Here is a 144,179-nt window from a genome sequence, read left to right as displayed (position 1 = left end):
AGCTTAACAACACGACCGCTATAACAATTTAACTTTTGTACAACCAGATGTTCATATACTTACATTTGAAATTGTTTTCCTCTCCTGTTTCGACCACCATCGTTATCAGAAACAAATCTCCTCTATGACCCACAATGAATCCTGGGATATAGTAGGACACGAAGGATACATCGGACCCATCCTTAAAATTTGGGGAAAAGTAGGACGCATTTGTCGCCGCATTTTGAGTATTCTTTGAATTCGGACAGCCTTCGTCGCGTCGCCGTGATGTCATTGCCTCCAAATGTGACACTGTGACATGGAGACATGACTGAATGGGGAGACAGAGGGAACACGATGCACGAACATAGAGATGAAACGTGGACTACGGGGGGGGGGGGCACAGACAAAGACTGACTATACACAGGCTGAGATCAAGACTGACGGAGGGAGAACGAAGATCACTATGAACCTCAGAAAACCTCAGGGCCGCATCCTTCGGAGGACCCAGCCTTCCCGGTGTACGTGGGCCGGGTACTCTGAAGACCGAGAAGGCCAGAAGTGCAAGCCTGGGAAATTGGACGGTCTCGCCCTCAGATTTGTGTCACTGCTGTATCGGTAGAGTTTAACAAACTCAGCTGTGTGAAAACTATAACTTTAATCTCAGCCAAACCAATTTACTGAGGAACAAATAAAACACGGAAAAAAGCCAAACAATAACATTTTTAAGTTATCTAAGTGACTTATATATCATGTTTAGCAAAAGACCGCAGGGGTTTGAAAGCGATGTGTCGGAGTTCAGAACATTTTCTCCTCCTGGAAGGAATCCATGTTCATTCACAAAGACAAGCAATTCTAAAACCAAAACCAGTGGTTACATTTTCGCAGCTTTTCACCTTTGGAAAAAGCTGCTACAGAGTAAATGAATGAATGATAATGCGGAGTATGATGCTGAACTCATAGCATGTCTTCTACGATGGTACGAGAAAAGCTGTTAATGCAAATGCTTGTATTGCAGCAATAACCTAAGGATATAATAAAAGTTTGACTTTAGACTTTTGCTGATGGATATTTCAGTCAAAATATAATCACTATTTGTGATTAGATCATTTACGATTTCATAGCTAGCCACCACACAGCTGAGTGGGGGATGTGAGGGTCGGGAGAAACCCTAAACAGCGAGCATGTCTTTGGACTGTGGACGTACTGTAGCTGGAGGAGAACATGCAAACTCCACAATGGGAAAGCAGAACCTTTTGACTTTGAGGTGACAGCAGAACCTGGAAAGCAGAATCTTTTGGCTTTGAGGTGACAGTGATAACCTCTGAACCAGTCTCTGACTAAATATTGCTTCGATAATAAATAAATAAATAAATAAATAAATAAACGATCTGGTAAAATATTCTTCCTGATGCTGAAGGTTGTAGTGAAAGTTAACAGAGGGTAACGTAGCATTAATTGCAGAATTTTTATTGCTAATTGCAAATCATCATACTATTTGAGCTCGGTCTAGTAAACGATGTGTGTGAGTGATGCAATGAGCTTAAATCTGTAAATACATATAAGAACTAACAGGCACTTTGACAGTGACATGAAATGCAACACAGACACCAACTACACCAACAAGTGGCCTGATAAACAGGACCTCTGTGTGTTCATATATTACAACAAATCCTCTGCAGAACTCTGAGAGATTTTATCCTTGAAGGTCATTTGCATTGTTATTGTACTATAGCGCGAGACTCGCACTGGCATCGGGATTTATTAAATACCACAAAGCGAGAGGACTGCGGCACAAAGGGCAAGATTTAGTCGTTTTGTCACAGAGCCTTCCCATTTGGAAGGTTAGCTTTGATTTTCTTCAGACTTGAGTCAGCTCTGACTGCAAAAGACCTTTCGCAGTCCACTGTTTAGTCCTCTTTACCATCTGATTCACATAAGGAGACAGAGGGCAAGTAGTGGTGAAAATGAATCATGAGACGTTCAGTGTGAAACACAGAGTGTGACTGAGAGGTGGCTCTGCTGCTTATTATCTGCTCCAGCACTGTTCCGCTGATGTGACAAGAGGATAACAATGAGCTTTGTCTGCTTGCTGTACAGTTGATTCACTGCATTAAAAAAAAGAAAGAACAGGGCTTCATAACTGATTTCAAAAATGGAAAAGAAATGCAGTCTGCCTACATTTTACAGACACATTCTTTCTTCAAGTACCTTACAATGAAGACCCTCAAATCTGTCCCTGCTGACTGTCACCTGCAATCAACACTGAGCCTCATAAAGCATAAGAAAAATGTGCACTGACTCGTTCCCGCGCTGTTCTGTCATTTACACATTTCACACAGAATCTGGAGTGCAATGTGCTCAGTTCAAGTTGTTTTGCTATTTTAAAACATTGTCAACCCACATGGATGTCTTCCCAGTACACATCCACCCTTTATGAAGTTCATTAAGAGCTGTTTTTCAGAGCTATGTGGTCCCCACAGGACAGCCATACTGACTATGATTCATTGCTATAGATTAAACAGAATATAAAGTACTTAAAATGAGTTTAAGCTTAATCATCTGCAGCAGTGATATTGATCCATATAACACTGATGGGGAACTTTTTTCTGTATAATAATTACTTTTGATACTTTATGCATAATTTACCAGTTATATAGTTTTATGTGGTGGTTTGTTCTTTAGCTACAGGAATGGTTACATTTCTTTCATCTTCGTCAGCTAATTGCAAATATTTAGTATGATGATGAGATGAGATGGTCTTTATTTTTCAGTTGCAGTTGCCCACAACTGAGATGACAGACCTTGCCGACCGTACATACACAAACATCACATTGGGGAGACAGGTCAGGCTAGGAAGCAAGGGAAAAAAAACATTGAAATGTGTAACACAAAAGGATAATCCAGGAATACACAGATATCAACACATCATAACACAATAAAACACAGACAAGCAACATGGGAGAATATTCCAGTGCGTACAGCTGGATCTGGGAGCGCTGCAATCTTCGATTGCGCCTCCAGCTGACCCGCTGTACACATCGGATATGGGGGAAGCATGGGAGGAGGCGTTGGATTCGGGGGAGTGAGGGTGATAGTGAGGGTGTATCAGTATCAGTGTACATGTTTCGTTTGTGTGTGTGTATCCCGTGTTCAGCTGAGAGAAAGTGTCACCACGCCCAGTTAAGCGAAGGTCAACAGTAGTATCGTAAATATATATTTAACAATCCATCCATCCATCTATCCCATCCATCCATTCGCTTCCGCTTATCCTTTTCAGGGTCGCGGGGGGCGCTGGAGCCTATCCCAGCTGTAATAGGGCAAGAGGCAGGGTAACACCCTGGACAGGTCGCCAGTCTGTCGCAGGGCCAACACACAGGGACAGACAACCATTCGCACTCACATTCATTCGCACATCTACACCTAGTGACATTTTGGATTATCCAATTAACCTATCCCCACAAGCTGCATGTCTTTGGACAGTGGGAGGAAGCCGGAGTACCCGGAGGGAACCCACGCAAACACGGGGAGAACATGCAAACTCCACACAGAAAGACCCCGGCCTGATGTTGGAATTGAACTCAGGACCTTCTTGCTGTGCGGCAACAGTGCTAACCACCGTGCTGCTGCCTATTTTACAATAGAAGTAATAATATTTTACAAGTCTTCAGCCAGAAATAAGTGCAGAAAGTTGAAGACATTCTTGAGGAGCGTAAGAAGCTGCGAGAGGCTGTCAGAATATTCAAAAGAATAAGAGAGATAAGATAAAACTTTATTAATCCCTCGGGTGGGTTCCTCCCTCTGGTTTCCAATAGCACAGCACTGACAGAAGTTACAGAATGTGAGCAGAATACTATATGTACACATATATAAATACAGAGACATATATAAATAAAATATACAAAAGGGATAAATAGAATAAATAGGAATAAGAATACAAGGGAATTTCAAGTATTGAAGTCTATTGCACCATTGGCTATTGACAAAAAGTATTGCACAGTGAAGTGAAGAGGCACTACAGTTTAGTTGTTCCCCCCTCCTCAGTCCTCCCGTTTCCCCTCCCTCTCCCCTCCAGAGAGGAGTTAAACAGTTTGATGGCGTGTGGGACAAAGGAGTTTTTAAGTCTGGTTGGTTCTTGTCTTTGGGAGAAGCACCCTGTCACTGAACAGACTCCTCTGGTTATTTCTGGCCGTGTGCAGAGGATGCCCAGCATTGTCCATAATGTCCAGCAATTTTTTTAGTGTCCTTTTCTCTGCCACTGTCACCAGAGTGTCCAGCTTCATGCCGACCACAGAGCCAGCCTTCCTCATCAGTTTTTCCAGCCTGGATGAGACCTTTGGAAGGTCGGGGGTTCAACTCCACTGAACGGCTACCCTGAGGTACCCCTGAGCAAGGTACCGTCCCTGCACACTGCTCCCCGGGCGCTGCATTGGTGGCTGCCCACTGCTTCACTGGGTGAATGGGTTAAATGCAGAGGGACTATTTCCCTATGGGGACTAACATATACACATTACATTATTAGTACTCCAGCAACCACCGACTGGTAAAACATCCTCAGGAGCTTCCTGCAGATGTTAAAAGACCTCAGCCTCCTGAGGAAGTACAGTCGGCTTTGGGCTTTTTTATACAGGTGCTCTGTGTTGCATGATCAGTCCAGTTTGTTGTCCACCCACATCCAGAGGTACTTGTACTTGTTGACCACCTCCACCTCCTCTCCCTCTATCTGAACTGGCAGTGGACCTGCTCTGGACCTCCCGAAGTCCACAACCAGTTCCTTGGTCTTTGAGGTGTTGAGTTGCAGGTGGTTTGTGTGACTCCATGTGACGAAGTTCCTCACCAGACTTCTGTACTCCTCTTCCTGATTATCCCAGATACACCCAATGATGGCTGTGCCGTCTGCAAACTTCTGAATATGGCATAATTCAGAGCTGTAGCAGAAGTCAAAGGTGTACAGGGTGAAGAGAAGAGGGGACAGCACAGTTCCCTGTGGTGCTCCTGTGCTGCTGACCACAGTGTCAGACATGATGTCCTTCAGCCTGACGTACTGTGGTCTGTCAGTGAGGTAGTTGGAGATTCAAGTGACCAGGCAGGGGTCCACCTGCATCCTGTTCAGTTTTTCCTGGAGCAGACAGGGTATTGTATTAAAGGCACTGGAAAAGTCAAGAAACAGTATCCTGACCGTGCCTTTTCCCTTGTCCAGGTGTGAGTGGGCTCTATGTAGGAGGTACAGGATGGCATCCTCCACTCCGACATCCGTCTTGTATGCAAACTGTAGTGGGTCCTGGGCATGTTGTACCTGTGGTCGGAGGAGGTTGAGGAAGAGCCGCTCTAGAGTCTTCATAAGATGTCGGAAGTCATTCAGCTCATTGGGCCGGTTCCTTTTGGGGACCGGGACGATGCAGGATGTCTTCCATAGGGCAGGCAGTCTCCCCAGTCGCAGACTGAGATTGACGACTCGTTGTAGCAGCTCCCCAAGTTCAGCAGCGCATGCCTTTAGCATCCTCGGACACACCTTGTCTGGACCTGCTGCCTTTCTGGGGCGAAGCCTCCTCAGTTGTCTCCTGACCTGATCCACTGTGACACTGGGAGATGATTGGAAGGAGGGGGGGGGGGGGTCCTGCTGTTGAGAGAGGGATTGGAGGAGGGGGGTGTCATAGTGTCAGGAAGGGGGGCAAGCGAGGGACATAGGAGAGTGGGGAGGGGGCTCTGTAGTAAAGGTGAGGGAGGGGGGTTGTGGGCTGGTCAAACCTGTTGAAGAAGTTGTTGAGTTTGTTTGCCTTCTCCACAGTCCCCCCCACTGAGCTGAATAAACGACAGGCAGTGTAGAAAATGGTTTAATTAAATTTAGTTCAGTTTGTCTTGTTAAATATGGAGGAAGTAGAATTGAGGGGTGTTTCTCTGCTAACCTGCCTCTTCTCCTTTGGAGCAATTAAAAGCTTTAGTTGTAGAGCTCTCCACCTTTTTATTACTGCACATAACTAAAATCAAGAGAAAGTTATGAAACATAATTGTAACTGTAAAATAATTACTTCATTTATTAAAGTAATGCATTACTGAAAAATGTAATATGATTATAGTGTTATGTTTGTGATTGATATGTGGCTCCTCCCATATTGGTGAGTGTGGGCGTATCTGTGATTGGTTGGTTCAAACTGCACAACTGGAGGGTTCATGAAGTGTTAAGTAAACACTTGTTGTACTGCACCAGTACAACATCTGCAGTTTCAGTGTATTGATATTACAGGCACATTTGATTTTGGCATTTAGCAGTACCGAGTATCAATCTGATGTCAGTGTTAAATAATCAGTATTCTCACTGTGAGGAGCAGACTGGGAATAATCTGTCTGTGTAAGGCAGCGTCGCCCTCAACTCCAACACTGACATTTTAATTTACAAAGTTAGCAAAGCAAACAAATGGATGTGTCGGGTTCTCGGAGCTGATAAAAGACAGATGGAGTGACTTAATTAAACTATATACTACATATTACGCCTATAGTGCATTAGGCATCACATCTGAAACTGGTCCCTTCTCAGCAGCTATACTCTTCTGGAAAAGTATTCTCTGGGATCAGCACTCTGGGAAGAACCTGACTGCCCCCCACAAACTAAAATAATCCAAAATGCCAGGTCTTGTTTTTTGCACTGAAGCTGGAACAAAAAAAGGCCTAACCTAAAATATTCCCACATTGATGGAAACAGAGAATTGTTCACAGTGCCTTGGTAAGATAAACCAGTAAGATTCCCTTCACTGTAGCGTTGAGCTCAGTCATGAAGAGGTGTGGCTAATACATTTATCCATACAGTGTGTTCATTAAAACATGTAACATTACCATTTCCCCAGTGTTAGAGTAATTAGGGAGAGAGAAACCTGGCCCCACCTTATCATGCGAATTCCTGAGATCAGATGGCCCAGGATGTGGGTTGGGATTGATTAATTGGGACCCACACCCAATTTCACACCTTGGCTCAGGCGATTAGAGGATCATCAGGGGGTCCTTTTGTCCCCTGTGGGGGGACACTCCCACTAAGTTTATATCTGGGACTCTCCACCATTTGACCTTAGAACTGAAGAAGCTTCTCGGATGATGTAGAATGACCACTCGGTTGCTTTCTTGTAACGCTGCTTTATTGAACGTGTATCCAGCATGGGTTATAACAGCTCAACAACGTGTGTGTCAGCTAAGACATAGAACAGGATATAGACAGCCCCCTGCCGCAGAGCAGGTCCTAGTGGCGTAAAGCCGTAAAGCCCAGTACATGACATCTCCCCCCTTTTCATGTTATGTCCAATAACAAACCCCAAATAGAACAGCAATGACACAATGATAACATGCGACACTATAATAGCCTCTGGGCGGTTCTCTTAGGGTCGAGCACAAATGGCGTACTGTCAGCCTGAAGGGCAGTGTCCACAAAACAGGACCCATGAAACATGGCAAACCTTTAAGGTAATTAACTCAACCAGGTAACAGCAGTATTGGTTGCAGCTGAAAACATAAGTGCAAAACAGCAACAATACAACATTCCCACTCCCCAGTCCTTCCTTCTGTCCCATCACCCCAATGTCTATAGATCCAGCCTGCTGACTGGCTTACGTACCCGGCCGCACCTCGTGCGTAGCAGAGTCAGTACGTCAGCGTGAGTGGGTGTGAGCGTTGGGGCAAGACTAGGGGCCAAATGTGGGGTCTCTGGAGTGGACGCACCAGTGCACTGAGGTGGTGGCTCCTCAGCGTCCACAGTGGGTGTTGGAAGGGGTTGTGGCATAGCCCGTGGAGAAGGTTCGAGGCGGAGATGGCGGCGGTTCCGTCGCAGCATCGCACCTTGGGGTGTGGCAACGAGATAGGACCTCGGAGTGACGCTCTCCTTGGAGATGATGGCCGGTGTTGTCCAAGCCTTCTCCTGGTCCAGCTTAGTTAGGACAGCATCCCCTGGATGAAGTGGAGGTAGGGGCCTAGCACCATGGCGGCGGTCGAAGTAGAACGCCTGCTTGGCCTTCTGACCAGCATCCCTTCGTTTAACTTCTCTTTTGTTTGGCCATTTAGGTCGAAGATTCTTCTCCAAGGTAGGCAGGGTTGTCCTGATCCTCCTCCCCATAAGAAGTTCCGCTGGGCTGAAGCCTGTAGTGGCACAGGGAGTAGACCCAAAGCACATTAGCGCCATCAGTGGGTCGTCGTGCCGGAGGATTTTCTTTGCAGTCTGTACTGCCCTCTCCGCGTGACCATTTCCCTGTGGGTGGTGGGGACTAGACGTTATGTGGGCGAAATCCATCTCTTTCGCGAGGGCCTGGAACTCAGAGCTGGAAAACTGAGGGCCATTGTCACTCACCACCACGTCAGGGATCCCAAACCTAGCAAAGGTCGACTTCAGTTTCTGAACAACTTGGCCGCTGGTCGTGGATGGTAGGTGAAGTATTTCCAGAAAACGTGAGTAGTAGTCCGACACAACGAGGTAATTATTCCGGTTGTGTTCACAGAGATCCAGGGCTATCCTTTGCCATGGACGATCTGGCAAAGGTGTGGGGATGAGCGGCTCCTTTGTCTGTGTTGGCCTCTGGGCCAGACATGTGTGGCACTGCAGCACTACATTCTTTAACTCAGTGGAGAGCCCCAGCCACCACACAGATGAATTAGCCCTATCCCTGCACTTGGTGAGGCCTTGGTGCCCTTCATGTAGTTTGTGTAGAATGGCTGTTCTCTGCGACTTTGGAATGACGATTCTGCAGCCTCGTATAACCAGGCCGTCAGCCTCTGATAGCTCGTTTTTCACTTTCATGTACGCTTTAATGTTCAATGGCACACTAGCTCCGTGTGCAGGCCAACCCCTGCGAATGTACGTAATGACGGTCTGTAGTTCAACGTCCGTTGCAGTGGCTGCTTTAATGCTTTCCATTCGGCTTGGGGATGCTGGAATGCCCTGTAACACGGTGGCTATGTAGCAGTCCACTTCACTGTGAGTGCTAGTGTCATCCTCAGCCCAAGTCTGTGGACTCCGTGACAACGTGTCGGCGATGACAAGCGTTTTGCCAGGGACATAGACAGCCTCCGGCTTGTACCTCATGAGCCTCATCAGGAGGCGTTGACACCTCAATGGAACATTGTCAAGGTCCCGGCTATTGACCAGGGGTACCAAAGGTCTATGGTCGGTCTCAAGCCTGAAGCGATCTAAGCCACATAGATACTTATCAAACTTCTCGCAGGCCCAAACACTTGCCAAACACTCCTTTTCGATTTGTGCGTAGCGTGTTTCAGCCTCCGTGAGGCGTCTAGAGCAGTAGGCAACAGGTTTCCACTCTGCGCCATGAAGCTGAAGCAGCACAGCCCCAAGCCCGTAGCTACTGGCGTCGGCAGATACGGCTGTGAGTCTGTTGACATCATAGAAGGCGAGAACGGGTGCTGATGTAAGCGCTCTCTTTATGTTCTCGAAGGCTGCCTGCTGTGGGTGATCCCAGGTCCAACTGTTTTTGCTTTTAAGCAACTCGTACAGTGGCTGGCATATTGTGGCAAGAGCAGGAATATATCTGCCCAGGTAATTAACCATACCTAGGATCCGTTTAAGCTCTTGCACATTTTCTGGTGACGGCAGCTGAAGAATGGCGCTCACTTTCTCAGGGTCTGGCCTGACCCCAGAATGGTCGATCAGGTGCCCTAGGAAGCGAAGCTGGCTCTGTCTGAAGGAGCACTTCTCTCGGTTGAGCTTCAATCCTGCTAGCTCAATGCGCTGCAGCACCTTCTCAAGTCGGGTGTCGTGTTGTTCCATGGTGGCCCCATAGACCAGGATAATAATAATGGATTGGATTTATATAGCGCTTTTCAAGGCACCCAAAGCGCTTTACAATGCCACTATTCATTCACTCTCACATTCACACACTGGTGCAGGCAAGCTACGGTTGTAGCCACAGCTGCCCTGGGGCAGACTGACAGAAGCGAGGCTGCCATATCGCGCCATCGGCCCCTCTGGCCGACACCAGTAGGCAAGTAGGGTAAAGTGCCTTGCCCAACAACACAACGACCAGGACAGAGAGCCCGGGGATCGAACCGGCGACCTTCCGGTTACAGATACGCTTCCCAACCCCCTGAGCCACGGTCGCCCCTAGGATGTCATCCATAAAGACCTCCACACCTTCGAGCCCCTCTAAGGTCTCCAACATCTTTCGCTGAAAGATCTCTGGTGCACTCGTTATCCCAAAGGGCAGCCTCTTAAAGCAATACCTGCCAAATGGCGTGATGAATGTCGTTAGTTTGCAACTCTCGTGATGCAATGGGATCTGCCAAAATCCACTGGCTGCATCCAGCGAGGAGAAGACCGTTGCCCCACTCAACCTGGACATCGTTTCCTCAGGGGTAGGCAAGATATAGCGCTCTCTTTTGACAGACTTATTCAGTTTTGTCAGATCAACGCAGATCCTGGCCTTTGCTGTGGTCTTCTTCAAGACAGGCACCATTGGGGCACACCATTCGGTAGGTTGGGTCACCCTCTCAATGACACCATGGTTCTCCATTCTTTGTAGTTCCTCCTTCACTTTCTGCAGCATGGGGAAAGGCACACGGTGTGCCGTATGCACCGCGTATGGCACAGCATCGTCCCTTAACTGAATTTTGACTGGCTCAGTTTTTAGTGTTCCGTGTTCACCGTAAAGTGGTTGGTTCCTGGTGGGTGTGATCGTTGCTTCATCAATTCTTCTCACCAGGTTCATCTGCACTGACAAGGAGCGGCTGAGAAGGTTGCTGACTCTGTGTCCACGAACCACATACACCTTGGACAGGTAGTCTTTGCCTTTATAACTTATTGTGGCCTTTAAGTAACCGAGACATAGCAGCTCTCCTCCTGGGCTATCTAGAGGGCGATCTGAAGGCTCTAGCGTTCTCTTATGAGCAAGAGTGTGCAACGTGTCCTCATTTATGATAGTGACATCTGCTCCTGTGTCAATCTTAAATTCTATTGGGGTAGAGTCTAGCAGTAGCTGCACAGTCCATGCTTCACTATTTCCGTTTGCATTACACACTGAGCCTAGAAAATATGAGGCATGCTCTCTTTTCTCTGTCTCTGTAACCTCATTCACTGATCTGGTGTTATGACACACCCTGGCCCAGTGTCCAATTTTTTGGCATCCATGGCACACAGATTTTGCTGCCGGGCACCTTTCATCCCTGGCATGCTGTGTCTTCCCACATTTACCGCATTTTTTGTCACGCCCCGCCCATTTTGTTTTCGCGGGTAGCCTACCTCGCTGTTGTTGTGATTTCCAGTCCATGCTTTTCCGTTTATCCCGTACCTCCTGTACTGAGCCTCCCGCATCTCCCTGCAAGCTGACCTGCGCTGCGACCTCCTCTGACTGTCTGACGATCTGGGTCGTTTGTGCCAACGTGAGGTCCTTCATCAGCTGTAGCCTGCGGGAGAGGTCCTTGTCTCGTATCCCGACCACAATACGATCGCGGATATTTTCCTCTTTACATGCACCAAACTCACAGTGCTCTGAGAGGTCATACAGGGCTCGGATAAAACTCTCTGCCGTTTCGCCTGGCCGCTGGACTCGCTGGTGAAAACATGCTCTTTCATGTATCGTGTTCCGCTGCGGGAAAAAATACTCGTTGAAATTCCTCATTACGACGGCGAAGTCGTCACGACTTTCATCGGCGGCGAAGGTGAGTGACTTGTAAATGTTCTCTGCTTCATTTCCCATCGCGTAGATTAGGCAGCTCACCTGTACCTGTCCTTCGTCTTTGTGGAGTTTCGTTGCGATCCGGTAGCGCTCGAAACGCTGTTTCCAGTCGGGCCATTCCGTCGGCTTATCGAAGGGGAAGCCCGTCGGGGGATTAAACTTAGCCATTCTGCTGTTTTCTCCCCTATGGCGTTATTCGGCGATGGTCCGGGCCACTTCTGACACCATGTAGAATGACCACTCGGTTGCTTTCTTGTAACGCTGCTTTATTGAACGTGTATCCAGCATGGGTTATAACAGCTCAACAACGTGTGTGTCAGCTAAGACATAGAACAGGATATAGACAGCCCCCTGCCGCAGAGCAGGTCCTAGTGGCGTAAAGCCATAAAGCCCAGTACATGACAGATGAGAGGTGAAACGTCTTCAAGTAACTTAAAGAAGTCCAGACGCTTTTCTTTGTAAGCTCCTTTGACTACGATGACCTGGATGACTGAGAACCTTCACAGACTTATGGAGAGGAAATGGAGAATTTTTCACTTTTAAAGTAAAAGTTGTGTTATGGTCTGGGTGAGTGCTGTGTTTTTTCCATAGTGCCGGTGCTTCCAGGTGCGGAGTCGTCATATCGCCTCTGTTTACGCCCCTTACTCACCTGTCTGCCTCCCTGCCCAGTTCACAGGCAGCTACGGACTGATTCAATGGACTTTCTCCCCACGCCTCACCCGGACCACCCTCCTCTCTATGCTTCACCTCCACCTGCAATAAGTAAGACTGTTGTAAGTTGCTGCTCTCTCTGCGGATCTGCTTCTGGAATCCCTGTTAACTCCGGTTTCCCTTGTTACAGTGACTCTGAGGTCCCCGCCTAATAACTACCCCCTGCCTCGTGCTTCAAGGTTCCTACACTGGATGTTACCCACTGTTTGGTTCCCCAGCCCTTGTCCTCCTCATAGGACTCCCTCACTGTCCTCTTAGTGACTCTCTAGCTCAAAGCTCTAGATTTATGTTGGGATTTTGTGTAACTCAAAGTACTGCTAGAAGTGTCTCATAGTACTGCTAGTTATGCTCTTAGTACTGTGCAAGTGTCGTTGTTCATAGCAGATCATAGAATTATTAAGAGTTGTATTTATTTAGAATTATTTCAGAGCCTGTTTTTGGTCTCTCACCTTTAGTATATGATTATATTATTATTATTATATTATTTATTGTTTTTGCTTTCACTTGTGACGCCCGTCACTTTCCCACATTTCCCGTGACTCCGAGTGCTGTCTGCAGTCGAGTCCAATCTCTTGTGTTGGCCACCTGGCAGTGACAAGTTGAACTTTTTAAAACATGTTCATTCCCTGGGGATTTCTTCTGCTTTGCCTTGCACAGTTGTCTGTTCCCAATTTTGGACTAAGCAGCTCGTTTTGTGTTTGACTCCGGCCTCATGTACTTTGCATTTGGATCTACAATAACCAGCTCACACAGAACTAGACAAACTTGTTTAGTATTTGTGAAACTGCAGAAACTCCCCAAGTGGCATTTCTGTAACTGAAAGCGTCTGATGATGAGAGTTCAGAGGAGAATGGTTAGACAGGTTGGAATTGAAAGTAAGATTATGAGTCTTTACAAATGTCCTGGGGAAAAAGTGCCTGAGAATGAAGAGTTTAAAGGTAGAAGAGCTACAAGAGCAGAAAACTGAATTTGCTTCCTCTGTAAGCCAACAACATAAATCTAAGGCTGCAGTGGGCATAGGATCACACGGGGGAGTTGAAGACTGCCAGCCTGATTAATCTCCAAATCTGCAGATTGTAGAACTGCAAATGACATCAGTATCATCAATCTGTTGATCTAACCTTCCTTGCGTCAGCAATTCAAGCTGCTGCTTGTGGTGTAATGGCATTTTTTTGGTATATTGTTAGCCCAGTAAAACCAGTTAACTCATTCACTGCCAGCCATTGGCAGTGAATGAGTTAAACCCATTGACTCATTCACTGCCATTGACGGCTATAGACGTCAATGGCAGTGAATGAGTTAAATATGGTTTAAATATCACAGTGTGCATCCATCTATCTTTTACCCTCTACTGGCTGATCAGTCACTGTCTGTACAGCAGTGAATCCAGAAGAACATTTAAAACAGATTTGCATCTGACAGATCTGAGGACATTATGTGATGAATCATCTAAACAAGGATGCAGAATCTCAAAAACAATATAGTGTGATTCAGAGGAAAGTGTCTGTAGCCTTGTACGCAGGTTTGAGTTTAGCAGAGTCCAAACGTGTTTCAGAAAAGATGATACAGTTTCTGTGGACTTTATAGTAAACAGCAGCAATTATATCAGACCTGCTGTCAGACATGCATCGTGGGCAATTTAGTTTTTTTTATTATCATTCTGAAACCATATCAGTGATTTAAAATGTCCTAAACAGTATTCTTAGATTTTGTTTCTTGGAGGAAAATAAAGATAAAAACAATTATACTGCAGAGATGTCAGAAGTGAGAGAACTTACTGATAAGAAAGCTTTGGACCCAAACCTGTTACGCAGTCATTTTTCTTATACAGCATCATCACCTGCTGACACCTGTGTGAGAAACTTAAACACGGCTTGACCCTGTGAGCCATCACTGATGGTGATAAACAACCTCTATGATGGAAGAAAACTCTCTCAAGCCAATCAATCTTGTGGGAGATGCTCTAGGAAGCGTGGGATAAAATCTCATCAGATAACCTTGAAAAACTGACAGCTAGATTGCTCAAGGTTTACCAGTCTGTAATTACTACAAAAGCTGTTTTTTTTTTTCATCTATCTATCTCTCTATCTGAAAATTCACATTTCTAATGTATAACTGGTTTGCCTCCTTGGACAAACTGGCTATTGATTGCTGAGAAACTATAACTAGGCCTTTTTCACTTCGATGAGGTAACATTGTGATGGTAAATGTCAGAGAAATGTCAAAGCCTTCTGGACTCAGATTAAAACTGATGCCCACAGGTCAGATGGAAGTCAACCATTACTGTGGCACGTCGTACACTGCATACACATTACTCTGCTAAGTCAGCAAAAGAGACTGTTTGGGAATTAAGCGTGACTCTGCAGAAGTGTTGGGGAGTAATGGAATACATGTTACGTATTTAAAATACAGAAAAATGAGTAACTGTATTCCGTTACAGTTACCGTTTAAAAAGGTGGTATTCAGAATACAGTTACTTTGTTGAAATACATGGATTACACGGCGGTCATTTTCCTGTTTCATATGTTAGGCTATGCTCTTTCCATTTTTGGTAATTCCACGGCGGTGGAAACCCAAACAAAACATGCATTAAGAGGCTCTGATGTCTGTGTCTCAATCTTGCAGCCCATGTCACCTCTACTTGCAGCCCGCATAATGAACGTAAACAAAAAAAGTTATTGTTCAAAAAATTATTTAATATGAAAGCAATAGGCAGAGTGTTACAGGCATAGCATGTTGAAGCATGTAAATATAATAATAACCACTGCAGCCAAAAAGAGAGCCTGACGGTGTACAGCTATTAAGACTCGACTGTACACTGTGTTCGTGTTTTCCTCTGAAACAATAAGTTCTGTTGGAGCAGCCTTTCAACGCCTATCTCTGTCTCTCGCGAAACCTGCGGTCAGCTGAGACTGAAGAAGTCACTTGGATGAGTGACTGAAAGCACTACGTCCAGATGAACCGAATCAACTTTTGAGATTTACTTACCTGGGTGATTGAGGATCCATCAAGACATTTTCAGATGATGTAGAGCAGAGATGGGCAGTAACGCGTTACTCTTAACGCGTTACTGTAATCTGATTACTTTTTTCAAGTAACGAGTAAAGTAAGGGATTACTATTACAAAAACGGTAATTAGATTACCGTTACTTTCCCGTAGGAACGCTGCGTTACTGCGTTACTAAAACCGTGATTTTTTTGCGAGAATGTCTCATGACAGTGACGTAAGCGAGTGCGACGTTCGTGACAACAGCTGTGTGCAGATCAACAATGGATCAGTATGAGCGTGCAGTGTTTAAAGCGTGGAAGTACTGACCTTACTTTGAGTTTGATTCCATAAAAAGTGACAAAAACATTAGCGTCCGTTGTGTGTGGGAAGAAAACTTCTTTTTACACCGAAAAAAGTCCCCTAAACAAACTCCGAGTGCGCAACGACGTAATGGGAAATTCACAGAGAAACTCGCGGATTATTCCACTGACCGCTGCGGCACACCTGCACCAGGGTAAACCTCCGCCTACGCCACTCCTGCTTTACAGGTGAAAATAGAGCAACAGGACCGCTAGTCTTTGATTTTATTTATTTTCTGCTGTGTTTTACTTGCATCTATTTGAAAGACTGAGTGTAAACACAAAAAATATTTTATTTTATGTGCTGGAATGTGCAGAAAATAGGTTTAAATGTTAAACTAATTTCTTCAAGTCAGAGAATGTTGCATATAATTTCATTTTTGCTTGATGCATAAAGTTAAAAGATTAAAACTGATAAAACAAGTTTTAGAAAAAGAGACTTTTCCATTTGATTACATTTTGTATGATGGATTATGCAGAAAAAGTAGAATTGGGCTGAAAGATCTATCGCTTTATCACCTATTCAGGTTGTAAATCGTGTTTTTAAAAAGTAACTAAGTAATTAATTACTTTTGAAAATAAGTAATCAGTAAAGTAACTGGATTACTTTTGGGGGGAAGTAATCAGTAATTAGTTACTGATTACTTTTTTCAAGTAACTTGACCAACAATGATGTAGAGCAGACATTTTAAAGCAGTTCACTCACATGTGGTAAAAATGGTCCATTAAGTTCCTTCCTTTTCCTTATGGTGTTGGGCAGATTTTAAAAAGGCTCTTCACTTCACCAAACCAAAAAGGAGGAGTCGGAGGAGTTTGGTGGAAAATTGAGGACATAAATGAACTCAGTGGTGTGACCTGAGCCCAGCTGTGACTGAAGACAGAGCTGTATTTTTGAACTGAAGCTCTTCTGACCCAGAGGACTGTCCTCTGTCATCTAGTTAGCTTCATGCTAACTAAATGACAGTGTAGAGGACTTACATGTCAGCAGTGGGTGATTAATGATGCTGAAGGCAGTTGAAACAAACTGAAAGTGAAACCAAAGGAAGGTGGAAAGCCCTTGTAGTGTCTTTTGGAGTTTTACTTTGAGCCCCAAGGGCAGAAAAGAAGTTCACGATCCATGAAAGAGCATAATGACTCAGAGATTTCTGCCCAGGAAGTTCAGGGTCCCTAAAAGCGCTGCATGTGTTCTGGCCCTTTTGTGACCCATGCACTGGAACCTCATCTGCACTCTCCATCTTTAATTAGAAAAACTGTTAACTTTCAGCTGAATCCGTGATGATGAAAAATAAGGTGATAATGAATATTTGAACCAAATAGCACAGATGTGTTCTACTAAGATACACCTCGAGGTCAGTTTACAAGTTTATACCTGCTGTTATTCTAAGTCATATACTTAGTCTTAGTTTAACTTTGTAACACTCACAAGATTTACAGTGGTTTGCAAAAGTATTCGGCCCCCTTGAACTTTTCCACATTTTGTCACGTTACAGCCACAAACATGAATCAATTTTATTGGAATTCCACGTGAAAGACCAACACAAAGTGGTGTACACGTGAGAAGTGGAACGAAAATCATACATGATTCCAAACATTTTTTACAAATAAATAACTGCAAAGTGGGGTGTGCGTAATTATTCAGCCCCCTTTGGACTGAGTGCAGTCAGTTGCAAATAGACATTGCCTGATGAGTGCTAATGACTAAATAGAGTGCACCTGTGTGTAATCTAATGTCAGTACAAATGCAGCTGCTCTGTGATGGCCTCAGAGGTTGTCTAAGAGAATATTGGGAGCAACAACACCATGAAGTCCAAAGAACACACCAGACAGGTCAGGGATAAAGTTACTGAGAAATTTAAAGCAGGCTTAGGGTACAAAAAGATTTCCCAAGCCTTGAACATCCCACGGAGCACTGTTCAAGCCATCATTCAGAAATGGAAGGAGTATGGCACAACTGTAAACCTACCAAGACAAGACCGCCCACCTAAACTCACAGGCCGAACGCTGATCAGAAATGCAGCCAAGAGGCCCATGGTGACTCTGGACTGCAGAGATCTACAGCTCAGGTGGGGGAATCTGTCCATAGGACAACTATTAGTCGTGCACTGCACAAAGTTGGCCTTTATGGAAGAGTGGCAAGAAGAGAGCCATTGTTAACAGAAAACCATAAGAAGTCCCGTTTGCAGTTTGTCACAAGCCATGTGGGGGACACAGCAAACACGTGGAAGAAGGTGCTCTGGTCAGATGAGACCAAAATGGAACTTTTTGGCCAAAATGCAAAACGCTATGTGTGGTGGAAAACTAACACTGCACATCACTCTGAACATACCATCCCCACTGTCAAATATAATGGTGGCAGCATCATGCTCTGGGGGTGCTTCTCTTCAGCAGGGACAGGGAAGCTGGTCAGAGTTGATGGGAAGATGGATGGAGCCAAATACAGGGCAATCTTGGAAGAAAACCTCTTGGAGTCTGCAGAAGACTTGAGACTGGGGCGGAGGTTCACCTTCCAGCAGGACAACGACCCTAAACATAAAGCCAGGGCAACAATGGGATGGTTTAAAACAAAACATATCCATGTGTTAGAATGGCCCAGTCAAAGTCCAGATCTAAATCCAATTGAGAATCTGTGGCAAGATCTGAAAACTGCTGTTCACAAACACTGTCCATCTAATCTGACTGAGCTGGAGCTGTTTTGCAAAGAAGAATGGGCAAAGATTTCAGTCTGTAGATGTGCAAAGCTGGTAGAGACAGACCCTAAAAGACTGGCAGCTGGAATTGCAGCAAAAGGTGGTTCTACAAAGTATTGACTCAGGGGGCTGAATAATTACGCACACCCCACCCGCAGTTATTTATTTGTAAAAAATGTTTGGAATCATGTATGATTTTCGTTCCACTTCTCACGTGTACACCACTTTGTGTTGGTCTTTCACGTGGAATTCCAATAACATTGATTCATGTTTGTGGCTGTAATGTGACAAAATGTGGAAAAGTTCAAGGGGGCCGAATACTTTTGCAAGCCACTGTATAGTGACCAGTTTAGGGTTAGTACTTGGTCTCTGATTAGGTTCACACCTTTTTCTTCTTTCCACTGCTCCCTTTGGGGCCCCACAGAGGTTCATCTTCCTCTATCACACCAACCTTCTGCATGTTCTTCACACTACATCCAAGCACTTTCTCTGTGGTCTTCCTCTTTTCCTTCTGCCTGGCAGCTCAGTATTCAAAATCCTTTGACTGGTGCGTAAAGGATTCCTCTTCTGTATAAACAATGTCAGCCTTGCCTCTCTATCTTTGTCTCCAAAGCCTTCAATCTGAGCTGTCCCTCTGATAGTCTAAATTTAATTGAATTGAAGTTTCCTCAATATGCTTTATATTGTAAGACAAAGATGCTACAGTAAAGAACGGTTTAAATTGGATTTTGAATTCCACAGGGATGTAATATTGTAGGGTCTGCATTACAATATAAAGCTCCTCGAGGCAACTGTTGTTGTGATTTGCCTCTGTATAAATAAAACTGAACTGAATTTAATTTAATTGAAGAGGGTGTCAATGAAGAGAAGCCAATATTGTCCTTAGTCTCTGTCAGGACTCTTGCACCTGTATTTTGGATCAAATGAAAGCTTTTCTAATTTTGTCCATCCTAGTAACTCTTAGAAGACCTGCCAACCTCCATCCTGGCTCTTTGGCATTTCTTTTTAACCTGGCTTTAACCACTCTGTTCTTGAAAACTGGCACTGGTACACTTCTTCTTTATTCCTTAGGTATCCTCTAGCACTCCAAGCTTTTGCTCAACAGTCTGGTTAAAAAGTCCACTGCCCTCACTCCAAGACATCACCATAACCATCACCATCACCATGCTGGTGCTGATGGTGATGTCTTCATGGCAACTGCTGTTGTGATTTGGCGCTACGTAGATAAAATTGAATTGAAAAACACCATTAATCCTCTTCTTTCTTACTAATCCTACGCAGTTCCTCATGTACACGCTTTCCTCCATCCATCCTCCTCCTCCTAATTTTCTTCATTCATGAGCTCCTCAAAGTACTTCTTCCTTCTTCTTAACTTGCTCTCTTCATTCAATACATTTCAAAATATCTTTATTGTTAATCACCCTAACTTCCTTTCCACCATGACCTCCTTCCCTCGTATCAACACAGTTCCTTTGCTTCTTCCTTAGGGTTCAACCTCAAATACAACAAACTATAAGCCATGTCTTTTGCCTACTTTCTCTTTGCTGTATGCCTTCATTCTAAGTACTCCTGTCTACTTTCTTCACCTCTGTGCCTATCCTAGATTTTCTTTGGTCTTTTCCTGTGCTTCTTTATTTCACAACCAGGTGTCCATGTCCTCTTTCCTCTGTCCAGAGGATACACCTTCTTGGCAGTTCCCCTGTAATCTGCCAGCTTTTCCCTACCACCCATAGCCTGTCTCAACTCCTCCCAGAACCCTGGACAATGTTCTTCCTTCTTCAACTTCAACCATTTAATTCTTGGCCCTGCTGTCACCTGCTTCCTGTTTTTGATGTCCAACATCATTCTAACATCCTACCAATTCTCCTTTGATACTACCTTGTGTCGTATTGCTTTCAAATTGCACCTTATGCATGAGCCCAATACGTGGACTTTTCTCCACTTCATATCTCATCCTGTGTTCCTCCGTCTTCTTAAAGTACATGTTCACCACAGCTGTTTCCACCCTTTTCAGAAAGTCCACCACCAACTAGCCTTCTGCCTTTCTGCCCTTAACACAATACCTGCATACCTGTATACACATCCACTGACGTCTGCTCCAATCACCCCACTGGGAACATTCTACTGCTTCATTTAACTTCAGAATTCATCCATGTTTTCAAACTGACATCCAATTTGTGGGTCAATGACAACAACCAGCTTCAAACCTCCACACCACTTTTCACATACTCTTACTTTAAGATTACCACTACTCGATTTCTCTGCCCATCTTGTTCTACCATGGCAGTGGTTCCCAAACACATATTACGTTACTTTCTCTTCGAGTGAATCAACAAACGGCGAAATGAAAAGCCGAACAACAACAATGCTGTTTTTTTTAAGAGAGTCTTGGCTTACATGTGTGTTTGTTTCATATTTTCAGTTGTTTCCCTCCACGGCTAAACAAAGCACTCTAAATTGGTTTCAGTAATGTACTGATATACAAGAATAGACATAAGGAGCTTCTTTCAAAGAAAAAACTCAGGTAGATGTTATTTTATATATTATGTTTTGTATGTTGTTCAATATATTTCTATGCAAAACAAGAGGAGTTTCAATACACAGCAGTATATTCACAGTTTAAATCAGATATTTACACACACTTTAGGGAAAAAACATAAAAACTTTTTTTTTTACTGTTAAACATCAATTTAGAGTAAACTTGGTTGTTTTAGATGAATAAATATTGAAATATCTTTTGAATTAGTTAAATGTCAGAATAAAGAGAGACAGAGCTGTCTATTTTTTATCATTTTCATCAAATGTAGGAGTACATGTACACTAAGTTTATTGTTAATTAATAAGAAAACTGCAGACGATTCCATTCTGAGCTGAAGAAGCTTCTGATTGGTTAGTAGAGTCCATGTGAGTAAATTGGTGGCACAGCTGTGGATGCATATAAGGCAAAACACAGAGCCTATTTCTGTGACATGGGAAAATCAAGAGATGTCAACCAAAACACCAGGAAAAGAATTGTGGAGCTCCATAAGTGTGGCTCAGTTTGAATACAATTTGGTGCCATTTACAATTAAGAAATACAGATAGTTTCTCTCTTTACTCTGAAAGTTAACAAATATGTTTTTTATATTTATCAATCTAAAAAAATAAAAATTTAGTCTGATTTGATGTTACAATTAAAAAAAAGTGTTTTTATCTGAAGAGTTTGTAAACATCTGGTTTCAACTGTATATTTGATGATGTTGGTGTTTGGCTTGATTGTCAGCACAGAGAGGGAGAGAGAGAGAGAGAGAGGGAGAGAGAGGAGAGGAGACTGAGGACAGAACAGAGATGGAACAAGAGCAGGTGAGACACACATGTTAGTCAAATGGCTGTTTGCCCAAACTCACCAGAACATGTATCTAGTACCTAGTGTAACTTTTTAGATACCATTTGTGTCACAGTCCTGGGTCATTTCGACCCAGTATTTTGAGTTTTTCATGTTTTGGTTGGCTTTTGTATTTTTGGTTATTTTCTTGATTTCTTGTCAGGCTATGATGATGATGATTATTAATAAGTATGTTCCAGCTTATTCTGGTTTAGGTTTAGTTCTGCCTGTGCAAAGTCCGTGTTTTCTTAGTCGGCGTCTTTGTGTATTGTTTCCTGTTTTATTTTGAAGGGTTACATCTTATGTCAGTGTGTCTAACTTCGCTCCCCCTGCCTCCTTAGCCCTAATCTCTCCCAGCTGTGTCTCCCTCCTGTTCTCCATTCCCTGATTACTCCCCTGTGTATATAAGCCCTGTGTTTGCCTTTGCTCAGTGTCGTGTCGTACCCTCAGATCCTGCCTGTGTGTGGTTCTGTTTTCAGCTTTCATTGTTAGGGCACTTATGCAAATATGTGATGTCTTGATGAATCAAGCAGATATTTGAAGTTTACACAGCACCATGAGCTCGCATGAAAATATCTTAAAAGTTTATTTTGTGACCCAGAAAGAGTAATATGTCAAACTCTGCCACTCTGTGTTCCTCCGCCACTGCCTCGTTTGAGTTTTGGACGAAATGCATTCTGGGATTTTGCATTTTGTCATTTCGAGCTGATTGGAGACCAGAACAGCCAATCAGATATTTTTGCATCCAAGTCTGTGATTGGCTGGTTTTGTGGCACAAATATAACGGTGTGCAGAAAGAGTTGAGCACGCACGGGCAGAAATGTTGAGAGCGCGAGCAACACATTGGGAGTGAGCGCAAATGCAAAAACTGAGCGAGATGGGCTGCTATTGTGTGTGTGTGTGTGTGTGTGTGTGGATAATAGCAAACACTGAAATACGTTTTTTGCACGCAGCAATCAATTTTGTTCACTCAAATTTAGCTTTTCTTGGCTCAAAATAAATTTCTCCTCAAAATGCAACACTTGCACCTGCAAACTTTTTTTACATGCGCTCAAATTTTTTTTTACGTGAGCCAATCCAGCACTCCGTGGCTCCCATGCCACTGTCTGTTTCCGCTGGCAGTTCAGGAGAACTGTTTCAGCCATCCGCCTCTCCTGGAGGGTCCGAGGGGCCGGTTCAGCCACCTGTTTCCGCTGGAGGGGCCGGGAGGCCCGTTCAGTCGTCTTCTGTTTCAGCTGGGGTTTCAGGAGAACCCAGCCACCATCAAGTCTCGTCATCTGGGGGTTCTGGAGAGCCGGCCAGCACATCCTCGCGTCCGCTGACGGCTCTGGGGAGCACATTCAGCCACCTCCTGAAACATCACCACCTACAACTTCCACACCGTCGCCTGCAACGTCTGGTCCTGGTCCTTCCTCGTCTGGTCCTGCGGTTGCCACACCGCCGTCTGATCCCGCTCGGCCTGTACCACCTCGCCTTTGCCGGCCGCTTTCCAGGCCTCTAGTTGGATGTCATGGCCGTCGCTGGCTTCCGCGTGGCTGGCCTCCGGACTTGTTCTGTCGCCACTGCTGGCTTTGCAGTCGGCCTCCGGACCTGCTCTGTTGCCGCCACCGCCTTCCGCGTGGCCGGCCTCCTGATTTGATTCACCTGCGTTGCCGCCGCTGCTGTCCACACGGCTGGTGTTCTGGGAATCAATCCTACCTGACAAACCATCCTACCCGTTGTTTCTACGCATGTGCACAACACAAAATTCAGTGGCAAACCATCCTACCTTTGTGAATATGAGCTAGAAATATACTCTGACGGGTAAAATTACGTGCCAAACCATGCTAGCTTTGCGAATGTGACCTACAAGCATACTTTACCGGGTAAAATGAAGTGGCAAACCGTCCTGGTTTTATGAATATGAGCTACAAGCACACTCTCATGGGCAAAGTTAAGTGGCAAACCGTAATACCTACTTACATTTGTGCTGGAATTACTGTGACAGCAGAAATGTGCATAAACTACTCACGGTAGGACGTTTTGCCAAAGTAGGACGTCTTGTCAGAACACCGGCTCCCTGAACTGTTTTGGATTTGGCTCATGTGCTGTCAACCTCCAGGTTGACTCCCTGAACTTTTTGATTTGTGGATTCATGTTTGATCTAGTTTTGTGTTGAACTGTTTTTGTGTGTTTATGGACTCGTCTGGACCTGTTCTCCTTGTTTTTTTTGTTTTTTTTGTTTTGTTTCTGTTTGTGTGGGAGCCCCGTCAAAAAAACCTGTCCATTATGTTAGCAGTGTACAAGCATTCATTTTTTTTTTTTTTTAAATTCATACCGCGCTGCCCCTGCAATGGCTTTGCACCCTAGGAGGGTTACAACAGTGGTTCCCACTGTACTATGGTACCACGGTTAAAAGTTTGAATCCATATCCAATGCTCCGGGCCTTGCTTTCTTTTCACTTGGTCTCCTTTGCACACACAAAATCTCTACCTTTTCTCAATTACATCATCCCACTCTCTCCCTTTACCAGTCATAGTCCCTATATTTAAAGTCACCTATGCACTGCTGTTTTTTCCCTATCTCCTCTTCCTTTGTCTAACAGTAAGAGTAGCACAGTTTCCACATGCATCTTGTTCTCCAGCCACTTTGATATTTAAATCCCAATCTTCTCTTCTCCGCTGTTTTTCTTTCCCTCTTTCTTTCTCCCCTTTCTTTTCCCCAGTCAAGTCTGTCCCGTATTTAGCAAGTGAAAATAAAATGAAATAAACAATAAAAGGTGAATAAAATAGACCATTACGGCAAGGCTGGGATGGTCCATTTGGTAAAGTAAATCCGTTGGGCATCTTTCTTCGCCTTTAGACAATAATTCTGATGGCAAAAGAGCCAAACGGGACAGGCAACAAAAAAAATAAAATAAAACAAAATAAAAAAATCCCAATCTTGATGATCCACATGTTTTGTTTGGCAAAGATTTAGCTTTGAGCACACTGGCTTGTGCCATTCTTAGCACTTAAACTACTGACAAAAAATAACTAAAATAGAAGTTAACAAATGTATACACTTGGCCTCATCACTCACTAGTTGTTGCTGATAGTCTGCATATTTTGGATAGTATGGTAATGAATCAGGTATTAAACTGCGACAATAAAAAGGTCTTTATAGTAGAAACTAATGGGCCCCACAGACACCCTCAAACTGGTCAGTCAACCCAACCTCACCAAGTCACATACTGAAATGTAATAATTACAACAGAAATAAAAATCCAAAATGCAAAGACTAATGAACCTGATAACGAATGCAGACACCATGTTAACACCAGGTGTGAGCAGATGTTTAGTTGGCTGAAGCATGGGAAAGCAGCTACCTTCTGGACTGCAGGGAGTCTGTTTTTAGTCAGGTCACACAGAAGATCTTGTGGCTGCTGCTGGGAATCCCACATCCCAGATTCAGGATGATTTATCACTAAACCCCTTGCAGCATGAGGTGACATCTGACTTCTTAATATTTTATTTTTTCACTCGGTGGTCATAGAAAAATCGGAGATTTAATTCTTTTTTAAATGTGAATACTCTGCCTTTTCAGTTTCATAAATCCTTTAACACAAAAAATATATATGTATAATGTATCTTTTAAAGTTAATATTTTACACCACTGCCACCACTCCTGAATCTTTAATGTCTAATCAGCTATTAATTTTTTATTGGCCTTTGCCCGAGTGATATATGGCCCATTCTGCTTCTGCTAAATCATGTGGTCAGAGACTTTAATGACCTGTGAGTGCCAAAGATGCTGCTGCTGTAAAAACAAGAACATCTCAAACACTTTATCACCTTGTCTTACACACACACACACACACACACACACACACACACACACACACACACACACACACACACACACACACATGTGTTTCAATAAATTTTTTTCAGTTGATGGGAAATCCTTGACATCATGCAAGATTTTAAACTACTGGAAAATCACTGGGGTTATAAGGGACAGAAACGCATGCACACACTTTGTGTATGCACAAAGTGTGTGCATGCGTTTCTATCAGCAGACTGAGAGACAGCTTCTTCCATCAGGCCATCAGACTGCTGAACACGTCATAGACACCTCACCTTCACTACTGGAACTCCAACATTATGCACTCCATACTGTACAGTAATGCCACTGTTTTGCACATGTCTCAACTCTGTAAATTTTTATATATTTTATTTATTGTTTACTCTATTTAATTTGTAAAATATGTGTACACACACACACACACACACGTACAAAAATATTTAGTATACACATCCAGAAATGCATATACTATTATATATTGTACATATATATTAGTTTCAGATGTAGCCATTCTTGCATTTTGCTTGTTACATTATTGTATTTTGCTCAACTCTGTTGCTTGTGAAGCTCGCACACAAGAATTTCACTCACATGTGCTGTACCAATGTACCTGCACATGTGATGTGACAATAAAAGTGATTTGATTTGATTTGATTTGCTATGGTGTTTAGTGTGGTTTAACCTGTTAAGGGCAAAAATGTAAAGAAAAATTCTATCAAACCCTGTAATCATAGTTTTCCTACTCTTTTTAAAGCATGGGGCGGTGGCGTGGTGGTTAGCCCTGTTGCCTCACAGCAAGAGAGGTTCATTGCTGATTCTAATTGATTCTAAATTGGCCATGGTGTGAATGTGAATGGTTGTCTGGACAACCCTGTTGACTTATACTCCCCAAGTTCCACTGTAGGTTTCTGTTTCATTTTTAGGGGTTTTATGATGCAGGAAATGTTTGCATTTTCTGCATTTGAATATACACATTGTTGGGAAGCACTAATGCAGAAAAATGTTTGTAAGTTAAGCTGGGCATACACTGTGCAATCCAGTCGCGCGATTCAGCTCCTGCTCAAACTGTATGATTGACTTGACGCAGGGGTTAGAAGTTCGTAGGTCACGATGCAGGGTCTCACACTATACGGCCCGATGCTCTGATGCGACCTGAGTGCTCAAACTGTGCCTCCATAACATGAAGGTTATAACAGAAAATCTGTCGCTCGCTCTCCCTCTCTTTCTTTCACTCACACAGACACGCACACCACCACCATCAACTTTGCTAAATTGCTAATGGAAAAACATTGATCAAGCAGCTGTGATTGAGCAGTAATGTAAATCCAACTATTTTCACGGTTGTTGTGGTCGTGATAATTTTGTGAAGCCACATTGAAAAGGCTCGGATGAGCTTTCCAAAGTTCTACAAGTTGTGCCTCCATCGCTTGTGTCCAAATCACAGGCTGCACTGCTGTGCTACTCCGTCTTTTTGACCGACGTTCATGTGTTTGCGCGTGCGCAGTGTGAGCGGCTGCGGCGACACCCTCACGACGGGCAGGAAATCCTCCTGACCAAGCATTGATGATCGGGAGCTGGTCGTATACTATACGATGCACGACGCACGATGAAGGCCAAACTCGGGCCGATCACCAAAACGGTCGCACGACTCAAAAATCGGCTCAAAATGAACAGTCCGGGCACCTTCCCTACCATGTTCAATCATAACATCAAAAATATTCAATTTGGTTTGGGCAGGCACACACCTGAGATGGAACTTTGATCATCCAAACACACGTAAAAAAAAGTAAAATTATTTCATACCATACAAATTTGAGTGCTAGACAGTAGTTAACCCTTTAAGACCTAGCATAGAACCAAGTCCGCCAGAGCTTATATTATATTTTTACATGCTGTAGTGCCATTTTTGGGAGCATTTCAAGTTGATATACATCAATATAACCATTATAGCCCAAATTCTAATAATATGTCTGCATTAAGTGCATAGTAATTACATAAAATGCAAAAAATGCAATAAACTACAAAACAAATTGAAAATCGTGGTTTTTTTAACATATATTTCTAGTTAGAGAAATTTAAGAGGCTTATCCCTCAAAACTGTAAATACAAAAAAGTTGCACAAAATAGTTTCCCACCACAGGAAATTTATTTTAAGTGTTTTCATAGTTATATTTTTGAAATACACCAATTTTCATATACTGAAGGAAAAACGAAAATAAATATTATAATGAAAATTTGCAAAAAAACAGCATGTGTATCAAAATAAACTATTTCCAGCAGTGCAATATAAGTCCTAAGCATCCCAGAAACGATACAGAAAGTCATAAAGTCAAACATAACTTTTAAAAACACAAGTATAGGCTCATAAGGCCCTGATGGTAAAAAAGACTACATTTCCGCAAAATGACGTCACTTCTGGTTTCGGGCAGGTCATGGTGGACATGCGATAGTTCGCGCTGATGGACGTAGGAAGTGTTACAAACAAACAAAATCGGATCGGCAAAGCGTGTTTCTGGAATATTATGTTTGTTGTTGCTGCAAGTGCTTTTTATGCAGTTTTTGCAAAGCTTTATGTGGAAGGGGACTGTGACCTAGGACAAGCTGATGGCATAAGATGTAAGTACAACTCCTCCGGAATCATATGCAAAAAAAATTATTGCGCTAGCTTATGTGCCCGCTCCGACCGGCTTTAAAGGGTTAATAGCAATATTGATCACTTTATTACCCAGTTGTCTTCGCCCGATGTATAGTGTTCTTTTCCACAGATGTGTAATATCAGAAACAGTTCTGTATTCTTTGTGGAACTCCTCCTTACTCCACCTGGTCCCGTCAGAATGGCAAAGAGTGAACTCACTCCCCTCAGTACGCTCTGGCCAGAAGTGTTCTTTGCCTATGGTAATTAAATTATCATATGTTTCATGGCCTTGCAGAATGATTCGAGGTGGAGCTTCGTCCATTATTAACTTCTGGTACTGTCCACACTTTCTCAGAGTTCTTGGCTTCCACTCCATGGGAGCCAGTCTGACCTAGCATCAAGGAAAAAAAAAAGAAAGTTATTTTTTAATATATTGCTGACAGTCATACACGTAGCTTCAATTTTTAACTAACCTTCAATAATGATTTGCCATGGTCCAAACGTTTATCATTCAATGGAAACTGCCTTTTCTTTACTTGAGGCTGTAGTAGTTTCTTGGCTTTACCAAAGGCCTCTGCTGCACCTGTAATGGATGAAGCAAGCAAGTTCTATATTACAATTGATCTTAAAGCAAAATAATTGGGTTTTCTTACTGAGAAATTCATTGCCACGTGTTGAAGTAGTGTCATCTGCAATATAAATAGGGCAGTGATGTGAAACGTGGTTTATAGAATTCTACTACAATAACAGACTACTGCACAGTCATCTGCTTTCAAAATGTATTGCATCTATAAATAAAGTTGTTAAAGTGAATTGTTAAATGTTGTCATTTTTATGCTTACCATCTAATCAAATCAAATCACTTTTATTGTCACATCACATGTGCAGGTACACTGGTACAGCACATGCGAGTGAAATTCTTGTGTGCGAGCTTCACAAGCAACAGAGTTGTGCAAAATACAATAACATAAACAGGCAAAATATACGAATGGCTAAATCTGAAACTAATAAATATATGTACAATATATAATAGTATATGCAAAAAAAAATAAAAAAAAATTTCTGGATGTGTATACTAAATGTTTTTCTACGTGTGTGTGTGTGTGTATACACATATTTTACAAATTAAATAGAGTCAACAATAAATAAAATATATAAAAATATACAGAGTTGAGACATGTGCAAAACAGTGGCGTTACTGTACAGTATGGAGTGCATAATGTTGAAGTTCCAGTAGTGGAGGTGAGGTGTCTATGAAGTGTTCAGCAGTCTGATGGCCTGATGGAAAAAGCTGTCTCTCAGTCTGCTGGTACGGGACCGGATGCTGCAGAACCTCCTTCCTGATGGAAGTAGTCTGAACAGTTTATGGCTGGGGTGACTGGAGTCCTTGATAATCCTCCCCGCTTTCCTCAGGCAGCGCTTCCTGTAGATGTCTTGGAGGGAGGGAAGCTCACCTCCAATTATCCGTTCAGAGCACCGCACTACTCGCTGGAGAGCTTTGCGGTTGTAGGCGGTGCTGTTGCCATACCATCTCTACATTGTTTCAAACTCTGTGATCAAAGGAATTCCTTTGTCCCCCTCCCCAGCTTCTCGAGGTTCTGGGGGGAGGCTGTAGTGTTTTATCACAAGCACAACCCTTGTGAAGGTTTGTTTGATGTTTGGTAAGCTTCCTGCCCTTTTTATGGCTTCACTGTGTTGTTTATGGTGAACCAATACAGGAATTGAACCATATATTGGGTGTGGGGGAGATTACCCCCTTTATGACCAAGGATGTTGTTAGAAACAGATGTGATCAGGAAGTCACGCACACAGAGAGACACACACACACACACACACACACACACACACACACACACACACACACACACACATTCTTGCACATGTGCTTACACGTGCACACACACATACAGTGCCTTGTCTTTGTAACCAAGCGGGGTTTTACGAGGGGAGGTGTTTGTGTAAACTATTGTAAACTATTGTTTATTGTAACAGTTTTTTCAAGAAAAGGCAGCGAGCGGAAGCCGGAGTCGGGGTCATTTGTGATAGGATTCGAAGTGTGTTCCCGAGATACCGACGAAGCCTCCCTTGCGCAAGTAAATCGATCGATCGTTGTTGCCTTATTTTTTCCTTCACGGGAATAAGTCTCTGAGTCAGCGGGCTCTGAGTTTAGACTCTACAAAAGCGGTTAGTCAATCATAACCTGCTAAGCATATCATGTTAAATAAAGGAGATTATTTTACATGTTGTTCAAAAGTATCAAAACCTACCTGATTTTTCTGCTGTCAGGAGCTTTTTTACATTGTTATCAAAGCCTTTTTGGGTAATCTCACCTTCAAATTAAATTTTAAAAGGGTAAGGAGTTACAGATTGACTGTAGGAGCCAGATCATACATGACTATCTAACTTTTCAATTGCAATAAAGTCTTTTAATTTTGTGAGAAATCCATCTTTTGTCAATTTTTTTTTTAAATCAGGCACTCCGACAATATCAGAAAGTAATAAATATATACGTCTTTTAACATGCATATTAATTAAGAGAAGTAAACAGGAATACCAAACAATGTTAAATCATTAAAGCACGATATTGTCAGGGTTCTTTGCAGTTAAAAAATGAACTTGCAAGCATTACAAAAACATTTAATAAAGTGTTTGATTACCATTTTCAAGGTCTTTTTTCAGCTGCTCGTAAGCTTTCAGCTTGTCCATTTGCTGAAACGTATACAAAACAATTGCTAAACAGTTTAAATTTAAATGACATTTCACCACCACTGTCGCTAGCTAGAATGACTTAGCCAGACAAAAATAGTGCTGATTTGGTTTCGTACAAAACTAGCTTTCCTTCTCTGATATGTAAGTTTCACAACATAACCGCAATGTAATATAACACAACTGTGGTAAAAATATGGACAAAAGGGAGAAAAAGTTAAACTTACCTTAGGAATCTGAACCGTGGTAAAACTCCGGTGAGGTCAATGACGTTACACTCTCCCACTGTCACACGTTGATGACGTATTTGGAAATCAATTCGGGTGGGACATGACAACAGTGCCATCTTTTCATTCTTCCTATTCTTTTATCTCTACTGGTTGGCCCTGAAGTAATAAAGCAAAAACCTATGTCACAAACAACAACTTTCCTGATGTATGACCTTGACTAGAAGTCAGGGATGTCAAATTCTGGCCCTCATGGACCCCTATCATGCACGTTTTAGATGTTACCTATACCAACAGAGCCAATTCAAATCAAATAATCCCCAAACACCTAGTTGTGCAGAAGTCTGTAAATGATTCTTTAAATCAGCTGTGTTGACGTATGGAAACATCTGAAACCGGGAGGACAGGAGCCTTGAGATCCAGAACTGCACATCCCTGCACTGAACATGGCACAGGGGGGATTTACACTCTATTCATAACATGGAGCTGGCAGATAGGATAAGTAATGAGAGGAATTAGATAGACCGCACAGTGTAGTGTAAGTGCTGCGTTATGGTAAACTTTAGTAATATTGATGTATAAAGAACAACACTGGCTGATGATGAAGTACAGTCAGCTGGCATGGTGACACTGCCAGTATTAACCTGCAACCAAATCTGCAGCTCCACACAGCAATGTTACGACTTGGATTATATCTTATAACCAGAGATGGGCAATAACGCGTTACTGTAATCTGATTACTTTTTTCAAGTAATGAGTGAAGTAAGGGATTACTATTGCAAAAACAGTAATTAGATTACCGTTCCGTAGGAACGCTGCGTTACTGCGTTACTAAAACCGTGATTTTTTTTTGCGAGAATGTCTCACGACAGTGACGTAAGCGAGTGCGCCGTTAGTGACAACAGCTGTGTGCAGATCAACAATGGATCACATATCGATTGTGGGAGAGAGTATGAGCGTGCAGCGTTTAAAGCGTGGAAGTATTGACCTTACTTTGAGTTTGATTCCATAAAAAGTGACAAAAACATTAGTGTCCGTTGTGCGTGGGAAGAAAACTTGTTTTTACAGCGAAAAAAACCCCTCTAAACTTCCAAGCAAGCACCGAGTGTGCTACCACGTAATGGGAAACTCACAGAGAAACTCGCGGATTCTTCCACTGACCGCGGCACACCTGCACCAGGGCAAACCTCCGCCTACGCCACTCCTGCTTTACAGGTGAAAATAGAGCAACAGGACTGGTAGTCTTTGATTTTATTTATTTTCTGCTGTGTTTTACTTGCATCTATTTGAAAGACTTTTGTGTAAACACAAACAAAATATTTTATTTTATGAGCTGGAATGTGCAGAAAATAGGTTTAAATGTTAAACTAATTTCTTCAAGTCAGGGAATGTTGCATATAATTACATTTTTGCTTGATGCATAAAGTTAAAAGATTAAAACTAATAAAACAAGTTTAAAAAAAGGAGACTTTTCCATTTGATTACATTTTGTATGATGGATTATGCAGAAAAAGTAGAATTGGGCTGAAAGATTTATTGCTTTATCACCTATTCATGTTGTAAGTCGTGTTTTTTAAAAGTAACTAAGTAACTAAATGATTAATTACTTTTGAAAATAAGTAATCAGTAAAGTAATGGGATTACTTTTTGGGGGAAGTAATCAGTAATTAGTTACTGATTACTTTTTCAAGTAACTTGACCAACACTGCTTATAACCAGTGTTGGGTAAGTTACTTTAAATTAGTAACTTAGTTACATTACTAGTTACTTCTATCAAAAGTAACTCAGTTACTTCAGTTACTCGTTACTTTCAGAGTAACTAGTTACTAGGGAAAGTAACTTTGGTTTTACTCAGAATTCTCTTGTTAATGTGTTGCTTCCGTAACTGGATACCCAGCAAGATTGCCAGTCTTCTACTTGCCACAAGTGCATTGTGCCACCTACCAATAGAAAGGAAAAAATAATGTGCACATTTCCATGAGAGAAATCCCACACCTGATTCTATCCTAGCCTGCTTTTTACATCCAACACAAAAACTGCAGTCGTGGTGCTTTCGATTGTACTCACAACTCGAAAATTCTGCCTTCTGAATAGGAAGATGTAGGTAACACCAGACTGCAGATGAGCTGCATACAGGGCTGGACTGGGACAAAAAAATCGTCCCGGGCATTTTGACTAGAGACCGGCCCACCATTATAGGAAAAATCATAAAGCCTTTGAATGAAAATAAACACTGTTGTGACAGTGATGTACACTGTTCTGATGGTATATATGCATCAATCTATGAATTGTTTGTTGCAAGACTCAGATAATTATTTTTTTTTAAAGTGAGACATTTTAAATGAGAATAAGAAAGTATTTCTTTGTGCCCCCTCTCCCTTTTAATGCCCTACATGGACCCGGGCAACACTTTGCTAGACCCGCCCCTGCACAGTTACCAGCTGTCAGCTACTTAGAAAAGGATCCTGGTGTTATTTGTCTCTCAGAAACAGTTCATAACTTCCCTTCAACTCATTCATGTCACCTAAAAGGTAAACCTGTTTCTCCATCACCTGTTCAGCTCTGATGATTCAGTAAGGACATCTCCTGGTTTCATCTTCATGTTTCCCTCTCACCACACAACCAAACCGATATCATGACCAGCAGGTTTACAGCTGTGGCTCCAGCAAACATCAGCTGATACTAGAAATTAATATTAAATAAATTCTAACAACAGCTGATCAAGCTTAAACGTGCTGCTGTTGTTTAGCGCGACATCCGCTGGTTTCCTCTTTCTGGCGCAAAGTGGGAGATAAATAAACAAGAGAGAAAAGCCGATCAGCTGATCATTGATCAGTTTCATGATTGAAGTAGAAACAGGAGAGGGAGGGTGAGAGGATGAGAGGAGAAGAGGCAGCTGTGCAGCGTAAAGACGCAGAATAAATCCAGCTTTGTGTCTTTTTCATTGTAGCTGAAGTCCGGGACAAACTGTCTTCCTTTTCACCTCAATAAGAAACGCGTAATATTTTCTCTGAATACGAGACGATTCCGTTTTTTACGGGACGGTTGGCAACTCTAATAATTAAGCTTATGAACAAAATAAAGTTCAACATCAGTAACATAGCTGTATAGAAACTCCGTCATGCTAGCTAGCACGCACTACGAAAAAGTCAGCATAACGAAAATAAACTCCACCTAAACTTGGTTCATATCTGACCCAGATGGACTGCAGGTCATAACTTCTTACCTGAAGTTCAGTTCACCTGACACTCTCGGACCAGCTGCTGCTTCGGGTCTCTCCTCTTGCCTCCCTTTTCCTTCATCCACCTGCTGGCCTCCACCACTTGCTAATGTTATTGAATCTGTGGAAGCTTCGCGATAGCCACCACACGAAGTAACGAATAACGAGTCTATCTAAATCCCAGTAACGAGTAACGCGTTCCCGGTTTTGGCATAATAACTAGTTACCGTGCTCGTTACCACAATAATAACGTAGTTACTGTAACGCGTTACTTGATAACGCGTTAGTCCCAACACTGCTTATAACTCATAACTCTTATGTTAGCTCCCCCCAGCAGCCTACTGTCTGAAATATTCGACAATTGCAATAATTCTTTAAGTGTTATTTTTTTCTTGGTATTCTAATTTCACCGAAGTTTACTAAACTCAACAAACTTAATATTACTTACCGGAACATTTATCCTCTCCTCATTATCTTTCACCGAAATTTTTTTTTTTTTGCTGTGCCGTCTTTCGTGCTTGGCTCTCCTTCCTTTGCTAACGCAATGCTCATAGTGCAGAAGCTGATGCTGCATTCACTTACACTCGGATATCTGAGCTTCACTGTCAAGACATAATCGTACATTTGATATTTCATTAAATTTTATTGTTTTAGCTTTGGGGTGGCACCCGGGGTGGCCAGTCTGGTTGGAGGGGTGGCCCGCTGGACACGCCACTGCATATAGTCTAATAGAATAAAGCAATTCTTATTATTTTTGATCACTAAGGTCAAAACAGTGCCTCAAATTTGTATTTGATTGTAAGTAGAGCTTCAGGAAAAGCAGCCCTACTTATTTCATTCTCGATTAAACTGTTAAACAAAGTAAAAGGGTTAAAATATTAATGCAATGACACACAGTACAGTTCCCTCTTGCTATACATTATCAGTAAACTGTTTGTCTTATCTGAGTTACCAGACTCAAAGTTAAAGAGCTAAATAATTGAATAGGTATATTATGCCTGCTTTTTAGAATATAGCGGATTTTTTGTATTTTGATCCTGTTGTTATTGTGAGGATTGTTATAAACATGACTCTGTATACTCTGTAATCCCACCCCTACTCTACCTAGATAAATAAGGTAGAAACAGCACAATTACACAAACAACTCTAACCTTTTCACAGTTTCTTTGCTGCCTCTGTGAAGCAAAATTCCTAAATCATTCTATATAGACGAGTAATGAAAGTGGAGTTTAAGGATCAACTTAACCCACATCTGGACCTACGTTCTGCCTGTGTCACAGCCATTTCATGACACTTTGCAATATACGAGACTCACTGTCAGAGGGCGAGTGTAGAGGATGTTAAGAAGCAGCAGAGAGCAAGTGTAAATGTTTTAGAGAATGGGATGTTGATAAAAGAGAGAATGTGGGAGGTGTTTCTCAGTCAGATAAGGCACGGTATGAACCTGACCTTTTCCTGACCTTTCAGAGGTGGATAGCTGTTGCTCTGCCTCAGTCAGTTAATGACCTGTCAAGCTGAGTGATCTCTGAAAGCGCTGGAATGACACCCAAAACACATCCTCCATGAGATGAGGTCAGGTCAAATTCATCAGCTGGGCTGACACATTTTTATGAAATCATCATCAGACATATAACGCTAATTATTTTTATTAAGTGCCCCCTTCAAAATCTGCATTTTACAGATACTCCCTGAAATCCATTCCTATGGTCTTTAACAACCCAGAAACCTCACTGCTGGCTAGAATTAATTCAGCGTTGAGCCCTAATATGTAAGGGTTAGGTTTGCCAAGACTTTGGAAAACAATAAGAAAAGGTTCTGAAAAGACCTCATAGGGCTGTCTTATGTATAATTCATGTTTTTGCTGTTTTATTTTACCCATATACCACTCTAACACTGTAGTTTAAGAGCTTGTTAAATGTTTCGATGTCACAAACTGGAAACTGGGTGGTTCAATACTAGCTTCCGTTAAGGTGGCTTAACTGGACCTGCTGTTCCCTGCAGTAAACCTGACACCCAGCCAGTAGACCAGGGCTGGGCAACCCCAGGCCTCGAGGGCTGGTGTCCTGCAGGTTTTAGATGTGTCCCTAATCCAACACAGCTGATTTAAATGGCTAACTGACCTCCTCAACATGTCCTGAAGTTCTCCAGAGGCCTGGTGATGAACTCATCATTTGATTCACCCAGGGTGAGATTTAAAACCTGCAGGATGCTGGCACTCGAGGCCTGGAGTTGCCCACCCCTGCAGTAGACCATGGTTGCATTCCAGTGGAACATTTGTCTTTTGCTATTGTTTGTCTTTTCTCCCATTTGCTGAGATGTTTTCTTTTTCCACTAGCTTTAATATTCACATTCCCTTGCTGGCTTTATTAACCCAGTGAAAAGTTATTGATTAGATTTAGAGGTAGAGTGTGGTTGGGGTGGGAGTAGAACAACAGTAAGGACACATCAGTCTCACTAATGTCATATCCCATTGCTCAAGTACACCAAGGGCATTAGCTTATGTCTTGGGAACGGGCTGTGTTGTTATTTCTAAAACCAATTACTTTACATACCTAAGTCACCAGTAGGTCATGTCACAAAATTATGACGTTATTTTACTTTTTAGCATTTTAATACTAATAAACAGTGTTTTCTAATGATGAGTCACTAACATGGTGTCACAGGTTCAGCCTAGACGGGAAAGATAGAACAGAGCTCCCTGCTCTGGGACATAGCTCCAGTCAGCCTCATAGTAACACTGTGACAAAATATCATCAAAGGAAAGAACCATGGCAACTCCTTGGCTGAGTCAGCAACCTCCTGTCCCAGCAGCAGAGGAGAAGGAGGACAGATAGAAGGAAACAGAGGAAACTGCTGTGTCTTGGTTTTGATAACCAGCCAAAAATCGCTGAACCTTTCATCTGGGGCCTTGGCAGGGTGGAGTATGTGTGTGTTCTGCTGTGAGCGTTGGGGCTTCTCCATCCAGTTTCTGCTTCCCTAAGACAGTCAGACAGAGATGCTAATCCATCTTCATCTGTTATGGCTGCTATGCTGTGTGCAAACTGTGGCCTCTGAGGGAAATGCATGCACATACACAAACACTCTTTTGCCTAACATGCTGAGCTAGTGCAAATTTGTTAACAACGGCCCTTATATTGCAGGATGCCGAGTGACCCCCTGCTACTAATCACAAGTTTTATAATAACTCAGAACAGGGCAGTCATCACATTTCAGGATCAGTTATGATTGCTGATTAAGCTGCAAAAAAGGAAATGAATATAAATGGAAAAGAAAAAAGAAAAGAATTTGTGGGCTTGGAGATTTGAAGTATCACTGACGTTACAGATTTTGAAATTAAGCTCTTAGATTAAAAGCTAGGAATGTGATCATGGAGGGCCCTTGTCCTCTACAATTGTCACGGTTCTGGGTCATTTTGACCCAGCATTTTGAGTTTCTGGTGTTTGGGTATTATTCTGTATGTTGGCTTATGTTCTGATTCATCAGCTGTGCTGTTTTGATTAGTATTATCCTATGTTTCAGTTTAACTCTTGTTAAGAGTTTAGTTCTTAGGCTTTGGTTCCCGTGCTCCCTCTGTTCAGTGTCTAGTCTGTGTCTCTGTGCCTGCCCTGGTCCCACGTCTCCTGTCAAGTCATCCCTGTCCTTATGTTCCCTCTGTACCGTGTCAGTATTATTGTAGTGTTAAGCTCGTGTCTCTGAGTCCGTGTCTGCGGGAACGTGGCGTATTTCCTGTGTATCTAGTTTTGGCTTCCCTCATCTCATTATGTCTCATTTGTCCCAGCTGTGTTTCTTCCTGATTCCCCATCCTGTCGTGATCCCACCTGTGTATTTTAGTCCTCAGTCTTCCCTTGCTTGTTGTTGAGTCAAGCGACACACACCGTGCTGTGTGTTTCCTCCGTGCTCCTGGTTTAAATGTAACTTGTTAGTCTCACAGTCTCTAGCCTCTTGGTTCTCTGTTTCCAAGTTTAGTTTCCAGTTGTTATATTCAGTTCTCTGTATTTTGGCATTTGGTTATGGATGAAATCCAGTAGAATGAGGCTCCCATGTCATACATGTTCCAGCCATGTATTCCAACCCTAAACCTAACCAGCACTTTAATAACATTAGATAGTGTTTTCCAAAGCGATTTAAGTAAAATGAACGTACATGTGTAGATTCATTCCAAACAGTTCTCATGTTTCCTCGTTTTTCTGATCTTGTAATATAGGGACGTGTTGAGTGCGCGGAAGTTTAATATACCAACGATTTGTCACCTAGCGTAAAATATTACGCTTTGGGAGTGAGAACGTGTTGATATGCAGCATTCACTGCATATCAACTCCAGCTGTTCGTGGTTTCATAACAAAGATGCAATTCAGCCATGAAGTGGTAGGCCATGTAAACTCACAGGGTGGCGTTAGCAGATGCTGCAGTGCAGAGTCAATCACTACAAACCCCCAAACTTGTGTGGTCTTCAGATTAGCTCAAGAACACTGCATGGAATAGGTTTCCACGTCCAGCCAGCTGCATCCAAGCCTTGCATCATCAAGTGCAGTCAGAGTGTCAGATGCTGTGGTGTAAATCATGCCGCAACTGGACTCTAGAGCAGTGGAGACATGGTTTCTGGAGTGACAGATCATGTTTCTCCATCTGATGGACGGGTCTGGGTTTGGAGGTTGCCAGGAGAATGCTACTTGTCTGTCTGCATTTTGCCAAGTGTAATGTTTGGTGGAGAGAGGAATTTGGTGTGGGGTTGATTTTCAAGGTCGCTCCTTAGTTCCAGTAACAGGAAAACTTCATGCTTCAGAATACCAAGACATTTAGGACAATTTGATGCTCCTAACTTTGTGGGAATAGTTTGGTTTGCCTCTTCCTGTTCCAACATGGCTGTGCACCAGTGCACAAAGCAGAATGAGCAAAGTCTCTCGATGTAAGAGAACTGAATGCCATTGGTGGTAGTCGGCTTACTTTAGTAGTTACTGAAAGTGAAGAGAGCCGCAGTGAAGTGGAGATTGATTTTGATTGCAACTGTGCTGTTGCTGGCTTGTTTAAAATGTCATCATATGCACAATTTTTTACATTTTTTAAAAAATATCACTCTTCCTTCTTTTCACAGTTCCTTTGAGTTTGCTCTTTTCCAGCACTGTGGCATTCATGGAGGGTGAGGTTGGAGCACACTCTTTTTGTTCCCCTTCTTAAAATAAAGGTAGGTCACCATCTCATTTTGCCAGTCCAGAGGCGCTGTCACCAAAATTTGATTTTATTGTTTATTTTAATATTTTTTGATATTTGTGTACAGCGCTTTGTGATTGTCTGTCTGTGAAAAGCGCTTAATAGATGAAGTTTACTTACTTACCAACCTCAGTGTGACGTTGCAGACCTCACATGATTCTGGGCCTTCAGAAACATGGGTCAAATCTTGTCTACCCCAATGAAGTCCCTTAGACTTCTCTGCAACTCTGAAAGCATCTCAGAGTTTTGAAGATAATTGGGGAAGAGCAGAGTATTCTGTTTGCAAGATGGCTTGATGCAGCATCAACAGCAATTCGGATGCTGAGCATGAGTCTGAAGTCATTTACTATTTCATCCACATTCCTATTGTTATCCATGGCTATTGAACATGCCATGAACTCTCTAATGAGAAGAGACCCAGTGGCAGACCCGGATCATGCCGGGGATGTTGTGTCTCTCAGCTGGCTTGAAAAACCTCACTCTTCACCTGGAATTACAAGAGGTGGTGGTGTTGGAGGAGAGCTGGCCATTTCTGCTTAGACTGCTTTCCTAGTGATCTAAACCAGTAGATCATGCACTTGGCGTAGTCCAGTAGTCTACAGATTAAAAGTTCCACCTTGCCTTTACTACGTTTGCCATTATCAATTGGTTATCACCCTTAATCAACTTTTCATCTGATTTTCAGAAACTTGTCTAGGGTTAGGATCAGGTTTTCTTTGAGTTTCTTAACAGATTGTTTTTCTGTTAAATCATCTGCTTAACTATTTTTTTTTAGCTATTTGAAATATCTATCTGTGTGGTAGCAATAAATATCAGCTAAATGCCATAATAAGGTAAACTGATTCATGTGTGAGCTGAAATGAATGGATTAAATGTTGAATTAAGATAGGTGGTGGTGGTACATATGCTGAAAATAGTTAATGACACTGTTTTTTCACAGCTCAGGATGTAGTTTAAATAGTCCAGTAATTATGAGATCAGTGGTTTGATCCCCAGTTCCTCCAACCTGCATGTCCATGTGTAGGAGTGGATGTGAACTGCTGATGCTGCTGGTGTGCTGTCAGAAATGGTCCAAGAAAAGGAAAAAACTCAGGGCCCAAAATTAACACTGATTCATTTGAAATTTGTCTTTTGAACACATCCAAATTTATCCTCCTCTAATTCCCTTTTTTTCCTTTTGGTCATGTATCTGGATAAACGTCCTGTGTATTTTCTTCTTTTTTTCTTCTTTTTTTCTTTTTCTTTCTGTATATTGCTTAGAGTCTACTTCTCACTGTGAATTTTGAAATATTCACCTTTGTCATTTCATCTCCTGCCTCTTTCCAACTAGCAGGAGTACAGGAGAATGTGTTCTCAAGAAATATATCAATCAGTGTCCAGAAGTAGCTGGAGGGAGACACATATCTTTCTTTTCATCTCTTACATCTACTATTCAGCCTCCCACATCTGCCCAGGCTATTGAAAAGCACCGGTTGACCCAGGTATAATAGAGCATGTCATGGTCATGTCCCAGTCATTGGCCAGGGAGTCATCTAATTAGATATGCTTGATTTTTAAAAAGTGGCTTGCGCAGAAATCTGTTAACGAGAGAAGCTGAATATCCTTTGAATTTCCTGTCACCTTTCCCTCCCTGTGAGCTTTGGCAGGCACAGAAAAATCTTTCAATCTGTAGTTTACTCTGACAGCTTCTACACATTGAGTAATGCAAGCAAGTGAACTCTAAAGAGACACGAAGACTTATATACAATCTGCAGTTGAATTCAACCTGACAAAGTGCACCAATTGGTGAAGTGAGCAAAACTACTTTGTGTTAAAGTTTGACCTCTGAGAGTTTTCTATCAGGTCATTGAACATGTTTGCTCTTCAGCTTGAAATATATTCCTTACAAGAGAAACTGTTTTACTCCTGACTTCTTTACTGGACCAGGCAGGATAGAGTAAGTCGTCACGCATTCAGTGACTGGTTTTAAAAGTCTTCATGCTCCCCAACTGCCAGTGTCTTACTGGGAGAATACAGCACTGAAACCAAAATATAGCCAGGAAAAATGAGAACTGAAAGCTGGAAAGCTAAATTATGGGCCACAGCTGGGACACATGTGCTGCACTGATTTGAACGAATTGAACTGATGAGTGAAGAGGTGGGTCAGGTAACACCACCGCTGGGAATAGGCGGTCCTGTTCTTTCCTTTTGGGATGCATGACATTTAATTTGATTTGCCTTATGTTGTGTTGTTTTGTCATGTATCGCACACATTGTGGTTATTTTCATGTTCTATTGCTAAAATGTGCACTTTATATTAGGCCCATACTGAGTTATAACTTAAACAGACATATCTTTAAAAAAGGAAAGAAAAATGATGATGATGAGAGATGAACACTCTTAAAACAATTCATTACTCATTTTCCCTTTTAAAAAATGAATACTCCCCAAAAAGATTAACTGTGCTTCAAATCTGCTAAGTCCCGATTTGCTGTTTTGTCCTCAAGACATTTCTCTCCTCTGGTTGTAATCCGTCACTTTTTACAACTTTGTTCTTTCTGCCTGGATTCTCCACACACTGATGAACACTTAAACACCACCCCCACTGTTTGCAGCACTTTCCCTGCCAGTTTGACACCTTGCGATGTTTGTTAGCATCTCTCCTCCAGGCTTTGTCTGGAAATAGCAATTTATTGTCAATACAAAATGAGGTTAAATAAATGAGAGAATATGCAGATGGCAGAAATTACCATCATCTTTGCTTTTATGTGTTCATAGATGTTTTCAAGTTGTGTGTTGGTGCATGCATATGTTACTTCCAAGACTTATCTATGGTAAATCCATGAATACTTACACTAAAAAACGTTGTCAGGTTGATTCCACTAAACTAAACCTTTGTAAAGCACCTACAGAAAAACGACTGAACAATGTTAGCAACTGTAACTAGGAGCAAGAAGCCTGTCAAGCATTCAGAAGAGTGTGCATGAACCTGAAAATTCTCAGTCACTGATGACTTTATTTACAGCTGAATCCAACAAAGCGCATTTAATCTCCTAATAGGTTTGTCAGGGTTAGGCTACTCCTTATGGAGTTTTCATCTGTATCTGATAACCAGGCTGGAACAGAATACCTGGAGGTGAGTTGATTTTTAAAGCTAACTTTGACTTTCTGTGACTACTTTTGTTTAGCATGTGACTAAAATGCAACCAAGCCTCACCTTTTAGGGGTTCATTACTGACCTGGTGGATATGAAGAAATCAATTGTTCCAAAGGTAAGCAAACTTGAATACACAGACAGGCTGTATACCCATTTACCATGTGAGGTCCAAGGCCTGATGTTTCTGCAGTGATTCTTTGCAGAGCCCATGACGTAACCTACAAGTGGGTGATTACCAGGGACCAAGGAGCCAAGGACATACAGGCACTGATGTAATCTTAAAAAAAAACGGTTTTACTATACCCCAAAAAGGCCAAAATTATTACAAAAATTCAAAATGACAAAAACAAACTATTTTAAGAACCAAGTGGGTCCATAAAAGAGGTTAACAAAACTCTACTCAACAAACTCACCTGCCCAAATGAGAAACAGCTCCAGTTATATAGCAAATGAATAAACCATTGTATACAGTGGTCCCTCATTTATCGCAGGAGTTACGTTCCAAAAAAACCCAGCGATAGGTGAAAGAAGCCAACTTAATTTTTTACAATTATTATAGATGTTTTAAAGCTGTAAAACCCCTCACTACACACTTTATACACTTTTCTCAGACAGACATGAACATTTTCACACTTTTCTCTCTTGTTTAAACTCTCAAAGTTCAAACCTAAGTCCAGTGTTATAGAATGAAACCAACAGCAGCTGCCTATTATGGTGAAAAACGTTTCATTGACATTGTTTTGTTTGTTGGGGAGAAAACTTACAAACATACAGTACTGCACTTCAGAGTCACACTGCTAGCGATCGAAGATTTATGTAAATTTGACAAGCTGAATGCGTTCTGTAACGTACAGGAGAAATGGGACGAGAACGAGATTGATTAAAAATGGTCTACAGCCAATCAGGACGCAGAGCACAATGAGCTGTTTAAAAAAATACAGCATGTAAAATGGCACAAATCTGTGAAAAGTGAACCGCTTTATAGCGAGGGACCACTGTACACCAAAGGTGAAAATTACAGAGATAACAGCTGACCCCCCACATGATCACAGTAGATGGTTCAGTCCATTTTATTGGCTTCCGTATTTAATGCAGCTTCACCCTCAGCCTTCTCTTTCACCCAAACCAGGAAGGACAGCCAGGTAACTTGAAAGAACAGAAATATAATTAATATAGCATATCCCCATATAAAATGACAAACAATGCAAAACAGATTCTATGCCACCACTCGGACTATCCGGTTGTTCAGTCTGACGTCACTAGCCGTGTCTGGGTCTAAACTCCGCTGCAGGTCCATATATCAAACGATCACTATGGCATTACTGAGAGTTGAAAAACTGTCTAAAGTCTTTCATCTTTAATAAAATGATCAGCGTTCTGCTCTACCAGGTGTAACAACTGAGTTTGACATCCAGGCATCCATGAAAACGGAATTTATGGCATTTAACGGAGTTAGAAGTTAGCAGGAAGTTAGCTCGCTAGCTTCTATCTAAATACAATATAGCATGTCCTGACTGCGGGGTTTTGGAAACAAATTAAAACGTACAGCTCTGTTATCACTTCCAGCATAAATGAAGACAGAAAACTAAACAGCAGTGACGTTTGTAGGGTTACTGAAGTTTGGCTAGCTGGTATATAATGATGTGCTACGTGACCGCTAGCGACACAGCTATGTTAGCATAATATAAACAAGCTAACTTTTTTCCCACTCGATAAAAGTTAACGTGAGTGTTCTCGGTGGTCAGGAACAAATGTAATCGCATGGCAGGATGCTGTAAAAGGACCAAACTTCAGCCAGGAGAACAACTGAGATAATCCATCCACAATACGAGGTTAGTCATTCATATACTGCTGCATGGGCTGGGCTGTAGTTACATCCTAAGGTTTTAAAAACTGAGCTTAAATAAATGATTAGTGGTAATAAAAGCCGAGGGAGGTCAACAGGGATCACTGACTGTTTTAGGAGCTTTTTGAGATTAAATAGAAGAAAATACATAACATTAAACATGTTAACAACACAAAAGCCATATTAAACGCAGACTACTTTAGGCCCGGAAGTAGGATTCGTCACGTCATCACTGAACAACCGGATAGCAAAGTTTTGAGCTGGTTAAATTATGATCACAGAAGCTTTATATTACCCAAGTACTTCAATTGTGTGGTTGCATGCAGTCATGACACTGATGTTCAGTTCAGTTTTATTTCTATAGTGGCCAATCACAACAACAGTAACCTCAACACACTTTTTATTGTGTGACCCTACAATGATAAATAAATTGCCAGAATTTATCACAACAAGCTTTTCCACTTTTTCTGCATTCCCTTGTGTCTATTCAGCAATCCCCCTCCAGCAATTTGCTGACATCTGTGAGCCCTTATATTGATTATTATTCCTAATACTGACATGAATGTATGTTATTCTCTCTGATTATTTCATGATATGCAGCAAAAAAGTAGCCAGAAATTGACAGAAGGAGCAGCACTGAACAGACCAGAGGTGGCAAAAGTACAGATTTTCTTTACTTAAGTAGAAGTACAGATACCTGGTTTAAAAATACTCCAGTAAAAGTTAAAGTACTGAAACAACTTCTTTCAAGTAAATGTCTGAAATGTACTTAACTTACTTAAGTCTGAAATGTAAGATAGTAAAAAGTAGCCAATTGTAAACAATTCTACCAACCATTTTGGTACAACAGTAACTGAACATTGTGCTATATTAATATAATAATAAAATAATATCAGTACATGAGAATAATAATATTATTTGAATCTATATTCCAATTCTGTATGTACTCAGCTTGAATTTGTTACAGTGAAAGATAATAAAAAATAATTCTGTTGCCTACGTTGTAGAGGGTGACTTTGACTCCACAACTAAACAGTGAAATAAACAGTCGGGGTTACAGTGGGATTCAGCAGGTGAGAGAACACTAATATTGGTTGTAGTGGCTCAGTGAGGGGAAAAGAATCACAACTCAACCTTCATTTCTAATGTGAGCTTCAGTAGATTTTCTTAGTGTGCAGGATGTGATCAGCTGACCTGCAGCTCTTTACACAACTTAATTCATCGAGACGTCAGTAGATGTTTCACAGCTGTGTTGGCTAATGTCCATCCCCTACACAGTTTATATGGTCTTTATTTAGACCGTTTACAGTTGGTATAAAGTTGAAATTCACTGAATGAGTCTGTGCATTATCAGCTTAAATGCAAATGAAACTCTGCTACACTTGTTGTAACCTAACATGTGCATCACAGCCACTGTGTCCCAGCACAGCTTTACTGTGAACTCACCACAGTACTGCAGCTAACTGGTTTATCCTACACAAAACTATCCAGTGTTTTCATGTAAAATTTCAATAACACAATAAAGTTAGTAATCGCTAATAGCACCTGGACTTTTAGCATTCAACACATTGTGTGACAAACTGCACACAAACAGTTTGTGTGTTGAGTTGGGCTGCGTTTGAAATGACTTGACACTTAAAAAAATCTCATTCCCTTCATGTTTCATCCTCTTCTCTAGTGCTAGCTAGATGCTGAGGACCACAGGCACAACTTATGCACACACGGCCCTCCTTACTGCCGAGTATAAACTATTGATGAACCTTAAGTAATGACCCTGTTCGGAAAATGTAAGTAGAGTAAAGTACAGATACCTTAAAATTCTGTTTAAGTACAGTAATTAAGTAGTTGTACTTTGTTAATTACCACCTCTGGAACAGACCAATCACAGTAGTTGTGGGCTGCGTTGACGTGACATGCAGTTAAGCCTCTAGGGGGGTGCACGTCACATTTTATGTCCCAGGGCTCCAGATGGGTTAATGGTTACACTCATTTCTTTATCCTTTGCTTGCAAGGAGACAGATCTTCTTTTTATTTAAAAGTTATCTTAAGCAATAATTTTCCAGGCACATCTGCTTCACAGTACTCTTTTGTTCACTTTTGCATTAAGAAAGAATAAGGTGTCGGAGAAGAAGAAGTCGTTGCCTATTTATGTGCCGACACATAAGTCATTAAAAAGTGGTTGTACACATCAACGGATCATCATGAGAGATTAGAATTCAAGGGATCCTTCATGCTCATTGGCTAGCAACCTGTTAGTCACATGGTAGAGGATACCCTGCTTTATTGTCCTTTTGATGTTGGTGCCATAATTTTAAAATTTCTGGCCTTTTTACAGCTTTATTTGAAAGGGTACAGTGAAGAATGACAGGAAAAACATGCAGCAAATGGCCGCGTGTCAGACTCAAACCTAGGCGCTCTCAGACATGCAGTTTATGGTCACCTACTCATCCCAGTGGGTGCCATAATTTACAAAATAAACATCATACATTTAATATGACTTTCAACAAGCAGTTGAGACCGTCATTTCATCAGTTGCTAAACTCACAGAGTTATGGGGCCATTTTTCCTTCAACTTCCACTCTTGTCTATTACAAAGGATGAAGGTTTAAGGCATATTCACATTTAATCCCAGAAGCTACGTCCAGTTTTAAACACAGTTTCTCATATAAGCACACGTTGGTGATAGGAAGAGCTCCTAATCATCCTAGCTTGCCTAGTTCAATGCTTCATTATTGTTTTTGTTAAAAGGAACTTTATTATTATTTATAAAGAGTAATCGAAAGTCTCATTTCTATTTTATATATTTCTCATGCATAGTTTTATGGCTGTGTGAATACTTGTGTAAAACAGCAGAAATGAATGTGATTCCAAAAGAAATCTGGTGAGATGCAATATTGCATATTTTTCTTATGTGATTCATAACCAAAACCTTCAGTAACCCTGCCATGCAAAACATAAATAAATTAAAAAATCCTGTGTTTGTGCTGACTATGTACTGCTGCCAGGTTGTGGGGAGCCTCATTCTTATATTGGCAGTGGTATGTCTAATTATTTGACTAGTTCTTTATCCTGCTCAGCTCTGGGTACAATGAGTGGAATTTTTATATAGATAGATAGATTTTAAAATCTTTCTCTGTAAGGAGTGAAACGTGAAGATTTGCACAGCAAAGACACTTACCATTCTCTGAGGAGTCCACTCTGACATGTTGCAACTACCACCCTGACCTCCATTCACTGTGCTTTTAGTTGTGTCGTTTACCCGCTGCCTGCATCCACCTAAGTTTGAGTTTCAGACTCTGATGTCACTGTAGCCCCTGAAGGCTTTGTGTGTGTGTGTAATGTAAGTGTATGTGCAAGGGAAAATAGTATGTGTGCACTCAAGCTGTTCAGTGTCTCTATCTAGACTTCATTAGACAGTGATTTCTAATTTGCATCCAATGCTGGCCAGACTGATGCTTCTAGTTAATGTCATCTTGGTCAATTATATTTATATGCTTCCTATATTAAAATGGGATATTAAAATCTTTGGTAGCTCTGTGTATGTGTCTTTGTGCACATCTGTGTGTGCAGGTCAGCCATCACCACCGCAAGCTATAATGACTTCTTGCGACAAAACACATTCATCAGGGTGCTGAACTCAAGGCCAATCAGGCGGCTAATGACGCCTGTGGCGTAACGAGGAGCCGAGTAACAGTGACAAACTCGCAGGGCGACTGACCTTGACAACTTTATTCCAGTTGCTACTTTCACATACACACCTACACATATACACTCGCATCTTAGTAGACTCTCGCTCAAGGCAGAGAGCTGGTGTCACGGAGACCTCCTCTTGCTACCTGGTTTGTTTCATATCAAGGGTTGGCCCCCAAAGATCCACTGCTGCTCTGGGTTTGTGTGTCTGCTGGCCCTGCAAGTCTCACTTATGCTGATATTTACATCTAGGGCTGCTCAATTAATCGAATTTTAATCACGATTACGATCTGGGCTTTCAACGATCATTAAAAATGACTGAGCCGATTATTAGCCCCTCCCTCATTTGTCCGCGACACCTTAAAGGCCGGTCCGTGAAAATATTGTCGGGCATAAACCGGTCCGTGGCGCAAAAAAGGTTGGAGACCGCTGATTAAGAGGACCCGAGGGAAGCTCGGAAAGCTAAGCAGAAGTTATTTGGAGAGTGACTGCCGTTGGTTGAAAAGAGAGTTAAAAAAAAAACTTCAGTGGTGTTGCACACTATTTTATATTATTTTTTTAAAGTCATTGTTAACCCTTTAAAGCCGGTCAGAGCAGCACGCTCCGTTTTGCGTAACTATTTTTAAATCCCTGTAGAACCTGAACTGTGTAAGCTAGCGCAATAATTTGTTTTGCATATGAAACCGGAGGAGTTGTACTTACATCTTATGCCATCAGCTTGTCCTCGGTCACGGTTTCGTTCCACATATAGCTTTGCAAAAATTGCATAAAAAGCGCTTGCAGGAACAAAAACATAATATTCCAGAAACACGCTTTGCCGTTCCTATCAGCTGTTCGTAACACTTCCCACAGTGAAATGATGCACATGCTGTTTTCTTTGCAAATTTGCATCACAGGATTGTTTTTTGTTTTTCCTGCAGTATATAAAAATTGCTGTATCTCCAAAATAAAACTATGAAGACACTCAAAATAAATTTCCTGTGGTGGGAAACTATTTTTTGCAACTTTATTGTATTTAAAGTTTTGAGGGATAAACCTCTTAAATTTCTCCAAGTAGAAATATATGTAAACAAAACAAAAGCAATTTTCAATTTTTTTTGTAGTTTATTGCACTTTTTGCAATTTATGTAATTACTATGGACTTAATGTATACATATTATTAAAATATGGGCTATAACAGTTGTATTGATGTATAGCAACTTGAAATGCTCCCACAAATGGCACTACAGCATGTAAAAAAATAATATAAGCTCTGGTGGACTTGGTTCTATAGTAGGTCTTAAAGGGTTAAATAAATATCGTCAAATAATCGTGATCTCAATTTCAGTGAAAATAATCGTGATTATCATTTTTGCCATAATCGAGCAGCCCTATTTACATCATCTGTAAGGATCAACCAAAGACATTTATACGAAAATAGATTATATTATGTTGGAGTGTATAAACATTCCTGATCAAGATAACATTGTTACTTTGTCATTACAACAACATAAATAGAGCAAGAGATTGTTAGTTGACATGCCATTACATCATGACCCAAAGGTTTTGTGTTCTTATATAATCATTGGATAGAAGATTGATACTTTATTGATTCCACAAGGAAATTGTTTGTTACAGCAGCATGAGTAAAAAGAACAGTCTACAAAACAGCAACAACCATGATAAAAACATAGGAAAGTAAAAATGAAGTTTTTAGAAAGAAATTCAAATTGCATTAACCGGCATCTCTGGCACTGATACTGATCCCCCAGCAGACAACAGCAAAACAGATGGCACTACCGCAGACTGGTAGAAGATCTCTGACATTTTGCTGAATACATTAAAGGACCTGAGCTTCCTTAGAAAGTACATTCTGCTCATCCTGTGCTGGGAGGTTAGGGTTAGCATCTGTGTTGGTCCTCCAGTCCAGTCTGTCATTCAGGTAAACGCCCAGGTGCCCGTCCACTGTTTCTTCGCCCATGATGTTGATGGGCCTAGTCACAGCTTTTTCCACACCATCTATTTTGTCTTGCTGGCATTCAGAAGAAGGTGATTTCTTCTGGACCACTCCATGAAGTTCTCATTGGCTCCAACTCCTGCTCACCCTCAATACACCCAACCACTGCAGAGAGCTTCAGGTGGCATGTTTCACTGTTGTACTGGAAATCTGAGGAATGGAGACAGGACTGTGTAGTTTTTGATTTCTGATTAACTTTGTTGGTTTTATGATGACTTTCAGTTTAGTGATATTATTGTTTTAGGGTTCTGTCTTGATTGTCATCTCCCCAGTCTTTCCATGTTTTGCTATCTATGTCTTTATACTGTAGTAATTCTGTGTTCCTCCAAATCTGGTTTCTTTATGCTTAGCATTTGAGTTTCATGTTTCAAGGTGTACTTCTGTTTTAATTTAGTTTTGTGCCATTAAATTTAGCATTGTAATGGGTAAGTCCAGCAATTGTTGAAAATCCATGCCATTTAGGAAAACAGCACCAACTTTACAGACACCATGCTATTACAGTTTTTTCTGATGGCTTTAACCCTAACTGTGATTCTTATAGCACAATTCCTAAAATTATTAATACTTAAAGCAAAACCACTCACTGAGTTTGCAAAAACTAAAAGCACAAACACTGCTTTGCACTCAGTTTGCAATTTTGTAGCACACACTTTGCAAAACTGTAGGCACAATTCACTGCACAACACTCTTTTTGCAGAACTTTAAACACAACTCACTGCTTACACTCAATTACCAAATTTCCAACACACTCCTAGCAAAATTATACACATGTATGTGTAACCCAGTTCCTAAAATCATCTCAAACAAAAAGAGAAGAAAAATTAAAACATTTAATGTTCATTGTCCTGTTCTTACTGTCCCTGTTAATGAAAGTGAAATGAGATCAAAATATTTATTTAAACATAGAAGGAACGCAGATTATATATGATATGCTCTGGTCAAACAAGGGTTAAGTTTTCTCAGAGGGTTGATGAGCTCTGATGAGAGCCTATTGTTTTATTCCACTCCTCGCATGTCAGCCAATCGGTGAAGCTCTAGGCAGCTCTTGTCCCTCCTTAGTACCAGCTCCCAAGTTTTCAGTCTCTTGCTTCTACAGCCGAACAGAGCAGACGGACTAAAACTTTTGTTATCGGTAAGCTGGAGAAAGTAACCTCTAACGAGTTAAAAAAAAATACGATCTAAACTGATATTTTTCACAAATTATGTATTTGCACTTGTTGTTGTCAAGGGCAGAGCGAAACCGGAAGGTTTACTGAGCTGTGGCTCCACGTAAATGCTGAGCATCCACTCGACGGCGGTAAGCTAAATGTGGCTAATCAGACACGTGATGTGTGGAGTGTGGGTACAGTTGTTCGATGTCTCTGAAACGCACTGTTGTTATGCTAGTTAGATCATTAACTAAGTCATTAACATGTGAAAAGCTGTAAATTGTTAAAGCAGCTAAAAATAACTTTGAGAGATAATTGTAAGCAGACTTTAACCTGCTTCCTGTTTAAATTTTGATGTCAATTAGTTGTTTTACAATACTCAGTATTGAACACTTGGAGGTAACTTTTAGTGTATTTCCACTTGTACTAGTAGGCCTATGGTACAAGCGGGATTAAGCACGTCTATTTTAATACTCCTATTTGTGGACTGAGTCCTTGTGTTTACGTGTTATTGAAATTGATTATTTGCACTTTGTTCAATTTCTGATAAGCATTTGCATATTATTCCATTTCTTAAAAGGGGTAATATGCTTATTTATTTGTGATTAGATATATATGTACAGTGAGTTATTTTGATGGATGTAATTAATGTTTACAATGAAGGTGAATCATATGGTGACTATAATTCCTGAATGTTTGCAACCTTGTAGATAATCTTTAATGTTACTGCAGGTTACAAATAAGTATTGAACCTTGATACTGTGAAATTTTGGATATTGATACTTTGGCCTTTGAAACTTGATATTTTAATGTTGTACAACATGACTGAGTTGATGATGATTGAATTGATGATAGCTGATCTGAATAGTAGTTACTGCACTGTGACACTACCTTAGGTTAATTTGTGAGAGTCATCCTTAAAGGGTACGTGACATATATTTGGCCATTGTTTATAGGTCAGGTTTTTATAAGGGACGAATCCAAAGACCAGGTCAGCAATTCCAGAACCCAGAGTGTTCCAGTGTTCACTGGATGGCGAGCCAACCCAAGATCCTAGGAGACGATATACATATACACGCACACTCATTTGCACATTGATGGACTACAATCCTCTACTGTACAAGTAGTACGGTAGGACAGACAATCACCCACACACTCCTTGTCGGACGAATTCTATTGGAATACACCTGTTTGTCACGGGCCCCACCGGTACCATTTGGACTTAAAGACTAATTCTTTTACTTGTGTGCACAAATTTTATTTAACTCTATTTTTTTTGCTACTTTGGGGGAAATTTATATACTTGACATTCTGTTAAAACCTGTTGTGATACTGTGTTGTTTACAAATTTATTTTACAAGGCTTAACATCACTAAAGTATTTTTAAAAGCCACACAACTGTGTTTGTCTGGTTTCTCTGCCATTCGTGTGCCAGAGCTCTAAGAGTCGTTCTCAGTCTTCTGATACTAGCCCAAATTACTTAGTACCTTAGTAATTATCCATTGGTACTTTATGTAACTCCACGTAAGTGCTACGTATGGCTATCATTAACACTATTTTGCCAACTGTCTGGCACACTGTCACATGTGAAAACTGTTTTAGATAATTAGTCCACTTTGCAATCAGTCTAAGCACTATAAACAGGCCACAGGTAAGCTGTCTATGTGGAGTACAATGGAAGGAGCAGTAAGAGTGAGAAGAGTGAGAATCAGAGGAGGCCGAGGGAGAGGATGTGGAGGTGAAGAAGTTGGAGGAAGAGGACGTGGAGGTGAAGAAGCAAGAGGGTTAGAGGAAGTTAGAGGAAGAGGACAAGGAGGAGCAAGAAGAGGACAAGGAGGAGAAAGAGGAAGGGTAAGAAAAGTAAGAAACAGAATAACTGATGACATCAGAGCTACAATAGTGGACCATGTCATCAACCATGGGATGACCCTGAGGGAAGCTGGCCAACGGGTTCAGCCTAAACTGAGCCGCTACACTGTGGCAAGTATCATTAGGACATTTCGAAATGAGAATCGGTAAGGACTTCGTAGCACTGCCATACTCTAATGAGAAACACAACAGTACCATACATGCAAAAATACCGAAATTGTTACTTTACAGAATTGCTAGACGTCCAGATGTTGGGGGCAGAGGCAGAATGTTCACTTCAGAGCAAGAGACCCATACAGTGAACATGGTGATTGCCAATAATGCAATAAGACTGCGCGAAATACAGCAGCGCATAATTGATAATGACACCATCTTTCAAAATATGCGCAGTGCAAGCATTTCTGCACTAAGTCGTGTACTTGCGCGCCACAGAATAAGAATGAAGCAAATTTACAGAGTTCCTTTCGAGAGAAACACAGAACGTGTAAAGCAACTGCGATATGACTATGTGCAGGTAAACTAGTGTCATTGGTTCTGAATTTGGAAGTGCATACTGTAGTACTGTGCATGGGCCCGATGTGTTGCATTTTTTTTTGTCTTGTCCAGAGAGTGATGGAACTAGAAGCAGATGCAATGGGACATGAGCTACTTTTTGTAGATGAGGCCGGTTGTAACCTCAGTAAAACCAGGAGACGTGGCAGGAACATTATTGGACACCGTGCCATCATCAATGTCCCAGGACAACGTGGTGGTAACATAACCATGTGTGCAGCTATAAGCCAAAATGGTGTTGTTCACCATCATGCAACCATAGGCCCATACAACACTGCACACATTATTGCATTCTTGGACACCTTGCATGACATGCTCACTGTTCAGAGACCAGAGCAGACCCGATATGTCATCATATGGGACAATGTTAGTTTCCATGGGGCTGCTTTGGTCCGCAACTGGTTTACAGACCAGCCATCCTTCATGGCACTAAACCTCCCTCCATACTCTCCATTCTTAAATCCCATCGAGGAGTTCTCTGCCTGGCGCTGGAAAGTGTACGACCGTCATCCTCATCAACAGGTAGCCCTTTTACAGGCAATGGAGGAGGCATGTGGAGATATTGACCAGGCATCATGTCAGGCCTGGATACGGCATTCAAGGAGATATTTTCCCCTTGGACTGAAGGATATCGCATGCGATGTGGACGAAATTTTGTGGCTGGACCCAGAAAGACGACATGATGTAGGCTGATTGTCTTTTTTTTCCTTTTTTTTGTGAAATTCCTATTTTGTGTTCTGACTTTGTCTTAGTTTTGATGAGTGTGAATAAACACCAATACTTGAAGTTTGGATCCTTGTATGTTTACATGATACTATGACAAAAGTGTGACCTCAAATTGACATCTATAGACAGAGAAAGCAAAAGCCAGATGTGTTTGGTATTCATACCATCAGTGTGCAGTTGGCGCATTGTGTGCTTAGTAGATGATGGCTTGTGTATACTGTTTGATACGAAAACACCATTTTTACGAAGGTGTGAAGAGTTAACCCTTTAAGACCTACCATAGAACCAAGTCCACCAGAGCTTATATTATATTTTTACATGGTGTGGTGCCATTTTTGGGAGCATTTCAAGTTGCTATACATCAATACAACCATTATAGTCCAAATTTTAATAATATGTATGCATTAAGTGCATAGAAATTACATAAATTGCAAGAAAGTGCAATAAACTACAAAAAAATTGAAAATCGTTTTTGTTTTTTTAACATATATGTCTAGTTAGAGAAATTTAAGAGGCTTATCCCTCAAAACTGTAAATGCAAAAAAGTTGCACAAAATAGTTTCCCACCACAGGAAATTTATTTTGAGTGTCTTTATAGTTTTATTTTTAAAATACACCAATTTTCATATACTGCAGGAAAAACGAAAAAAAATATTATAGTGCAAATTTGCAAAAAAAGCAGTATATGCATCAAAATAAACTATTTCCAGCAGTGCAATTTTAGTTCTAAGCATCCCAGAAACAACACAGAAAGTCATAAAGTCAAACATAACTTTTAAAAACACCAGTATAGGCTCGTGAGACCCTGATGGTAAAAAACTACATTTCCGCGAAAATGACGTCACTTCCGGTTTCGGGCAGGTAATGGCGGACATGCGAAAGTTCGCGCTGACATCTATTCCAACATAGGAAGTGTTACGAACAGCTGATCAGATCGGCAAAGCCTGTTGCTGGAATATTATGTTTTTGTTCCTGCAAGCGTTTTTTATGCAGTTTTTGCAAAGCTATATGTGGAAGGAAACTGTGACCTAGGACAAGCTGAGTGGATAAGATGTAAGTACAACTTCTCCAGTTTCATATGCAAACAAAATTATTGCGCTAGCTTATGTGGTTGCAGTTCTTCCGGGATTTAAAAATTGTTACGCAAAACAGAGCGTGCCCGCTCCGACCGGTTTTAAAGGGTTAATCTAGCTGTGTTCGCTTTTGCAAGAGAACTACAATGTTTTGATAATTGGGTGACAGGTTTTCTTATTTGTGTGTAGAGTTTTGCAAAAATAGCCAATAGTTACAAAAAACGTGCTTAAGCAATCAGAAAAAACTGTAATAAAAAAGAACAAACAAAAACATTCCAATGATCACATTGCTACGCAAAATTTGATGAGATTTGGTTACCTTAATGCCAAAAGGATAATTCAGGAGACTCATATGTAAGTTGTAGGACTATTTATATGGTTTTACTTGGTACCAGGAAGAAACTGCACAACCACACAGAGCCACAATAATTCTGAGGCTGTCCTTCTAGTATTTGCTTACTTTAAGTCCAATCCAACTTAATTTATAGATCACTTTGAAAACAACATGGTTGACCAAAGTACTTCCCAAAGAATGATGATAAAAGTTAAAAATAAATACTAAAACATGAATAAAACAGACAATAAAATTAACAAAATAAAGAAGATTAAAAGTGACAAAAAACTGACTAATACGGATTAGAAGCTGACTGGTGCTACACCTAAACTGCCTTGAAGAAAAGGTGTGTTTTTAAAAGTGATTTAAAAATCTCAAGTGTAGGGGTCAGCCTAATATGGACAACTTATACCATAATTCGGGGGCCACAACAGCAAAAGCTCGGTCCCCCCAGTGTTTCAGTCTCCACGTGGGGACAGCTAAGAGCGACTGGTCAGTTAATCTGAGAGAAGTCTGTGCTCATGCATGTCCCTGTCTGCAGGCGAGCAGCATTCTCGACCATTTGTAAGCGGGATAGTGAGGCCTGATCAATACCAACAATAATCAAGGCGAGTGGTCACAAATGCATGTAAAACTCTCTCAAAAAGTCAGAAAAAGAGATGAAAGGTTTGACTGACTCAGCTGAAAAAAAGCTGTTTCTCACCACTAGGTGCTTGGTTGTAGGTAGAGAGAAGAAAAAAAAGCAACATACACAGTGCAATGGTGTTCTTTATGCTGGGTGCATGCAAGAAACCCTTCACAGACTTGTATTCAGAATGTGATTACTGACTCAGCATACCTGCCAATCAAAGCAGCCATCGCTATCATTATACTGCTAACTTAAAAGTAGCCATCTAAATGAACCAAAGTACAAAAAAAGAAAAAAAAAAGAACTGTTTACCATAAATTCATTTCATTTGCATGCCCAGTAAATATTATATATATTTTGCAATCAAATCCTGAATATATAGAATGATTGTCTGAATACATGAATATATGGAATGAAACTTGAATACATAGAATGAACTTCTGAATATATAAAATGAAACTAGAAAATATGGAATGAAACTTGAATGCATAAAATGAAACTTGAATGCATAGAATGAAACTTGAATGCATAGAATGAAACTAGAATATATGCAATGAAACTTGAATACATATAATGAAACTAGAATATATGCAATGAAACTTGAATATATGGAATGAAACATGAATACAAAGAATGAAACTTGAATATATGGAATGAAACATGAATAAAATGAAACTTGAATATATGGGATGATCTTCTGAATATATGGAATGATCTTCTGAATATATGGAATGACACTTGACGTCACGGGGGTACTTGTGCCATCTAGTGCTTTCCTTGTTTGTAGCTGCGAGGAGTGCCAGTATGAGCCAGTCCACACGGAATCTTGCGGTTCAAATTCTAAGTAATGAGGAGCTAATTAACACCCTGGCAAATGCATGTTCTGGCCAACCTAATATTAGTACTAGTATACCGCATCGTACTACTGATGAAGAAATTTATTCACTGTTTTATCGTGGAAGACCAAATGCAGTGAACCTCACTGGTCAGATAGCACCTGGTTATCCAGCTAACCTTATGGAGAACACGCCTTCCACATTACAGGAGTCCCCCACAACGGGTCCCATCTACAATCTTAGACCTTTTACTCGAAAGGGCCCAAGGCAGAAGAGGTAAGAACAGAACTAAATGCATTGAAATTACTAGTGGAAGGTTAGTAATTGCCCATAGGTTTCATTTGCTCAACGAAGCTAAGTAAACAAAAATATTACAAAAAACAAAACAAAAAAACTGTTCAATAGACTGACAGCATGTCGATGTGGAGACTAAACTGTGCACAACAGTTAATTTGTTTAATTGTGGAAACATGCGATTTCACACCCCGTAAGCTTAATCTGCAAACATTTTGTAAAAGCAAAGCACATCATTCAGTTGTTACAATACATTTTTTGGCAATATATAATTTAATGAAACTTTTTTTAAAGCAACAAAATGTATAATTTAAGAGATTTTTTTTATGTGGTTAAGTTGTTAAGTTTCTTCACCCACCCATCCCACTATCTTCCATCATGTATCCATCAATTAATCCATCCATTCTCTTCCACTTAGCCAATTCAGGATTCCAACAGCCTATACTAGGTACCATGAGGCTAGAGGGTGTTTATTAATGCAAATTGGACATGTGTACAGCATGGTGTTTTTTTGTTTTTTTTTTATTAAATGTACTTCATTGATCAGAGAAGTGTGAGTATATTACATGCAGAAATGTTTACTTTGCCTTTATCCTCTATTAGGTTTCCAGCACAGCTAAACAGGTCACATTCTGTGGCTCAGTCTTTCACCAAAGAAGCGATTCTCTTGCCAGACCATCTTACTGCACATGTGCCAAGGCGTAACAAAAACGCTTGGCTTTTTGAAAATGGACATATAAAATATGCACTGGAGTTTAGCTGTGACTGGGACTCAAAGTAATGCAGCCAATAAGGACTGCCTTCCAGCCAGTTGTGGAAGGATGCAGGTAAGCTTTAGATCCTTTTTCATAAAAAGATTTGTTTTTGTTACTTAGATTATTAAAGGTCAACTTTGGGTATTTCCAAAAATGATCTGGAAGCACTGATCAGATGACTGGATTGATATCTTTTAGAGTTAACAAAAATGAAACCTTTTAATGTACTGTATTGTATTGTAGTCTGTTAGCCTTAACAAAACTTTCATATACACTGTTTTCTTCTTCCCTAGGCTACAGATTTTGCTGGCATGCCACACCAAACTAGTTGAGCCATCACTCACTTCCAAACAGACTTTGAATGGAGACCTTCAAAGGTTAAACTACTGTTCTTTGTGTTGTCACAGTTGAAATTTTTAAAGAAGTTACCTCAGCCATTCCCATTGTTAACACACAGTCCATGTCTGTTGATGATGAGGTCATCTGGTGTGTTGCTACCCAAGATGTTTGTACTGTTGAATCTTCCATCTCTGCTGACACCCTCAAAATGTCCACCAATCCTTCTGTCATTGCTACTGATGAGGATAAGCCTTACTCCAGTGGAACATCTGCCAGACAGCACACCTGGCTTATCAGTGGGTTCTTCTGCCAGTGTTACTGGTGACACACGTGTCTTCTCTAGTAACACCTCCAGTGTGTCCAAAGGACCTACCCAGCCTACAGGTATGTGTTTTGTACATGTTTGTATCTTTTAATCTTTTGAGCTATATTGTGCAAAAGTCATGAGCCACCCCTCCTTTCTTTGTATTTTGCTGGGAAAAAAAGGAAATAAGTGCATTGATTTACTGCAGTCTACAAAATGATGTCTACAAACAGACATGGAAGCACAGTACATTAGGGTAGAACAAAACTTGTAGAATTTTAATGAGCTTAAAATTCAAAATGTGATATGAGCTACTTTAGGCTTCAACACAGCTTGAACTCTCTTAAGCAAGCTTTCCTGATGGTGATGTCTTCTTTTTATTGAATTTCTTTAAGCATGGTTCAGGAAAAGTTTTCCAGGCTTTTTGTTCTGTTCTCTGTCAAGATGATCCCACAAAACTTTAATAATGCTGAGGCCAATAAATAATTTACAAAACATTCTGGCTTTGCAGTACATATCTTGGCCTGTTTGAGGAAGAATACCTGTCAGATGACCCCGACCTCCAAGAAGCCATTTCAACGTCTTTAGACTCAAGTGCAAGTGAAAGGTCAGTACAACAAAAACTTTTACTTGTCATGTTGAAAGGTCAACATATTAACCATTATTTGATATTTGTTGCAGAAAAGGAGTCACCGGCTGTCTAGTTTTGAATTAGTTTGAATAAGCAAACTACAACCTGCAATTTCTGTTGTCCTTTGAAGATTACCAAGGCTATCAAATTAATTATATTTTATTTGATATATGTTTTGGTTTATGTTCACTTTTTTTGAATGGAGGTTGGTTGTCAGTGTTGGATCTTGTTTTTTTCATGTTCTACTTGTATTTATACTATTTATAAATACTAGTGTATTTATGACAAGATAAAAATTTAAACTTATCTTTTTTCCATTATCACAAATATTCTTGATTTGTATCTCTTTTATGATAAATATCAATTACAGTCTTAAGGATGGTACATCATTATTCTGTTGGTGGGTTATTGCCATTGAGACTAGCATATTTCTTTACTGTGTGTGTGTGTGTGTGTGTGTGTGTGTGTGTGTGTGTGTGTGTGTGTGTGTGTGTGTGTGTGTGTGTGTGTGTGTGTTTCAGTGACGTCCAGAGCTTAGAGAGAATCTTGGAGCAGATTGTTACTTATTGAGTAAATAATGACAGCACTACACACTTCAACATCATAAGGCGAAATGTGTGGGATGGAGCATCCAGAGCCACGGGCACATGGGCAGATCCAATTTTTCACCAGAGAAAAAAATATTTGTGAAGTTTACTGCTGACTATGGAATATCTGAGGGTGCTGTTGACAATGGAGGACCTACTCGGGAGTTCTTCGACTTTGCCTCCGTGAAGTCAAGGACAAGCTTGGCATCTTTGAAGGTCCACCCAATGCTAAAGTTCTTACGTGCAACTCTAAAGGTGCTTATGATTTAATTAATTGTTGCCATTTGATTTATTTTACATCAATACATTATACATCAATTGGTTTGTGATTACATGTACGAGTTTAGTATCTCATACAGTTAACTAAACACATTTTTTTGGCAATGATAGAATTTTTGTACTACCATCTCTGCTTTGATTGAAAGGTTTGAAACAGTACTGCATATTTAGAAATTCTGGCCATTTTTATACATGCTCTCTCATTTTCAAATGTGATTTCAGTTTGACTTCAGTGTATTAACTAGAGATGGACCGATCCGATATTACGTATCGGTATCGGTCTGATACTGACCTAAATTACTGGATCGGAAAAATAAAAAATGTAATCCGATCCATTAAATATCACGAAAGCACCTCACAAAACTTGCAACACGCCGTAACTCACCTCAGAACGTTAGCACGTCGGAGCAGTATGCATCATGTGATAGAGCGGCTGTGGCATGCGGGACCTGTGGTCTGGATAGCATGTGGAGCTTCGCTAGCAACCCGGCATTTCATCTCCGACAAAGTTATCCCGAGAGAAGTAAAGCAAGTGTGTAAGTCCATCTCTGAATGTTTGTAAAGCATTCCTGCATTAAGCTTAACAAGCGACTGCCTCTTCTTGCTGCTACTTCAATCATGAAACTGCTTAATGATCAGCTGATCGGCTTTTCTGTCGCGAGTCTGTCTCTCTTCTTTGTTTTTGGCCCACTTTGCACCAGAAAGAGGAAACCGGCGGCTGAACAACAGCAACACGTTTAAGCTTGATAAGCTGTTGTTAGAATTTATTTAATCTTACTTTCTACACCAGGATCCTTTTCTACGCAACTGACGGCTGGTAACTGTGCAGGGGCGGATCTAGCAAAGTTTAGCCAGGGGGGCCGATAGGGCATTAACAGGGAAAAGGGGCACAAAGACATACTTTTCTTTCTTATTCTCATTTAAAATCAGAATCAGAATACTTTATTCATCCCGAGGGAAATTAGGGTTACAGCAGGCAGCACGCTAATGGTGCATGCGCACTTACAAAGGAACCTTCTGACCAACTTTACACAAACATCACATTGGGCAGACATGTCAGAAGGTAGGCTGATAGGAAAAAAACAACGAAAATACACTACATGAGGTAAGAGGAGGAGAAAAAAAACTCCACTCAGACTTAGCTCCTAGTGGGAGAACAGTTTGATAACAGAAAAAAAAAAAAAAAAAAAAAAAAAAAAAACACCTCAGCACAAAAGCACATGACTATCAATACACCATAGAAACACAAGACAAGCAACAATTGAATGTCTAGCTTTTAATAAATAATTATCTGAATCTTACACCCAAGTTTTAATCTGATGTAAAATGTATAGAAGTCCATTACTGTATATAGTAACTGTTAAGTCTGATATACCCTAGTAAGCTATAGTACATTTTCCTTTGGGAAGGTACCATCTGTGCAGTCTGCAATTTTGTTGAAGAAAGATGTTGAATCTATTTAATATTTCTTGAAAAATAATTGATTTATGTCCTTTTTTTTTTTTTTCACACTGCATCAAATTAAGGTTGATTACGTCGATTAAGCATCATGAGGTGGAGCGTGAGGGGTGGTTCCCTATTTTTTATTTATTTATTTTTGTTGTTGCTGGGAGTTGGAACCCTATTAGTTAGGTTGCTTAATATTTAAGCTAAGTACTCTTTAAAATACCAGAATAGGGAGGATGGTGTAGGTTTAAGTTTATTAGATTGATCAGTATTGCTGAACTATGAAATATTTGTTTTTTGCATACAGGTATAACAGAATAGCTTTAGTGTAGTTGTTGTTTTAAACTTGAGTATGAACTTATACAAAATGCAGCAAGATATTTAAAAAAAACAGTTTTGTTGATTAAAAAAAAAAAACACTATATCGGATTCATATCGGTATCGGCAGATATCCAAATTTATGATATCGGTATCGGACATAAAAAAGTGATATCGTGCTATCTCTAGTATTAACAAGATAAATAAATAACAGGATAAATAGGAGGATAATTAAATAAATAAATTATTACCAATCCTGTGTACTGAGTACAAATAATAGGCTATTTCTGCATCCATGTACGCTTAATATGTTGTGGTCTCCACTAAATTCTTTTTTGACATTATGGTTTCACTGCAGCTTATGGGGATAGGTTAATTGGATAATCCAAATTGCCACTAGGTGTGAATTTGCGAGTGAATGTGAGTGCGAATGGTTGTCTGTCCCTGTGTGTTGGCCCTGCGACAGACTGGCGACCTGTCCAGGGTGTACCCCGCCTCTCGCCCTATGACAGCTGGGATAGGCTCAAGCACCCCCCCGCGACCCTGAAAAAAGGATAAGCGGAAGTGAATGGATGAATGGATGGATGGTTTCACTGTATAGACTATATTAGCTTCAGGTGTGCCTTTCAAATTAAAGCTTAATTTTAAAAATATACATGTTTCACTTTTGCTTTAATCTTTTGGTAATTTAATGTATTTGTACACCAGTAGTCTTAGTCAGAATCTCATTTTCATCTTGTATTTTTCTATCTTATAGTTGAAAATGATGTCTCTTTGGAAGCGTTGAGGGAGATTAAAAATGCTCCAAAAGCTCCAACAGCACAAACATAGCACAGAGGTCCAGTTTAGCTGAAGCTACAACCACTTGTGTCACCTGTCAGTCAGAGAGGCCACAAAGAGGCTTCTGGAGGAGGTAAAACAGCTACGCCTCCAAAATGCCGAGAAGGACAGACGGATCATGGATCTCGAGCGGCGGGTGGATGAGCTGGAGCAGTACACCCGTACGAACGACGTGGTCATCAGCCGTATTAAAATCGAGCGCGCGGTGGCCAGGAACATCGGGGAGCACAGCGACGAGGAGACCCGCTCGGTGGAGCAACAGGTGGCGTCCTTCCTCCAAAGCAAGGGAATAGAGATGGACCTGGAGCACATAGAAGCATGTCACTCACTGCCCAGGAGGAGTGACAGACCGCCGGCCGTCGTAATGAGATTTGTCAATCGGAAGAACAAGGTCGCACTGCTGAAACGAGGACGCAAACGAAAGGCACGGACGTTTTCATTAATGAGCATCTGACACGAAAAAACGCAGACATCGCGAGGAAGGCAAGGCAACTGAAGAAGAACGGTAAAATACAACATACATGGGTAACAAACTGTAAGATTTTCATTAAGCTAAACGGGACACCAGAAGAGGCAAAAGTACTGATAGTGAGGAACATGGAGGATCTGGACAAGTATAACTGACACCAATGTATCAATTACACCAGGAAATGACATGGACACGTTGAAATTAATTCTTCAACAGAAAGTAATTGATCTAGATTGTGAATATAAGGAGCATAATATAATAGATCCAGAAATAGATTCTGAAAGTAACTTTCTCTCTATTTTTGTTAAAAATTGTAATTATTTCACTCAGGAACAATATGAAAAAGAAATTAACCTAGACGGGAAGCTCTCATTAATTCACTTTAACAGCAGAAGTATGTACTCTAATTTTGATTTCATTAAGGACTATTTGCAACAATTTTTTCGCCCCTTTAGTGTTATAGCCATCACTGAAACTTGGTTCAATGTCGATAAAGAAATAGATTTATGTTTGAATGGATATGATTTAAAATACATGAATAGATTAAATAAGGCGGGCGGTGGGGTTGCTATATATGTTCATAACTCTATAAAATATAATGTTGTAACAACTATGTCTATGGCTATTGATGGAATTTTGGAATGTTTGACTATTGAGATTATGAATGAAAAAAAAAAGAGAAATGTTATAATAAGTTGCATATATCGGACACCCAGTTCAAGTATTGACACTTTTAATGAATGGATAGAAAAAACGTTCGCTTCGGTGAACCAAAAAATTACTATTTATCTGTGATTATTTTAATATTGATTTGCTAAATCCAACAAGGTAAAAGCCATTGATGACTTTACTGACACAATGTACAGCTTATCACTATATCCAACAATAACAAAGCCAAGCAGAATAACATCCCATAGCGCCACTATTATTGACAATATTTTTACTAATGTCATGGATTTCCAAATTAATAGTGGCCTGCTTGTCTGTGATATAACTGACCACTTTTTACTTTGTGTGACTGTGATTTTAAAAAAAAAAAAAAAAAAAAAAAAAAAAATAGATACCAAGATCATGATAGCAAAGCGAACAATAAATGAAGAAGCAATTCATGCCTTCAATTTCGATTTAGCACAACAAGATTGGAGTTCGGTGTGTGAAGAGTCAGATGAGGACAAGGCTTATGATAATTTTCTAGATATTTTTACTATGTGGTACAATAAACATTGTCCTGTAAACGAACACATGACAAAGAAAAGATAAAAAGTCCTTGGCTCACAAAAGGAATTATTAATGCTTGCAAAAAGAAAAACAATCTGTATAAACAGTTTATCAAAGTAAAAACAAAAGTGGAACAAAGATATAAAGCATATAGAAATAAATTGACTGCTATTATAAGAACGAGCAAACAACTTTATTATAGAAGATTATATGGAAATAAAAATATAAAAGGAACTTGGCATGTGTTAAACAACTTAATTAAACAAGGATCTTCTGGAACATCATATCCTGAATATTTTACTGATGCAAATGGTGAAAATCACAACATGAGTAATATTGTCGATGGGTTCAATAAATTCTTCATAAATGTTGGCCCTGAACTAGCAGCGGACATCCCGTGTCATAAAAATGAAAATATCAGTAATATAAAATCAAATCCCTTTTCACTGTTCCTCTCAGCTACAAATGAGCAAGAACTAATAAATATCACATTAAAATGTAAACGTAAGTCTTCAATGGATTATCATGACATAAATATGTATGTAGTTAAACAGGTTATTCTGAATATTGCCAGTCCCTTAACATATATCTGTAATTTATCATTTCAGTCCGGTTGTTTTCAAAAAGTATCATGGTCCCCGTGCCCCGCTGGTCAATCCTCTATTGGGCAATATGTTTGTGGTTTGTTTGCTCTCTCTCTCACTCTCTCTCTCGCCACGGCGATGCTCACTGCGGGCTCCCGCTGCTGGCCCACACACCTGCTCATCACCACACCGGCCGCTGATCCCAGCTGATTACTGCACTTAGATGGCGAGTCTGCACTAGTCTTCGCTGGATCGTTGAGCTATCAGTGTCAGTTAGACTTGTGTTTCTGCTAACCTGTACTTTGAGAATTTCTTATAATTATCCTGCTAACCCGACGTTTTGTGTGTAGATCGTTTTTGGAACCCGATGCGGAGAGGAGTGATTGAGGGGGAACGTTTTTGTACAGAAAGTGTGGAACACCCTTCTCCCAACCCTGTTTCCCACGGACCCTGGCGACCCGGACCCGTTTCCCCTGCACGTTGTATATAGCCACTTGGTGTATGTGTTCACTGTAAATAAACGCACTGTCCTTCGCTTAAAGGAAAACCCTGGCCTGCGCCTCTTTCGGAAACCTTATCAAAAAAAAAAAAAAAAAAAAATTGCGAAAGTAATACCACTATATAAAAGTAATGACAAACACAGTTTTACCAATTATAGGCCTATTTCTCTACTGCCTCAATTCTCAAAAATTCTAGAAAAACTTTTTAATTCCATCCATTCGCTTCCGCTTATCCTTTTCAGGGTCGCGGGGGGCGCTGGAGCCTATCCCAGCTGTCATAGGGCGAGAGGCGGGGTACACCCTGGACAGGTCGCCAGTCTGTCGCAGGGCCAACACACAGGGACAGACAACCAGTCGCACTCACATTCATTCGCACATTCACACCTAGTGACAATTTGGATTATCCAATTAACCTATCCCCACAAGCTGCATGTCTTTGGACGGTGGGAGGAAGCCGGAGTACCCGGAGGGAACCCACGCAAACACGGGGAGAACATGCAAACTCCACACAGAAAGACCCCGGCCTGATGTTGGAATTGAACTCAGGACCTTCTTGCTGTGCGGCAACAGTGCTAACCACCGTGCCACTTTTTAATTCAAGATTAGAAAAATTCCTTGAAAAACATCAGATAATAAATGTTGGTCATTATGGTTTCAGAACGCAAAGAACCACTTCAATAGCGATAATTGTAGAAGAAATTACTGATACACTGGATAAAAATAAATCTCTCTCGCTATCCATCTATCTATCTATCTATATATGGCCCTCCATATGTGTATATGTGTGTTTGTTACTTGTAGTTATTACTGCCTGTTACCTGTGGTAATGCAATTTATAATTTATATATTCTGTATTCAGTAGGGGTGCAACGATACACAAAATTCTCGGTTCGGTTCGGTTCGATACTTTGGTATCACGGTTCGATATTTTTTCGATACAAAAAATGTTCATGCATTTTTAATTTGTCATTTATTAAAATTATAAATATATATATTTTAACTCAAAAGTACAGTTTTTAAATTTAACCCTAACCCTTGTGCGTGTTTTTTTATTTTGACAGCGAATGCGCACCTGCGGACCACTTATGTGCAGCCCTGGTTATTTAGCTCATCATATTGCAGCCACAGAAATTATTTTGTCCATGAAACCATAAAGCTGCACTTTCTTTTTGCCTTATAGTCTGATTTGTCATAACTTCTCCGTTTTGTGGTAAGCTTTTCTTTGGCTGTCACTTCTTCACCCCGACCTCTCTTATTTGGCTCAGCAGAACTGAAATGCTTTTACACACGCACTCACATAAGCTCAGCGATTCTCTGCGCGATCAACCTCTCACATGTTTGAGCTTGCTGCGGGAGATTTCACTTGTCATGTTTGCATAGTAAGCTAACGATTAATAAGACGATGTCAGAGGAATTGGTGCACAAATTATCACTCACAGATCAGTGCTGTCGCTCTCTATACACAGTTCGCACGATTGCAAAGTGAAAGCAAAAAAACAAGCGCAAATTCAAACGCGACTTCAATATGTCACATATTGACAGTGGCTCACCGATGCCAATGACATAATTACCCAGCTACATTTCTGAAAGAATGCAAAAGCATTGACATATATTTTTCCTACAATAGCCCGACGGGCAGGGAAGAGAGATTTTGGTAGCCCGACTGAAAAAAAATCGCTAGCTCCGGGACGTCGGGCTAGCGATATTGCAAGCCCTGTATCTGATTGAGGAATCACTCATCTTTGGAAAAGAGAGTTTATTACAGAGAAATGGCTCTTTCCAAAATAAAAGCTATACTATCCGCTTCTTCTGGGCTATATTCTCAGCAGCATAAGGAGAATCATGTGCTAACAGCTGTCTAAATGACTCGGCTAAAGTTAGTAGCATGCTTGCTTTTTTTTTGTCTGCTTCCACTTGTCTTTGCACTAGGATGATGTCGGCGTAAATGTGCAGTCATATTCGTTGTGTTCCCACTAGTGCTTTCAGGTTAATCTCGTTGAAATGACCTTAACGCCACAACACGGCAAATCTCCGTTAACGAGCTACCGCCGATCGCTCCGTGCATGGGGCTAGACGGCCAACACGTTAACGAGCTAACTGCGCTAACACACTAGTTCACACCAATGTAATTGAGCATTGCATGGCACATCCAACATACTGTTTTACTTTAGTCCATGACTCGCTTACCTTCAGGGTCATACGTCACATGAAAACCAAAATAATTCCAAACGCCAGATCTGAATGAGGTTCAATTTGCCTGTTGCAAGGAGAGCTTAACTTCTGTCTCGCTAGCTTGCCCTGCGCTCTTCCTTCTGACTATGCTGTCTGTGTTGAGCGCTCAGTGGATCTGCGCTCGACTGTGCAGCCTAGGCGGATTAGTCGAACACAGATTCACTGAGCGCTCAACACAGACAGCATCGTCAGAAGGAAAATTGATCAAATAAATTACAAATGTTGTATTGTTCGATACATATGCGTACCGAACCGAAAGCACTGTATCGAACGGTTCAATATCGATACGAATATCGTTGCACCCCTAGTATTCAGTTATGAAGGCTCTAATTGTTGTTTGTGAGCTGCCGTTTTGATGTGTCATGTTTCGGCTGTGTGGCAGGCAGGAGAGGACCCAAACGCAAACTCACGGGGACAGAACTTGAACTCAAAAGCACAGCTTTAATTGCTGGAAAAAGGCCACAAAAACAAAATGACCATCAAAAGCACAGGAGCACAGGGAACAGTTCACAACTCCTCAGGGGGCCGCCAGGTCCAGAAATCCATAGTTCACTTGATCAGGGGGCCGGCCCGGAGGCTGACGGCACAGGAGTTCATGGTCAAACAGTTCCGGGGGCCAACCGTGTGGACGGCAACGGTGTAGAAACAGTTCAGGGGGCCGACCTCAACGGCGGTGACGTCCAGCCGGTGGCCCGGAAAGTGGCCAGCGATCCCGAGGTGCCGAGGCCAGACCAGGCGTGGCAGAAGCAGTGGCCGAGGTCGGACCAGACGAGGATGAAGACTCGGATGAAGCTGGACCAGGCGACGCTGATGAAGCCGAAGCTGGACCAGGCGACTGCGTGGGCGGAGACACGGAGGCCGCAGCTGGCATGGATGAGGCTGCTGGTGGAGCAGCTGGTGGCTGAACGGGCCCCTCGGACCCTCCAGCGGAGACATGAGGCCGGACGGGCCCCTCGGGCCCTCCAACTGACGTGGCATGAGGCTGGTGCGGTTCTCCTGAACCCCCAGCTGACGTGGCATGAGGCTGGACGGGCTCCTCGGGCCCTCCAGCTGGAACAGGCGGTGGCGTGAGAGCCGCAGAGTGCTGAGCAGACTGTTGAGCGGTTGGTTGTGCAGATGATTGGGCTAAAGAAAGGGGTATGGGTGACAAAACTGAAGCCTGACCTGGAGACAAAACTGAAGCCTAACCACATGGCTGAGTTAATAACTGAGCAACAGACTGAGCTATGGAAAAAATGAGAGGTTGTAGTGATTGTGGTAGTTGTTGTTGACCTAACTCCGAGCCTATAGAACACAAGGACAGGGGGTGGATAGGCTCGCCTGAGCCTTCAGCAGACACAGGAATGGGTGCAGGCACCCGCCGGACACGAGCCGCTCCCACCCGAGGAGTAGGTACGGGTGCGGAGGTAGGCTGTGTCCTGGCTGGCCTCACCCTGGGAGCCGCGACAGGTGATGGAGAGCGGAGTTCAGGAGTGGTCACACGAGTAGGTGGGTTTGCAAAGGCAGTTTCAGAATAAGCTGACTGGTGAGCAGCACAGTCCAGGGATGAAGCCACACCCAAAACAGTCACTTGAGGTGCAGGTTGAACTTGGTCTGACTCTAAAACATGGTGAGTGTGTTTGAACATGGCTGGCTGTGGAACACAAAATTCAACTTGATCCATTAGCTCAGTGGCATCAAGTCCAAGTCTTTTAGCCAGTTTAACTAAGGTAGGAGGCACTCTGTTACTATTTACACCTCCCAGCTGAGGCACAGAAAAAAATAACTGCCTGAGATACTGGAAGAGCGTCACGTAGAGTCTCGGACACAGGATTGGAATCATGAAGGTTCGGAGGAGCTGGTTGAAAAACTAAAGTGTTCATAGGAGCAGCATGACTAACCGTGGATGAAATGGCAGAAGGTTTGGAGTCAGAATGTGGCAAACAGTCACTTTTACTCACAAAAATGGTCTGCTCAGCTGCTGTGGAGCGATGGCGGCGTGAATGCCGCTTTCTCCTGGAAGAGGGAGGAGACGAGTCGGCCCGCAAATCCTCAAGCGAACTCAAAAGCACAGCTTTAATTGCTGGAAAAATAGAACACAGGCAATACAAAACTAAACTGGGAAAGCTAATCATAAAGCATACCAGGAGACACGGGGAGAATCACACACAGCATGAGGGAGACTACGACACTGACAAAGAGAAACATAGGGCTTAAATACACAGAGGGATAATGAGGGAATGAGACACAGAAGGAGAGCACAGCTGGGAGATATCAGGCTGGACGAGACAAGGGAAGCAAAACTAGAAACACTCACATGAGACATGGACCTTCAAAGTAAAACAGGAAACACACTGACTGACTTCTAAACATGCAAACTTAACAGCAACTGGGGAGACAGAACATAGGAACCTGAAATATGGTACAAAAACGTCACAGTGGACATAACATGGAACACAGGGAAGCCATATGACAAAGCCAAAGAACTAAACCTATGATAACCATAACAGACCTAGGGAAACAAGAAACAGTACAACAAAGGACTCAAAACATAAACCATAATATAAAAACACAAGATCTCTTCAAAATAAAATAGGAAACATAATGAGACGCAGACATGACAACCAGAACTTGACAACGTAAGACACAGACATGAAACACATGAAGAGCAGGGGGAACTAATACCGTATTTTCACGACCATAAGACGCACTGTACTAAAAGGCGCAGTCTCAGTTATGTGTGCCATTACTGTATTTAACACACACATAAGGCGCACTGGATCATAGGGCGCATACAAGTACCGTATGCGTATTTAAAAATAAAGCGGGAGCAAACCTGAGTTCGGTACCTTACTCACATTTCTATTACTGGTAATCGTCATCATCAACAACACACAAGCATACAAGTGTGCATATTTAAAAATAAAGCAGGAGCAAAACAAAGTTTGGTACTCACATTTTTATCATCAATCAAACCCATCGAAGTCCTCATCCTCTGTGTCTGAATTGAACAGCTGCGCTAAATCTCCATCAAACATTCCAGGTTCACTTTCTTCACTGTCAGAGTCACTTTCCGTGCCGTGCGGCTCCTCGGAAATGATGCCGGCTTTTGCGAAAGCTCGAACAACAGTGCCAGCAGACATGTTAGCCCAAGCATCTACAATCCATTGGCAAATTGTGGCGTAACTCGCCCGGCGCTGCCTTCCACTCTTGGTGAAACTGGTCTCCATCGGTCATCCATCGCTCCCAGGCCGCTCGCAGCCTTACTTTGAACGGGCGGTTCACACCGATGCCCAGCGGTTGGAGTTCCTTTGTCAGGCCTCCCGGAATGACAGCAAGCTCACAGTTCATTTGTTTCACTAGTTTTTTCACATCGGCTGTGAGATGGGCACGCATAGAGTCACAGATTAAGAGCGATGGTGATGCGTGGAAAAAACCACCTGGTCTCCTTACATACACCTCCCTCAGCCAGTCTTTCATCATTTCCTCATCCATCCAGCCCTTTTCATTTGCCTTAATGATGATTCCTGCTGGAAACTTCTCTTTAGGCAAAGTCTTTCGCTTAAAAATCACCATAGGCGGCAGTTTCTGTCCATTAGCATGGCAGCCAAGCACAACAGTAAAAGAAGACTTTTCATACCCCGTTGTGCGTATCGCTACCGTGCTGGTCCCCAGCTTCTCCACAGTGTGACTCACCGGGATGTCAAAAGTGAGCGGGACCTCGTCCATGTTTGTGATGTGGCTGGGCTGGATGTTTTTGTCGCCGATGTGTTTGCTGCAGTAGGAGCGGAAGATGGCCAGCTTTTCCTTATAATCCGCTGGAAGTTGCTGCGCTACCGTAGTCCCGGTCCTGATGGAAAAATGGCACCGTTTCATAAAAAGTGAAAGTGAAACTGCTTTTAGCCGAATGGTGACCGTCGAAACGCTTCTCCCGCTCGTTCTTTGCTTGATGATCCACCGCTTGAGTCTTTCCTCCAACTCGGCCACACTTCACCCTTTAGCGTTCTCATGGTGTTCTCTACTACGTCCTCATTACAACACACAGGGCGCACTGCGCTATAGGGCGCGCCGTACTTTTTGAAGAAAATCTAAGACTTTTAAGTGCGCCTTATGGTCGTGAAAATACGGTAAGCAAATGAACATAGGAGACCTAATGAGCTTAAACATACTATAAACATCAAAATGAACTAAAACTCAAAACACTGGGTCATAAGACCCAGGATCGTGACAAGATGCTTGTATGTGTCCGGAGCTGTTGATGGGTCTGTATGCAATGATGGGCGTAGCTGCGGGAAGTTTATTGTTTTTTTTGTTGATGAGTGAGTATAGGGGTGGGATTTAATAAGTTTTCTTCGTCCCACTCCTTTTTCAGGCAATTTTTGTTTTTTGTTTTGTGCATTTTATGTTCAATATAGGTATTTGTTGTGCCTGAAAATGAACAAAAAAATGAATGAATGAAATGAATGAATATTCTTGTTTTCTGCACTGGATGTGACAGCATACCAGCCAGTGGCCAATACTTGTGAAAATATCCTTCCTATACCAGTTCATGCAGTGTACACTACTTTCAAATCAGACACGGATTTTGCAATAAGGAATTCACCAGGATTTGGAAGAGCATGATGTGTTTTCTCAAGGATTGTTGACATGATGAGGATTTGGGTGTTTCTTTTTTCTATTTTGCATATGCATTTTTTATTTTCTTGTTTTTTTGTTAATGTTGTTAACCCCGCATCAGAGTACACCCTGGACAGCAGTCTGTACAGGGTGTACTCTGCCTCTCGTCCCGCGGTAGCTGAATAGGCGCCAGCCCCCCAGCAACCCAGATAAAGATAAGCAGAAGAGAATGGATGGAATAATTTTGTTTCAGTTTATACATGTGAGGCATTTTTTGTTTTTTGATTGTAGTTAATTTTTTTTCCTGCTTATATACAATACAATACAATTTTATTTATATAGCACATTTAAAAACAAGGTCTATGCCAAAGTGCTTCACAGAAACCAAATAAGAGCAATAATAAATACAAGTAAATAAAATAATAAAATAATATAAGTACAAATAGAATATACTAACAGGTGGGAGACATAACTAACCAATAATACCAGGCATAGTACGAGTCGAAAGGCTAAAGGTTAAAACATAAAAACATTAATAAAAGCAAAAAAGATAAGTTATAGTACAGTTAAAAATGCATGGTCTAGGAGGCAGGGAAGGCAAGGCTAAATAAATAAGTTTTTAATCGACATTTAAAAGATTGAATTGAATCAGACGCGCAGATAGCTTGAGGAAGATTATTCCAGAGGTAGGGTGCAACAGAGGCGAATGCGCGGTCACCTCTGGTCTTAAGGCAGGATCTAGGTCGCACCAGGAGCATTTGGCCTGCTGATGTAAGTGCTCTCCTAGGGGTATAAAAGCTGAGGGGATCCTTAAGATAGCTGGGTGCTGTGTTATTTACGATTTTAAAAGTGAGCAATAAAATTTTAAAAACAATCCAATGTTTAATGGGGAGCCAGTGCAGGTTGGAGAGAACTGGAGTAATAGACTCAAACCTACCAGTTCTAGTTAAGACAGCGGTCCCCAACCTTTTTTGCACCACGGACCGGTTTATGCCCGACAATATTTTCACGGACCAGCTTTTAAGGTGTCGCAGATAAATACAACAAAATAAAACTAGTACCGGTAACGAAAAAAAGAAAATTTATTCATAACACACGTGAAAAGACCCAGGAAAACCGAGTAAACGATAACAAAATAACGCTGAAAACCGATAAAAACCCTGAAAACTATACATTTCACACCTGAGCCTCAACTCTCGCGGCCCGGTACCAAACGACTCACGGACCGGTACTGGTCCGAGGCCCGGGGGTTGGGGACCACTGAGTTAAGAGATGCGCAGCAGCGTTTTGAACGAGCTGCAGTTTGTGAACAAGGGCAGAATGGAGACCAGTATGAAGGGAATTACAGTAATCTAATCTTGATATAACAAAGACATGGATATGTTTTTCCAGGTCCTTACGTGGTATGTAGGGCTATGTAGGAAACCAGATTTAACTACAGAGGACACATGTTTGTCCAGCTTGAAGGAACTGTCCAAGACAACACCCAAGTTCCTTGCAGTATCAGAAAGGGAGTCAGCAAAGGGCCCAAATATATCAATTAGTTCAGCCCGCAGGATGGGAGTATCAAAGATTACAATTTCTGTCTTCTTATCATTTAAAATGAGGGAATTGCTCAGTAGCCAGTTTTTAACTTCACTCATATAATCAAAGAAGTGTTGCAACGACGATGTGACATCCTCAGCCAGTTCAAAATAGATTTGAATGTCATCCGCGTAAAAATGAAAGGAAATATTGTATTTATGAAAGATTCGGCCCAAGGGTAACAAGGATAAAGAGAACAGCAAAGGACCCAGCACAGACCCCTGGGGGACACCAGAGGTGACAGGGGCAATGGAGGACAGAAAGGGACCTTTCTGATAGATAGGATTTAAACCAGCTAAGGGCACTGACAGACGCTCAAACCTCATTAAAGAACATTATGGTCCACCAAATCAAAAGCAGAGGACAAATCAAGCAAAACTAAGACCACCTGAGTCAGCAATTGAGAGAAGGTCATTAAAGACTCTCAGTAATGCAGTTTCCGTGCTATGGCGTGGCTTAAACCCAGACTGAAATTTTTCCCCTATATTATTTGCATCCAAATAAGTTTGGAGTTGGGAGTGAACAATCTTCTCTAGAACTTTAGACAGAAATATATGTCATGTTTTGTCTCTGATATGACCCATAGTAACATTAGATTATTTAGCACCCTTGCAGTGAGCAAAATGATATGCCACAATCTCATTATTATATAGAATTCAGTTTTCTCAAATGCTTCCTGTGTTCAACTATTCCACACAATGTGAATTTTCAAATGAGAGGAGCAAAGCTTCATTTCAGTGTCCCATTTGAACATTTATGCTTTACACAGAAATTCGTATTAATATCATTTAATTTTTAGCTTAACTCACAGGTTTAAAAAAATGTTTCTGTTAGGTTTTGGTAAAGTTTTGAAAAGTATTACAGTAACCCTACATACTGAAAGGTGGAAAGACAGTATCTCCAACACTGCCAGCAAAGTTGTCTATAAACGTGACAGACATTGGTTTGGTCAAACCTGGTTATGTTACAGGTTGAAATATGAACATTATATCACACTATATGACATTACAATCTTATCAAATTATTATATGTTATCAACGTATAACATATAACAACAACAACAATAATAATAATAATAATAATAATAATAATAATAAACATAACCTGGTTTGCAGGGAGTGTTTTAAGGATTTTGTTTGCATATTTTACTATACTACTTGATAACACAGGCTCATTGTAGATTATTTGGGGGGTTTTTTCCCTTTCCTTTGTTTTTTTAAGCCTAGCCCCATTACTACAGAATATTATTTCCTTCGTCTGGGTGCTGGAAATACACAAGTAAAGTGTTCTGTGTTCCTACTTTTTATGCACTTTGTGTTTTTAAAAAAAGAGTCTAAAGAGTTTAAAATGTATAACATATTTTATTTAATGAACGAATCATAATTCCTGTTTATTAACAGATAAATTAGTACATCATACAATCATATGTAACATATACTGTAACATTTTGTACTATGCCAATTATGGTTTGTCATGAAAGAAAAGTGTAGTCTAAACACTTTATTTGTCTACTTTTATGATTTCAATGGCACAAGTGAATATGAAGATAAAACCAGTCTTTTTACCTTACCTTACCTTTACCTAAATAATAGCCTTTCAGTATCATGATATTTCACAATTTTTAGTGTCTGGCACTCAAATACATTTTTTAATTAACACAAACAAATTTACTAATAACTTAACTGAAGCATGTGGCATGCTGTCAAAAAAACTTCTAATCTGTGATTTCCATCGTCACTCAAGGGGTCGATCTGCCTCACAGCCGTCAACTGCTGGTGATGGTAAGAACGATGTCTGAAGTGCACTTGACTGAGCGGTCTGTGATGCTGAGGAAGCTGCAACATTCCAACAGTCCACAGCTGCAGCAGGGAGTTATTTTCCATTGTCCTTAAGCTGTGATGGTTCCACTGATTTACAAATTCATCCACAGATCTGTTCATTCTTGGAAGATATACATGATGAAGAGCCGTAATATGACATGGGTCAGTGCTATCTAAAATCCCAACATTTTCCATAAAGAGGAAAAGGTCTTTGAAGTATGCTGACACAACTCTGTTTAGTTCAACCCAAAATCTTTCAATTCTTTGATTTTGCACACTTCATCCAACCATAAAGCTTCCTCTGTTTGGAACTTGATGTTCAATCATAAACCATGCAATATCAATATTCTCACTGCCAGCATCACTCCTGACATGTTGTGGGAGGCCAAAAAGATCAATGGAACTCTGGAAAAGTTGCATAGCAGTTGATGCTCTGCTATATGTGCAGCATCTCATGTAGGTAATGCAGTGACTATCCGGTTGTTCAGTGATGACGCGACGAATCCTACTTCCGGGTCTAAAGTAGTCTGCGTTTAATATGGCTTTTGTGTTGTTAACATGTTTAATGTTATGTATTTTCTTCTATTTGATCTCAAAAACTCCTAAAACAGTCAGTGATCACTGTTGACCTCCCTCGGCTTTTATTATCGCTACTCATTTATTTAAGCACAGTTTTTAAAACCTTAGGATGTAACTACAGCCCAGCCCATGCAGCAGTATATGAATGACTAACCTCGTATTGTGGATGGATTATCTCAGTTGTTCTCCTGGCTGAAGTTTGGTCCTATTACAGCATCCTGCCATGCAATTACATTTGTTCCTGACCACCGAGAACACTCACGTTAACTTTTATCGAGTGGAAAAAAAGTTAGCTTGTTTATATTATGCTAACATAGCTGTGTCGCTAGCGGTCACATAGCACATCATTATATACCAGCTAGCCAAACTTCAGCAACCCTACAAACGTCACTGCTGTTTCGTTTTCTGTCTTCATTTATGTTGGAAGTGATAACAGAGCTGTACGTTCTAATTTGTTTCCAAAACTCCGCAGTCAGGACATGCTATATTGTATTTAGATAGAAGCTAGCGAGCTAACTTCCTGCTAACTTCTAACTCCGTTAAATGTCATAAATTCCGTTTTCATGGATGCCTGGATGTTAAACTCAATTGTTACACCTGGTAGAGCAGAACGCTGATCATTTTATTAAAGATGAAAGACTTAAGACAGTGTTTTAACTCTCAGTAATGCCATAGTGATCATTTGATATATTAGGCCCAGACACGGCTAGTGACGTCAGACTTAACGACTGGATATGCCTGGAATAAGAAGAAATATATTATTATGATGACACTAGATGTACATTAAAATAAAGGTCTATGACTTTGACATTGTACTTCTGTCATGTAACCTATTTCTGGAGATAAACAATATTTCAACCCAGACATACAACATTGTTTATTAAAACACAAACAAAATATTATATTACTGCCATGCAGGAAGTAATAATTAACATTAATCAAATTTAAAAAGTGAAAAAAGGCATACCACACTTGATTTGAGACAGTGACATTGTAGACCCTCCGCTGAATTGCTCTCCGTCCTCTCAGCTCTTCCCACTGGATCAACTATTCTTAAACGTTCTCGCACTCGCCACCGTTGAAATCTGAAATCGAGCTTCTGCTCGAAGTGTTAGCTCAGTTGACATCTCCATCAGTGATTGATAAATTCCCTCAAGAAGCGTGCGTAATCTTCTCCCAGACACGTTTTGTTGAACATTATTCATGAGCACTAGAAATGTTGCAGTAATGAAAAGGTGACGTAGTATAAATTCCAAATTATTTCTACTATTTGCAGTTTGAACAGCTGTCGCAAAACAGTTGTCAAGCTCTATAAAACTATAGTACTGAAATAGTTCAGCTGATGCCATTTTGTAAAGGCAGAGAATTAAAAAAAACTCATCTCTAAAAAAACTCATCTCTAAACATGAGGTTCATACATTCTATATATTCAGACTTTGATTGTGCATTTCATTATATATATATATATATATATATATATATATATATATATATATACATATATGTAAAGATGCCCCAGAGACAATCCAGCACATAACAGCAGGGTGCAAGATGCTAGCAGGCAAGGCATACATGGAACGCCATAACCAAGTGGCCGGCATAGTGTACAGGAACATCTGTGCCGAGTATAACCTGGAAGTCCCGAGGTCAAAATGGGAGATGCTCCCAAGGGTGGTGGAGAATGACCGAGCTAAGATCCTGTGGGACTTCCAGATACAGACGGACAAAATGGTGGTGGCTAACCAACCGGACATAGTGGTGGTAGATAAACAGAAGAAGACGGCCGTAGTGATCGATGTAGCGGTTCCGAATGACAGCAATATCAGGAAGAAGGAACACGAGAAGCTGGAGAAATACCAAGGGCTCAGAGAAGAGCTCGAGAGGATGTGGAGGTTGAAGGTAACGGTGGTCCCCGTGGTAATCGGAGCACTAGGTGCGGTGACTCCCAAGCTAGGCGAGTGGCTCCAGCAGATCCCGGGAACAACATCGGAGATCTCTGTCCAGAAGAGCGCAGTCCTGGGAACAGCTAAGATACTGCGCAGGACCCTCAAGCTCCCAGGCCTCTGGTAGAGGACCCGAGCTTGAAGGATAAACCGCCCGCAGGGGCGTGCTGGGTGTTTTTTTTTTTTTATATATATATATATATATATGATTTCTCTCAGATTTCATAAGCAGCTTTCAGTCAGATGGTAATGATTATCTGCTTACCTAAGCTGATAGCCAGTGTTTACAACCTTCGCAAAATCCTCAGGGAAATATCTTCAGAGCAGACAGCTGTTGCACCAATTCATAGTTGGCTGTGTCTGTTTTGTTCTTATCAGAACATTATATCTACAATGGTTTCATGACATGTGCAGCTACCCAGTAGGTCAAAATGATACAATTATTGGAAAGTGCATCTGCATTACAGGCTCTCTGCTCTCTCTTTTTGATCTCGGCTTTTCAGTCCCTCTGCCTTTCTCTTTGGCTTTTTTTTGTCGTCGTTTGTTCAGTCTAGTCTCTGAACCTGCTCAATTTATCTAAAACCTTTCATCTTGTAAAGGAGTTACTGGCTTATGTCCTTCCACTTCAAAAGATTCCACTACAACGACTTTGGCCTGGACTCTAAGAAGTTGCTATCTGTAAATATGACAATTCACATTTATAAAGTGCTAGTCATTTAGGACTGCATCAAGTGTTAGCTCAAGGTCACTCATTCCGATATTTGCAGAAATGTGACTTAGGTGGCACAACAGACAAAATAAGAAAAAAACAAGGGATAAAACACTCAAACCTATCTGTAAAGTTTAAAGCATGAAGTGGGCCTGTATGGATGAATCTGTCTAGTTAAACATGCAGATTAAAATGGTAAAAGGAACAAAATGATCTTTTTTATAGCTCTTTGCTAATCTTGTCAGGGTCCCTGGGTCATTGGCCCAGAGTGTTTTGTCTTTACTTTTATAGTCTCCTGTCTGGTGTGCATCATGTTCAGTTTTGCTTGTCCTGTCTCTCCTTCTAGATCGTTTCCAGCTGCGCTTCCCAGGTGTATCCTCTTAGCCACAGTTCCCTCATGTGGTTTGTTCCCTCATTTGCCCTTGTGTGTATTTATGTCTGCGTCTTCCTCTGTCCTACGTCGTGACAGAGAGTTTATTTTGCGTACAAGTCTGCATTTCGGTTCCTCAATCATTCTCCTTTCACATTGTCACATGACAAATCTTACTGATCACTCAAAGCTTTTTCTATCCTCCACCTGTGTTGAAATCTGTGTGGGAGGATACTCTTGTACAGTTACTAAGAAGGCAACAGAAGATTACAATTTTTTTAAAAAAGGTAAATATGAGCATTTTACTGGCTGAGAACATGATGTCATTACACTTAAGATGAAGTATTTCAAGCATCCCCCTGTTTTGATGATTATGGCTTACAGCTCACTCAATGAGAGTTCAGGTACCTTTCATCATTAGAATCTTGCCTAAGATTAATCAAATAAGGAGTCACAATATAGAACTGCCTAACTTTTTAAAAGTATGTTAATTTAAATATTTAAGAAACCTTGGGATCCTTTTTCATGAATAACTGTATCAATGCGACATAACATGGAGGAGATTAGCTCTGCTGGGGTGTTATTGAAGCCCAGGTTTGCTTTGATAGTGGCCTGCACATAAATTATGGGATTTCTTTCAGGGACGCCTCCTGGCCAGACCTTCACAGTACAACACCGTCACCAAACAATTTGATCGAAGTCTTGGCACTGTGGCTAAGTGCTGAGTCCTGCTGGAAAAGGAAATGAGCTTCTCAATAAAGCTTGGCAGCAGATGGATGCGAGAGATGCTCTAAAATCCCTTGGTTGACAGATGTGTTGACTTTGAACTTGATAAAACACAGTGGACTAAGAGCCACCACTGCAAGCATATTACATGGCACCCAAGTCGTCACAGAGTCTATTCTACAATTCTTGATAATCCTTCATGCCTGTTGTCCGTGCACCATCTGCTACCACATTTCCTCTTCCTGTCAATTTCCCATTAATATGCTTCCATATCGCGTGTGGCTCTCTGAGCAGTGACCTTCTGTGGTGTAGCTTCCTTGTCGAGCATGGATGGTCATCATATGGAAATCTGACAAGTCAGTAGTCTTCCCAATGATTCAGGCCTGAATTAGAGATACAGTATATATGTAGTCTAAATTTTCATGTTTGTGGTTTTTCTAATAGACTCAAACTCTGATTCAGTACATTTATTTACAATATAACATCTGTGTCAATGATTAACAGAAGCTCCAAGCAGCGTGATCCAAAACCTCTCAGTCATGAAGAGGCCCCACTTAAACAGATCATTAATCCTCCTCATCAGATTACTCACTCTCAGGTTTACTCAAACCACAAGTCCAGATATCCTGCACAGAAGTGAGCAGAAGGTAAGCTGCTCTCGCTCACAGAAAAGGGAGAAAAATTCCACTAACTCTTCATTGCTAACAATCCAGCATCAAACAGACGGCTTCATCCAGCTTAAGTAGGGGGACAGCTGATCATCGGCTTAGCAACAGGTGAGGTAATCAGCTCAGATGCACAGCAGCTGGAGGAAGACCCTCCTCTAAAATACAGGCTGTGGTTTGTGCACAAACAACACAGATGGATAGAGAGAGAGGGGGGAGCGAGTTGGACTGGAGGGCCATCACATAAATAGTAATTTATTCAAACTCAAAATGAAATATTTGAGATTCTGGGTTTCTGATTCTGATGAGCCATTGTCAAAATTAAAGCATAAAAGGCTTAAAATGTTCCACTTTACACATAATGAATATTGAATACATGTCAGTTTACCTTTCTTTTAATTAAATTATGAAAAAATGAACTTTTTCACAGTTTTCAAATATTTTGAAATGCACTGGTACGTGAACCTTGGAAAGTCTTGGAAAAGGTACACATAGGTACACATAGGTACCTTAAGGTGCAGTAGACGTGGGGGGGATTCCCATAGAGCTGGGAATGCACATAAAGAAGGGAAATAATACCAGTGTCTTAGATGACACCCAACTTTGATGCAAAAGCCACGATTCCCAATGTGCCCAAGTTGACTCGCACACTTATACAGTTTAGCCCAAACCAAATGTTGCGAATGACCATTCAGCTATAATGTGACACAGAGCTTCTCTCATGATCAAAAAGCAGAATGCATGTGTGCTTTAATGGTCCCGTTTCAATCTCAGGCTTAACTGCGGACTGGCAATTATGGCAATTATAAGACATTTAGATGCTGATGTGTAATGGATCTGTGCAGACATCCTATTATATCCATGCCTTTGTCTCATCTATCAGCAGACAGCTGGGAAAGAACTGACTTGTAAATTATGCTTTTTTTTAAAATACCTTTTTTTCTTTTTATTTCTTTTTCCACCTTTTTTGAGAACATAATTATTGTCTTTGTATTTGCTTTGCACATCATGTTTTTCTTTCACTTTAATCAAGATAAAATCTTTTTTGTACAAAGTTCTGAGTTTTTAATCTGCAAACCTTTTCTTCACTGATGTAAAAGTGTGTTGGCTGAGCCATTGTGTTGTCTGCATTGATACCAAAGCAAATGATCCCAATTGATTGACCTTGCACTTTCGTCAATTTGCTATTCGTTTAGAGACCAAAGGTTGGTCTGGGCCTTTGATAATTTGGTTCCTCTTGAAGTAATTATGATTTTTTTTCTCCTTTATTAGCTCCGTGCACTGCTGGTGTCTGATGTGTCCCAGTGATTGATGATGAAATACAGATACCTTAAACAAAGAAAAGTACACCAACTCCCCTGATATCTCTGCATCTTTAGTATGCTGACCATTGTTGATCATACTTGCATTACACAGCCAGAGCATTAATTACAACCAGTGTTGGGACTAACGCGTTATTAAGTATATATATGGCGATGCCCTCGAAAACGTTTGTTTTGCTAGCCCTCTACAAAAACAAATTACTACTAAACACATATGCAGCTCATCTGCAGTCCCGAATTTCTGAGTCCCGAGTACAAAGGAAAGCACCACGACTGCAGTTTCCGTGTTGGGCGTAAAAAGGGCACGTGTCACTGTGACGTAAGCTACAATCATGGCGGCAGTCGAAGATGGTCCGGGCATGGGTTTTCTCTCCTGGAAATATTCACATTATTTCTCCTTTCTGGTGGTAAAAGACAGGAATATTGTCGTGAACTGTACTCTCTGTGGAGGTTCTAAAACTCTTTCGACATCAAAGACTAGCAATTCTAATCTGATGAAACATCTTCAGAAACAGCATGCATCTACCAACTTAGTTGAAAAAGAACCCGAAGGCAACGTCGGTGACTCTAGCTCCGTTGACGCTATTCCAGCAAAACAACGAAAGCTTGATTTCGGACAGCCTGCTGCACAGTCCATTACCCAGCCCCAGCTACACAGGCTGATTGCCAGGTATGTTGTGGAAGACATGAAACCCATCTCAACGGTTGAGTCCCATGCTTTCAGACAACTGATTAGTCATATACCTGTGCGAGGGAGAGCTGGGAAGGCACCATCCAGAAAGACATTTTCCAGTTTCCTAGACCAAGAATATGCCAACATGGAGTCAGAGCTCAAAAATACACTTGACATGGTAGAATACATCTCCACAACAGCAGACATTTGGACTGTGCATAATAAAAGTTTTCTTGGTGTGACCGCGCATTGGATAAATGCACAAAACATGAAATGTGAGAAAGCAGCGCTGGCATGCAGGCGATTTATGGGTCGACATACGTATGACAGTATTGCATCTGAGCTGGACAACATTAACTCATCTCATGGCCTATCGTTTAAAATCACATCAACTGTAACGGATAATGGCTCCAATTTTGTCAAGGCTTTTAAAGTGTACCAGCCACCACCTGAGTCAGATGACTGAATCTGAGGAGGATGAGGTGACTTTTGTTTCGATTGGGAATGTGCTGCAGAATGGTGCTGGTGATGCTGATGATGCAATTTCTTTATCGCCACATCAGAGCTGTGCATCGCACACAATGAATCTTATCTCTTGCACTGATGTGGAGAAGTGGCTATTGTCTGAAGCTGCAACAAAAACCATCTACAGAAGTGCCACCACAAAATGTGCAGGGCTGTGGAACAAGGCCAGTCGTTCCACAGTGGCTGCTGAGATTGTGGAAGACATTATTGCAAAGAAGCTACTAGTACCTTCCACAACAAGGTGGAACTCGTTCTATTATGCTCTGGGGAGAATTTCAAAGATACCTGTGGTGGAGCTGAACACAATCTCATCCACATTACAGTTGAAATGTTTCAATGAGAGGGAGCACCAGTGTATCAGAAAGTACTGTGCAGTCATGAAACCACTTACTGTGGCACTGGACATTCTTCAAGGAGAAGACCATTGTTTTTATGGCACACTCCTACCCACACTGGAATCGCTGATGACCAAGACTCTGGCTATAAAAAATGGTCTGCAAATTCTTGTTGGGCTACCAGATACAGTTGTCCAGGTAAGAGATGATATTTTCATTTGTGTTTATCTTTAATGAAATGTTTTACTCAATTGCTTTTTATATTGTGCTGTGCTGTTCACATGCAAGTGAATGCTGTTACAGTTACAGATACTTAACCCCAATAAATAAATAAAATAAATACAACGTAGTAAAATACACACTATTTACAAATTAAAATACATTCTATATAAAACTACAGCATGCTGTTAATATTTAATTAATTTAATGTTGAAACAATGCATACTTTCTCATGCAAAAATGTTTTTTGCACTTTTACTGTGTCGTTATTACAGGCAGTCAAAACAAGGTTTGCACATGTCCTTGGAAGTGAAGATGCTTTGCTGGCTGCTGTGACACTACCAAAATTTAAGCTTCGTTGGCTACATGACCAGGCGCGGAAGGACCTCGCAAAGGCACGTCTGCTGGTAGAGTGTCGAAAACTTCTCCCTGAGCAAGATCAGCTACAACCAGGTACCAGCGCCACCAACACAACACAGCACGCGGGTTCTAGCAAAGAGGATGAGTTCTTCTCCTTTGAAGAGAATGAGGACATATATGCCACTGCTGAAGGTGAGGTAGCCGAGTACCTCAAATCAGGAGCAACAGGGTTAGACTCTCTGAATCATTTCCCAATGATAAAGAAACTCTCTCTTAAACTTAATGCAGCTACTCCTTCAAGTGCCCCAGTTGAAAGGCTTTTCAGCCTGGGAAACCTAATTCTCACTCCAAAGAGGAACAAGTTGTCTGATCATAAGTTTGAGAAGCTTCTCCTCTTGAGGTACAATCGTTGGTTTGATGGAACCAGAGTTGAGTAGTGCTCATATGATGATGATGTGTTGCCTTCAGTGGTGCTCTACAAGGTAAAGTAGGGTTATTTCCAAGTGAAACTTGGGCTTCTGAAGCACTTAAAATACCTTTATATTTTATTTATCTACATGGCCTGTATGGAGGCAATATTATTTTGGTTTGACTGTTTATGAAGCTGAAAATAGTTATTATTTATTTTATTTCTGTTTGTGGGGCTGAACATACTTGTAATTAATTTTATTTCTCTTCTCTTTCTCTGAAAATACTTTTATTACTGAACATGAGGTCTCCAGTTGGTGCAATTCAGCAGTTAAGTTTACAAAGTTAAGTTCAGTTAACTTTACAAAGAATGGACAAACCTCACCGTATTTATGTTAAATCATTTTTTGCACTACATGTTTTTGCACTTTGATACCTACTTTGATACCTACAGGTCCTAAATTGTCTGAGGTACGGTTTAATGTTGGCACTACTAAAAGCATACTTTCTGTCCATTTAAATGGCAAAAATAAATATCTTTCAAAAGTTTCAACACACTGTATGTTGTGTTTTGTGATCCACTGCTTCTTCCTAGTGATACTACGTACAATGATTATACACTGCTGTAACAACCCCAGAAGGATGAGTTTGCATTTGTAGAGGGTTGAAACAATAGAAATAGATTAAAACACACAGATAAAAAAGTGACACATAAAACAAACTTTGTTAATTTCTAATTTAGTTTAATTCATTTCATCATTAACTTGCACTCGCACTACTACACTGCCATTTTAACCATTTTAGGTTCAGGCCATTAGGTGGCACAGTGTACTTGTGGCAGGCTAGTGCTAACATGTAAGCAAGCTAGAAGACTGGCATCCTTGCTGGGTATCCAGTTAGGGAAGCAACACATTAATAAGAGAATTCTGGGTAAAACCAAAGTTACTTTCCCTAGTAACTAGTTACTTTGAAAGTAACGAGTAACTTGAAGTAACTGAGTTACTTTTGATAGGACTAACTAGTAATGTAACTAAGTTACTAATTTAAAGTAACTTACCCAACACTGATTACAACAGACCCTGTGGAGCAAGCAATTAAGTTGAAAGTCTTTAAATGAAATTCTGTTAGTGTCTGTTCAGTTCAGCCAATAACTGGAGAAAATGTTTAATTTCGGAGGCTGATGATGGAGCAAAAAGCGAAAAAAAAAAAAGGTTAGATGTTCATTTAATAATGTCCTACTGGCCTAATGGACTGCTCTGCTTCCATTCCTAGCTACATATTTTATTCATGGACTTTACTCAAGTAAATTAGCATGATGCACAATTCAAAATAATCTTTATTTAGCTTATACTGCACCTGGATGCAACCTCTCCGTCCAGTTCATCCTCTGTGTGAAACAAGCTGTTTTAGCTTCCTTTAATGCTTCCCTTTAATATAAGAGTCTGCTCATTTTTCCTTTTAAATGAAAGGTACGAACAGCAGGTGAATTGGTCTTCTGTGCTCACAGTATAAGGTGTGAGCCTGAGAGGACCATGTAGAACTTTGGCATCATACAGAGCCAAAGGAAAAACCTTAAGCCTGAGCTTTTCTCTCGCAGTGAATAACATGATAGAAAATAAGCAAAATGGGAATTTTATGCTTCTTCTGACCTCTGAACTAAAAAAAGAGCCATGCACTTAAATCTAAGACTTTTATCTAAGAAATTTTATATTTGGGTTGTGAGTGGGTGGAGAGGGATTACTCTTTATATAAACTGACCTTTTCTTTCACCAGATCAACCTCTCTGACTTTTAGCGCTGCATCTCGAGAAGCTACAGTGAAAACAACAACAGTGTTGTTGCAAACCTATGCCAACAGAGATGACACTGAGTGGTGAGGGGGTGAAAACTACTGTTAAATAAATAAACATTAATTTAAGTAAATAAAAGCTGAATAAACTGGATCCAGAGTACTATATATATATATATATATATATGTATATACAAATATACCTATGTGTGAGAACTACTTACCTGATAGCTGACATCAGAATAAAGGTGTGAAGCTGCAGCCATGCACTGGCTGCTGTTTGCAATTAGAAACTCTTGCTGTGAAGTGCATCTGTCAAGAAATTACAGGCACGGTTTGCTGCTTTTCAAGTAATGGTGCAGCTGCTGTGAGGGGTTGATAAAGAGGAGCAGCTACACCACTGTGTGAAAACATCATGCTTAACCCGACTGTCATTCACTGCATCGTTCACAAGTTAGAACATGTGGATGCTGCAGAACAGTGCTGAATTTTTGCACATTTATTTATCCTCTTAGAGTCCAGGAGATCTAAAGGGTGTAGGACTCCCAGTACAGAGACTGGCAAATGTGGGAGGGATGAAGAAGGCATCTCATTGGCCCAAACATTATTCTGGAGCAGGAAAACAGGCCACATCATCCAACATCCTTTTTTTTTCTCCTTTGGTTTATTGGGATGAAGGAAGATTAGTTTATTTATTTATTTTAATTGAAGTGGCAATAGGACATTGCAGGACTTGTGTGATTGTGCTTAACTGTAAACTCTCCATCGTCTGATTGCTGCAGCTCTAATGGCTTTCCACGAAGGCCTAACTCAACGCTACGAATCACAAAAGGAACTCAATGGTGTTTGTCGGAGTTGTGAAATGGGAGTCAACACAGTCGGAGGAGAAATCACGCGCCTGGTAAAAAGAGGATGATTGCTTCTGTTTGGGTCCTCAAGACTTCTCATCAGTGTCGTCTGATCCACATGAAAACAATTGACTCACTGGGGAAGAGTGAGGAAACAAAACAGCTAATGAGGGATTAAATGGAAGAAACACGGCTTTCTCACGAGAGACGACATGCGTCAGTGGGGCTGTGTTTTCTTCTTTTAAGATTAACAGGAAATAAATTTGCAGTTTTTTAAATGTGACTTATTAGATACAAAGACATGTTAAAAACAAAAAAAAGAGTTGGATTACTTGAAAGCTTGAATTGTTGTGTACTTAAGTCCCTGAGGACAGTGACAGAGGAAAACGAGGAGGAGGATTCGGGGGGCGCTGACTGACACGGCTCCCCGCTGATGCCGGGGTCAAGTCAAGCTCATCGTTGTGTTTGTGTCTCCCCCTCTTCATTAAAAATCCATTACACTTGTGCTAATGGAGGCTTAATGAGGACAAGCTTGGTGGATCGTCCTTCATATGTGGCTCAAGGGAAACTAATCACTGCCTGATTCCCCCAATTGGGCTTTTTGGCAGGATGGGAAGAAAAAAGGCAGACGGAGCAGATTCACAGATGCTTGTTCTGGTGATTGGCAGCGCCCTCGCTCGTGGCGGTCTGTCTGAAGACGAGAGGTTCAAAAGGTTGGATCAGCACTGCCTGTTCAAGGTGAAATGCACCCACCTTGGAACCTTGATTTTTTTTAAAGAAGGTTCTTCTCTCTCACAGGCTTCGTATTTTCTTTTATGTGGATAAATGAGCTCATTTGGTGTATTAACATGCACACATGCAGCTGAGATGCTTCGACCTTTCAAGCAATAACATGCTGACTACAAGCATAATAAAATCAGCTCGCAAAAAGTTCAGCAGCTCCTCGACTCACTCCCCACTTTGAGAATCCTTAAAGAAATGAGCTTTGTGATGATTTCTGCCTCCCACTGCTGATTCCCAGACCCTGTCCCATGAAATTTTGTGAAATGAGCACTATGGCTGGAAATGCAAATAACCTGCTGCTTCCACCAAAAGTGAGAGAAATCCATTTCCACACAGTGGGAACGTTCAGGTGGAGGAGACGCAGCTGGAAAAGAGGAGGCAGATGCAGGAAAAGGGAAAGAATCATGTAAAGGAATCAGCAGAGACGCCTGTGTTCTGTCCTCAAAGCCAAAAAAGGAACAAAACTTCCCACGGCGAATGTGACTGGAAACGTAATTATTAAGCGGTGATAATGTTTACGATGATGGGCAAATCCAGCCATCGGATTAGCACGGTGAAATAAAAATTACAATATGTTTATAGTCTGAGAATACGTAACTTCATCTGAAATGAATAATTAGGGGAGAAAGAAAGGACACTGCTTTTCACCCAAACATGTCAGGTAAGAGCCGATCAGCAGTGTCTTCTTCAACATGATATCTTAAATCTTATTGGCAGCACTGAGGAAAAGCTGCAAGCTGTGACTCAAGGTTACCTCCACCTTTACCGGGACACTCCATCGCTGTGACAGCCGGGCTTGGCAAATGGACTTTGAGTTAAGACTGGAATAATTTTCTGCTGTGACGCGTGCTGGTGATGCCAAAGATGAGAGCATGGTTACAGGAAAATTGATGAATACAATTTATCAATAATGTTATTTATTAATACGGTACCCCAAACATAAAGGGCAGCTTTTAAATTTGAACATTTTAAATCATTTAATGATGTCATATACATTATGTACTGTCACAGTTTTTAGTATAATGTCAGTGAGAGTAGATATCCTGAGCAAGGAGGAGGGAAGAGAAGGAAACCACTTACATGTCCTGTTTCCTTCTCTAGCAGAATCCTGTTATGTCTACATTGTCTAAGCTTTGCTAAAATTCTGCAAACAAAAGAATCACCAAGATTTGCTTTATTATCATCACCCATCTTCTTCGCTTATCCCGTTCATGGTTGCATGGAGGCTGGAGGCCTTCCCAGCTGTCTGTCGCAGGGCCAACATAGAGGCACAGACAGCCATTTATGCCTATGGCCAAATTAGAATGATCAATGAATCTAACTCCACTAATTGCATGTCTTTGGACTGTAGTAGGAAGCCAGAGATGATCCACATAAACATGAGTAGAACATGGAAACTCTACGTAGAGAGACCAGATGGTGGATTCAGACACACGATCTTTATGCTGTCAGGCAGCAGTGCTAACCAGCCCAGAGTCATCACATAATCATTCATTTTCTTATACAGTTTTCAAAAGTATTTGGATTTATTGTTGTCTGTATTTGAGGCTTTACTGTTAAAATAAACTGCTGACTAATGATAATGATAATTTAAAATATTTACAGGCTTCCTCATTTATTCATAAATGAATAGAGAGTGTAAATACAGACAGGACATCCGAATAGCTTCACATCATAAAAAACCTTTTCACACCGTAAAAAATGACAAGAACACACACAGATGGTGCAAGTGAAGATCAAGCTGGTGCCACAGATGGCTCCAGTCCCATTTGCACGATTTGTAACAGACACTTTACAGTTTGACCTTTGTGTGGTTTACATGCATGTTAGACTTGTCTTTTTTCTTTTAGTCTTTTCTCTTATTTATCTGTTTCTTACAATTCTTACAATCATATCTGTTATTAACCTCTGTCTCTCTTCCACAGCATGTCTTTTATCCTGTCTTCCTTCTCTCACCCCAACCGGTTGCAGCAGATAGCCCCGCCCCTCCCTGAGCCTGGTTCTGTCGGAGGTTTCTTCCTGTTAAAAGGGAGTTTTTCCTTCCCACTGTCGCCAAAGTGCTTGCTCATAGGCGGTCATATGATTGTTGGGTTTTTCTCTGTATCTATGAAGTGCCTTGAGACGACTTTTGTTGTGATTTGGCACTATATAATTAAAATTGAATTGAATTCTATTTTATTTTTTTATATTTATGAACATGTGTTCAAGTTGTGTATCATTTATTTAACTCTGTCAGTGGGTTCTAAGCTGCGAGTATAACTGGAGCAAGGACTGCTCAAACCGCTTTCAGTAGAGGTTTTGAGATGCGTGTTTTTTCTGCCTTAAATGTGAAAGCGCTGCTGCACATACAGGGAGTGCAGAATTATTAGGCAAGTTGTATTTTTGAGGAATAAGTTTATTATTGAACAACAACCATGTTCTCAATGAACCCAAAAAACTCATTAATATCAAAGCTGAATGTTTTTGGAAGTAGTTTTTAGTTTGTTTTTAGTTTTAGCTATTTTAGGGGGATATCTGTGTGTGTAGGTGACTATTACTGTGCATAATTATTAGGCAACTTAACAAAAAACAAATATATACCCATTTCAATTATATATTTTTACCAGTGAAATCAATATAACATCTCCACATTCACAAATATACATTTCTGACATTCAAAAACAAAACAAAAACAAATCAGCGACCAATATAGCCACCTTTCTTTGCAAGGACACTCAAAAGCCTGCCATCCATGGATTCTGTCAGTGTTTTGATCTGTTCACCATCAACATTGCGTGCAGCAGCAACCACAGCCTCCCAGACACTGTTCAGAGAGGTGTACTGTTTTCCCTCCTTGTAAATCTCACATTTGATGATGGACCACAGGTTCTCAATGGGGTTCAGATCAGGTGAACAAGGTGGCCATGTCATTAGTTTTTCTTCTTTTATACCCTTTCTTGCTAGCCATGCTGTGGAGTACTTGGACGCGTGTGATGGAGCATTGTCCTGCATGAAAATCATGTTTTTCTTGAAGGATGCAGACTTCTTCCTGTACCACTGCTTGAAGAAGGTGTCTTCCAGAAACTGGCAGTAGGACTGGGAGTTGAGCTTGACTCCATCCTCAACCCGAAAAGGCCCCACAAGCTCATCTTTGATGATACCAGCCCAAACCAGTACTCCACCTCCACCTTGCTGGCGTCTGAGTCGGACTGGAGCTCTCTGCCCTTTACCAATCCAGCCACGGGCCCATCCATCTGGCCCATCAAGACTCACTCTCATTTCATCAGTCCATAAAACCTTAGAAAAACCAGTCTTGAGATATTTCTTGGCCCAGTCTTGACGTTTCAGCTTGTGTGTCTTGTTCAGTGGTGGTCGTCTTTCAGCCTTTCTTACCTTGGCATGTCTCTGAGTATTGCACACCTTGTGCTTTTGGGCACTCCAGTGATGTTGCAGCTCTGAAATATGGCCAAACTGGTGGCAAGTGGCATCTTGGCAGCTGCACGCTTGACTTTTCTCAGTTCATGGGTAGTTATTTTGCGCCTTGGTTTTTCCACACGCTTCTTGCGACCTTGTTGACTATTTTTAATGAAACGCTTGATTGTTCGATGATCACGCTTTAGAAGCTTTGCAATTTTGAGACTGCTGCATCCCTCTGCAAGATATCTCACTATTTTTGACTTTTCTGAGCCTGTCAAGTCCTTCTTTTGACCCATTTTGCCAAAGGAAAGGATGTTGCCTAATAATTATGCACACCTGATATAGGGTGTTGATGTCATTAGACATCACCCCTTCTCATTACACAGATGCACATCACCTAATATGCTTAATTGGTAGTAGGCTTTCGAGCCTATACAGCTTGGAGTAAGACAACATGCATGAAGAGGATGATGTGGACAAAATACTCATTTGCCTAATAATTCTGCACTCCTTGTAAACTATTACTATTACAACTATTAGGATCAAATCCTTTAAGAAGTAACATCAATTTTCAATGCATAATTCTGTCCAGCTTACAACTAAGAGCAGAATGTGTGCAAACCTAAGCTTAACCTACATTAACACTGAGAAATGCACTAAAATTGTCAATAATAATAATCACATTTTCATGTCTGCTGTGTATATTTATCTCCCAGACTGAAATTATAGCAAAAGGTGTCAGTTATGTAGTGCTGCTGGTATCATTACCCGATCATTGTTAGTGAAAGCAATGTCCCTGAAAACAATGTGCACACTATGATGCGTTATTGCAGCTACACTTGAGTTCTGTTCAGAACTGTGTGGCTAGTCTGAGCTCTTACATTTGGCACCTAAATGAAATGCAAGATGTTTACCACAACATCATATCTATGCACTGCACAGGCCGAAGCTGTAGAGCCAAAATACCAGAGAACAGGAGCAGGCTAAGATGTTCTTTGTGTGGACACAATGTATATATATCCAATATGCCTCATTCACCCATATACTTTTTTTTTACTACGCTTTCTAACATTCGTTAGTATCTTGCCCAAGGATGTTTGGCATGCCGACTGGCACAGCCAGGGATCAAACTGCCAACCTGCTGTAACTCAGCAGGTAGAGCAGCTGGGGTTAACCTTTCTTTGTGCCACTCCAAAGAAAGGTTAACCCCCCAAACATTCATTCAATTTGTTACGATACGACCACCAACAAGGAATAGCAGTAGGGGGAAATGACACATAAATAAGACATAAAACCTCTGCTAATTTTAGGAGATTCTGTTCTTAGCACTGTTTTCAAGCAGGGGGCACTACTAAATATTTAAACAGAGTTTCACCCACATAGCACAATATATCCTTTTTTTGTGGTGTAATTTTTCCTCAGTCTCTGCCACAGGATTAATGCACAATAAAGAATTTCTGCTTACCTCTTCTCTTTCATTTCATTCCTACACTGTGCATCATTCCTTCTTTCTAGCAGGATTTCTGAAAGCAGATCATGTTCAACTTAAATTCATTCATGGTTTCAGTCTTGTACACATTTCAAACAAGTTTGAATACACACACAAGCAGCCAACACATAACAGCCCCTTCTCCTCTTTAGCTCTTCTTTCTTCTACTGTACCTTCTTTCACTGTCTCTCCACAGTTTAAATCACATTAAGGTCTAATAGGCAGCTTAGACGAGCACCCAAAGCACCACGGGCCATTACCTGCTCCATTTTAAGAAGAAGATCTCTGCAGCAATAACTGCCCATTACTGGAAATTAAGTCACCTGCCTTCTGGCCAGAAAGAGTAATGTCCAGAGATTGTCAGATTATCGAGCTTTCCACTGCCATCTCAGTGAGGATCCGGGGTAAGGGCAGGGTGGGGTCGGAAGACATCACAGATAATGACAATTTGGCTCCAATTCAGATTGGCTACTGTAACCACAGCTGCAAGTTCAAATCTAGCCTCAAGAGAAAGGTGAAGAGAATGACTTGCAACCGGTCTTTATGGCTGTTACAGGAGCAGGGCAGATAATTCAAAAAGTAAGTAATCAACTTTATTTGTACAGCAGTTTTCTTGCTTTGGAGAAATAAAAGACACAGAGATCACAAAACATCTGAGGATAAAGTAAAAATGTAAAATAGCTGGAGTGGAAGGATAAAACCCAGCTACATGTTAAATATTTATGAACCACTTCCTATAAAAGAAGAGCTTTAAAAGGTGCTCAGGATGGAGACGCTCAACAGTCTGGGGCTCTGTGAGCCTTGGTTTACTTTTGGTCACTAGTCAAGATGGTCAGAGCCGTGTCGACTGGGGAATCTAAGCCTTAATAGTCTAGATTGATATAACTTCAAAATCAGTATGGAACATAACGGGCAGCTTTGCGCTTCAGCTTCCAATAAATAATGTGTGCCAAGTTCAGACAGCAGGGTATTGTTGTCTGATGGGATTTTTCTTCTTAGATTATAAACTCGTAAACTCTTAGCAGGAAGCACTCAACCAAACTCACTGGTTCCGTTCATAACTTGCTGTCTTCAACCATCTGGATGACAGACCAACTTAAAAAAACCAGTGGGTTCCTGCAGACACGTATTCATGAAGCAGTTCTTGTACTTTGAGGCATCCATCTCTTCCACTTAAACAACAGAGGTTTGCAGTGTTTTCCCCAATCTTATAAACAGTACATTTGCACAATGACTGAAACCAGCCCAGTGAAGGAACAATGGGCTGGGAGGTCAGTTCCTTGATCATTGCAAATTCTCATGACCATTGATCAACAGCCACTGATCAAACCTTATTGATCAGAGACCATTGATGGCCATGAGTACCAGCGAAACCAGCGTTCCTCCCTGTCCAGGATGTGTCATGGTCCGCGGCCCGGCGTCCGAGGTGCTGATGGGATGCCCACTCCCGTGGGCGCGGCTGCTAACTCCACACCTGCATCCCATCCCAGGCGATCACCAGGTGGACTATTTAATCCTGCCCAGCCTGCTGCTCCACGCCAGTCCGTAGTCGTCCTTCAGCGATCATAGCTCGGCGTGTTTGAGCCACCAGCCTGTCCACCTGCCTGTCCGGAATTTGGATCACGATCAGCCCCAGCCGCCTCGACCTTTCTGAAACTTCTCCCCACGGACCCTCACCCCTCCCTCCGGTTCCCTCGGCCCCGCTATCATCGTAAGACGCGTACTCTACTTCCCCTCGTATACTGCCGTTTTCCCCGCACCCCAATAATCCTTTTTTCCTTTTTCTGTTTCAGCCTCCCACAGTCCCGCTCTCGGCGTTCCTGCGTGATTCACCTCCCGGTCCCTCGGTTTTTCTGGTTCCGTGCGTTTTTTCCTTCTACCCTCCCGGGACACCCTCAGTTATAATAAAGTTTATTTTTGTTCTCTCGTACCGCTGTGTGTGTGTTCTGCTCCTGGGTCCAACTTGTGCGTGGAACTTCGGTTCATGACAGGATGTGTATATCCTCATCATTGAAAGAGTGTCCACTGGCCTGTAGGTAAATAGACTGCAGTGTCCTGGTCTGACGAGGTAGCTCTTCTGTGTTGTACCATCCTCTTCGCCAGAGGTTGTTTATACATCTTCGCCCCGATGTATAAATCCTGGCAATCCTCCTGGCACTTAACAGCGTACACTATGTTACTCTGTTTGTGTCAGGGCGGACTGATGTTTAGCGCAGCATGTTTTGGGGTTTAAAAGCCACAGAGATGTCGTGTTTAGAAAAAATGCGTCTCAGCTGCTCCGATACTCCTTTTTTTTTTTTTTTGCCTGTCCCATTTGGTTCTTTAGCCGTCAGAATTGTTGTCTGAAGACCAAATGGCTCATCACGGCCTTGCCGTATTGGTCCATTTGATCGACCTTTGTTGTTATTATTTATTTTATTTTATTTTATTTTCAGTTGTTACAGATGGGACAGACATGACTGAGGGAAAGGAAAGGGAGAAAGAAAGATGAAGGAAAAGAAAAACAGAAGGAAAGAGGGACAGTGAGGAAGACACTTAAAAAGAGAAAGAAGAGAAAAAAAATCTCCTGGATCACCTGTTGAGAGAAAAAGAAGAGAAAACAAGCAAAAAAACCCAAAAAAACAGAGCAACATACTAAACACAACACCATCACGTTAATCTAGCTAAGTGTAAACAGCAGTAAATACTAAATATTGAATGATGTTGTGCAGCAAGCAGGACCGACAGCGCACAATGTGCTTGGAAGTAGCAGCCAATAAAGGTGTAGTTTATGTCTATGAACAGTGAACACCCGTGTGCACACCTGTGTGGATCAGCGCGCTTGTATTCAAAAGGTTTCTCCATGTAACAGTCTGCTAGAGGATCTAGAGAGCCATAGCCCCGTCCCCCAGGGCATGAAGCAGGCATGGAGGAGCCAGCCCCGGACACCAAGAACCACCAACGCACCGACCCCTGAGGGCATCAGTTACCGGCATGGAGTGTGGTGAGGGGAGATAGGCCTTTGGAGGGCCTGGGAGTTCCCAGAGAGGTGAAGTGTAAGACCCGACATGACATATAGACACAGACAAAAAGGCACACACAGAGACAAACTTGCATTCCCACCCTCATGCACACATACACAAATACTCAGCACTCACCCAACGTAGGGATAGACATACAAGGACAATGTACACGCAATCACACTCCCCAAACAAACTCTATACCCCAGTTCCAGGTACCCTCGCCCCTGGAGGGGGAAACAGCACCTAGACCCAGGAGATGTTACCCTTTCCCCCGAGGCAAGCAGACCGCCCCAGGCTCCGCAGCAGCAGGGAGGCCCCGCATCCCAATCGGACGGCCAACACCTCCTCCCAGCCCCCCCGCCCCGATGGCCAGCAGAGAACAGGGGTGTGTGAAGACCCCAAACCTCCCTCCTCTCGCTCATGTGTAGTGTTGCTGTGTGTTGTTCTAAGGTGCATTTAAAACACTGGAGAGCATGGTGCTGCTGCCAGAGAGCAGCACGTGTTAGCACGGCCCCTCCCGAGAATCCTCAATGTCTACATGGATTTAAAATTGGCACCGGCGCCAGAGGTGGGGTTGAATACACAGACCGTCCACTGGACGCCGTTAACATGCCCAGTGTGGAACTGGTTTAGCTTTCGTCCATCAGATACACAACAACGCACTATTTTTTTAAGAGCATGCTAGCGGGCCGTCGTTATTACCGTGTTGTTTGGAAAATACGGCACACTTAAAATCAATCCTTTGATTTCACTGAAAATCGACAGTGCCCCTTATAATCCCGTGTGCCTTATGTATGAATTCTGGTTGTGTTTACTGACCTCGAAACGATTTTATGTCGTACACGGCGCTCAAAAATCTGTCAAGTGTTTTAGTATGACTTTGCTAAGCTACGAACCCGCACCGCTTGATGGATTGTCAGAGCTATCGTAGGCAGGAGCCTCGCGGAGTGATATGTACTGCGCTTCAACATAATATTACCATATTGTGTGTGTATAACCTCTTTTTAAGTTTTGTGGATATTATACATGGTTATGCTGAGGATATGTCGGCCAATTTCCACTGGAAATGCCTTTTGGTTCAACTGTCAGCAAGGAATTTGGACTGTTACATTTTTGTATAACTTTAATGCACATAAAAAACAGCTGCTTGTTTGAGTGAAAATACATTGATGGGGTTTTTTGCACTAATAAAGTTGTGGAGTTGTAAAGTATTTTGTCTAGTGTCAATTATATCGCCAGTTATATCGTTATCGCAAATTTTCAAATGTATATCGTGATAAATATTTTTGGTCATATCACCCTTCTCTATTGGCTAGAATTAAGATTATTTTTATTTTTCCAGTTCATGAGGACCGTTTTCTTGGCAATGCATAGGGCAGTAAAAACCATGTGGACTGTATTCGTTTCTGTAGTGACATCATCCAATTTGCTCAACAAGCACACTAAAGGGGAGGTTGGAATTTTACATTTCAGACACTTTGATAAGTCTTCACATATCCCACGCCAAAACTTCTGCACTGGTGGACAGAACAAAAGAGCGTGGATGTAATTGTCTGGTGTATTGCCTTGACAGTGTGCCCATATGGAAAAGATATATATAAATCTTATAAAGTTTGTATCTGTCTTGTGTGAAACTTGTATGAAAAGCATATAAGAGTGAAAACAGATATAAGATCCCTTGAAAAATTATATAATGAAACTTGTATGTTTTGGATACTTACTAAAACAATGTATGAAAGTAATGAGAAAGTGGCCACTTTCATGAGTAATCACATATAAGTTTTTACTATTTCTTTTCCATATGGGATCATCCGTATAGAGACTGATTTTATGTTCTACGTTCTTACATTTTATGCCCTTAATTGTTGTAGCCTGTCTAAATGCTGCAGCTAGTGGTTCGATAAAAAGTGAAAGGGGAGAGTGGGCATCCCTGTTTGGTGCCCCTCAGAAGACAGAAGCTGGAGGATGTCTGGTCATTTGTTCTGACACAAGCTGTTGGGGAATTATATAATATTCTTAGCCAGTTTATGAAAGAGTTTTCAAAACCAAATTTGTGTAAAGTTGCAAATAAAAATTTCCAGTTAAATGCTTTTTCTGCATCTAGAGATAATATTGTGGTTTCAATGTTTTTACTGTATGAGTAGTCTATTAAATTAAGTAATCTACTAGAATTCTGCAGGGTAGCCGTCTGGACCTGGAGCCTTATTATTGGGCATACTTATCAGGGCTTCCTGGAGTTCACCTGGCGTCAGTGGCGAATCCAGTGCCATTGCTTGACTGTCTAGTAATTTTGGAAGAGTTACATTGTCAAGAAACTGTTCAATTTCATTTTAGATGGGTTTATTTGTGGGGAATATAGAGTTTCATAGAAATCCCTAAAAATGTTGTTTATTCTTCCAGGGCCATATATTGTGTTTCCAGAGAAATCTTTAACAGCACATATAGTTTTTTTTCTTTCTTTATTTTTAACTGGTTAGCTAGAAATCGACCTGATTTGTTACTGTGTTCAAAATTCTGCAAGCGATGTCTTTATACTAGGAATAGTGGTTTTTTTTTATTAATAATTTCATTTAATTCTAGTTTTGTTTTGCATATTTTGTTCATTATTTCTTGATTTTGGTCGCACACGTAGGCTTCTTCTAAGGATTTGATGGTTTTTTCTAGTTCCTGAATATTTTTGTTTTCTTCTTTCTTTTTATGTGATGAGAAATCAATTATTTTACCTCTCATCACAGCTTTCCCTGCTTCCCATAGAAAAGAAGCTGATGTTCCGAGAGTAGGGATGGGTATCGAAAACCGGTTCTTGTTGAGAACCGGTTCCCACTGTTTCAGTTCCTTGGAATTGTTTGCCATTTTTGCAAACAATTCCCTTATCGATTCCAGTCGCCCCGAATGACGTCACCACGTTGCGGAGCGTCATTTACCTGGCAGGAAACATGGCGCCTAAGCGGCTCAAACGCTCAAAAGTGTGATTATACTTTACGAGAACAGATGACAATAGGGCAACTTGCAATACTTGCAAAGTAGAGATTTCATTTAAGGGAGGGAACATTACGAATATGCAAAAGCATTTGCTCACAAAACACATGATAACCTTAAATGAATGTCATGTTTTTAATTCCGCTCCAAACTCGTGAATCTCAACCTGTCAGGAGTGTCGTGTGTGGAGGCGAGGAAGTGACCCAAACGCAGGACTCGTGGATAGTGAAGAACTGAAGATGGTTTATTATGAATCGTGGATGAACAGGGCAGGAATGAAGGACTGACTGGCTGAAAGACTGGATGGATGGCTGGCTGACTGACTGAACTGAACATACATACGGAGAGACGACATCAACATCAATGACACGACAGTGAACGAGTAGAAACAGAGGGCTTAAATACACAGACTGATGAGGATGATAATGAGAGACCGGTGAGTACACAACTGAACATAATCTGGCTAATGACACGAGGCAAGCTGACACAGGAAAAGCAGGAAGTGAGAACATGGAAGTGGCAAAATAAACTGAACATGAACAAAACTGAAAACACTGGGTCAACGACCCAGGAACCCTGACAGTACCCCCCCCTTCAAAGGCCGGCACCTGACGGCTAAAAGAAAGGAAAACCAGACCAGGGTGGGCGGAGGGTGCCCAGGACGGAGGGACGGAGTTCAAACAGAGACAGTTCAGGTGGGCGGCCACGCAGCCAGTGGCTGAGCCCAAACAGTTCGGGTGGGTGGCCAAGTGGCCGGCAGTCGATCCGGTGGGCGGCCGCGAGGAAGACGGCGGCGGCCACTGAGCCGGTCCGGTGGGCGGCCGCGAGGAAGACGGCGGCGGCCACTGAGCCGGCCACTGAACCGGTCCGGTGGGCAGCCGCGAGGAAGACGGCGGCGGCCACTGAGCCGGTCCGGTGGTCAACCACGACGAGGAGAAGGTGGCTGAGCAGCTGCAGGAAGCGGCGTGGGAGCCAGCGGTGACTGAGGAGCAGCTGCAGGAGGCGGCGTGGGAGCCGGCGGAGACTGAGGAGCAGCTGCAGGAGGCGGCATGGGAGCCGGCGGAGACTGAGGAGCAGCCGCAGGAGGCGGCGTGGGAGCCGGTGGAGACAGAGCAACAGCTGTAGAGCCAGCAGGTGCGGAAGCCTCTGGCTGAGGTGCGGCCGGACCAGTGGGTGCGGAAACCCCTGGCTGAGGAGCGGCCGGGCCAGCGGGTGCGGAAACCCCTGGCTGAGGAGCGGCCGGGCCAGCGGGTGCGGAAACCCCTGGCTGAGGAGCGGCCGGGCCAGCGGGAGAGTTCACAGCTGGCTCTGGATGCTGTGGCTGCAGCTCCAGGAACTGAACAGGATGGTGGATGAGTGACCGAACTACAGAAGACTGGACTACAGACGGTGGGAGAACGGGTGACTGAGCTACAGATGGTGGGAGAACGGGTGACTGAGCTACAGGCGGCCGGATGGGAGGCGACTGGACTGACCGGACGGGAAGCGACCGGACGGGAGGCGACTGGATTGACTGGACAGGGGGCGACTGGACAAGGGGCGACTGGACTGACTGGACAGGGGGCAACTGGGGAACAGGACACTGGGCTACAGGGGACGACTGGACTGACTGGCGGACAGGAGACTGGAGGGCAGGAGGAGACTGAACTACAGGGGACTGGAGGGCAGGAGGAGACTGAACAGCAGGTGAGAGAACTGACTGGAGTGGAGGCTGAACAGCAGGTGAGGGAACTGACTGGAGTGGAAGCTGAACAGCAGGCGAGGGAACTGACTGGAGTGGAAGCTGAACAGCAGGCGAGGGAACTGACTGGAGTAGAGATGCTAAGGGATGAACTGAGGTAGGTGAGGCTGACGACGGAGCTGAGGTTGGTGTGGCTAATGGCTGAGCTACAGACTGAGCTAGTGAAGGACATAAAGCTACCGCCTGGGCTAGTAAGGCTGGTGCCTGAGCAGGGGACAGGTCAGCTAGCCTAACAAGGGATAGTGCGAGGGCGTGAAAAGCTGGATCAGGAGGTGGATAAAGTGGTGGACTGACAGGCCGAGAGGCTAGCTCTTCCGCGCCTCTAGGGAGGTCTGGCTGGGTTCTGGCTGCCCTCAGCCTGGGTGCTGGGACAGGCACGGGAGGTGGCTGGACACCAGTCACCCCCACCCGAGAAATGGGAGCGGGTGTGGAGGTAGACTGGGTCACAGCTTCCCTCGTCTTGGGAGCTGGAACAGGAGTGGTTGCTGGCTGGGCCCTAGCCATCTGAGGTGGTGTTCTAGGGACAGGCTGAGCCTTAGCTGTCTTCACCTGAGAAGGTAAAATGGTGGAAGAGGAAGGCCGAATCTGGGCCACCATGCTGGCAGGAAACGGCTGAGTGATGGGTGTGGAAATAGTGACTGGGTGTGTGATACTGGCGGGTTTATCAGGGCTTGTTCTGGTCTTTCTGCCACCACTATTTACAGTCTTTGGGGGAGCAGAGCAGAAAAATTCTTCCCAGTCTACATCGTCAACTCCCCATGAATGGGAGATGAGTCCGTTATTTGTTTTGAGCGAGGAATCAGTCGCTCAAAACAACTGCGAAAAACAGTCACTAGAACTCACCACCGGGAGTTGCTCAAAATGGTCCATATTATGGCGGCGTAAGCGCCGCTTTCCCCGGGAAGAGGAAGCGGGCGGGGTACACAGCCGAGCCTCTGGCGCGGGAGCCTCCATTGAGCCGAGGTGGGAGGCGGAGCCACTGTGCCGTGGCGAGGTTGAAGGTCCGGTGAGTAAAATGGCTGGCGGGCGTGCGAGGAGCAGAGCAGCGGGAGAGCAAGGGGCCGAAGCTTGGCCTGTGACGCCCACTCTCTTTTTTTTTTTTTTTTTTTGCCTGTCCCGTTTGGCTCTTTTGCCATCAGAATTGTTGTCTAAAGGCAAACAAAGATGCCCAACGGATTTACTTTACCAAATTGACCATCCCAGCCTTGCCGTAATGGTCCATTTGATTCACCTTTTATTGTTTATTTTATTTTCACTTACTGAATACGGGACAGACTTGACTGGGGGAAAGAAGGGGAGAAAGAAAGACGGAAAGAGAAACAGCTGAGAAGAGGGACGGGGGAGAAGGACAAAAAACAAAAACCAACAGAATGAGCAGAAAAAAAATGCATATATCAATCACCTGGATCACCTATTGAGAAAGAAAAAAGAAAACAAGCAGAAGAGAACAAGAGTAATAGAATAAACAACATCACAATGATATATGGGAATATGACAGTAAATACTAAATATTAAACATTATTGTGCAGCACATAAGATCAACAGAACACAGTGTGCTTTGAGGTAGGAGCCAAAAAGGGTGTAGTTTGTGGGTGTGATCACCCGTGTGTACACCTGTGAGCATGGACAGTTTTTTAAAAAGGTTCCTTCATGTAATGATCTGCTAGAGGGTGTGGGGGGCCACAGCCCCATCCTCCAGGGCATGAAGCAGGTATGGAGGAGATCAAAACTCCAGACATCCAGAGGCCCCCAGAACACAAGAGACCAAGGAAGACCAACAGAGGGGGAGCCGCGCCACTGTCCCAGAAAGAGCTGAGGAGAGTCCCAGATGAGGGCTCACTCAGCAGCCGCGGAGCAGAAGCCGGGGGGAGTTGCAGTGACGCGCCCGTGAGCTCCGCCAGCAGCCAGCCGTGCCTGAGTGACCGAGCCCCAGGCCAAGAGGCCGGGGGCACCCCACCTCCGAAGTGGCCCGAGCAAGCCCCAGGCTCCAGGCCCCGATAAGCGGCCGCCAAGGAGTGAGCCGGTGTGTACCTGGACGCCCATCCCCGGACACAAAGAACCACCAACGCACCGATGTCTGAGGGAGTCCGCCACTGGCAGGGGAAGTGGTGGTAGGGGGAGATAGGCCTCCAAACCTTGGAGGGCCTAAGATGTCCCCAGAGAGGTGGCGCCTGACACCCAACCTGACATATAGACACAGAAATACAGGCACACACATATACAAACATCCATTCCCACCCTCATGCTCTCATATGCACTTACTCCACACTCAACCAACGTGGAGACAGACATAAAGAGACGCTGTACACACGATCACACTCCCCAAGCGTACTCTACAAACCGGGTCTAGGTACCCTTGCCCCTGGAGGGGGAACTGCACCCAGACCCAGGTGGTGTTACCCTTTTCCCTGCGGTGGGGGGAGGCAGACCGCCCCGACTCCGCAGCAGCAGGGAGGCCCCACACTCCAGACCGCAGTCGGATGGCCAACTCCTCCTCCTAGCCCCCCCGCTCCAGCAGGTCGCAGAGAATGGGGGTGAGAGAAGACTCCAAACCTCCCTCCACCCGCTCATTGTAGTGTTGATGCATGTGTGTTCTAAGGTGCATTTAAAACCCAGGAGGGCATGGAGCTACCTGCCAGAGAGCAGCAGGTAAGCGCATGGTCCCTCCTGCTAGCCCTCAATGTCTACGTGTATTTAACCTTTAGAGGTGGGCAACGACGCCAGGGGTGGGGTGTACACCCTGATGGTACTTTGGATTCCGTGTATCGTGCCCACCCCCAAGATCCTATATGTATGTGTAATGAGAGTGGGAGTAATGTGAATGTCTAAGTTGTGGGATAAAATTGAGGCAGAGGCAGCCAGAAGGAGACAGAGGGGGGGGGGGGGGGGGGTAGCCTCCTCTGCACCCTGGTGACATACCCCTACTCCAAGGTCCTGCATGTGTGGGTGGTTGTGGTGGAGCGGGAAGAGGGAGGCAGCTGGAGATGGGGAGGGAAGGAAGGGAGCGGCAAGTGACCCCTCCCTGGGGCCAGCTCCCCCGCTGACCCCAGTAGGCACCCCCATACTCCGCGACCCGCCAGGGAAAGGGGGCCCAGGCCCATCCAGACCGGGGCCCAGTGCAGCAGCGCCTCCCGGCCCCACAGAGCCCGGGACAGTCCACCCAACCCCACCACAGAGAAAACTGCACCCACCCCACCATCCACTCATCTTCCAGACTACATAAGACAATAAACACCCAGGCTGAGATCGTCCTCCACCTCTCCTGTATCTCCCCCTCCTGCAGAGAGAGCTCCCGAGGAGAGGAAAGCTCCTGCAAGATGTGACAATCTCCCCCACCAGTTGAAGAGCCCCCCAGGTGGCTCGATGCACCGGTGGCACACTGCTCCAGGGCTGGGCCCCCATGCACCCACCCGCTCACAACCCCGGCAACACACCAACCAGGACCCAAGCCCCCGAGGCCCGGCCTGGGCCCCAGCCCAGAGACGGAGCGCCCCCAGAACCTCACGCCCATCCCGGACCCACCCAGGGGCAGCCAGGCTACCAGGTCAGTAACCCACGTCCGTCAGCACAGACCCTCCCCTAGCCCCGCTGCACGCAGCCGCGAGGAAACAGTCACCTGAGAGCCAACAGAGCCTCTAACCGGACATGACCGCTACCCCGGGTTGAGCCCCCCAAGGAAGATGCCTCCGGAGCCCAGAGCAATTGATCTGATGTGGTGGCAGAGGCTGTATCAAGACTAATGTAATCTAATAGATCATTTCTATATTGGTTAGAATTAAGATTATTTTTATTTTTCCAGTTCATGAGGACTGTTTTCTTGGCTATGCATAGGGCAGTGAAAACCATATGGGCGATATTCTTTTCTGAAGTGACATTATCTAAGCTGCCCAACAAACACACTAAGGGAGAAGTTGGAATGTTACATTTCAGACACTTCGATAAGTCTTCACATATCTCGCGCCAAAACTTCTGAACTGGTGGACAGAACCAAAGAGCGTGGATATAATTGTCCGGTGAATTGGTTTGGCAGTGTGAGCAGTTGTTGGTAGACGTAAAGCCCATCTTGAACATCCGATGACCTGTATAGTGCACTCTATGTAATATTTTGTATTGAATTAATTGAAGACTGGGATTTCTAATTAGATGAAAGGTTTTTAAGCAAATCTGAGACCAGAAGTTTAGGTCTAAGTTAACTGATAAATCCGCTTCCCATTTTGCAATAGGAAGTGATATTGATTCATCTGTTTTAGAAAGTATTCTGTATATTTTGGATAGTAATTTGGGGGTTTTAAGAGTAAGAAATTGAACCACACTTGGTGGTGTTTGTAGTTCAACTTGACCCGGTTTAAATTTCTTTTTTACTATGGATTTAATTTGTTGATATTCTAAAAATCTTTTCTTGTTGATCCCATATTGTGTAACTAGTCCGTCAAATGAGATAAATTCTGTTCCTTCTAGTATATGTTCTAAATATTTGATTCCTTTACCACTCCAATCTGAAAAGTTTATCATATTATTGTTTTGTAATATGTCAGGGTTGTTCCAGATAGGTGTACGTTTGCATGGGATTAATGAAGACGCCGTCAATTTTAGAAACTCCCACCATGCTGTCAGAGAAGAGCTGATGTTGATGCTTTTAAAGCATTCATGTTGTTGGATGCTTGAGCTGATAAATGGTAGGTCTGAGATCTCTAGATCTCTAGCTTATACGTGGGGGTTTATTTTTCCAAAGGAATTTGGACATACATGAATCTAGCGATCTGAACCAATCTTGTGGCGGTTTAGTTGGGATCATTGAGAATAAATAATTTATTTTTGGTAAGAGCATCATTTTTATAGCGGCAACCCTTCCCATGAGTGATATGGGTAGACATTTCCATCTAGCCAGATCATCTTCTACCTTCTTTAAAAGTGGGATATGGTTTAATTTAGTTAGATCTGCAAGCTTGGGAGAAACATTAATACCTAAATATTTTATATTTCCCAATTGCAGTGGTGTAGGAGAGGAATTATGGAGGGAGCAATTAATCGGTAGAACTGTAGATTTTGTCCAGTTAATTGAGTAATCTGATATTCTTGCAAAAGAGTTTATCAATTCAATCACCCCAGAGATATTGGTTTGTGAATTTTGGAGAAAGAGTAACACATCATCCGCATAAAGGCTGATTTTATGTTCCACGTTCTTGCATTTTATGCCCTTAATTACTGAATTCTGTCTAATTGCTGCTGCTAGTGGTTCAATAAAAATTGCAAACAGTGAAGGGGAGAGTGGGCATCCCTGCCTGGTGCCCCTCAGGAGACAGAAGCTGGAGGATGTTTGGTCATTTGTTCTAACACAAGCTGTTGGGGAATTATATAATATTTTTAACCAGTTTATGAAAGAGGATCCAAAACCAAATTTGTGTAAAGTTGCAAATATAAATTTCCAGTTAACTCTGTCAAATGCTTTTTCTGCGTCTAAAGAGAATATTGTAGTTTCTAGGTTTTTACTGTATGAGTAGTCTATCAAATTAAGTAATCTACGTGTATTTGTTGATGAGTGCCTACCTTTTATGAAACCAGTTTGGTCAGGATGAATTAAGAGGGGGGTTATTTTCTCCAGTCTCTTTGAGAGAGCTTTGCAGATTATTTTAAGGTCTACATTTATAAGGGATATTGGACGATAGCTTGAGGGATATACAGGGTCTTTGCCTGGTTTTAGCAGGAGATTAATGTTTGCAGAATTCATATTTGATGGAAGTCTGCCCTTTTCTTTAATTTCCAACAACGTTCTGTAGAAAACTGGTGCTAGAATCGACCAGAATTCTTTGTAGAATTCTGCAGGAAAGCCGTCTGGACCTGGAGCCTTATTATTGGGCATACTTATCAGGGCTTCCTGGAGTTCACCTGGTGTCAGTGGTGAATCCAGTGCCATTGCTTGAGTGTCTAATAATTTTGGAAGAGTTATGTTGTCCAAAAACTGATCAATTTCTTTTTTAGATGGCTTTATTTGTGGTGAATACAACGTTTTATAGAAATCCCTGAAAATGTTGTTTATTTGTATCGGATCATATATTGTGTTCCCAGATGAATCTTGAACAGCACATATAGTTGTTTTTTCTTTCTTTATTTTTAGCTGGTTTGCTAGAAATTGACCGGATTTATTACCATGTTCATAATTTTGTAGGCGTAGTCTTTGTACTAAGAATTTTGTTTTTTTATCAATTATCTCATTTAATTCTAGTTTTGTTTTGCGTATTTTGTTCAATGTTTCCTGATCTTGGTGGGACACGTAGGCTTCTTCTAGTGATTTGATGGTTTTTTCTAATTCCTGAATATTTTTGTTTTCTTTTTTCTTTTTATGTGATGAGAAAGAAATTATTTTACCTCTCATCACAGCTTTCCCTGCTTCCCATAGAACAGAAGCTGATGTTTCGGGAGTGTCATTATAGTCCAAATATGAAGTCCACTCTTTTTTAAAATATTTAATAAAGTCTTCATCTTTAAGTAGTGATATATTAAATCTCCAGTTTTTTCTTGGCGTAGTATTATTCTTGTGCATTAGTGTTAAAGATACAGGACCATGATCGCTGACAGCTATAGGGTGAATCTCAGTGTCTGAAATGTCGTTCAGCAGTGAGCTGCTGACCAAAAAATAATCCAGACGAGAGTAACGCCCACTCTCCGCTGCGAATGCTCCGATGCAGGTGAGGCAGCAGGGGGAGGACCGCGGCGTCTCCAAGGCCCGCCCAGAGCCAGACGAGTCCCCTCAAAGACGTCCTCCCTCTCTGAGAAGAGCCGCTGTTTCCACCTGAGCTTCTCCGCCCAAATGGAGAGCGCTGCGTCCTGCTGCTCGAAAAGGTCCGAGTCTGCTGGGTTAAAAGCGTGTCTTCTTGGCGAGGAAGTGACCCAAACGCAGGACTCGTGGATAGTGAAGAACTGAAGATGGGTTATTATGAATCGTGGATGAACATGGCAGGAATGAAGGACTGACTGGCTGAAAGACTGGATGGATGGCTGGCTGACTGACTGAACTGAACATACATACGGAGAAACGACATCAACATCATTGACACGACAGTGAACGACTAGAAACAGAGGGCTTAAATACACAGACTGATGAGGATGATAATGAGAGATCGGTGAGTACACAACTGAACATAATCTGGCTAATGACACGAGACAAGCTGACACAGGAAAAGCAGCAAGTGAGAACATGGAAGTGGCAAAATAAACTGAACATGAACAAAACTGAAAGCACTGGGTCAACGACCCAGGAACCCTGACACAACCCAGCAGCAGCGGTAACGTTTGCATGTCCTTTCCCGTTAATGTGGAAGGTAAATAATCAACTAACAGTGCATATTATGTTAGCGCAATCTGCCTTATTATAAAACCTGCCATTACTGTGCGCTGCATTTAGGTGACCACGATGAGAGAGACAGACAGAGTCTGGCTGGCTCAGATGCTGGCAGTTCTCACCCCAGTCTACCGTTAGCGTCTCCTTTCAGGCCAGGATAGACGAATGTCACCAAGCAGTGACAAATTTGTGGTAAAAGGCTTGCACCCATTTGCCACAGCAGATGGTAAGTGAATGTGTTTAATTGTAGGCAGGAACATTACTGGACATTCTTGTGTAATTGCTACTGAATAATTTATGTTATACTTTGTTATTGCTACAGAAGAATATTTATTTTATTATTTTACATTTACAATTTTTTTTCCTGGGGACCCTGTGACACCCCATTGAAGAGCCATAGGCTGGATCTCACTGTTGGGTTTGTAAGGCCATGTTACTCCTAAATTTCTATCTCGTTCAAAGAGAAGATATAAAACAAAGTTCTAAGCTAATCGAACTTAGTGTTCTCTTTTTAAAAAAAAAAACAATCGATAAGAGAATCGATAAAGAATCGAATCGTTAAACAGAATCGAAAATGGAATCGGAATCTTGAAAATCTTATCAATACCCATCCCTATCCGGGAGTGTCATTAAAGTCTAAATATGAAGTCCACTCTTTTTTTAAATATTTAATAAAGTCTTCATCTTTGAACAGCGATGTATTGAATCTCCAGTTTTTACTTGGTATAGCGTTCTTCTTATGTATTAGTGTTAAAGATACAGGAGCATGATCGCTGACAGCTATAGGGTGAATCTCAGTGTCTGAAATATCACTCAGCAGTGAGCTGCTGACTAGGAAATAATCCAGACGAGAGTAGGAGTGATGGACATGTGAGAAGAAAGAATATTCTTTACTGGTGGGGTGAAGGGAGCGCCATGCATCGCAAAGGCCAAAGTCGCTCATAGGCGCCACCTCTCTGGGGACATCTCAGGCCCTCCAAGGTTTGGAGGCCTATCTCCCCCTACCACCACTTCCCCTGCCAGTGGCGGACTCCCTCAGACATCGGTGCGTTGGTGGTTCTTTGTGTCCGGGGATGGGCGTCCAGGTACACACCGGCTCACTCCTTGGCGGCCGCTTATCGGGGCCTGGAGCCTGGGGCTCGCTCGGGCCACTTCGGAGGTGGGGTGCCCCCGGCCTCTCGGCCTGGGGCTCGGTCACTCAGGCACGGCTGGCTGCCGGCGGAGCTCACGGGCGCGTCACTGCAACTCCCCCTGGCTTCTGCTCCGCGGCTGCTGAGTGAGCCCTCATCTGGGACTCTCCTCAGCTCTTTCTGGGACAGTGGCGCGGCTGCCCCTCTGTTGGTCTTCCTTGGTCTCTTGTGTTCTGGGGGCCTCTGGATGTCTGGAGTTTTGATCTCCTCCATACCTGCTTCATGCCCTGGAGGACGGGGCTGTGGCCCCCCCACACCTTCTAGCAGATCATTACATGAAGGAACCTTTTAAAAAAAAACAAAAAAACAAGCGCGTCCATGCTGACAGGTGTACACACGGGTGATCACACCCCCATAGCTCGGCTACAGACTCAGCACCCGAGTGCCTTTATTGTGATCTCGGGTGACTTCAACCATGTATCACTGGACAATACACTACCAACATTCAAACAATATGTGGACTGTCCTACCAGGGGAGAGAAAACTTTAGACTTACTGTATGCTAACGTCAAGGATGCATACAGCTCCTCCTCCCTCCCCCCACTTGGTAGGTCAGATCATAACCTGATTCACCTCACCCCCCGCTATGTGCCAATTGTGAGGAGGGAACCTGTGACCACCAGGACTGTCAGGAGGTGGTCAGAGGAGGCCTTAGCAGAACTACAGGGCTGTTTCGAGGTGACCGACTGGGAAACACTCTGTGAGCCTCACGCCGAGGACATCAATGGGCTTACTGAGTGTATCACAGACTACATAACTTTCTGCACCGACTCCATTGTTCCAGCTCAGACTGTTCATTGTTACCCAAATAACAAGCCGTGGGTGACTAAGGACATCAAAGCCCTCCTCAACAACAAGAAGAGGGCTTTCAGAGGGGGCAACAAAGAGGAGGTGAGGAAGATCCAGGTGTTACTAAAGGACAAGATCAGAGAGGCTAAGGACAATTACAGGAGGAAGCTGGAGTGGAAACTCCAGCAGAACAGCATGAGAGAGGTGTGGAGGGGCATGAAGACCATCACTGGATTCAGGCCAACCAACAGCAGGGGAACTGAGGGAGGTGAGAATAGAGCCAATGAGTTGAATCTGTTTTTCAATAGATTCGACACCACAGTGTCTGCTCCCACCCCCACAACCTCACCTGTAGTCAGCCTGGAATCCAGAGCCACACCACTGTGCCAGCCTCTCTCTTCACATGGCGCTGTTGCCTCCTGTGAGATTCCTGACACCCCTCCCCCACCCATCACCTTCACTCAATACCAGGTTGAGATGCAAATGAGGAGACTTCACTCAGGCAAGTCTACTGGACCAGACGGAGTGAGTCCCCTTGTCCTCAAGACCTGTGCCCCCCAGCTGTGTGGAGTCTTTCATAAACTGTTTATGCTGAGTCTGAGTCTGCAGAGGGTCCCGGTGATGTGGAAGACATCATGCCTCGTCCCTGTACCAAAGACGCCACGTCCCAGTGGCCCCCAGGATTACAGGCCCGTGGCATTGACCTCCCACATCATGAAGACCCTGGAAAGGCTCATCCTGGACCAGCTGCGACCCATAGTAAGACCACACCTGGATCCCCTTCAGTTCGCTTATCAGCCTCGTCTCGGAACTGAGGACGCCATCATCTACCTGCTCAATCGTGTCTACACCCATCTGGACCAGCCGGCGAGCACTGTGAGGGTCATGTTTTTTGACTTTTCCAGTGCTTTCAACACCATCAGGCCGACCCTCCTGGGTGATAAGTTAGCAGCGATGCAGGTGGATGCTTCTCTGGTGTCCTGGATTGTTGATTACCTGACAGGAAGACCACAATATGTACGTCTCCCACAGTGTGTGTCTGACAAGGTGATCAGCAACACAGGGGCACCACAGGGGACTGTCCTCTCCCCCTTCCTCTTCACCCTCTACACCACAGACTTCAGCCACTGCACAGAGACATGCCATCTTCAGAAGTTTTCTGATGACTCTGCGGTGGTTGGATGCATCAGCAGGGATGATGAGACAGAGTACCGGGCTGTGATCGACTCCTTTGTCACGTGGTGTGAGCAGAATCATCTGCAGCTCAACGTGGCAAAGACCAAGGAACTGATCGTGGACTTCAGGAAGACCAGGAAACACTTGACCCCTGTTTCAATTCAGGGGGTCAGTGTTGACATTGTGGAGGACTATAAATACCTTGGAGTACACATTGACAATAAACTGGACTGGGCTAAAAACACCACAGCACTTTACAGGAAGGGCCAGAGTCGTCTCTATTTTTTGAGGCGACTGAGGTCCTTCAACATCTGCCAGAAAATGCTGAGGATTTTCTATGAGTCTGTTGTGGCCAGTGCGATCCTCTATGCTGTTGCATGCTGGGGGAGCAGGCTGAGGGTCGCAGATGCCAACAGACTTAATAAACTAATCCGTAAGGCCAGCAATGTTATGGGGATGGAGCTGGACTCCCTCAAGGTGGTGTCGGAGAGGCGGATGCTGTCCAAGATAAAGACAATGTTGGATAACACCTCCCACCCACTCCATGACATGCTGGTCAGTCACAGGAGCACGTTCAGTGAGAGACTGAGATTACCGAAAAGCACCACTGAACGACACAGGAAATCATTCCTGCCTGTGGCCATCTCCCTGTACAACGCATCCACTTAACACACTGTTTGCTGCTACAACTACACATGTTTCTTTTCCAACTATTTATTTATGAGTGACTTATGTATGTATGTATGTATATATATGTATATATTGTACTATTCTTAGTTAGTGTATTGTCTGTCTTGTCTTAATGTTGGTTTAAAATGGAGCACTGTAACAAAAAATAATTTCCCCCAGGGATCAATAAAGTATTCTGATTCTGATTCTGATTCTGAAACTACACCCTTTTTGGCTCCTACCTCAAAGCACACTGTGTTCTGTTGATCTTATGTGCTGCACAATAATGTTTAATATTTAGTATTTACTATCATATTCCCATATATCATTGTGATGTTGTTTATTCTATTACTCTTGTTCTCTTCTGCTTGTTTTCTTTTTTCTTTCTCAGCAGGTGATCCAGGTGATTGATATATGCATTTTTTTTCTCTGCTTATTCTGTTGGTTTTTGTTTTTTGTCCTTCTCCCCCGTCCCTCTTCTCAGCTGTTTCTCTTTCCCTCTTTCTTTCTCCCCTTCTTTCCCCAATCAAATGGACCATTACGGCAAGGCTGGGATGGTCAATTTGGTAAAGTAAATCCGTTGGGCATCTTTGTTTGCCTTTAGACAACAATTCTGATGGCAAAAGAGCCAAACGGGACAGGCAAAAAAAAAAAAAAAAAGAGATGTCCATAGTAGGTTAACTGCTCATTCTACTTTGGCAGTGAATGTGAGGCAGAATAAACGTATACACACTGAAGTGTTATGAATGTATGGGTACATGTGGCTTGGAGTCCAAAGGGTGATCAACTTCATTTTTGCCATTACATTTCATGTTATTTGACAGGAGAGTATTATAGTCAAAAATGTTGCTTTCCTAAATGTGAAAATTCATACTTTTCCATTAAAGTAAACACGATATATTTGGGATTTTTGACAAACTCAAGGCATATCAATATCTTAACTTCAGCTTCAGGGTATAATGATGGGCTTTTTCACTATTCTCTGACTTTTGTTCACTGAACAATCGAACAGCTATTAAAGAAAATGTCAGCAGCATGAATGTTTGTTGGGTGAAACCCTGCAGTACTTCAATAGTTAATCATTATCACCCTGCCCGCGGTTTTCTGCAGACATAACTTTGCAGGCAGAAAGAAAGCACTTTGATGAAATGAAAAACTTAAATAAGTCTTCAAACCAGCTTTTGATGCAGTTTATGTCCAAGTCACAATGTTTTGTTTTTGAGGTGGATTTTTTCCCTGCAATTCTCTGTTGAGGATGCTGCCTCTGAGAAGTGTCACTCCCAGGGTGTGTGCAACAATTTTCCACATAAATGCCAATCCCTAACATGATTATCAATGTTATCCACCTTACATGTCAGAGGTTTAAACGTTTTAGTTTGGGCATCTCTCTTACATGTATTATTAATCAGTTACAGTTTACCCATAAATCTGATGTTACTGTGCTGGTAGTTAAAAGCTATCATATGAAATGTCTTACAGAATTCTTGTACCACAAACATAATCTGATCTTTAAGTGATGATGTATGAATTCTGCTTCCGGGTCCAAACTACTCTGCATTTAATAAGGCTGTTGTGTTTTTAACATGTTTTAATGCTTTATATCTTGTTCTATTTAATCTCAACAAGCCTCTAAAAACAGTCAGTGATCACTGTCGGCCTCTCTCGGTTTTTATTACCACTGTTCATTTTAAAGCTCCGTTTTTAAACCTTTACGATGTAACTACAGCCCAGCCCATGCAGCAGTATATTAATGACTAACCTCATATTGTGGATGAATTATCTCAGTTGTTCTCCTGACTGAAGTTTGGTCCGTTTACAGCATCCCCTAACCATCGGGAACCCTCATGTTAACTTTTATCAAGTGGAAAAAAGTTAGCGTTCATCCTCCAGCTTCACTGTGTTTATGTTATATTAACATAGCTGTGTCGCTAGCGATCACACAGCACATCATTATATACCAGCTAGCTCAACTTCAGTAACCCTACAAACGTCACTGCTGTTTAGTTTTCTGTCTTCATTTATTTTGGAAGTGATAGCAGAGCTGTAAGTTTGAATTTTTTTCAGAAATCTCTCAGTCAGAACATGGTATATCATGTTTAGCAGGAAGCTAGTGAGCTAACTTCCTGCTAACTTCTAACTCCACTAAATTTAATAAATTCTGTTTTCATGGATGCCTGGATGTTAAACTTAATAGTTACACCTGGTTACGCAGCAACACTGATCATTTTATTATTTATTTGACTTTGGGACCCGGAAACGGCTAATGACGGCAGACTTAAAGACCAGATTTGGGTAAAAAAAACAAAAAACAAAACACTTCACAAGGACATGTTCCAAGTCCTCTCACATGATGTGATGATTTGAAAAATAAGATAGTCGACACTACTACAAAAAACTCATAGCCATATATTTCGTATATATGTTTTCACAGTGCCACAGTATTTAAATAACAGCAGTAGTAGATTTATATTAATAATATTACATGAAATAATAATAATAAATACTAAAGTGATAGAAACAAGTAAACATAATAAGATATTATTCAAGTACATTAATATTAGGTTTAAATTAGTTACTGATAAATATTAGCACTACTAGTCGACTGCGTGTAGAATTTGTCTTCATATTCTCATCGTCATACTCACGAATACTGAAACAAAAATAGTGTATCTGGCAGTTTGATGATTATATAACACTTGAGCAGCCGAGAAAGTGTTACAAAAATAAAAGCGCAGCAGTTGGCAGTGGATAATATTAACTAAGATCTTATATAACAGGAAAGAGAATAACCAACGTGTCATTCCATGTTTTGTTACTCTGTTTCTCACAGCTTCATGTTTCTCAACTGTTTCTACACTCCTTTCCCAATCGAGCAGGGAAACTGTGCACAGTCAGATTTAGGCAAAAACAGAGGTAGTATTTGTAATAGTAACAGTAATACAGTAATACTACCAGTCATCCATCAATTTCCTTCTGTTGATCCAATTCAGGGTCATGGGAGGGCTGGAGCCTTTCCCAGTTGCCATAGGGCAGAGAGGCTAACAGAGGGCTTACAGGGAGACACCAACAACCATTCGCACTCACATTCACACATACAGCCAATTTGGAATAACCGATTAACCTAGTCCCGCTAATTACATGTCTTTGGACCAGGGGTGGGCAAACTACAGCCCATGGGCCACCTCCAGCCCGTTGGGCGTTTTATTCCGGCCCGCCAAAGATTGACGTGTCTCATCCGTGTCTCGAACCATGAAGTCGCACGAAATGTGAAGTTACTCTAATTAAGTACACATTTGTCAGTTAACTTAGACCTAAACTTCTGGTCTCAGACTTGCTTAAAAACCTTTCATCTAATCAGAAATCCCAGTCTTCAATTAATTCAATACAAAATATTACATAGAGTGCACTATACAGGTTCATCGGATGTCCAAGATGGGCTTTACGTCTACCAACAACTGCTCACACTGCCAAACCAATTCACCGGACAATTATATCCACGTTCTTTGGTTCTGTCCACCAGTTCAGAAGTTTTGGCGCGAGATATGTGAGGACTTATCGAAGTGTCTGAAATGTAACATTCCAACTTCCCCCTTAGTGTGTTTGTTGGGCAGCTTAGATAATGTCACTTCAGAAAAGAATATAGCCCATATGGTTTTCACTGCCCTATGCATAGCCAAGAAAATAGTCCTCATGAACTGGAAAAATAAAAATAATCTTAATTCTAACCAATATAGAAATGATCTATTAGATTACATTAGTCTTGATACAGCCTCTGCCACCACATCAGGTCAATTGCTCTGGGCTCCTTTGATCAGCTCCATCACCTAGTGGGGGTGGGGGGGTCATAGTTTGGTCCCGCCTTCACTGTTGTGGTTGGTGTGTGGGTAGGGATAGGCTTATGGCGTCGGGGGGTTCCCCAGAGGCATCTTCCTTGGGGGGCTCAACCCGGGGTAACGGTCATGTCCGGTTAGGGGCTCTGTTGGCTCTTAGGTGACTGTTTCCTCGTGGCTACGTGCAGCGGGGCTAGGGGAGGGTCTGTGCTGACGGACGTGGGTTACTGACCTGGTAGCCTGGCTGCCTCTGGGTGGGTCCGGGATGGGCGTGAGGTTCTGGGGGCGCTCCGTCTCTGGGCTGGGGCCCAGGCCGGGCCTCGGGGGCTTGGGTCCTGGTTGGTGTGTTGTCGGGGTTGTGGGCGGGTGGGGGTATGGGGGCCCGGCCCTGGCGCAGGGTGCCGGCGGTGCGTCAAGCCACCTGGGGGGCTCTTCAACTGATGGGGGAGATTGTGACATCTTGCAGGAGCTTTCCTCTCTTCAGGAACTCTCTCTGCAGGAGGGGGAAATACAGGAGAGGTGGAGGAAGATCTCAGCCTGGGCGTCTATTGTCTTATGTAGTCTGGAAGATGAGTGGATGGTGGGGTGGGTGCAGTTTTCTCTGTGGTGGGGTTGGGTGGACTGTCCTGGGCTCTGTGGGGCCGGGAGGCGCTGCTGCACTGGGCCCCGGTCTGGATGGGCCCGGGCCCCCTTTCCCTGGCGGGTCGCGGAGTATGGGGGTGCCTACTGGGGTCAGCGGGGGAGCTGTAGTCCGTGATGCAGTGAGTGAGGGCGTCGATGTCCTCACCGTGAGGCTTGCAGAGTTCCTGCCAGTCTGTGCATTCAAAACAGTCTCTTAAGGCCTCAGTGCATTCCTCAGACCACACCCTTATCACCTTCTTCGTGGGGGGGTTCCTCTTCACCATAGGAGTGTAGGTAGGTGGGGTGGAGAAGGACCAGGTTGTGGTCTGAGTGGCCAAGCGGGGGGAGGGGTGATGCACTGTAAGCCTGCTTTGTGTTGGCAAACAATAGATCCAGGGTTTTGCTGTCCCTTGTATGTCAGTCAACGTACTGGGAGAAGTTTGGGAGAGTGACAGATAGTGAGGCATGATTGAAGTCCCCAGAAATAATAATGAGGGACTGCGGATGTGCCATCTGTAGCTGAGAGACAGTGGAGTGAATGTAATCACAGGCTGCTGTAGCGTCGGCCGAGGGTGGGATGTAAACAGTCAGCACAATAAAGTGTGAAAATTTCCTGGCCAGGTGGTATGGCCGGACGCTAACTGCCAACAGTTCAATGTCTTTGGTACAGCTCTGTTCCTTCACAGTGATGTGCCCCGGGTTACACCATCTCTCATTGACATACATTGCTAGTCCCCCACCTCTCCTCTTACCACTCTCCATTGCATTCCGGTCCGCTCTAACCAGTTGAAAGCCATCCAGAGTTATGACAGAGTCCGGTGTGTGGTCCGTGAGCCATGTCTCAGTGAACAGGAGGAGGCTGCTCTGCTTGTATTCCCACTGCAGTCTGGTTAGCGCAATTAGCTCTTCCATCTTGTTGGGTAAAGATCTTACATTACCCATGAGAATGGATGGAATACTTGGTTTGTACCGTCTCCTTCTTTCCTGGTACTTCACTCCAGCCCTGCGTCCCCTCCTCCAACGTCGTAATTCCTTCGGAATCTTGGGTCGCTCCTCCGGGAGTACTTTCCTGTTGCCCAGTGCTAGCAGCTGCTCCCTACTGTAAACAATGGCTTGGCTTACAGATTACAGCGCCACAGGAGCTGCAGTTGGAACTGATTGATCTCCAATGTGACTCTGTCTTAAAGGAGAAGTTCAACTCTCTTAAACTGGATGAGTTTTATGCATCACTAAGCGCAGCCAAATTTCCAATCATCCACAAGATGTCACAGAGGACGCTGGTGTTGTTTGGCTCTACGAATGTATGTGAACAGACTTTTGGTGTGATGAACAACAACAAAGCATCCCACAAACCCCAGCTGAGTGATGAACACCTCAGATCTGGGGCCTGTTCTTTGTACCTCGCTAAGTAAGTTAGCTGGATTAGATTGTTGACGATTTCGCGTGATCCTGGATCGTTCGGTTCCCCGAAGCCCATCCGGGACTTGCTGTCATAGCAACAGAGCCGTAAGCGTAAACCTGCTGGGGAGCAGGTTTACTTTATGTAAACAGGATTCGATCGCGGCCACGCAGGTATGCCCGCGTCATTCATACGAAAGCAACAGCGATATTCCACCACTGTTTCACCATAAATAAATAACATCAATGTAACTAAAGACAATGCAGCACCTGATCCATTTATTGATTTCACACAGGTCATTTCCTAAAAAAGGGAAATGTACTATTAACATTCTATTACATGTATGTGATTATTACAGATTTAATTCATATTTCAGAGTAGCAATTGTAAATTACTTCGTGTAATCAAGATGAGAGACCACGGCTATAAAAGCGAAGGTGGATTTGGGAAGTCTGTCGCAGCCATGTCCTGTCCGTATACGCGAGCCACCCATTGCGGAAGGTGCAAGATTGATAAGGAGAGTCCTCAGAATTCAGCGTATATTGCGGGACAGACAGGATCCTTTAGCTCAGCGCGACAGTGTGCTCATAGAGAGATATCGATTTTCCCGTGAGGGTATTATTTACTTAACCAACTTGTTGACGAGGGGGTGCAGGACCACCACCTGTCTTTTGTTGCTCTGCCCTTTTCTTGGTTGCTGTTATAAACAAACAGATTATTCCAGGGTCTCTTTCCAAGAGACTAAAAGCAATATAAGTGATAAATATTACCATTCTGTAGAATATTCTTATATTTCACTTTTACCTGTTCCCATGTTCTAGTGGGTCCTGTCGTGGCTCTAATGTGACAGAGGATAAAATATAACATATTATAATATAATGTAATATAATATTGGATAATATAGTGTAATATAATAAATCTACCCTACCGCCTACTGGTGTTGGCCAGAGGGGCCGATGGCGCGATATGGCAGCCTGGCTTCTGTCAGTCTGCCCCAGGGCAGCTGTGGCTACAACTGTAGCTGCCTCCACCAGTGTGTGAATGTGAGAGTGACTGAATAGTGGCATTGTGCAGCGCTTTGGGTGCCTTGAAAAGCGCTATATCAATCCACTCCATTATTATTGTTATTATTAAATTACTTACGAGTTTAATTTGTCAGCAACTTCCTGCCAGCCCTCTCTCCTTGCTTTTGCAGCCTTTGCAGTGTTCCCTTGCGTTCTGATTAAACTCTGAAACTCCTGAAATCCCTCACTCAAGAGTTCTTGCTCTGCTACCGAAAAATACCGAGCCGAGCGCGCTCCGTCGACATTTTCGCCGACCAATCAGAGGGTTGCCGATCAATGTTTCTACTATCGATGCGTAGCCCCTTTTACGACACCCAGTGATGTCACATTACTGCGTCCAGCTGTACTAATCGTCAACAGCAGGTGTGTTTGGGGAACCGGATTAGCGCGCTCACGGTTAGCGCGATGGTTTGGTCTTGGATGTTTCATTTGATCTTGGAGGTAGTAAGCGACGTACGAAGCACAGGGCCCTGTTCTGAGAATTGCCACAACAAAACTAACACCAGATTTCGATGCACTGACAAAAAAGGGTGATCAACAACACTGTCCCCATTAAAAGTGAATGTAAGTATTAACACTATAAAGCCTTCTTAATGTTTTTGTTTGATATGTATGCATCTGGTGCTGGCCTGGTCCGTTTTTAAAATTTTAAAGGTCAGTGTGTCCCCTGAGCCAAAAAGCTTGCCCACCCCTGCTTTAGACTATGGGAGTAAGCACGAGTATCCAGAGAGAACCCACACAAACACAGGGGACAACATGCAAACTTAACACAGAAAGACTGGCCAGCTGATGGATTTGGACCTAGGACCTAATGTATCATTAATAGAAAAGTAATATAAAGAGTTGAAGACCCGCATTTGTTATAGGAGTAACACTCACGCTAACGGTTTTTCTTGCAAAAGGTAGAGTTGGATGTCTCGAGACCGGTCTTGAGACCACTTTTACGTGGTCTTGGTCTTGTTTTGGTCTCGCTGTCTCGGTCTTGCTGTCTCAGATCGACATTAGTGATGTGTCGGTTGCGAACGAAACGGCTCTTAGAGCGTACGTTTTTTTTTCTTTCTCTCACCCTCTCTCTCGCACCTTTTTCCGCTTCACTCCGCACGCGAGTCTCGTGCTTTGCGCTGGGCAGAGGGGGGGAGGGGCGGTAGTTTCACTCAGTAGCACAGGAACAGAGCAGGAGGAAGAGAGAGAGAAAGCGAGCCAGGGACAACAATGTCACATTAGAAAGGTATAGTAATCATCCACAACTATTTTCAGTTGCTGATGATAAAGGATTCAGAAAGTTTATTCATGCAGGCCCATATGACAGAGAATAGGCATCTTCTTTTTGTTTTCATATTTTAATTTATATTTAATTGTGTTGTGGTTTGTAGTGTTTTGTGTTGTTTCACTTTAAATTTGTTTAAAAGGAAAAAGCTGAAAATTTAAATAGTTAAAAGTTGAAATGTGAATAGTTGTTTTTTATATTATATGATTTATTTATTACATTTTATGTGGAGTGAATAAATAAAGGTATATTTACGGTGGACCCTAGAGACAAAGCACGTAAAAACTCCAAAACACGTAAAAACTCAGAAGCATGTGCAAAACACAACAGAAGTGCTCCAAGATGCTAGGGGGCAGTGTTGAGCTTTTGTTACCTAGTGGCTACACAAGCCAGGAAGTACCAACGACCAGATTTGGTGTGTGGTAGTAACAGGCAGTGTTGGGTAAGTTACTTTAAAATAGTAACTTAGTTACATTACTAGTTACTTCTCTCAAAAGTAACTCAGTTACTTCAAGTTACTCGTTACTTTCAAAGTAACTAGTTACTAGGGAAAGTAACTTTGGTTTTACTCAGAATTCACTTGTTAATGTGTTTCTTCCATAACTTTGCCAGTCTTCTAGCTTGCTTACTTGCCACAAGTGCACTGTGCCACCTACCAATAGAAAGGAAAAGATAATGTGCATATTTCCACAAGAGAAATCCCACGCCTGGACCGTCATTGACTGCTGCCATGATTCTAGCCTACGTCACAGTGTCATGTGCGCCTTTTACATCCAACACAAAAACTGCAATCGTGGTGCTTTCGATTGTACTCAGAACACGGAAATTCTGCCTTCTGAATAGGAAGATGTAGGTAACACCAGACTGCAGATGAGCTGCATACAGAGCTGGACTGGGACAGAAAATTGGCCCGGGCATTTTGACTAGAGACCGGCCCACCATTATAGGAAAAATCATAAAGCCTTTGAATGAAAATAAACACTCTTGTGACAGTCATGTACACTGTTTTGATGGTATATATGCATCAATCTATCAATCGTTTATTGTAAGATTCAGATAATTATTTTTTAAAAGCGAGACATTTTAAATGAGAATAAGAAAGAAAAGTATTTCTTTGTGCCCCCCTTTCCCTGTTAATGCCCTACCTGGCCCCCTGGCAACACATGCTAGATCCGCACCTGCACAGTTACCAGCTGTCAACTGCCTAAAAAAGGATCCTGGTGTTATTTGTCTCTCAGAAACAGTTCATAACTTCCCTTCAACTCATTCATGTCACCTAAAAGGTAAACCTGTTTCTCCATCACAGCTCTGATGATCCAGTAAGGGCATCTCCTGGTTTCATCTTCATGTTTCCCTCTCACCAGATAACCAAACCATATCATGACCAGCAGCTTTTTTGCAGCTGTGGCTCCAACAAACGTCAGCTGATACTAGAAATTAATATTAAATAAATTCTAGCTTAAACGTGCTGCTGTTGTTTAGCGCGACATCGGCTGGTTTCCTCTTTCTGGCGCAAAGTGAGCGATAAACAAACAAGAGAACCGATCAGCTGATCACTTTTCATGACTGAAGTAGAAACAGGAGAGGGAGGGGAGAGAATGAAAGAAGAAGAGGCAGCTGTGCAGCGTAAAGACACAGAATAACTCCAGCTTTGTGTCTTTTTCATTGTAGCTGAATTACGGGACAAACTGTTCCTTTTCACCTCAATAAGAAACGCGTAATATTTTCTCTGAATACCAGACGGGATGGTTGGCAACTATAATAACTTATGAACAAAATAAAGTTCAACATCATTAACTTCATAGCACCCACCCAGCTGTATAGAAACTCCGTCATGCTAGCTAGCACGCAGTACGGAAAAAGTCAGAATAACGAAAATAAACTCCACCTAAACTTGGTTTATATCTGACCCAGAGAGACTGCAGGTCATAACTTCTTACCTGAAGTTCAGTTCACACTTGGACCGGCGGCCGCCTCAGGTCTCTTTTCCTTCTGCGTCCCTTTTCCTTAATCCACCTGCTGGCTTCCACCACTTGCTAATGTTACTGAATCTGTGGAAGCTCCGCGATAGCCACCACACGAAGTAACGAGTAACGACCCTATCTAAATCCCAGTAACGACTAACGCGTTCCTGATTTTGGCATAATAACTAGTTACCGTGCTCGGTAACTAGTTAATAACACAATAATAACGTAGTTACTGTAACGCGTTACTTAATAACGCGTTAGTCCCAACACTGGTAACAGGTAAATGAACATTCTTTTAAATTATTTGAATATATATGAGTGCTTGTGTATAAATACACAAACAATACACATATGCTTTCAATTGTGTAATTTAAGTGATCTAGTCAGCTGTTTTCAAAGTTCAGTTAACGCTAGAAATGTGTTTCGGCGTTTGTACGTGCTTTGTCTCTAGGGACCACCGTATATATTTCTATATAAACATATAAATAAAACCACGTTTTTTTTTTTTACATTAGTAATTCCTTTTGTGCATAATTTTATATTGTTGTTAATAATTAATTAATTAAAGCAACAAAACAACCTGAAGAGTCAGTTCGGAGCTGAAAGAGTCGTCTCTTTTTAGTGACCCAGCCGAAAGAGCCGGTTGTGAGTCAAAACGGAAATCCCATCGCTAATCTACATAGTGTTCGGGAGATTTGGAGTCAACCATCGGCGGAGCTGGGGGTGGGGGTTGCTTACTGGGCTTAAGCCCGGGTCTTTTGGAGTGTTTCATAGTTAGATGCCTGACTGACAACTGTATAAAACAAAAACTACACACATTATTCAAAGCACATAGCGCACAGTTGTAAATTCCCCCTACTTTTGGTATGATCCGAGCTCAGGCACTAGGCAACTGAGCACAGCACTTACGCATGTGAGCGAGGGGGGAGAAGCTGCTGCCTGCGAGTTTGCTTTTGGAGAAGCGCAGCCAGACAGACAGAGGAGAGCTTAAGTTCGACCAGGTACCAAAGCAAATCATTCGTACTGTACAAATAATGTAAATATGACGGTGTATCACAAATGGAAAATAGGTTTGGTAATGATATAAACATAAATGGAAAAACTGTTTATACTAAAACTGATTTGGCACATTTTTAATGAGTTTGAAAAGTTGAATGCATTTTGATCCATTCGTTGTCAAGATGATTCCACACTGCTTTGCTTGAAGTCTGGGTTGTGGGGAGGCCAGTCTATGAACCATAAAGTCCTTTTCTATCCAGATCTGGTTTAATGGATCAGCAGTGTGTTTTGGGCCACTGGGTATCATTTAGTTCAATTAATTCAGTTTTACTCATATAGGGCCAAAACATGACAAAAGTTGCCTCAAGGTGCTTTATATTGGAAGGTAAAAACCTCACAGTAACACTCACGAATATCTGAGAAGAAAGTTCTTTGTCTTAGCAAAAACAAAGCACTGTCAAGAATCGCTGTGTGCAGGCAGGAGATTGGATCCAAAATGTAGGACTCACAATGCACGGGGATAAACTCAAAAGGCACGGCTTTATTTAACAGAAACACAAGGAGCAACACAAAACTACACTGGGAGAAACTAAAGTTGAGGCACAGGGAAAACACAAGGAAATGCACACAACCATGAGGGACGACACGGAACAGAGGGAGATTCCGACATAAATACACAGAAGGTAAGTGAGGGACGTGGTAACACACAGGGAGCACACCTGAGGACAATTACGCATAACAAGACAGGGAGGACACAACTGAAAATGCTGACCCAAGACGCAGACCTTAAATGTAACACAGGAAGAACACAGATACGCAGAGAGGAGGAGAAGAGAGAGCACGGGGAGAGCACAGACATGGAATAAAACAGGGGGGGAAACAAGACACAGGAACTCAGAACTATATGAACACAGATACACAGAGAGACACACAGGAGTAGGGATGGGTACCGGTATCTGATGCCATGATGGCACCGGTTCTGACATAAACGGTAGTAACCAGACCGAAAAGCAGCGCACATTTCGGTGCTTTATTTCGGTGCTTTTTTTTCCTGAGCTGTGATACACTTTAGATTCTAGCCAATCATTTTACGTTTTAGTAGGCGGGGCCAGGTACATAGGTTCTTTTAGAGCAGAGCTAAAGATTAAAAATGACCAAGGCAAATCGGTCAAAAGTCTGGCTGTACTTCACAGCAAAATATGCAAACTCAGCAGCCTCCAACAAGTGCTTTAAGGTGATACTGTGATACTGTCAAAGGAGGTAACACCTCAAATCCGATGAAACACCTGGCGACGCATAGCGTTTTTTTTAAAAGCCAAGAAATGCGCCGTATTTGATAGCTTGCTGTGAGACCTCACACCGTGCACATCTACTGCGGGTGGGTTGCCTGTTATCGGACCCGGAGTTAGCAACATCCCCCAAAAACACGGAGAGGAGAGTCCTGGCCCCTAGCCCTGCCAGTGTAGCAGAAATGATGACGGATGATGATGGCAGCAGCAGCCGTTCTTCTCTGCGTGAGTCGCTTAATGTTGTTCGTGTGTAATTTACGTTGATTAGGCTAACCACGTTATTACATTAATGCATGTAAGGTGAACTAGCAAACATCATCATAGCTACATGCGGCTGTCTGCTTGTTTGATGGCAGATACTCCCTTCACCCTGGCCAAAAAAGGCTAAAATGACCAAAGAAAAAGTGGAAAACAGTTAAACATGAGAGGTTTTTGGACAAAGTTTGTGTTTTTTCCATTGTTTAAGCACTGCTTCCAGGCAAGAGTGATGCCATAAATCCCCTATAGCTGCAGAAAAGGCTAACATTGTTATCTTTTTACAAAAAAACAGCTAAACATGAGAGGTTTTTGGACCAATTTTGTGTTCTCCATTCTTTAAGCACCAGTTTAAGCACTGTTTAAGCACCGGCACCGTTTCAAAAGTACCGGTTTGGCACCGGTATCGGATAAAACCTAAACGATACCCATCCTTACACAGGAGCAAGGGCACGGGGAGGATCTAACAACCAAAAGCTAAACATAACAACCTAGGGACTGGGACTAAACTTTAAACTAACAAGGTGGACTCAAACCATAATACAAAATGACAAAACACAAGAAACTGTCATAAGAACCAGGATCGTGACAAGCATGTGTGCTAAAGTAATCATTTACAATAATAATTAATAACAAAGTTGGAGGGGTCGATTACAATATCTTACAGAAGCTATTACTGTGTGAATGTCAGTGGAGTGGAGGAGATAAAAAGGGTTCTTTATTTGCTCTTGGCTTAGTGTCAATGTGACCTTTTCTGTGAGCTTCTGTATGCAGTGTTGGCATCAGAGGTCCATCTGGATACTGTTGCACCGCCGCCACATTGAACAGTCAGATAGCTGAGGACAGAAAACAGCTGCAAGAGAGGCTAAGAAGAAAGGCGACAGCAGGAAAGTATGCACAGCTACTGAAACAGACTAAATTTGCATAATTATTGGACAGCAGGTTGAGACAAAGTCAGGTTGCAGGGAGCAGCAAGTAAGAGTTTTAGAAAGTCTAAAACAGGTGATGATAGGACAAAACTCAGCAGTAACCTCGCAAGGTGCTGCAAGAATATTAAGTGTGCAGACCAAGCTGGGGACAAAAAGGACAGTGCTACATTTCAACGAGTGCACTGGTGGCCCATTTGTGCTGTCATTTTTATTCATTTGATCACAAATTAAGGATTGGGCAATGCGTGTTTTACAGTGACCTCTGATAGTTCACCAACCAATCAGAGACTGTTATCAACACATCGTTGAGAAGACCTTCATTTGTATTAATGTTTTTTTAAAGCCTCTTACCTCTGAGTTTACTGTCACAAATATATATAACTTTAACCCAAAACTTAATTCTAACTTAAAAGAAGTTTTAACTGTCAAAGCAGGCCTTTAAAAGGATGTAAGGAAATGAGAACTAATACAGTAATGCTTCAACTATATTTCACTATATCACTATCACTCAGAGTGGTGCAGACTACACGTACTGCTTATATATTTGGAACACAGTACTCAGTCTTTTAATTTTAACCTTGTGTAAAACCTTGAAACTTGATGCAACTGTGTTACACGGTGTATTACATCACTGCCATACATAGTTTTTTAACTCTTCCATCTTTAGAGACCATCAAGTTCCAAGTGTGCATTCAGCCTCACATGTATTTGCTTTCAGACCACAAAGAAACAGCATGAGATCCAATTAGAGGTGAACCAAGGCTCACCTTTCCAGCTACTGTCAGGCTACTTGTTTAGTGCACACTAAAAGTTGATTGACAACTTTCGCACAAGCCTAAAGTTCATTTGAGCCAAACCAAACAGCCTTTGTGTAAAAGCAGCGATCAGCAATGGTTAATTTTGACAAGGCATGACCTCAGTGAACTTTCCAAAGCCCATACACACATTAAAATACACAGCAGCCTGGCATTTAGAGGAATACACCCTGACAGAACTGAACATAGAAACAACAACAGGATTCATTCATTTAAACCTTTTTCCAGCCGACTCCTGAGGAAATATTAGCAAATAGTCATTTATCACAGAATTCAATTCAGTTTTATTTTTAACGTTTTATTTTTAATTTTAATTTTTTTAATTTTTAGTTTTATTTTTAATTTTCTAACATAACAGCACCATTTGATCCCTTTCAGATAAGAATGGGCCAGATTAATACATTAAGTTTTGACATAAGTCCCCCCCGAGGGGGGCACAGAGCCATTGCAAGGGGGCACGGTGTAAATTAAAAAAGAATAAAAAAAGGGCGCTTGGACACTGCTAGAATAACGGACAGGTTTTTGATGGGGCTCCCACACAAACCCAAAGCAGAAGATGAAGCATTGCCAAATATGTTTCCAAACCAACTTACTTCCAAACCAAAGACTAGAAAATGTTATGACGCATATCCTGCCTTTGGCTTCACCTGCACAAGTGCCACAGTAGGTCTCCCCATTAGTTTCCCTGCCTCACGGACAAACAGTATCCTACAGCTGTTTATGTTTTTGAACCAATTTTGCACATTTTTTGGAAAATGGTTTGATAGCAATGTTGAATATTATTACATAGGAAAAAACAACTACACGTAAAATAATCACACCGTGACGCCTCTCCTTTCTAAATGGAGGGACAGTAACTGTGTGTGTATATGTAAGCATGTAAAAACTGCAGATGGTCAGATTAACAGTAACAGTATTTTGTCTCTATCCGCCATTGTATAAATTCATCTCATGTAAACCATAAAGTGGCGCACAGTGTGACGTGAAAAAAGGCACATACCTTTGACGTTGCGTGATGAACTCTGTATTCCTTGTCCACACGTAAACGGAAAAACTGAGTTTTCGCAAAATCTCCAACCTGACAACAGTTTTAAAATAATCCAAAGGTCCAAACGCATAGAAACAGCTGCGTTTTCAAAAATACCCGTGTAGGTGTGGACGTTGCGTGAAAGAGTTAGTAGTTTATTTTTTTGCTGCCTGTAATTTATTGCAGTTTACTTTTATTTGTTTAATTGTTTACTAAATGTTTGAGGTGTGAAATAAACTGCAATGGAGTTTGAAAACCAAATATGGGTGTAAGTAAGTAAGTTTCATTTTATTTATATAGCAAATTTCTAGATAAAAAAAATCACAAAGTGCTTCACAAAGTATAAAACAAAAACAGACAAAAGTTAACAAAATGCAATTCTAAAAAGATGTGTTTTTAGTTATTTTTTAAAAGTGACCACTGAGTCTGCAGATCTTGAGTTCCGAGGAAGAGAGTTCCACAGTCTGGCAGCCACAGTGGCAAAAGCTCTGTCTCCCTTGGTTTTCAGCCTTGTATGCTGAATAACAAGTAGGCCCTGATCACATGACCTCAGGGACCTCCTACATAGGGCTGTAAAAGCTCAATGATGTAGGCTGGTGCTTGTCCTTGAAGAGTTTTAAAGGTCAGAACCAATATCTTAAAATGGACTCTGAATTCAACGGGGAGCCAGTGCAGCTGTATAAGCAACGGTGTTACATGAGAGTACTTAGATGTTTTTGTCAGAAGCCTTGCTGCAACATTTTGGACAATCTGCAGACGCTCCAGGGAGTTTTTGTTTAGACATGTAAACAGTGAATTACAGTAGTCCAATCGCGATGAAATGAATGCATGAATAACAATCTCCAGTTCCGTATGAGATACTATGGGGCTCAATTTAGAAATGTTTCTTAAATGATAGAAGCAGGACCGAACCAGAGATTTGACGTGAACATCCAGAGTAAAAGCAGAATCAAAGGTTACCCCGAGGTTCCTGATAGACGGTTTCACAAATTTTGAAAGAGGACCAAGACCATTCATTATGTTAGGAACATGTCTGTCTGGAGCACATACAAGGACTTCAGTCCTTTCTTCATTAAGTTGGAGGAAGTTGTCAGCCATCCAACCTTTGATGGATTCTAAGTACACATTTAGAATCTGCAGCTTAGAAACATCTTCAGGTTTAAAACACATGTACAGCTGGATATCGTCTGCGTAGCAGTGGTAGCAAATGTCCTCAAAGGGGCTCAAAATATGCTGGAGAGGAAGTAGATATATTAAAAACAATAAGGGCCCCAGCACAGAACCTTGTGGCACACCATAGGACAGGGACGTGGAAGATGACCTGTACTTAGAGACCGCCTCAGAAGAGTATCGTTCATAGAGATACGAGGAGAACCACTCTAAGGCAGACCCAGATACACCAACCCAGTATTTCAGCCTTTCAAGCAAAATGTAATGGTCAACGATGTCAAAGGCTGACGTGAGGTCCAACATTAGGAGTACAGAACATTTTCCTGCATCGTTCTGCATCAGAATGTCACTGGAAACTCTAAGAAGGGCTGTTTCAGTAGAATGAGCTCTACGAAAGCCAGACTGAAATTTGTCAAAGATATTATGTTTGTCTAAAACTGCTGTAAGCTGCTTAGCCACAACCTTCTCTAATATCTTAGCAATTAATGGTATTTTTGAGATTGGTCTGTAATTGCTAGTGAGAGATGGGTTCAGCGTAGTTTTTTTTTAACAGGGGGTGTATAGCAGCAGTTTTAAAATAAGCAGGGACTTTACCAGACCCCAGTGAGGTGTTAACTATGGTGAGCACACAGGGACCAATAGAATGGAAGACATTTTTGAATAACGATGCAGGTAAAATGTCAAATAGACAGGAGGATGCTTTCGTTGCATTAACTATTTTTACCAGCTCTGGTAGTGAGATGGGTAAAAAGCTTTCTAAAATGACAGGCCGAGCTGGCGTAGGAACTGACAATGCAGATGCTGATGGGGACAATTTTTTCCTTACATTACAAATTTTTTCCAGAAAGAATTTTATCACAGTCTTCATTAGAGGAAATAGTGGCAGCAGTAATAATATCAGTAATAGTGTCAAATAACACCTTATCCCCTGAGCCACGGGCGATCGTGGTTTAAGGGATTGGAAAGCTCATCTGTAACCAGAAGGTTACCGGTTCAATCCCCCTGCTCTCTCTGTCCTGGTCGTTGTGTCCTTGGGCAAGACACTTCACCTACTACCTACTGGTGTTGGCCAGAGGAGCCAATGACGTGATTCTGTCAATCTGCCCCAGGGCAGCTGTGGCTACAACTGTGGTTTGCCTGCACCAGTGAGTGAATGAATAGTGGATTTGTAAAGCGCTATATAAATGCAATCCATTATTATTATTATTACCTCTGCTCTTTGCAACCAAATGAGAAAAATAAGCAGCCCTCGCATCACTAATTGCATTGTTAAAAGAGGCTAAAAGATCCTTTAAGTAAAGGAGATGAACATTTAAATGAGTTTTCCTCCACAAGCGCTCAGCTTTACGACAATCACGTTTTAAGCAGTGGATATTGTCATTTAGCCAGGGTAAGGACTTGGAAGCAGAAACTGATCTCATTTTAACCAGACAGATTTCATCTAAAATTGAGAAACAATGGTTATTAAATAGATCTGTTAAGAAATCAACGCCGTTTTGCAGGCATAGAGGTTTTTTTTTTTTGTTTTGTTTTGTTTTTAGATAGAGTTAAATTAAAAGCATCCAAAAAATTCTCAGCTGTGGAGGAATTTATGATGCGCGATGGGTGTGTGTGATTGGAGGATGTGTTTGTGCCAGGGTGGAAGAATAAGTCGTGGGGGTGCGTGAAGATTTTCTTGTAAAACAAAGGGGGGCTTAACTAAAAAAGGTTTGGGAACCACTGCCTTAATCTGTTTAAGAGGTTCTGGAAATAATCCAGGTATCTTTCCCAAATTTGTGAGGACACACAACTTTCACTGTTGTTCTTAATATGTATAAAATGACCAGCTTCCAGTGCAAGTCGTCCCGGCCTTTAACTAACAGTAACTAAGCAATAGTAGACCTTCCAGAACGTAGCTCAGTGAGTGAAGGCTAATGTTAAGAGGCAACTTTAATAAACATAATCTTTGTAGGAAAAAAGTAAAGCTACTTACACATTTATTTATTTTCTTTTTTTGTCCCACTTTCTTAAATGAGATGGTACTAGATATTATCTCTGCATAATCTCTCAGTTGTCTGGCTTTCACTGTCTGAAGACATGCAGGGCGTTAGGTTAAATGAATGTGAGTGCGAATGCCTGTCTGTGTCTCTGTGTGGAAATTGCTGCAGACTCTGTTTGGGGGTCTTAATTTAATTAAACTGAATTTATATTACATGTCGACATATCCATCGACATGTAATATAAATTAATTACACATTATGGCACCGCCCCTCCCTGGACCTGGTTCTGCCGGAGGTTTCTTCCTGTTAAAAGGGAGTTTTTCCTTCCCACTGTCACCAAAGTGCTTGCTCATAGGGGGTCATATGACTGTTGGACTTTTCTCTGTATGTATTATTGTAGGGTCTACCTTACAATATAAAGCACCTTGAGGCGACTGTTGTTGTGATTTGGTGCTGCATAAATAAAACTGAATTGAATATGCAAATGAGACAAGCAAGATTTAGCGGAGGAAAAAAAACATGCACGGACATCTGGTGCTAGGTGGGTGTCTTTTCTTCACATCTATGATTTTCTGCAACAAAGGTGAACAGACCAATGAGTAGTTACAAGACTGCCTTCTTAATTCGTCATTCAGGAATGACGACTGCTTGGAAGATGAACCTTTTAACTTACCTCAGCATGCTGCTTTTTCACTATGGACAGAAATGCTAAATGAATTCATAAGAGAAAAACAAGCAGTAAGAGTACAGCATGAGACTGGTGCCTACACCACCCACCAGCATTCTGCAGATCACTGGCAGCTATAGTTAAATTCTGCCTACTGCTCTGGCCCTGCATCCTGAAATACTAAAACTCAGACGGACAAGACAGTTATGCGTACTTTAGATAAGTTATAGAGTCAGAAGTGCTGAGTGGAAAGAGAAGGACATGTTTAATTATGAGTTATGAAATATAGATGGAATGTATGAGGAAAAACAGGCAGTGCCTGGGAATGTGAGTAAAAAAGATTTTGTTGGATTATGACGAGAGAACAAGAAATGGGATAGAGGAGCAGATGGTACTTTATCTCTCTTTACAGCTCAGCATCACATTACCACCAAATTTAATCTAATCTCCACAAAACTGCGACTGATCCATTTGGATACGGGCTCTGAGACGAGCCTGGGGGCAAGATGTGTATTTTTTTTATCACAGTGAAAGAGGACGTTACTCCATTAATCTCCTCTTCTGGCAGCTCTTGGCATCAGATCGGAGCCGGTGATGAGACCCTCTGATAGTTCCTGAACAAACAGAGAGGTTTCTCATCACAGCAAGGAGGGAGAAGAGGAGGAGCATTCGAAGACACATCAGTGCTGTGACAGTCAGATGCAGACAAGCACTAGCACTAGCTCTCAATCACAATCTTGGGACCGAAATACAGTCTGAATACAGTGAATTCAGTTTTGTTTCGATAGCACCAAATCAAAATGATCTCAAGCTGCTTTATATTGTACGGTAAAGAGCCAATAATAATAAAGAGAAAACCTGGAAAACTGTACACTGTGAAAGAGAGCCAGAAAGGAACAAAAACTAATAATTAAATCCAAAGTGGGGTAAGAATTCTTGAGAGACATTTGATGTTGGGATGAGAAAATAACTCACGCAGAGCTCCAAAGTTACCTGTTAACAGGCTAAACTTCTTCTAAAAAAAAGAAAGAAAGAAAAAAGGTTTTGTCAAGTTTTTGTATTTGTACATTTGTGCTTTATGCCAAAGTGTCAATGAGAGACAATTCAACCACCATTACCCAACCCTAATTAACAGTATTTACTCTGCACACAAAATCTTAATACATCAAGCTTTTATAATGTGCTAACAGCTGTCAAGATGAAGGAAGTAGATTAAAAGTCTGTATTGCAGTATCATTTTCTCCTGGAGAGCGCACTTACTCCGCAGGAGGAAATTATCTGCTTTGACTGAAGGTTTGGATCAAGCAGTTTGTTGTTTGAAGTACAGCAGAGATAATTAAAACAGTGCGCTAGAAGGAAGGCGCTGATAGAGAGGAGCAGATGAAGTTGGTATTACAGGCAATCAAATTCATTAGATGTATTTGGAGCTTAATACTGAGGCAATATGTCCCTACAAACACTGATTGTTTACTATTAAAATACAATATTCGATGAAACCTTTCAGCATGTGGACATTTTTATGCTTAGAAATCTGAGCTGTTTGTTACTGAGGACTGGCCTGTTTTACAAAGAGCACATGAAAGATTTAATGTTGGCCTGACTGAAAAGAAGAGTGAGGAAGTAAGTTTTTACCAACAGAATCAATGACTGAAACATTATTTAACCCTTTAAGACCTACCATAGAACCAAGTCCGCCAGAGCTTATATTATATTTTTACATGCTGTGGAGCCATTTTTGGGAGCATTTCAAGTTAATATACATCAATACAACCATTATAGCCCAGATTTTAATAATATGTATTCATTAAGTGCATAGTAATTACATAAATTGCAAAAAAGTGCAATAAACTACAAAAAAATTGAAAATCGTTTTTGATTTTTTAACATATATTTGTAGTTAGAGAAATTTAAGAGGCTTATCCCTCAAAACTGTAAATACAAAAAAGTTGCACAAAATAGTTTCCCACCACAGGAAATTTAATTTGAGTGTCTTCATAGTTTTATTTTTGAAATACACCAATTTTTATACACTGCAGGAAAAACGAAAATAAATATTATACTGCAAATTTGCAAAAAAGCAGCATATGCATCAAAATAAACTATTTCCAGCAGTGCAATATGAGTCCTAAGCATCCCAGAAACGACACAGAAAGTCATAAAGTCAAAGATAACTTTTAAAAAGAGCAGTATAGGCCCTGAGGCCCTGATCGCAAAAAAGACTACATTTCCGCGAAAATGACGTCACTTCCGGTTTCGGCCAGGTAATGGCGGAAATGCAAAAGTTCGCGCTGACGTCTATTCCAACGTAGGAAGTGTTTTGAACAGCTGATCGGACCGGCAAAGCGTGTTTCTGGAATATTATGTTTTTGTTCCTGCAAGCGCTTTTTATGCAGTTTTTGCAAAGCTTTATGTGGAAGGAAACCGTGACCTAGGACAAGCTGATGGCACAATATGTAAGTACAACTCCTCCGGTTTCATATGCAAAAAAAATTTTTGCGCTAGCTTACGTGGTTGCAGTGCTACCGGGATTTAAAAATAGTTACGCATAACAGAGCGTTCCCGCTCCGATCGGCTCTAAAGGGTTAATCTTTCAGTGACAGCGTGAAAACGTCAGCTCTGTGTGAAGCAGTGACCTTCACCAGATTAATTAAACGAGCGTTTGTTCAGGTAGACCATGAAGTCAGGCTCAGCACAGATACTGGCAGATCAGCTGATGGCAACCTTCTATGCATCCTCTATGCATTCTTGCACATCTTCAAGCAGCTTTGCAACCCACTCATCTCACGCTGTAACTGACTTAATCATTGATGCCAACTTTGCTCTGTGCATTCTGTATGGGTCATGCTGCTGCTGTCCCTGCCTTGAGCTTTACACATACGCACATGGAAAAGCAGGGAGCTGTTCCAATCACTTCCAAGACCACAAGTGTGTAACAAGACACAACTGGCCCCTTAGTGAAAGGAACTCTTAATGCTTCAGCATAACATGACATGCTCCAAACTGTATGGGAAGAGTTTGGGGATGGGTGCTTCCTGTTCCAACATAACTGTGCACCAGTGCACAAAGCAAGGTCCATAAAGACATGGATGAGTGAGTTTGGTGTGGGAGAACTTGACTGGCCTGCACAGAGTCCTGACATCAACCTGACCAGAACACCTTTGGGATGAATTAGAGCAGAGACTGTGAGCCAGGCCTCCACATACAACATCAGTGTCTGACCTCACAAATGTGCTTCTGTAAGAATGGTAAAACATTTCCATAAACACAGTCATAAACTTTATGGAAAGCCTTCCCAGAAGAGTTGAAGCTGTTATCATTGGGAAGAGTGGGCCGACGACATATTAAGCCATGTGAATTAAGAATTGGATGTCACTCAAGTTCAAATGCGTCAAGGCAGACAAGCAAATGCTTTTGGCAATATAGTGTATCTTGTGCCTCGGTCTTAAATACGGGCTGATGGTTTACTAGCCGGGATAGAATCCTTTATTTCTGCAGCTGTTTTTCTCTGTGAACACCTCCTAATAGTCACAGAACAGTAGTAGATTAGAACATGCATTAATGTACTTTGATGTGATCTGAAGTTTGAAATTTTTCTTAAAGAGACGGGAATTGGATGGTTGAAGTGTGTAAACCCTGAATATCAGCTCTTTCACTTCAATCTATAAATATTGTCTCTGAGAAGTCGCAAAGCATAACATTGTGTCCAGAAAAGAAATTCATTAAAGAGGTAACCATAATCTTCAGCTACTAGTCCCACAAATATGCTTGCAAACTGGTTCAGTCTCAATTTGCAAATTTCTTTATATGGCTTGTCATTGTAAAGGTGCACCCTATCAGATTTTGCTGGAACGATAAACTCGGAGCCTATACACCAAACTCCTTCCATTATCTTTTGCTTTGATAAATCATTTTGAGTTTGCCTGAAGTAAAGATAACCATGAGAGTTTTACTTGATTTCTTTACTTCATTTTTCATTTTCACATGCTTGTACACTTTGATTTTAACAAACTGGATCATTTCATTTTTTGTTTTGACATTTTTCTTTAAATGTATTTATTTATTTTTGCATTTGGGAGTCTGCAAAGAATTGTGCTAACATCGTCTGCTTCATGAATATGCCCCCCACATTGTGTAAACTTTCAGAAAGAGAGCAAGACAAAGGCATATTTTCATCAAGGGAATGTACGTCTAAAGTCTTTCCTCTAAACCAAGTCAGGTCACTGCAGCTGAAATTTCAACAACTTTTTCTTACCATTCCCTGTGCTGTCTCCCACTGCATGAAACAACCAAAGAAAAACTGCAGTTCATAAAACCTGGTTTGTGAAAATAAAATAACATTTCTAACCTGGGATAAAAGTCATGCCGACACCCCTGCCGGGCCTCACCAGCACCTCTCATATCTTTTCAGCGTTAGAGAGAACCTGGATGGAAAACAAAATAGTACTTTTCATACAAGGCCCCAGCTTCTGGCTGAGTTAGGAGCTGCATGGTTTCTAACTGTCTAACTGCACCTTCAGTTACCTCAGACTTTGTTACTTCTTCCTCGCTGTAGAGGAGATAGATCCACAGGGGCAGGAATGAGAAATATAAGATTAAAGCCTTCCTACACTGGTTGGATGATGAAAACCAGAGCAGCTCTGGTTTCTCTCGTCAACAAGTCTCTGAAACAAAGACAAACTCTAAAAGCAAAGTTTGAGATGAAAAATAGAAGAAAAAACCCTTTAAGACCTACCACAGAACCAAGTCCGCCAGAGCTTATATTATATTTTTACATGATGTAGTGCCATTTTTGGGAGCATTTCAAGTTGCTATACATCAATACAACCATTACAGCCTAAATTTTAATAATATGTATGCATTAAGTGCATAGTTACTACATAAATTGCAAAAAAGTGCAATAAACTACAAAAAAATTGAAAATCGTTTTTGTTTTTTTTTTAACATATATTTCTAGTTAGAGGAATTTAAGAGGCTTATCTCTCAAAACTGTAAATACAAAAAAGTTGCACAAAATAGTTTCCCACCACAGGTAAAAAACTACATTTCCATGAAAATGACGTCACTTCCGGTTTCGGGCAGGTCATGGCGGACATGCGATAGTTCGTGCTGATGGACATAGGAAGTGTTATGAACAGCTGATCGGATCGGCAAAGCGTGTTTCTGGAATATTATGTTTTTGTTGCTGCAAGTGCTTTTTATGCAGTTTTTGCAAAGCTATATGTGGAAGGAAACTGTGACCTAGGTCAAGCTGATGGCATAAGATGTAAGTACAACTCCTCCGGTTTCATATGCAAAAAAAATTATTGCGCTAGCTCACGTGGTTGCAGTGCTACCGGGATTTAAATATAGTTACGGAAAACGGAGCGTGCCCGCTCTGACCGGTTTTAAAGGGTTAAGTAAATGTGTAGAAAAAAACCCCTATTATTTGAATATTTAAAATGAGGGATCTTTTTAAAGATGCTAAATTTGGATTTAAAGATATTTTCTGTAATTAGCTAATCAAAAATATAACTTTCACACTTCTAGTGTGTGATCAGCAAGCTTTATTGTACCCCAGTAGTCAGAAAAAAGAAAATGAGTCTGACTGGTCTTAGGTCCAAGTGCAGGGTCGTAACACACTGCAATCTCACAGCAACTAAGTTCAAACCTCTTAGTTGGAGTTGTGGGGAGTATGGTGGTCTGTCTAGATGTGCAGGCCACATTTGACCTGTGATACAATTGGTTATTAATAGCCTGTCAGTACGTGTATATTCAGCCCTGCTGAGGATCCATTCAAGCAGGGATGGGACTATATTTTGATGGGTACACCATGTGTCCATGTAAGCCTGTCAGGAAAAAGCAAAGATAGGAGCGAAAAGGACTAGAATGGACTAATTTGACTTGGGACACGTGGATAGTAGGGTGAATGCGAAGAGTGGAGGGACGCTCACTGATGTGGGGCTGAGAACAAAGTCAGTTTCATAAGGCCCAGTATAACGAGGAGACAGTTTTCGGTTGAGGGCCTTGAGCAGAACATCCCGGGCAGCCAGCCCTACCTTCTGTCCTGCCGAGTAATCTAGTACCAAGGTGCAAATACAGTCTGCGTACCTTTTGTTCTGAGGTGCTGTCCTGAACAGAGCCTGGTCTGGTTCCAGGCCTGCTTGGGGGTGCGGGGGTGATTTTCCAGAGAAGCTTCAATCAGGGACTGACCTGTAGCTGAGGAGGTGAGGAGCAGCCTCAAGCTCCTGGTTCAGCCATTCGGTTTCCCCATTTTGAGGATGGTAACCAGAGCTGAGACATACTTTGCCTCCTAGGGAAGAACAGAATGTTATCTATGTTTGAGAGATGAATTGTGGCCCCCTGTCAGACCCCTCACATCTCTCTCCAACATGTCCCACCAGGATGATCAAGAGGAGAGTTTGACTTTCCCCCGGATGGCAGGTATAGCGTGCCGTATGGCCCCAATGGATGACAGTGACAGGCATGTAGCGCCGATCAGGAGGCCCGGTACCCGGATCAGGGTCTTCTGGTTTGGATCGTGATTTCAATGTCCCAGGTAAGAGATCCGATGGAGCAAGTGGTTGGCAGAATGTCCTCAGGGGTGGACTGATCTGAGTCTTGTGAGAACTGTTGAGAGAGGGCATCTGGCTTAACATTCCTAGACCCTGGGCGATAGGAAAGATTAAAGAAAAACCAACTGAAGAATAATGACCAAAGAGCTTGGCGTGCGTTTAACCTTTTAGCTGGACAGAAGCAGATGAGGTTTCTGTGGTCAGTCCAAGTAGTAAATCAATTCCATTCCCTCTAACCAATGGCACCATTCCTCCAGCACTAATTTGATAGGTTGTAGCTCTCAATCACTGATATCATTACCTTGCGTTCTGCAGGAGATAAACGTAGGAAAAAGACAGCACCCCTTGGGGTCCAGAGTGCTGGAAAAAGGACAGCTTCAACCCCAGTGTCCAAAGCCTCCACCTTCACCACAAAAAAGGAGTCTGGTGTGAGAGTGAACCAACACTGACGCAGATGTGAACAGAGTCTTCAGTTTTGAGAAGGCTACTTCTGCTTCTGTGGACTAAACAAAGACACAACTTGGGGAATATGAGTCCAGTATGTGGAGAGGCTACCTTGCTGTAGTCCCTGATGAAGCGTTGGTTAAAAATAAATGTAGGGAATCCCAGGAAGCATTGGAGCTCTTTTTGTGAGGCTGAATCCAGGAAAGCTTGAAGGGAGTGAGAGGCTTGTTGGTGGCAGAGCTTCAGTAGAATTAGGAGACAGGGCTTGGGCAGGGAAGAACCATGCACCATAACCCCCAAACTTAATGTCGTTTTGGTCAAACCGAGCAGTTGTCAATGAAATGCCCTGGCCAGAACACGAAAACACCTCTCTCTCTCTTCCAAGATGAGCCTCGACCACTCGATTTGCATGGGTTTGGATGGGACCTCTGCAGTGAGACCCCTGGACTGCTCCGCAGGGGAATAGAGGGACGAATGAATGTGTTAGTGACTGTGTATTTCTAGCTCCGTTCTCTGCTTCTCTCTCTTATACAGCCTGTCGCAGTATAAAAACTGTACAGCCTGAATCAGGGTCGTCCTTGGTGTGAAGTAGATCTCAAATCGAGGTCCAGTGCAGTAACTTGTAATTTCAACTGCCGAAGCAAATTAAATCTTTTTAGACGCCAGATATTTTAGCGAGGTGGTCCTTCATCATGTCATTTTTTGCTTGCAAAAATACAAATTTGGCAAGACTACAGTTGTTCTCATGGAGAATTCAGAAACGGGATCGTATTGCCACAGGCAGCACAGAAATGAACCCGAAAGCAGACAAAACACTGGAGTGCTCGGGGTTAACAGTGACTTTATTTACAGTGCGTGAGCGAATGTGAACAGGAAGGGTCGCGCGGGGTCAAAGGTCTGAAACAGGAGAGAGAGAAGGAGGTGCTGCGGAAGTGGAGGGCTGCGGGGGAAGCCAGAAAGGGTCTGGGGTGGGCATTGATCCTTGGTTTGACAGTCACTAATGTTTGGTTTGTTTCTTTAGAAATCCACTGTGATGATGTGCAGATGCAGAATCACAAAAACTGTGTCACTGTGGACTCACTTTAACTCTCTTTAACGCTGTGAAGGTGGGTCTGTTCAAGAAAACTGACATCAGTCAGCAGAGGTGAAAAATAACAAACAATACAAAACACTCCATCTGATATAAGCTATCAATAAGCTGATTTAGCTCAACTCAGTAAAGAGCAGTTATGTATTTATTTATTTGGACTGTGGGTGTCCAAATCAAAATACATTAAATTTAATTTAATGCTAGTTCACCTGATGAATGTAAAGTCTTTACTGACAATCTGATCAACTTATTAAAGCCCTTAAATGTTGTAAACCTGTTAATTAAAGTCTGTCTTAGTCACATCTGTTTTTTGTGGAGATGCTGTTCTGCTGGGAGCTGGTCTGACATTAGACATAAGTTGATTACCTTTCTAACATTAATTAGTATGAATAAAGAAAGTATTAAAGAAGAGTTTAAAACTATTTTCAAATTAAACAGAGACAGTTGAGACAAAGAATATTGAGTTGAGCTTAAGGATGAATTGAGGTTTATAATTGCATGTTTTTTTTTTGTTTACTTTGATGTTTTACCGAAGTGCTGCCCTCATAACCAGTCGGAGACTTTCCTTTATTCCCTGTTGTAAAGACTTAGCTGTCGTTATGGCTATATCTTTATTTATTAAACTAACATTTTCACATTAGTTTGATTGATGGATAACTGCAGCACCCTGTTCTTCACTGAACAGGCCGCACTGCCAACAGGAAAATTTCTATCATCAGGCAAAACCTCTTAAAGACTAGATTTGAGTCAGTATTGATTTTCAGTGTTTGTATCATTGCTGTATGTCTGGGGAGTCATATTTGGGCAGTCTCCATCCATAATGATTACTATTTAATTGAACCGCCCGTATGTCAGTTTGTTGTTCTGCAGGGGGACTTTGCTACCACTTCTGGCCAAGTGGGCCAAAGGGAAGACCAACTTTTAACACCAACTTCAAGTTAATTGTCCAGTTTCTTTGCTTTGAGTTACTTCAGCGAGAAAGCTTTCCTAAAATTGCTTAAAAGCTTTTCCTGGACAGCAAGCCAGACTGTCCTTGAGGGATGTACTATGAAGGACGTACGACATGATCACGCTTTCCATTAGCTGACTTAACAAAAACCCCAGCATCAGAACGGTGGTTATCAACGTTCGTTAAATGTAAGCTATTCATAAAAGCGTGATGTTATTTGACTCTTCATTTACACAAACTGTATGTACATACATATACTAGTGTCCTTTCCACTCAGTGGGCTTTTGGTGCTGTTAGTGTTTAAGTCAATAATAAAATGGAATAGAATATAATCTGCTCTGGATCAGCGTACATTACCATGTAGCCAGGCTAAAAGAGACCTTTGTTACTCAGAAAACTCCGACTCGACTTTCTCTTCAGCTCACCCTTACACTCTCTGGTCTCTTAAAGAGCAGAAAAAAAAGGGAAAAGCTGCTTATTATTTATATTTTCAGCCTGCAAAAACAAAAAAGTGAATATAAATATACAATCAACACAAAAAGGAATATTTTTCTTAGCAAGCAAACAAACTGGAGTGTACAACCATGCAGCCAATGCCCATTTTATTAGTGGCAGTAATGTAAATATTTATCTTACAGCATCTACCAGGTCATCAGTTAAGATTGTGTAATGTATTGTTGTATTTTAGCCTCATGTTAAAATACAATAAATACTACATGAATGTACATTTCTAATCATGTTCAACATTTTTTCCTTACAATTCACAAGACTTCCATTTGGGGATGCCAAACGTATCCTGTATGGATGTACATGTGATCCTAATCCTAATCAGGCCACTTAAGGCCTGGTTAGGCCACTTAACCCTCAACAAGCTGACGGATGTTGAGGGTAATAATAAGAGAAGGTAATTTATTTCTGCTGAACATAACATAAGGGCTCATGTTAGGGGTTAATAATTTTGTAGGGTGTCTGTGAAGGTTCTCAGTCATCCAGGTCATCGTAGTCTAAGGAGCTTGGAAAGAAAAGCGTGTGGACTTCTTTAAGTTGCTTGAAGACGTTTCACCTCTCAGCAGAGAAGCTTCTTCAGTTCTAAGGCCAAATGGCAGAGAGTCCCAGATTTAAACCCAGTGGGGGTATCACCAACTGTCTGCCATCTATAATCCAGTTTTGAGTTCCCTCCCCAGACGCCTTAATGCTCACTCACATCTTCGGCCATCTGACCTCAGGAAATCACATAATAGGGTGGGGCCAGGTTTCACAATGAGCTCACCCAAAACCCTGGCTGATTGGGACCCACACCCGTTTTCACACCTTGGCTCAGGTGATTAGAGGATCATCAGGAGGTCCTTTTGTCCCTCTTTTGGGGGGATACCCCCACTGGGTTGGGATCTGGTGCTATATAAATGAAATCAAATGTAACTGTAGTACAAACTGGATGCTTTCCTAAAAAATAGTCCCTCGGACATGCAGGCAGGTCTGCAGGACCAATAATTCTCTCGTGTTGTATGCTCACAGCTCCCTGTGATCTGCTACATCTTTGTCCAACTCGTACTCACTTTCATCTTCACCTGGTACTATTTTCTCCTCCTCCCCCGCTTCATCCAGAATATCATGTCTTGCCACTTGGGTATTGTGGGGGTTGCAGCAGGCTCCTATAACATTCATTAACAGACAGAGGCTGGATGTCTTTTGCCAGCACAAAAGTAATAAGCAGGGGATTCTGTTTTTACCTGCCACAGGCTGACAGCATGGGGCCATCGTGGAGAAGCTGCAGGCATGAGTAATGCACATCTCCTAAGGAAGCCTGCTGGTGAACAAAGGGCCTGTTTGTACACTGATGATCAGCAGTGAAGTACATCCAGCACAGGCCCTGTGTGCCATGTGTGGCATCACAAACATCATGTAGTAATCCAAAAGTTAAAGCTTATGGTTAATGCTTTTTTGGGTTTTTGTCCTGTAGGAGAAAGAATAATGATCAGGCAGCCATCATGGGGCCAAGCCTACATTTCACAAATTAAACCCTGGAAGCTATTATTCTAGCAGATATTAGAAGAACATTTTCACAGCACACACAGTGTCTTCTTCACCAGCTCCTACAGTACAGTGTGTGAATGTGTGTGTGAATTGGTGGATGACTGGATATGTAAAGTGCTTTGGGATCCTTAGGGACTAGTAAAGCGCTATATAAATACAGGCCATTTACCATTTACCATTTAGCTCCTGCCAGCACCCTAGATCAGGGGCGGATCTAGCAAAGTTTAGCCAGGGGGGCCGATAGGGCATTAACAGGGAAAAGGGGGCACAAAGAAATACTTTTCTTTCTTATTCTCATTTAAAATGTCTAGCTTTTAATAAATAATTATCTGAATCTTACACCCAAAGTTTTAATCTGATGTAAAATGTATAGAAGTCCATTACTGTATATAGTAACTGTTAAGTCTAATATACCCTAGTAAGCTATAGTACTTTTTCCTTTGGGAACCATCTGTGCAGTCTGCAATTCTGTTTTATAGTAGTATTTATTTATTGTCATTGTCAAGAACAATGAAATTGCATTTGGGGCTTCCATACAACCCAAAAAAAGAAGAAAATAATAAATACCCCTTAAAACCCAAGTGTACATATTTAACCCAGTGTGACTCCAATGCAATAAGACAATCCTTAGCAATAATGTTCGTAGAAATTCAGACAAAGACCTGAGAAACATGACAAAATACAACAATGCAACCCATTCAATATTATTGTACTGTGAGATATGATATCAGATATGATAGTTATCTATTTAAGAAAGAGGGGGGGGGGCAGGAGGGGGAAGAGAATAAAGATATGATGCACCAATGCAGACCAGTTCATTGCTATTAAGAAGTTGGATATGGTTATTGTCCGTGAGAGGGGGGCAGAGAGTTCAGGAGCCTCACAGCCTGTGGATACAGGCTGTTGGCCAGTCTGGATGTTCTGGCCTGTATAGACCTGTACCTTCTCCCTGAGGGCAGCAGATGGAAAAGGTGGCGCGCAGGGTGATGTTGGTCCCGCAGGATACTGTGCACCCTCCTCAGACAGCGAGTGGGGAAGATATTACTGATCTCTGGCAGACTTGTTCCAATAATTCTGCCAGCTTCTTTCACCACCCGCTGGAGTGCTTGCTGATCGGCCTTGGTGCAGCTAGAGAAAGAAGTTGAATCTTTTTAATTACTGTGGAAAAATAACTGATTTCTGTGATTTTTACGTTAAAGTTGATTACGTCGATTAAGCATCGCGAGGCGGAGGGTGGGGAGTGGTTCCCTTTTTTTTTTTTTTTGCTGGGAGTTGGCAACCCTATTAGTTAGGTTGCTTAATATTTCCGCTCTCTACTCTTTAAAAAAACAGAATAGGAAGGATGGTGCAGGTTTAATTTTATTAGATTGATCAGTATTGCTGAACTATTAAATATTTTTGGGGACAGCGTATTTTTTGCATACAGGTATAACAGAATAGCTTTAGTGTTTTATTTTGTTTTTTAAACTTGAGTATGAATTAATACGAAATGCAGAAAGATATTAAAAAAACAGTTTTATTGATTAAAAAATACACTATATCGGATTCATATTGGTATTGGCAGATATCCAAATTTATGATATCAGTATCGGACATAAAAGTGTTATCGT

The sequence above is a fragment of the Maylandia zebra genome, linkage group LG1 (genome assembly GCF_041146795.1).
Source record: "Maylandia zebra isolate NMK-2024a linkage group LG1, Mzebra_GT3a, whole genome shotgun sequence".
Lineage (NCBI taxonomy): Eukaryota > Metazoa > Chordata > Actinopteri > Cichliformes > Cichlidae > Maylandia > Maylandia zebra.
The sequence above is the reverse complement of the archived record's forward strand: the minus strand, read 5'-3'. Positions refer to the sequence as shown.